Below are 144,179 nucleotides of genomic sequence, written 5' to 3'. Positions count from 1 at the left end.
GCAGCAAGTAAGACTGTGCCACACATAGGTAAAGTCGCAAAGGCTGTGGCCAAGGGACATACCCATGTACAAGTGCACTGTGAGTGGAATGCAAGACATATCCAAATTCCCAGAGGAAATGTGCCAACTTAGAAACCAATGAAACATGGATGTTGCATGGAACAAAATTAACATTGTCTCTCTCACACACAGGTCAACGTCGTGGATCACCCCCCAACACTGGGGGGGAAGACTCACAGGACCCGGCTCGGCGGGATGACGGAGCCACCGGCAGCGACGACTCTCACCACTCTGTGGACGAACCCGACCCCGACCAACCTGGCCCCTCTGGTGTCCAACCACCTGCAGCACCAGCGTCAGGTACAACTGGGCCAACCACCACCCCCACTCCTGCCACATCCCAGGAGACACCCAGGATCCCTGCCCCAACACCACAATGCAGCCAGGCTGGCCAGGAGGGACACGGTGTCCCGGGCGCCCAGGAGGAGGCAGGCGACAACGCCAATGCCACCCCTCAGGGGTCCCAGGGACCCGATGTGCCCACAAGGGCAGGCCAGGTGCAAGTGGGCAGGGGTGGAGGGAGTGGAGGATGGCGGAGGCGCGAGCCTGACCTGTTGGCTGGGGAACCGGTATATTCCCATGTCCGTAACATCCTGGACACATACCGGCAGGACACCACGGGCATGGCCCAGGTTGTGTCCACCCTCAACGAGATGAAGGGGACCCTCGATGAGATCAAGACCCAGCAGGCCCAGCAACATGCGGAGCAACATGCCTGTCTACTGCGACACCAACGGCGGATGGAGGACAGACAGGCTGAGCTCGTGACGGTGTTCACGGGAATTGACAGTACACTCCGTCGGATGGCCGACAACATGGGCAACCCTCCCTGTGCCATCAGGCGTAGAACATCACCACCCACAGGGAGGGATCAGGAGGAGGAGGAGGAGACATCCGACGGAGCATCCCAAACATCGTCACGGCCTGCTTCTGAGGGTCCCCGCAGGAGGGCGGGTCGTCCACGGAAAAGACCGTGAGGGTTGGCGCAACAGCACCATCTCCCAGGACACCTGGCCTGGCACCTGGCCCACTGGAGCAACAGCAGCACAGCAGCAAAAGACATTCTCTGCCACATGGACTTGCTGGTCACTGTCTGACCAATGTTGACAAAGACTGTGGCATGGACTCTGAGGATTTCAAATGGCAAGGACACCAACTCCCCTAGTGAACTTTGGATTCCACACACCCGGAAAGCCCCTCATGTCATACACCCCCCCCCCCCCCCCCGTACCCCAACCAAAATAAAAAGTCACACCATGAAGAGAAGATGCCTACTTATTGCATTATTACCTTACATGTGTCTTGTAAAGTCTAACCATGCCTGAGTTCCCGTTTGACTTCAACCATCAACACCCTGGGGCCTGAGTCTGGCACAGGACACACATGGGTCACATTGTATTAGGCAAGACAGACATGGAGCACCATACACACCCGTGATGGGCCCAACCAGCTGAGGGGGTGGCCGCACAACTGTGCCGACAGACATATTGAGTACAGCGACAGCCATGCGCAGAGGTCAGGGATCATGTGGAGTGTCCTGGGGGGCACCCAGGTATGTGTGGACAGGTGGCAGAACCATGTCCTGCAAGCTTGAGTCAGGTGGATGCAGAGAATGGTGGCCTGGCCAACGTTGGATGCATGGGGATGGCACATGTCACAATACCCACACAGTCATGGACATCATGCACAATACACAGTCTAATCCCACACAAACTGCTTGCATCTTGCTACTCTACACATAGACACATAGCCACTATCACGGAAAACCATGCCAGACATGCCGGATGCCCCGTGGCAACACACCAGCATTGACTGAGAAGAGGCACCTTGGAGGCATAGGGACACCTTTATTAGTCATGTTTTCGGGATTGCAGAGGCAACTCGGAGTACACATGAACAGGTCATGTGGAGTAACATGTGGGTCCAACACTGGCACCCCCCTTCTGCAGCACAAATGCGTGATAGCCATGGAACTGGCACACAAGTGTCGGCTAACAGCTAAACACCCCCTGCTGCTCACGGAGAGACTGCCATACACCATTGATCCGCTGATGTGGAAGTCCAACACCATGTCAAGCCAATGCAAACCGTATGTGTCCGAGGGCAGTGTAACACACATTGATGCCATCATCACATTCCACAATCCCATCACTGATGACTGTCAACAAGGCCGACCATCTATTTAGGTGTACCCAGCTGCATGTAATGTGTACCATGGTGATGCGACATGTCTGCAGAGGAACCAAACATCGACAGGGGCAGTGTGCACACATCAGAAACAACAGCCACACCCAATACACCCCTGATGCATCCCTTACCCTAAGGAGACTTCCAAACTTGTCCGTGCGTGTAACGCTGAGTCAGCACACGATGACGTGTCCATGAGGAATAGCAGTGCCACAACAATGCAACCAGCAGACGGCATGCGCAAGTACCTGGGGATGAGAGACACACAAGAAGTCAGCCACAATAAGCACAGCCTCTTGCATGTGCATGTACTCGACACATGTAAGGATGACAACATGCCAGGTCACAATTATGACTGGGGAAATACACTCATCACTGGCACCATCACTCCAGTGACACATCCACACACACCTCTGACTCACGTGGCATACATGCAGATGGACACACACATCGCAACACATGCCACACGTGGACCAATGCGTGCACACACAGACACTGGTACTCACCACTAAGCAAAGAAGTCGCGTATGAGCCGAGTCCGGATGTCCTCTTGCGGAACCACATCCTCCACATCACTAGCCCCATTGCCAAGACCTTCGTCCTCCACGGGTGGATGGTCCTCATCATCTTGATCCAGGATGAGTGGCACAGCTTTCTCAACTGCCATGTTGTGCAGCATGCAGCAGACCATGAAGACTTTGCAGACCTTCGCCAGGGCATATGGGAGGGCGCCGCCGGTCTTGTGGAGGCACCAGAATCGGCTCTTCAGGAGGCCAAATGTCCTCTCGATCACTCGCCTTGTCCGGCCATGGGCGGTGTTGTAGCGGAGCTGGGCCGGCGTGATGGGGTTGCGGAGAGGTGTGATCAGCCATGGCATGTTGGGATAGCCAGCGTCCCCTACATGGAAAACACATGGACATAAGTAGGACAGGAGAAGCGGTCGTGCTGGAAGTCTATGCAAAATACAGGACAGCCAGAGTGTACCCACCAACAACACATGCTCGTTCGTTGCGCAGCTGCGTCATCATTTCAGGCACCCTGCTACGCCTCATGATGTAGGCATCGTGTGCTGATCCTGGAAAACGAGCACAGACATGGGAAATCACCATGTTGGACAGACACACCACAAGGGCATTGATGGAGTGGTAGTGTTTACGATTCCTGTACGCTACCTCCTGTGCCTGTGGTGGTACCAAAGCCACATGTGTCCCATCTATGGACCCAATGACATGGGGCATCCCTCCCAGGGCATAGAATCCACGCTTGACCCCAGTCAACATTTCAGGGGTTGGGAAATGGATGAACTCATCCAGGTGAAGCAACATGGCCTCTAAGAAATCATGCAGCACACGGCAGAACATGCTCTGGGACATGCCACCAACATGAGCTATGGTATTTTGAAAGGTACCCATGGCAAGAAAATGTAGGGCTGCCATTACCTTCAGCTTGGGTGTCAGTGCCGTAGGATACCTGTGCAGCGGTTGCAGGTGTGGTGCCAGTCTCGCCGTCAACTCCAGAATCAACCGTTGGGGGAAGCGGTAGCACCGGATACAGTCATTCTCCCGCATGTCAGTCAAGTCCGGAATTGTTCGGGGAAGAGGCACCGCCCTGCAGGAATTTGTAAGTGACAAGGAAGAGTGAGTGCACTACAACAACAATTTATATGTACTGAGCACATGTTCATCTGTCAATACACATATGCGACATACGGAGTCAGGTATGTGCCACATGCCCTGAACACGTATGGCTGGCAGGTGACACTCCTACCAAGACCCAGCTACACACGGAGATTGTGAACCTCCACATGCCATGGCATGGGATTAGCTGTGTCCCAGTGTAAGTGAACAGCCAGACGCAACACAGGAGTGACATGCATCCACATATCAGCAGAAGTAGGATGTCGATTGCAGAGACTGGTAGCGGAACACTAGAGCCACAGGTCACATGACAGTACACTAGGACAGCCCACACACCTTGCCATGAAGGTGTACATGTCATGACTCTCCACACATTCATAGAGAGGATGCAGACATGTCCTTGTTCCGCTACTCCGTGTCCCATGCATACATATGCACCTCACATCCGATACCACATGTGGCCTGGTGTGCGGAACAGTGTGCCATGTCCATCGACACACAGACACATGTTGGTTGCTGCAACAGCTGATGCTTTTGAGGGAGCTCCAACATCAACCTAATGGGAACCCCCCACACATACATGACATAGTCACATTGTGCACCGTGGGTAGTGACATGTCTGGTGTGGTAACCCCTGTAGCGGGCCTCAGGGGACACTTGCGTGTGTTGTTGACCATGCCATGCCAGTGACGCTCATCCCAAGTGTGCATTACGACATGCACACATGTCAAAGGAGTCAAGGGCATGCCTGGCACACATTGCACCGTCACACATTACATATGTACACATCTCATCATACATCTGGTGCCTTCTCGACTCAGGAGTAATGTGCCACATCACAGCCTTTCACACCTGTGCCCCACACATGTAGTACTGCCCAGACAATGCCTTGATGTCCATCCATGGACAAGTATGTCAGCCCTATTCCTTCCTGTGTGCTGGCTGACACCACTGTGATGTGTGAAAGGCACCGTACTTTCGCTAAGAGGGCCTGTGTACGTTCCCGTATCACTATGGGAGTGGTGCCGTATGTGTACCCATAGTGATAGTGAGCGTACAGGCGTGTGTACGGTCCGTACCACCATGAGTAAGCATACGCGAGAACACCCATAGTGATAGTGGGCGTACGCACGCGTGTACGGCCTGTCTCACTATGGGTGTTCTCGCGTATGCGTACTCATAGTGATAGTGAGCGTACAGGCGTGTGTACGGTCCATACCACCATGAGTACGCATACGCGAGAACACCCATAGTGGTACGGACCGTACACACGCCTGTACGGCCCGTCTCACTATGGGTGTTCTCGCGTATGCGTACTCATAGTGATAGTGAGCGTACAGGCGTGTGTACGGTCCGTACCACCATGAGTACGCACACGCGAGAACACCCATAGTGGTACGGACCGTACACACGCCTGTACGGGCCGTTGCTATGCATTTGGGGTGCCCTAGGGCCCCGGAACGCACCGTACCGGTGTGTGAAGCTCCAAATTACATAGGGGACACATGAGGGACAAGTATAAAGGCCTACATGCATGCTGGTTGTCATGGAGACCAAGTTTAAAGTTTGAATTCTTTCCGGAAGGTGCACAGCAGAAGTCAGTTGGAATGAATCTACTTTGTTGCAATGTGGTTCTGGAGTTGACATCATGCTCAAGAAAAAAACACAATAAGAACCCACTGACTGTGCTAGGTTTGAAGGGATTGGAGGAAACATAGGATGCAAATGTGAGTGACCAATCACTCTGTACTCCTGTGCATGAAACAGGCCAGCAAGGCAGATATAAGGCAGCCAGGTCCCATGAGGGAGCACTTGCCTGCACATCTTTGTATTCCACGACCCAGCTGCTGCCACTGATTCCCTGGAACCATGTCAAGGTCTGTGGAGAGGTCACAGCCTTTCACCCTGGAGAAGAACCTGGCTTTGCTGGATGTGATCCTCCCACAGTACCCCATGCTGTATGGGCGACCAGGGTATCAGGTGAGTGCAGAGTCCACTGGCACAGACTGTGTCCCTTTTTTGTGACTGTAGCTTCTGGCATTGTGTCCAGGTGTGGCACACATGCTATGTACTGTAGGGGGGGTCCCGGGGGGGGGGAATGCCTGATGTCTCCCAGCCAGTGCATGCTGTGGTGCATGTCTGCCGTCCTCACTTGCATTGTGTTTACTGTGACAATCACTGCATGGTGCATGCCACATTCTGCCTGTCTTGTCCTCCTGGGAATGTAGCCTCTACAGTCCTCATGTGATTATGTGGTCAGCCCAGTGTGACAGGTGACTGTACCCACAGATGTGTGTTAGTTCTGTGTACCTGTGCTGAGAGTGTCCACATGATGTGTTCGTACCCTGGACATCGGTGTGTGTGTAAGTCCCCTGTCATGTGGGTGGGTGCATATGTGGGGTGTGGCACCCGGGCTGCATGAGGGATGGATATACCCTGCCCATCTGATGTGAGCAGGGAGCAGTGCTGTGTGTCTGACGTGCAGAGCCAGCCCCACACCTGTGAGCCCCCCCCCGGCTAGTGGCACATGTGCAGAGTTAATTTTGTCGCTACATTTGGCAATGGCAGGTGAATGTCCTGTGCCTGTGTGTGTCTGTGTACTCTGCTGCGGTAGCGTCAGTGGCCTGTGGCATGTGACTGCTTAGAGGTGCTGCACATTATCCTGGTGTACCTTGTGATGCACAGTGTGAGCCTGGATCATTGATTGTGTCGTTGCCCTCATTCCACCTGTGTACTTTCAATGGCACGTACTGCTTTTGCCCTTCCCCAGAGGATCATGTCCCTATGACAAAGGTGCAATGCGTTGGATGCATACTATGCCTTGTTGTAAACAGCACATTTGTTCTAATATGTCTCTCTGTGACATGTGCCTGGTGTATTGATGTAGTGTCACTTGTTCATCCTCACAGGTAGGCGCCTCTGCCAAGAAGCAGATATGGCTGACCGCCGTCAGTGCCGTGAGGAGTGCGGATGGTCGGAAGCGGCGCCTGTCCCAGGTGAGGAAACGCTGGCAGGATATCCGGTGCTGGACGCGGAGGATCGCACGGGTCCTGCTGGGGGACTCACCTGAGACCCATAAGAACCGGGGGCGCCGCCGTCTGACCCACATCCACAAGCGTGTGCTGGCGGTGGTATTTCCAGACTTGGAGAGGCGCTTACAGGAGAAGCAGCAGCAGGAAGGGGGTAGGTACATGTGTGTTTGTTGTGTGTCACCAGCATTTGTAAGTGCACAGTTGCATGGATTCACTGCCAGGGTTTAAAGGTGCTGTGCAGATCCAGTTACCCACAGTATAGCGGTGCTCTCCTGCCTCCCTTCCCCTCCTTGCAATGTGTTCCCTGGTCTGTGTGTAGTCACTCCTTCACAAGGTAATGTAGGCTGGCGCTTTCTCCACGTGAACTATGCCTGTAGCATCATGTGTGGGGGTGGTGTGTAACAGGTTTTGGGACCTTGCCTGTGCCCTGTGCAGTTCAGTACATGTGGGTTCCATGTCAGTTGGCACTGATGCTGAGTCCAGACATGGGAGTTAGTCTCTCAAGTGTCATGCCTTACAGCGCGCATGTCCTATGTTGTGGCCTGTGACATGATGTGCATGAGTGTGCGATACGCATAGTGCAGGGATGGTGGCGTGTGTTGCAGTCATTCCCATTCAGGACCATGGAGTTGTGTGGCCACTACTGTCCCCTGGGGCATATTTTCATAGGTGTCATGTGTGTCATCACAAAACGTGGACACTCTCAGTGTCTACAGCATAGGTTGTGCTCTGTGCCATTGTCCCCTGCCACCATGTATATTGACGTAAAATGTGGTACAAGTGTCCACTGTACAGCCTGACCTGATTTTCCTTGTTCATACTCATGGTGGCCAGTGCCTGTGTGTCTTGTTACAATCATCTGATGATGACCATTTGTACATGATTACTTGGACAGGCGCACCTTGGGTACTTTGTGTCCAATCTTGCATTTATGCAGCCCCTGTGTATTTCACCCAGACTAAGAGATGTAAGTGCTTCCTGTGTCTCAACAAATTGTCTCATGTAGGGGGTGGTTGGTGCGGGCAAAGCCTACATGTCAAAACCTGAAATCTCCTTGCTAGGTCTGGCCAGTGTGTGATGTTTGTCTGGACATACACTCAAGGTGCAGTGAGCCAGTCATGGTGGGCATGTTTTCAGTATTACCTATGCAGCATGTGCCTCAAGTTCATGGATATGGTCCCTGCTCATCCCTATTTTCTGCAACGCTGTGTGGTGCAGATGCAGTGCTGGATTGTCCCCAGGGCCTGGCTCCTATGTCAAACTCCATTTCATGTCATTTGCAATTGTGTCATGCTCACCATGGATTTTCAGTGGCATGGTGGGTCAACCAGCTGTGTGTTGCATGCCCTACATCTGTACCTTGTTTTATAGATGTTACTGATCTTTCTTTTCAGGCTATGCACTGTAACCTATGTAGATTGGACTCATGTGACATATGTATACAGGTGTGTGATTAATTGCTGTCTCTTCACCTTGCCCACAGCATCTTCGGGGGACACGGAGGGAGACATGAGCACAGACGGAGCGGAGGGACCGAGCACCAGTGCCAGCGTTGACATCGTGGCTGGCACATTGAGTGGTACTGAGGCGGAGGAGAGTGAGGCCGAGGACCTGTCCACTGGCACGACTGAATATGAAGCTGACGGGTCCGAAGATGATCTCTCCGAGTGGGCGGAGGCTGCACCACCAGCTGACAGCGGCACAACATCGCACCCCGCCCCCTCCATTGCCATCAGCCCCCTCCCACTTGCTCGTGTCCCTTCCCAGCGTGCCCGGTCACCACATGTCTCCTTTCTGCCAGGCACCGCACCCCCTGCCCCTGTCTCCACTGCTGCCGCCAATGCTGAGTCTGTGGACATCCAGCGGCAGTTGCAGATTGGTCAGGCTGCGATCCTTAATGTCCTCCATGGCCACAGCCAAGTGCTGCACAACATGGAGGCATACTTGGAGGGCATTCATTCATCGCAGGCTGACCAACGCCAGTTGCTGAAGTCCATAGACTCGACACTGACTGCAGCAGTGGGTCTCCTGCAGCGCTACGTCCCACCCACTACCCCTGCCCCATCCACACTTCCCACTCCCATGCCTGTCCCACGTACACCCAGACGTCAGCATGCACCCACCACAACAGACACAGGCACCACACCAGCAGGGAAAGTCATGCGCACACCTCCTGGCACGCACACACAGGGTGAAGTAGGCACATCCACTGGGTCGGGGGGCAAACGTAAGTCATGCAGCCAGAGTGGGAGTCCGCATTCCACCCAATCCACTCCCTCCAAATCCCCTCCCCTCAGCTCTCCTGGCCACATGTCCAGCAAGGACTCCTTCATGGCCGCTCTGTCCCTGAGCCCCACTGTGACACCACCCCGCAAGCGGTCAGGGGAGTCCCCGGTCAGGGTGGTTGAGTCCCCCCCCCTGTCCGCACCCTCCCCCAGTGGCGCTGCGACCCATCCCTCCACCCCCCCCCCCCTCCTTGGGGCCTGTGGTTCCTTCGGATGCAGGGGAGACGCTGGAGGACCTTGCTAAGGTGTGCAGCGACATCCTGGCCTCCACCTTTGGCCCTGCCCCACCCCCTGTGGTGGAGTCCTCCATCCCTGCACCCACGACGCCTACCCTTCGCCCTCCTGTCCCTGCGGTGCCTGGTCCTTCCCCCCCACATGATGCCCTCCCCGCTGTGGAAGACGAAGGAGTCTGACTGTGCAGGCAAGCTAGGAGACACGTGTCCCACTGTGTCCCCCATCCAGCTGTGACTCATGGACTGCCCTATGGGCTTTGTAAATATTGAACTTTATCCACACACACATTATTTGGAAATGCTGAATAAAGCCTTTTTTTTCCCTTACAACACTACTGCTTTTGGGGTGTTGCTGTTGGTGGGGCTGCTACATGATTTTGGGTGGTGATCATGTGTTGGGTGTGTGGGAAATGTAGTAGTGTGCTGGTCATAGGGGGGACCCTGGTATCTGTGTGCCATCACACGGTGTTAGCTAGGTTTCTCTGTTCATGTAAGCAGTTACTGCATGGTGAAATAGTCCCAAGGTGTATTCCTTCCTCTGTGTACCCTGCCATCTTCCCTGCAGGGTGTTGCCAATATTTAGCGCTGAGCTGTATGTACATTAGCTGGGTGTGTGACGGACTCCTTCAACTTTGCACATGCATGCTGAGCGATGTCTCCACCTGCATCATTCGTGGCATCCTTGGTAGTCACTGTACTTGTGTATGTAGACTATTGACATGACTTCATGTGGACATGTTTTCTTTTCGGCGCTATGCATGTGTATACTCCCAGCCTCGCACACATGTGGTACATGTACTGCAGGGTCTTTGTGCACCTGACTGACATTTGTGGGCATTGTATCTGTGGCTACTCCACCCTTTGCGTTCCATGGGCACTGCTGGGAGGACTCTGCACCCACCGCTCCTGTGTCTGGGCACTGCTGGGAGTGATAGGCACCCACCCCTCCTGTGTCTGAGCACTGCTGGGGGGACTCTACACCCACCCCTCCTGCGTCTGGGCACTGCTGGGAGGACTCTGCACACACCCCTCCTGCGTCTGGGCACTGCTGGGAGTGATAGGCACCCACCCCTCCTGTGTCTGGGCACTGCTGGGGGGACTCTACACCCACCCCTCCTGCGTCTGGGCACTGCTGGGAGGACTCTGCACACACCCCTCCTGCGTCTGGGCACTGCTGGGAGTGATAGGCACCCACCCCTCCTGTGTCTGGGCACTGCTGGGAGTGTTAGGCACCCACCCCTCCTGTGTCTGGGCACTGCTGGGGGCCTCTGCACCCACCCCTCCTGTGTCTGGGCACTGCTGGGAGGACTCTGCACCCACCCCTCCTGTGTCTGGGCACTGCTGGGAGTGATAGGCACCCACCCCTCCTGTGTCTGGGCACTGCTGGGGGACTCTACACCCACCCCTCCTGAGTCTGGGCACTGCTGGGAGGACTCTGCACACACCCCTCCTATGTCTGGGCACTGCTGGGAGTGATAGGCACACACCCCTCCTGTCTCTGGGCACTGCTGGGAGGACTCTGCACCCACCCCTCCTGTGTCTGGGCACTGCTGGGAGGACTCTGCACCCACCCCTCCTGTGTCTGGGCACTGCTGGGAGTGATAGGCACCCACCCCTCCAGTGTCTGGGCACTGCTGGGGGGACTCTACACCCACCCCTCCTGCGTCTGGGCACTGCTGGGAGGACTCTGCACACACCCCTCCTATGTCTGGGCACTGCTGGGAGTGATAGGCACACACCCCTCCTGTCTCTGGGCACTGCTGGGAGTACTCTGCACCCACCCCTCCTGTGTCTGGGCACTGCTGGGAGGACTCTGCACACACCCCTCCTATGTCTGGGCACTGCTGGGAGTGATAGGCACACACCCCTCCTGTCTCTGGGCACTGCTGGGAGGAATCTGCACCCACCTTTCCTGTGTCTGGGCACTGCTGGGAGGACTCTGCACACACCCCTCCTATGTCTGGGCACTGCTGGGAGGACTCTGCACACACCCCTCCTGTGTCTGGGCACTGCTGGGAGGACTCTGCACCCACCCCTCCTGTGTCTGGGCACTGCTGGGAGGACTCTGCACACACCCCTCCTATGTCTGGGCACTGCTGGGAGTGATAGGCACACACCCCTCCTGTCTCTGGGCACTGCTGGGAGGACTCTGCACCCACCCCTCCTGTGTCTGGGCACTGCTGGGAGGACTCTGAACACACCCCTCGTATGTCTGTGCACTGCTGGGAGGACTCTGCACACACCCCTCCTGTGTCTGGGCACTGCTGGGGGGACTCTACACACACCCCTCCTGCGTCTGGGCACTGCTGGGAGTGATAGGCACCCGCCCCTCCTGTGTCTGGGCACTGCTGGGAGTGTTAGGCACCCACCCCTCCTGTGTCTGGGCACTGCTGGGGGCCTCTGCACCCACCCCTCCTGTGTCTGGGCACTGCTGGAAGTGATAGGCACCCACCCCTCCTGTGTCTGGGCACTGCTGGGGGACTCTACACCCACCCCTCCTGAGTCTGGGCACTGCTGGGAGGACTCTGCACACACCCCTCCTATGTCTGGGCACTGCTGGGAGTGATAGGCACACACCCCTCCTGTCTCTGGGCACTGCTGGGAGGACTCTGCACCCACCCCTCCTGTGTCTGGGCACTGCTGGGAGGACTCTGCACCCACCCCTCCTGTGTCTGGGCACTGCTGGGAGTGATAGGCACCCACCCCTCCAGTGTCTGGGCACTGCTGGGGGGACTCTACACCCACCCCTCCTGCGTCTGGGCACTGCTGGGAGGACTCTGCACACACCCCTCCTATGTCTGGGCACTGCTGGGAGTGATAGGCACACACCCCTCCTGTCTCTGGGCACTGCTGGGAGTACTCTGCACCCACCCCTCCTGTGTCTGGGCACTGCTGGGAGGACTCTGCACACACCCCTCCTATGTCTGGGCACTGCTGGGAGTGATAGGCACACACCCCTCCTGTCTCTGGGCACTGCTGGGAGGAATCTGCACCCACCTTTCCTGTGTCTGGGCACTGCTGGGAGGACTCTGCACACACCCCTCCTATGTCTGGGCACTGCTGGGAGGACTCTGCACACACCCCTCCTGTGTCTGGGCACTGCTGGGAGGACTCTGCACCCACCCCTCCTGTGTCTGGGCACTGCTGGGAGGACTCTGCACACACCCCTCCTATGTCTGGGCACTGCTGGGAGTGATAGGCACACACCCCTCCTGTCTCTGGGCACTGCTGGGAGGACTCTGCACCCACCCCTCCTGTGTCTGGGCACTGCTGGGAGGACTCTGAACACACCCCTCGTATGTCTGTGCACTGCTGGGAGGACTCTGCACACACCCCTCCTGTGTCTGGGCACTGCTGGGGGGACTCTACACACACCCCTCCTGCGTCTGGGCACTGCTGGGAGTGATAGGCACCCGCCCCTCCTGTGTCTGGGCACTGCTGGGAGTGTTAGGCACCCACCCCTCCTGTGTCTGGGCACTGCTGGGAGTGATAGGCACCCACCCCTCCTGTGTCTGGGCACTGCTGGGGGGACTCTACACCCACCCCTCCTGCGTCTGGGCACTGCTGGGAGGACTCTGCACACACCCCTCCTGCGTCTGGGCACTGCTGGGAGTGATAGGCACCCACCCCTCCTGTGTCTGGGCACTGCTGGGGGGACTCTACACCCACCCCTCCTGCGTCTGGGCACTGCTGGGAGGACTCTGCACACACCCCTCCTGCGTCTGGGCACTGCTGGGAGTGATAGGCACCCACCCCTCCTGTGTCTGGGCACTGCTGGGAGTGTTAGGCACCCACCCCTCCTGTGTCTGGGCACTGCCGGGGGCCTCTGCACCCACCCCTCCTGTGTCTGGGCACTGCTGGGAGGACTCTGCACCCACCCCTCCTGTGTCTGGGCACTGCTGGGAGTGATAGGCACCCACCGCTCCTGTGTCTGGGCACTGCTGGGGGGACTCTACACCCACCCCTCCTGCATCTGGGCACTGCTGGGAGGACTCTGCACCCACCCCTCCTATGTCTGGGCACTGCTGGGAGTGATAGGCACACACCCCTCCTGTCTCTGGGCACTGCTGGGAGGACTCTGCACCCACCCCTCCTGTGTCTGGGCACTGCTGGGAGGACTCTGCACACACCCCTCCTATGTCTGGGCACTGCTGGGAGGACTCTGCACACACCCCTCCTGTGTCTGGGCACTGCTGGGAGGACTCTGCACACACCCCTCCTATGTCTGGGCACTGCTGGGAGGACTCTGCACACACCCCTCCTGTGTCTGGGCACTGCTGGGAGGACTCTGCACCCACCCCTCCTGTGTCTGGGCACTGCTGGGAGGACTCTGCACACACCCCTCCTATTTCAGGATATGTACGCTTAGAACATACATGTGTGTGGGTTCGCTCCATGCATACGAGGTGAGGGTACGTGTCGTACATACACGGTTGGGGTGGGGGTACGCTCCATGCATACGGGGTGGGGTTACGGTCCGTACGTACACTATTGGCATGGGGGGTACGCTCCATACGTACGCGGGTGAGGGTACGGGTCGTACTTACACTGTTGGGGTGGGGGGTACGCTCCATACGTACGCGGGTGGGGTACGGGTCGTACTTACACTGTTGGGGTGGGGGGTACGCTCCATGCATACGCGGGTGAGGGTAGGGGTCGTACTTACACTGTTGGGGTGGGGGGTATGCTCCATACGTACGCGGGTGAGGGTACGGGTCGTACTTACACTGTTGGGTTGGGGGTACGCTCCATACGTCCGCGGGTGAGGGTACGGGTCGTACTTACACTGTTGGGGTGGGGGTACGCTCCATACGTACGCGGGTGGGGTACAGGTCGTACTTACACTGTTGGGGTGGGGGGTACGCTCCATGCATACGCGGGTGAGGGTAGGGGTCGTACTTACACTGTTGGGGTGGGGGGTACGCTCCATACGTACGCGGGTGAGGGTACGGGTCGTACTTACACTGTTGGGTTGGGGGGTACGCTCCATACGTACGCGGGTGAGGGTACGGGTCGTACTTACACTGTTGGGGTGGGGGGTACGCTCCATACGTACGCGGGTGAGGGTACGGGTCGTACTTACACTGTTGGGTTGGGGGGTATGCTCCATACGTCCGCGGGTGAGGGTACGGGTCGTACTTACACTGTTGGGGTGGGGGGTACGCTCCATACGTACGCGGGTGGGGTACGGGTCGTACTTACACTGTTGGGGTGGGGGGTACGCTCCATGCATACGCGGGTGAGGGTACGGGTCGTACTTACACTGTTGGGGTGGGGGGTACGCTCCATACATACGCGGGTGGGGTACGGGTCGTACTTACACTGTTGGGGTGGGGGGTACGCTCCATGCATACGGGAGTGGGGGTACGGTCCGTACATATGCGTCCCCACGCTATGTGATGCTTGTGCGGGCCGTACCCAGGCCTTTGCCACGTGGGTACAGCCGTCCCGCCATTGTTGGGATGACGTAGGTGTGGGCGTGGTACGACTCGTACCCACGCTCCTACGGCGTGGGTACGGGACGTACCTGAATTGTGTTGCCGGTTCGCGTCGTCAAGCACTTCCGTTGTGGCGGTCGCTGGCTTTGCTGGACACGCCCCACCCCCTCGTAGTGACCAGGGCCTGAGGGTCAGGTATGTCCAGGGCATGTGTGCTGTGTGACTTTGGTGGGGGTTTTGTGGCCTGCCCCTGGTCCTGCCACCCCCCCCCCCTTTCCCCCCTCCCTTTGTTGTTCTGACCTTCTGCGGCGTCTGCGTCCGAACCTGTAGAGGAGGTCGACTGCTATGAGGGCCGGGATAACACGTAGGTTCGGGTCCATGTCTGTCCGTCGCGTACAGGTACTCCTTGTTCGCGTCGTCCTGATTTCCCGGCAGTTTTTGGCAGCCGGAAAATATTCACCGTGCGGGATGACGTCGGTGCGAATTGTGATTCCTGGTTCGTTAATGGCAGGCTGCGTGCGTCCCGACGTCACGTCGGCGCTTTCCCGGATCGCATTTGTACGTTTATTTTCGTCGGTCGGGGTTTTGTACGATTCGTACGGAAAAGGTGTTTCCGTGCGAATCGTAATTCCATGTTTGTATATTTTGACGACCGGGTACGCGTCGGACGGAGAATATGCTCCGTCCGACGGTTCGTACCCGGTTTTTACCGGATCGTGATCGGCACCCAAATGTCTGAGGGGAAGTGCACCTGCTCTTAGCTGAAAAAAGAGCTTTCTTTCACCTGGTCTAGTTATAATGTCCCAGTAGGGTTCCAGGCACGGGTACAGCTTAGCTTCTAAAAATCCTCCAGCCATAGATCCAACACTAGAACTACTCCAGTACCTAGAGGCTACCATCTCCCAGTATATTTCTTTCAGAGTACTTTTGGATGGGAAAGTTGCTCTCACAGGATCTTTCCAAAGCAAGCACATACCAAGCTCGGTCACAGAGTTGTCTTAAGTGAATTAAGCCACCCAATTTTATGGAACACATCTGTTTTGATAATGTCTAGGAACCCCTCAGCATAATGGAAGAGCACTGGTGTCGTCCATAGCCTTCGCCAATATAAAATCGGACGGAGCCTGGCCAAATCTGTGACTGCTCTTCTACCCAGATCGTATTTAAGGGGTAACAACGGGGTGCTTTTAGGGACACCAGTTATTGCCCGAAGAAATTTGATTTCCGAGTGTTGGAGTGCAGCCACCTTCTCGAAGCCCCACAGCTCGGCCCCATAAAGTGCAGATCCTAGGGCCTTCGCTTCGTAAACCTGAAGTGCAGGTTTTACTGGTTTGGTCAAAGATTTTCTGTGCTCAGAACTAATGGCACCGGACAATTGCCTATGTCTAAGTGTAGCAATATCTACATGCTGACGCCATCTATTATCGCTAGATATGTGTAGTCCTAGATAAGTAAAAGACTTCACTACCTCTAGCGGACGGCCGTTCATGGGGATTTTCGATTTGAAGCTACGATGGGGGTTAAAAGTCATAAGTTTAGTTTTAGCCGTATTAACCTCTAAGCCATACTCTCCACAAAAATGATCAAAGATAGACAAAGCAGACTGCAGGCCACTTGGGGTCTTAGATAAAATTAGCGTATCATCTGCAAACATTAAAATAGGCATTTTAGTGCCGGCTAAAGAGGGAGCATCCACCTTTGCAGAAAGCATGCGGGCAACAACATCATTAATATACAATGTAGAAAGGACGGGAGCCATTGAGCATCCTTGTCGAACACCCCGTTCAACTGGAAAGTCCGCGGTCACCGAACCCTGTCCCCACACTGAATCTTGGCAAAATTAGTTTCGTGAAGTCATCGAGAATCATGCATGTATTACATTCCATAAAGAGATACACTACTATAATAAACCTATCTAAACATAAATGCTAAACCACTTACCACAAAGAGAAAATTGATTGCGGTCCTAGTAGCGTGTACATTTTTTTGCTATCGAGGCTGTAGTTCCTATGAGACTTCAAGGGGCCATTTGAAGTAGAGAAAAACGTTTCATTATCCAAACCTGTATTTCTAGTGACCACTAACAATAGGCATTCTAGAGTATTGCTTTGTTTGATGATGTACCGTGGGGTTATGAAAACTATTGTGACATCATTCACTCACCACGTGGGCCATTTCAACCAGAACGTGGTGATTTTCAATGCTTCTCTGCTTTTCCCATGACCCCTGATCTTAAGATTACATAAGTACTTTGGGTTTGTCTTTCTTAGGAGAAGGCAAGCTGAACATAGATGGTCAGCGTCTCTCTATGTCCATGACCAACCACTTCCTCCTGGTAAGTCTTCCTCATCCTATTCCTTATGGGGTGAGATAGAATTCCGTGGAAAGAAATGGTTTATGCTAAAGCTATAATATTTATAAAGATTGCAAAGATGTCCCACTTCCCCCATTCCTGTCACCAATATAAATAGAGGAAGTCGTCATTCCAAACTTCCTGTCTTTTTGTTTTCGGAATGGGAATGGTATTCTGCCAAGCTAAGAAGTGTTATTTCTTTAAAATAAAAATTAGGCTATGTGAAGTGAGTGCGATTAAGCTTCACTCCTGATATGATTTCCATGAACACGGGCCTCACACGAATGGAGAGTGTGCGTCCTTAAGACTTGTTTAAGTGTCAGGGACGAATCACCGTGGTGCAAGGGTTTTAGCGGTTCTTTTTCTATTTCCTTAAAGGTCTTGGGATCTCACTCTGAAGATAAGGATTCAAGCCCTGGTGTTTCAATGTCATGTGTCTGATCTGAAGTCTGGTACATTCACAAGGAACACCACTCCTTTAAATCCTTTACCTAAGTTTTGGCATTAATTAAAAACAGCAAGTAATATAATGGTCTCCTTGCTATTCAATTCAAATTCATGTCATGGCATTTATAGAGTGCACAGCTACCTTCGAGGAGGTGTCCCGGCGCTAGCGGCATTGCTTTAAATGGGCCGGTACTGTACGTTACGCAGTACCGGCACTTTTTCATGTTGAGAGGGAGAGTACCGGCACTTCTCAAGAGTGACGTAATAATTTTAATTGTAGAGTACCGGCACTTCTCAGAAAACAAGCCGGTACTCTGGTACAGAGTACCTGCACTTCTATTTTTCCATTTCAACCGCTGGCTAGCGAAAAGATCAAAGGGTGAGAGGAACTAATGATTGGAAAGCCACACAAGAGGTATCTATATATACCAAAGAAATATGCACTGGTGAGTTACATTGGTCAAGACGGGTAAGAGATCAGATGGTAAAGCTGGCGGGTTTGTTAAAAAAACAGAGCTATAAAATTGAGGACCCCTTGCAGTTATCAACAAGCATTTGCAATGCAATAGGTCTCGCATTATTTAGAGTTAGAGCTATTGGCATTGTAATGAAAATGTTTTTTTTACTTATAATGCATAACCACGTCTTTAAAAGCACTTGATTTTTAAATACCTTTTAGAAGGCAATGGTGAAGCCCTCCTCCCAGCGGCAATAGTGTAGCTGAGATTTGTAGCAGTCTCCGGTCTCCACAACTGGGTAGGGAAGGGCTGTGGTGCTAGGGAACAAACAAATGCTAGGGATTTTGCTGCCTTATAAGCAGCACCAGGTGGGACACTACAGCGGGTGCCGAAGCTGAAGAAGCCCCACCATGAGTCTGAAGAAGCAGAGAACTCTGAAGGGTGTTGGAGCTAACCCTACCAACTTACGGACCAGCAAAGGCTTCTACAATATTTGCAAAGACATGAAAAGGGTGATTTGTGCCGCCTTGTGTGGCTTTGTAAAAAAATGTAATGCAATACAGTGGCTTGACCAGCGTTATGTTACATTTGAAGCTGGGAGGCATTGCATGGGCGTACTCAGGCATCCACCCAAGGATTATGGCACTTGCCCAGATTTACTAAAGCTAGAAAACCTGGAAATGTGTCAAAATGCTACACCTTCCCCAATGAAGTGTAATGAACAGAAGTATATGTCTTCCTGTTACTTCCTCTTGCTATGTGTGATACATTATACATCACACATTGAAAGAGGAAAATGCTTCAAAGGATTGCTTTTGGAGAGGAAGATGTCCCTTCCTGCAGTAAAACAATCCTGCCTCTATCCTATACACCCTTGTACTATGACGCAAGGGTGTCTGTGTGGGCGCTCAGCTGCACACACAGCGTTAATGCAGGGAGAGAGCAGGAAGGCTATGCACAGTCCTACACTAAAATTTTACCAAACAGTTCACATTTTCATGATCATAACTGACCAATCCACAACATACTGAAAGTATTTGGAGGGTATAGAAGTACATTGAAACATAATCACATGAATGTGCATTCCAAGCATTCTACAAAGAAAGATGTACTATCAGGAACCTTACTTTAGATGTTGCACCAGTTTTTTAATCTATCATATATATTTCCTTTCAAAGTTTGCTCTGTCCTGTATGCACTCATTGTGAAAACTTTGAATATTGGCATACTTGCCATACCACCTATGGATAACTAATTCAGCTCACGTATGCTGGAGAAAAATTGGGAAACATATTGCAATATGCTTGTGAATGCGCACAATGTTTTATTACATTAATGTACACCACATTTCCACTGCATTTGCCAACCACCAATCTGACAATTTAGTGGCAATGCCCAGTGGCCTAAGTTCAAAAGACCTGTGCATAGTTGACACATAAATTTTCCTATAAGCACATAGACCTTAACTGTGCGTGTTTTAAGTAACTTGGCAAATCGCTCACACAACACAGGGCTTCAAAAAGCTCTCTCAATAGACACTTTCATTTCTATGCTGCAAGATTGGTACAACTGTGGTATCATCACAATTGGTCATCACAATTACTACTTCAAACTCTTTTTCCATGAAATATCAAAGGCAATTGCTTGGAAGTCATGTGAGCAATGACTAACAATTCATCTATTCTGCCAGTGCACATGACCTTAAGGATCAGTCTAGATCATTTGCCTGCTAATAAAGGGAAGAACTGTTTCACCACTGTTCTTCTTTCCACAGTTAAACTTTATTTAAGCAACTAGTCTCTCTACAAATATTAAATTATAGAATAATTACTTTAAAAAACTAATGTATTTGAATACATGGACAATGCATTACTGGCAATTATTAACAGTTTATCATATTCAGCCATACACTTAGATATACTGCGGACAGCTGACATGTAACCTATCCGAAAAGAGCCCTTCACTTCAGCCTAAAGCCGCTATGATGCATTTAGCTATGGATTGATTAGAGCAGTGGTTGTTAACTCATGTTAACCCATGATCTGTGGGGTTCACTCATGGGGCCTGCAAGTGTTTTACAAAATCAAATAATATAAAATAAATACAAAATAAAAAAAAATATTAAAGTTTATACAAATAAAGAAGTAAAATAAAAAAATAAAAATCTCTGACTGTGAATTAAACAAAATATTTCTAAATTTGAGCATTTGTGTATATTTGTTTTGTGTATTATTTTGAGGTTCTAAATATAAAATTGCTTACGTGGGAGGCCCCGACATCCAATAATGACTTAGTATGGCGGGGGAAGGGGTGTAACTGGATTCCAGTAATGATTCAGTGGGGATCCAAAGAAGTTAAAAGGTGAAGAACTGTTGGATTTTTAAGGCACTGCCAAGGGTTTGAGAAATACAAAATTATGTCTAAGCATGTATTATTTATTGCAAAGGTAATTTTACATTGTTTTGGAAAACCAATGTCTAGTGCTCTTTGAGGAATTGCAGTATGCCAATGTCAATTCAGAGGTGAGGTTTGGAAAATGTAAATGTAATCTAGAAGAAACAAAATACATTCAAGAACAAAATGAATGATGGATGGCAAGATGAATGAAAATATACTTTTCTGTGGCACTCAAAATAAGCCACAGCAATCCAACCAAGGTAGTCACATAGAAACCATGGTAGTCACAAAGTTTGAACTTGCCAGGGTATGACAACCCAAACGCAATACACTTAAATGTGCCCCTCCTTAAAGAAGTATCTATAAAGTCAAGTGAAAATTCTGGGGCTCCATTTATGTGGTAAACTACGTGCAGAGCATCTAAACACTTTATACCGCTATACCTTTTCACTTTAGAAAGAACACCTACACCCTATTTTGGCGCCCACATGGATTCTGTACACAATTAACACTTCTGAGTACCTGCTGACTTCACAGGATGAAGAAGCACTTCATAAAATCTGAGTACAAGGTCAACAGCATGTTTCTGCTGTGTTCCACAGGTCTAGCCATTCCAGAGCAGCCCATCTGTCACTGCACACATATATACATACATACACACACACACACACACACGCGCACGCGCACACACACACACACACACACACACACACACGAAATAAGTGTTTCATATTTAACACTAAATCTCTGGTTATTTTGTGGCAGCCTGTTTTGTAGTGTGTGCAATACAATTTTAAAAATACTTGCATACGTACACTGCTTTCAGTCGCAGTCTGGGAATATAAATACACAAATCAGTACCAGTCACTGTGCCAAGCAAGATCCAATTCTGTTTCTCTCTGTTTACGTAAGCACAGACATCTGCACTGAGTATACTAACTGATTAGACTATCATGATGTTAATTCTCCACTCATTACTTTACTTTTTGCATTTATCTTTTTATTTAAGTGTTCTCCGTGGGACCAGAGTCAAAACTACACCAATCACCCGATCAAGTACATATCGTCTGACAACCTGCCATGTAAGGGCTCTAAAAAGAAGCTCTACTTGAAACTGTTGAAGTGCTGATAAGAGGCTGGGGCAAGCCACACCGAACCAACCCCACCCAGCACAGCCCATATGGGTAGTGAGTTTAGGTTATTGCTTGCTAATCTGTGTGGAACTGGTAAGGTAAAATAGTTTCTTTTTGTGTCATTTGGTTGTTGCATGATCCTGATATCAGCTCTGGATGCTCCATTTCTCGACATGTAATTACGTTTGATTGACCCTCCCCCACCGAGGGTGCCCCTTGTAGGTTCATTATCACCTTTAACTGTCAGAACTATGGGCTTCCAGATAGCTATCTAATTTCCACCTCTGCGTGACTCGATAATTGTGATGCATGATTTTTGGTGCGCTTAGCTGACCGCCACCACACACTCACACACTGCCCACAGTCCAGTGCGCCGCTGCTGAACAGAACTCACCTATGCCAGCCAGAGGTGACTGCCAGGGCAGGCTGAGGCAGAAAAGTATCCACATGGCCCAGAAAGGCCGGCCCAATTTGTTTATTTATTGACGGGCAAATGTTGCCAAATCTGTTTCTTTACACTTTGTAGCCCAGCAACATTCACCTCTTCAGGCCCAGCTTAAGGTGACATTGTGGCTGCGCATGCAGCTTGCAGCACAGAGCAATCCAAATTGCATTCTGTATAGGAATGCTGTACCTGTACCTTAGTGCACACACCTCCATTCCAGGAGGTTTAATATGCGTGACTAATGCATTTTTGTGTTGTGATGCAGCCACCAGCACTAAAATGTGTGAGTCTAACCCCTGAAGCGTGGTACTTGGCAGGGCTGTGTATGCATACATGCCAACATTTTAGAAGAGGAAAGTGGAAGCTTCTTAAAAAATAACCAGGAGAATGTATTTCCCCCTTTGACTTCTATGGAAGCAGAGGCAATTTCAGACAGGAGACAGGCAAAATAAAGCCATTTTTGGCTTCAAGAATCTGTGGTCTTCTGCCTAAATCGGTTCTATTCTGGCATGTATGGTGTATGCGCTATGTAAAATTACTAAAAATACAATTTCGAGGCCTGTCACACACTCTAATCTCCTGTACAAGAATTAATTACAAAGATTTAACGTTTTATGTCAGAGGTAATTCTCGGAAGGGGAGATGTAAGCATGCGTGACAGACATCGCCATTTCACTTTTGCCTTGTTCTCAGCAGATCATGATTCAGTAATCCGAATTGGGTTTCTTATGCAGGAATCGGGAGGCGGGAGACTAGCCTTGAAATCGGTAGTCTCCCGACTGAATCAGGAGGGTAGGCATGTATGCCTTTCAAAGTGCCTAAATGTGTGATTCTTCATGCATATTTTTACATACATACAGTTCTGCCAATTTCCACACATCACGCGTTAGCCTAACGCATTTCAAGGTCATTCCCCGCATCACCACGTTAAAAGCATTATAGCGCTTCTTCAGTGTCAAGCCGGAGAGCTGAGGTATAGTAATTTGCAGTGTCGGTGTCTGAGCAAAGCTGGCAGCACTGCTTCGCACTGCTCGCAGCTTGGAGGCTGAATCACCTGCGCTCCACTCTAGATACATTTTACCGGGTCCCAGCATTCTGATTCACGTGACCTAACATCACGAGAGTGATTGCAAGGATTTGCCCAATGGCTGCGCAGCTGTGACAGGACATGTAAAGGCAGGCCGCAGGCAGTGCAAGCTGGCGGCACACTGGCCTGAGGAGTTTGAGGTGCTCACTGTTATATGCTCAGCCGTCTTTCCCCCAGATCGGATGACTAAGCTGACCGAGAGCAATGACACAGTGGCAGCTGAGCCCGCACAAAAACTAACTGTGCAGTGGGGACTGTGGGCCGGGGCAGCCCCTTGAGGTAATCAATGTCAGGGACAGTTCTGTTTAAATTTCGTGTTTAACTTAATGTTGCATTCGGCTGCTGACAGCAGCTTTCACCGTTCTACACGTATCCTGGGCTCCAGTGTGGCATTTAAATCAATAATACCTTTACATAAGAGGAGTCTTCCCAGCCATTCCCCACAGCTCTCATACATTACACTTAATTATAGAAAAGAGTTATATGACAAACTCAAGCAAGTATCAGTCGAGGGGAGGAGAGGTGAGGCGAGGCGCAAGAGTGTAAAGATGGGAACGAGGATAGCGATCCTTAGTTCCTACAATGTGCCAGTAAGCGCAGATCCGGGAAGAGCATACCCTTTAGTCACTTTCTGGTGACTGGTTTCTGTGAACTGCTGCTACTCGTGCCTGGCGAGGGATCTCTACCTCTGCTCACCGATTGTGTCCTGAGCTGCTGTGCCTGAGCTGACGCTGTCTCTGTTTGTTGCTCCGTGGCGCCCCTCCCCTTGACTCGCTGGTGTGAGCGTGAGCTGCAATCCGCACGCTCTGCCTGTTGCTCCCAGCTGGAGTCAGAAGGGTTGAGGCTGGGCGAAAAACTACAGCGCGCCTAACCTGGGGGACTGCGAGGACCAGAATTCCAAGCTGGGATTAGCTGGTTCCTCTTCCCCCAGGCGACACGCCCACGGACACGCCCACTGATGAAACGTAGAAAAACCAATTAGCCTTCCGCGACGCGGGACGCGCGCGGGACCAAGCGCGGAACGAAGACCGGACAAAGAGCGGGCCGTCTGAGGCCGTCCGGGGACGACCGAGGACGGGACGGGCCACCCCACTAACGTTCAGCACACGAGGACACTACTTAACCAAATTCTGAAACCGACGTGAAAAAAAACCCCCATTTCTTACTGATCAACTGAGATTGTGAGATAAAGATAAAGTTATTACAAATACACAAAACCTGCTGCGACTACTATAAGCTATAAAGTAGATTTCCGGTCCCAAGTATGAGGGCTCTAAAAAAACTACGCTCACGGACAATCTACATGAGGCGTATGGGGACAGACGCAGCTGTAAGAAAATCTGTTGACAAATCACTAAAACCTGGTCAAATATCAAGTACTCCAGCTATAAGTCAATACTTCTCTACCCTCTCCAAGAAAAAGTATCTTTCTCCATATTTAACTGATGATCAAAATAAGCTGGATCCTTCAATAAATAAGGTTGAACATGATTCGTTACATTTCTCAGATCAGAAACCCAATAAACAAGGTCAAATAACAACTGAAAGTAATTTGGCAAATTTCTCTCTCTCGGAAGAATGTCAAAAATCATTCCCAGATACGTCTCAAATAACATCTATAACACCTATAAAAAACCGGGACAACGACTTACTCTTCGATGTATCTGTAAATCATAACACGAAGACCGAAGAAGAAAAAACAGAAATATTGCTAAGTCAAAAACATCCACTAACCAGTTCACCAGAAAAATCGCCTAACCTTTATTCTAATTTGGCCAACCTATCAGACCCTAATTTTATAAATCCAAATTCTGAAAATACTGCCTCCGCCCTGTCAAAAGCACTTTTTTCATTGCAAGAAATTTTGGAATCAGTACTAACTCATCTTGGTCAAATTTTAGCTAACTCGGACGATACTTTAGACGTACAAATAGGAATACTTAAATTCCTGGTTGAAGAAAAAAATAAAAAAGATCTAACTAAAGTCTCACCAAAACAACCCGGAGCAGTCGAATTACAACAAATAGTTGATTTTCATAAAAATGGAAGTGCGACCCCAAAACAACAGGAAGCAAGCACGCAAACGAACGACGTACTAATAATTAAGACTAAAACTAAGGGACTAAGAAATAAGGAAAAACCTCTTATTACATATTCACTTAAAAAACTGTTCAAAGAAGAATCGGAAACCATCACCGAAAACAAAACTAAACATTATCCTATCTTTTCGAATAAAGTATCCGATAATAATCGTGATCAGATTATCGGGGAAAATAAAGCAGAGTTATCGGGAGTTACTGCCGAACAGGATTTCAGCCAAGGAGGACAGTCTGAAAAAAGTAACATTAGGGAAAAAGTAAGGGGGAAGAAGAAGAGAAAACCCTTGAGGAGAATACAGAGGAAAAAAGGGAATAAGTTTAAATTCCAAAAATTCACTCCCGTAAACTTGGTGAACTCTCCAGAAACTCAAAAAATACCATCAGAAAAACCCTTAAACCCAAAAGCAGACGAATTTTGTCCTCCGATAGAAAACAGATCAACAACGCAAAATATCATGGATATAAAAGAACTACATGATAATAAATCTCAATCATGGGAAGTAATTCCATCTAAACACATAACTATCGAAGAGCTATTTCCCTCAGATAAGGAGCCGTTTAATCGTGGTAGAATAATTAATCTCTTACAAGAAATACCATCCCTGAACTCTCTGACAAGTAAAGAAATCGACCTAGTACTCTTTCCAATAAAAGAAAATAACAAACTAGTACAGGTATCCTTTTATTCCCCAGTTTTGCCTGGAATAATAATCAGAGAGAAGGAAATTCTTCACAAAAATGGCTATGATGTAATCTCGGTGGAAGATCTTAAAATCAACAACCTAAACAAAGGTACATTAGGACAAACTAATAGAAGAAAAGAAAACAATAGTTTTAATTGGGGAGATTCAGCATCAAATATTATGAGGAAAGATTCACTCAAAATACAAGTAATACAAGGTGAGAGGTCAGTATGGTCCCGGAATTCAAGCTCTAGTAACACTGAGAACTCAATAAAATCGTGGGCATGGTTATCAGAAACCTTAAACAGCAAAAAAACGGTAAATTCACCACAACACCAAGTTTAGCAAAGGTCTGACGTTATTGTCCTGGAACTTGGCAGGGAAAACTGATTTAAAAATGAAACATGCAATCAAAAACTCCCCTGATATCATTGCCCTCCAGGAAACATGGTTAATTAATACCTTTACTCAAAAAGGATACTATGAATATGAAACGTTGGCAAAAAGATCTAGAAGGGGACACGCCAAGGGTGGTCTGGCAATATTATTAAAAGAAGATCACTCTTGGTCACAGGAAATAATCGATACAAACATAGACAATCTACAATGTTTAAAAGTATCCCTTAGAACTCAAGCGTCAGCCAAACTTGAAAAAATATTACTTTTCAATATCTACGCACCTCCCAGTAATAATAATGATTTGCTGTTTGACCGCCTAATAGAGATTATCACCCATATCATTGAAGATCAATCTCACTTGCCATATCTTATAATGGGGGATTTGAACGCTAAAATTTCAAACTGTGAGATAAAGAAATGGGCTCGTCTTTTCAAAGAGGAATCTTTGGAAACATCACTCCCTGAATTCCCAAAAGGATCTAAATCAGATAAGAGAGGACGCGCACTATTATCTTTTCTCTCCAGCATTAATGGGACTATATTAAACGGTAACATCAACGGTGACATACCAGCAACATACACACGGCAAGGAAATGGATCTCCCTCTACCCTGGATTATTTTATATGCGGGATCGAAGAAAAAGAACAAATGATTCAACTTTCAATAATATTCAATGAAGAAAGTGATCATGCTCTTCTAAACCTTTCAACCCATTGGATTGCACAGTCCTCTTCTTATAACCAGCCAATATTTCTTACAACAAAAACGGAAGTAAACATAACAAGGCGTCGCATTTATTGGGGGACAGAAAATTTGGACTATCTGAGGCTATTAATTTCCGAAACCAATATATTGACTAACATATATTCAGATGACCCTATAAAGAATTTCGAACAATTAACGAATAATCTCAAACAAGCTCTGCAAAGTAAGTTAGAACACAACAGATCAGTAAAAAGTAAATGGAGAAATAAGAATAAAAACTGGAACCAACCAGTCGTAAAACAACTCAATAGGCTGATACGCGCCCAGTATCTGAACTTCTCGTCAGCAAACAAAAAGGTAATCAATAGATTAAAGAATCAAATACGACGAGAAAAAACTAAACAGAAAAAACTGAAACAGGACTTCAATTGGACTGAAATCCAACAAGCAGCTAAACAAAACAACCAGCGCAAATATTGGACACTGATTGCAATAATGACGGGATCCAAAAAAAAGCTGGAGGCAACTCCTGTTTCAGAAGAAAACTGGGATATTTACCTTCGTGAGCTATATAAACAGAATAAGTCTATTAAAAATGAAGAGGCGGGAGAACAAATTGTGGAAACTAAAGAAACTAAGGTCAATAAAACGTCGGCAGTGTCAGTCTCTACGAATATCAGGAAGGCAAGGAGCACGGGTGCATCTGGCCCCGATCAGATACCTATCAAGGTCTACCAAACTGAACATAAAGAGTGGGGACTGGTGCTCTCGCCGCTATTTAACTATATATTCGACAGTGGTCAAATGCCAAACTCCTGGAAAGGAAGTATTATAATCCCGATTTACAAAAAAGGAAAAAGAAACATACCGGGAAACTATAGGCAAATTGCCCTCATGGATGCTGCCGGGAAGATTTTTGCAGCAGAAATCTTGGATAGGCTGAAAAATTGGGCCTTCTCATTGGGTCTAATCCTTAAGTTTCAGTCCGGATTTCGCTCAAACCACTCAGTCACTGACAATGTAGCAATCTTCCAAACCATTTTAGAGAAGTACGCAACAGGGAAAAAACAAACTATTTACGCAGCGTTCATCGATTACTCGACAGCTTTCGATCGAGTGGACAGACCGACCCTGTGGTCAAAGTTAAGAAGAATGGGCATTCCGGAGCAGCTATTACATTTGATAGTGAACCTACACAGTGACACCTGGTGCCGTGTCCAAATGGGGAGTGACAAGGGCCTATCGAAGATAATACGAACATCAAATGGCCTGAAACAAGGGTGCCTCTTGGCTCCAATTTTATTCTCACTGTATTTAAGTGACCTACCTTCCCAACTGCAGCAAGGGATATGCACTCCTCCTAAGATAGCCACTGAATATATTCATTCCCTGCTGTACGCAGACGATATAGTCATGTTTGACCTAACACCTTTCGGACTACAAAATCTTTTAGATATTTTGTACAAGTATTCTATAAAAAATTTTTTATCCCCAAATACAAACAAAACCAAAGTGGTTGCTTTTTCATACCAGAAGAAAAGGGTAAGGTACGAATGGAAGTTGGGAGGTGAGAAGCTAGAACAAGTAAAGGAGTATACATATCTGGGCAGAATTTTCTCACAAAATATGAGTAACATCAACCAAATCAATCACCTGAAAAGGAAAAGTGACCTACATGCTGGGGCTTTGTCCCGCTTATACTCGGCCACTGGACAAAGGCATTTCTCTGCACTAATTCAAGTCTATCGAGCCAAAATCTCACCGGTCCTGTCTTACGCCTCGGAATATATTCCTTTTAAACAATGGACCTATATGGACTCAGTAGAAGGTAAAATATTGAAAAAACTACTGAAGATTTCTACATCTACCCCAGTACAGGCATTGAGACTGGAATGTACCATCACGAGTGCATATGCTACAGCCATAGCTAGTATTATAAGGTGGGCCTATAACCTTCTTCATTCAAAAGAAGGCACTCTAAGAAGTTTACTAAAAATAGAGACATTCGAGACCAGCTCTACCCATATTACCTTTTTAAAAAATATGCGAGAGGCCCTACAGCTTGCAAAAGTTAGTGTGGAAATTTTGTCTACGTGGTCACCAGCCCAACTCAAACTTTTTCTAAAAAACTTCACTCCCAAACTGAGCTACGAGATTGACCACTTACATTGTAATAGACTATCGTCATATAAGATCTATGCAGCCTCCCAGGAATACAAACAATGCCAGCCTTATTTAGAGTATACACTTCAACACGGTGCAAGGCGTGCAATTATGATGTTGCGCCTGGGAACACTTCCTGTACAAACCTTTACCTCCTCCTGGAGGCCTGACAGTTCTGCCTTTTGTACCCTCTGTCAAGGGGGCAACCAGAATTTGGAACACTTACTTTTTATATGTCCAAATGCAGAAATTGTAAACGCAAGGTTAACATGTCTTAAGTCCATCTATCGGTCCTGTAGGATCGTTAACTCAAAAGACTTTTTATCATTATGCAAAAGCCCTCCTAATGAATTCGTCTGTTACAGAATAGTTTTTGAAAATCTCATTGAAAATGTATTAAATGGAAAGTATAATGTATATTTTATTTTGTGGTCCTCGAAAGAGTACCGTAACAAAAATAAAAACTTTTTGACTTTTGACTTTTGTATAAGATTTAATTTGCCCCCAACAAACGCTTGACTGAAGGAACTATGAATGATGTCACTATTACACATAAGGTTGACATTTAAACGACGAGAGGGTTCCTTTTGAGGTTACCGAGGACTGTATTGTGCTAACTTTTCATCGGTGCAAAGACAACATGTCAAATCCATTTGCACTACTTGCACTTTTTGTGTAGTAACAAATCTAGCAAATAGCATGCGCACCAATGTCCTTCTGGCACTGTCATGTTATGTTATGTTATGTTATATTAATTTATTATGCGCACAGCTACTCCAGCCAAGGAGCGTCCCGGCGCAGAGACAAGGAAAAACATAACACAACAGGAAAAAAAGACCTAAAATGGACAACTAAAACAAGAATGTTTTAATAGCTCTCCGGAAAGACAGCAGATCATCTAACTGACGGACTTCAACTGGGAGGGTGTTCCAAATTAGTGCAGCTTTCACGCTGAAGGAACGACCCCCCCATCCGGCTGAGTCTAAATCTGGGGACCACAGCAAGGGCCTGGCCCTGAGATCGGAGACTGCGGGTGGGGGCATAGAAAGAGATACAGTTGGACAAGATTTCAGGGCATATACCTCTTAAAATTTTAAAGGCCAAACAAAGGACCTTAAAAAGAATACGCTTCCTTACAGGGAGCCAATGCAGGGAGCGGAGGACATTCGCCACCGGGCAAAATCTGGGTAGGCCAACAATGGCTCTAGCCGCAGCGTTTTGAACCCGCTGTAGGCGAGTTAACTCAGCCTGGTTGGCCCCAGCCAGGAGAGAGCTAGCGTAGTCCAGACGAGAGATGATAGTTGCCTGGACTACAAGCTGTCTGGTTGGGGCATCGAAACATTTAAGAACTGGTCTAAGTCCTCTTAACAGACCAAAACAACCGGCTGCAGTTTTTTTGGTATGCCCTACAAAGGTAAGGCCAGCGTCCAACCAGACCCCCAGATTTTTCACCTCCGACACCGAGGTCGGAGTGGGGCCCAGCTCAGAAGGCCACCACTGATCGCCCCATAGCTCTACTCCCTTCCCGACAACCATTACCTCCGTTTTTGTGGCATTAAGCTGGAGACAGTTTCCTGTCAACCAGCTAGCCACCGCCTTCAGTCCAGACTGAAACCTGGGGGCATCTTGTTGTACATCCCCGCTGAGAGTAACCGCCAGCTGAGTGTCATCGGCATATGAGACCAAAGTTAGGCCCCACTGCCTCGCGACATCAGCCAGCGGTCTCACGTAAAGGTTGAACAACGTGGGGCTCAGCGAGGACCCTTGCGGAACCCCCATGGCCAGAGGCTGGAAACTGGACGTGAAGGGAGGGATGGCCACACAGAAGGAGCGGTTGTCCAGGAAGGAGCGGAGCCATTGCAGCGCCAAACCACTGATACCAATCTCCTCGAGCCGATGCAGGAGGATGCTGTGAGATACCGTATCGAAGGCGGCACTGAGATCTAACAATATCAGCGCCGCCGTCTGACCAGCATCCAACCTTGCACGCAGATGATCCACCATCACAAGAAGAGCGGTCTCCGTGCTGTGACCAGCACGGAAGCCATTCTGTGTGGGGTCGAGGGCGTTGGTCCGGGCTAGATGTTCTGACAGGGCCAGATTAACATGGGCCTCTGTCAACTTTGCCAGCCAGGGTAGCAGCGAGATGGGACGAAAACTTTCAGGCTTAGACGGGTCCAAGGAGGGTTTTTTAATAATCGGGGACACCACCGCCTGCTTACATTTAGTTGGAACTACCCCCGACTCCAAGGAGAGGTTGACAAGGCAACGCACAACAGGGCGTCCCATAAAGGTCTGGTCTCGAAAGAGAGCAGGCCTCACTGGATCGGATGGAGATCCAGATTTAACTTGCAAAGCAAGTTTATCAAACCCATCCGAGGTGAGAGGGGGAAATGAGAGCAGGGTGATCTGACGAGGTGTCTCATTGGAACTTCCCGACGAGACCCCAATGCTAGGGAATGTCTGATAAATAGCTTGGACTTTTCCCAAGAAATAGGAAGCAAGGGATTCGCAGTGGGAGACAGAACTCTCGGCTGTAGAGGTAGTCCGCTTAGCCATAAGATCTTTAACCGCCTTGAAGATGGCCTTTGACGGGTTATACTGCACTATAAGCCAGTCAGACTCTTACACCCAAGAGAAAAACAAAGTATTAATCGATTGTGCACACAATCTTTAATATGTTACAAGTTCCGTTTGCATAACGTGCCTGCATGTAGCGGCAAAAAATGTCTTACTTAGTGAGAGTGCATGTAAATCAGAGTCACTTCTCCCAGCTTTAGTCATGCAGGCGCCATTTCCTACAATCGCCTTCTCTCTATAATAGAGCAGCATCCTGCGAGGTGCTAAGCTGAATGTATGAGTTGTGTGTTCGTTCTTGTGTATTTCACATGTATCACTTGTGTGGCGCAAAATACTTCTTTTGTTAAGTGGGTTGAATCTAATAATTGAGTTGACACTACTATAATGCAATATTTGTGATACTTTACAAAGCGATGGAAACTCAATCTAAGCAAAAAGCGGACTTCTGAACCAGCGTAGTAATTACAACTTTCATGAATTAGGTAAAAATTATTTAAAGGACACAAAACCTTCGAGTTTGAGTGTGAATGTAAGGGAACATAGGCACAGTGAATCAGAAGATGTGATTAATTGTAATGCATTTCGGCATAATATCTTCCACTCAACATTCCACACAAAAGTTGGCATAAAAATTGACCTTTTAGACAAGTGTGCATATTGTGTACGTATATGCTTATCATTCTGGTACTGTTTCTCATACTATAAAAATATATAATTCCTTCTTGTCATATATAAGCTCTTCTTTGTGACTGTTTCTTAACCTGTGCATTTTTGCCTGCACCACTATGCTGCTATCCCTGAAATTGTGATAGTCGGGTATTGTCACTGGGCGTCATAATTTAATGTCTGTCACGGGCCCTTAGAGTTTCTCGTTGCTCAAATGGGTGTAATTTCTGATATTTGTTTTCCTTGTCTTCATTGCTTAATATTGCTCGCGCGAAACTGTCACTCATAGTCGTTGAAATGTCACTCATAATTACACTACAATTATGAAAATGACACACAAAGCAATCTGAAAGCTTGGCAGCTATGTTCATAGTAAGATTTAGTAGCAGTTTAGAGAGAGAGAGATTTAAAGAAAAATCTAGAACTCTGAATTGATCCTTTGACTTGAAATGGAAGAAATTTTAACTGGTCCTAGATGTATATGCATGCAAGTTTGTGTACGTAAAAATCAAAACAATGCCTACGGCATGCAGTAAAAATACAACGAACGGTTTAGCCATCAGTTAAAGATCTATTCGTATTATGTAATTTACATGCACTAAAGTGGAAGGGTAAGCCTAGCAGAAAACGTAACCTGCAATTTTCTTCTTTATAAAAAAAAACATACCTCGAATCTCCGTCAGAGCCCGAACGAACGCACGCACCTGAGAGCACAGGTTCGATACTTTTTTTACATTTCGACCGGCGCTTTTATATATTGCGCTTTGATGAGAAATATGCCATGTTTCTATTGTAAACAGGTATCTTGCTGCCTCTTCCTTTCCTCAGTGGCGTACAATATGTGTACATAAGTGAAACAAGTTAGCGCTCTAGCTATTTTCTCTTCGGTGACGTATGCGAATATCGTGTTCCTTCTACCGCCCTCATTTCCTCAATATAAGAGGAGCACGCCAAACTAGCGAACCTTCTATCATTCACTGCTGTAGGGCAACTAGGAGCCGAAAGTGCCATCTCACGGCGTGCCATCCCCAGCCTCTCCTGCCAAGATGCCTGGTATACTACTCGGCGAAGTGTTCCCCAACTTCGAGGCGGACACCACCATCGGCAAGATCAAGTTTCATACGTTTCTTGGAGAGTCGTAAGTAGGGAAACATTTGGGAACAACTAAATAGCAGGTGTGGGTGGAACTCGCGCAGCCTATAAGAAGGCTCAGTTTTGTTGAGAGATTTACTTCCGTGTCCTTCAGTTAAATTGGTTGCTTTGACCGTGACTGGACGTACTGTTGTGGCATACGTTTGACTCGCAACTGTGAGTATCATTTGTGCTAAGGTCAGCGTCATTAGGTCACTAGTGACGCGCAAGAAACTCCCGCATTTAGAGGCGAGTTTGAAACTCGTTCTTGGTGAATCGTAGTACAGCCATAACTCCACACAAGACTTTACTGTGACTTCTGGTGTGTGCAGGGCAGAGGTTTCTGCACACTTTTTTTTACTCTGAGCCCCCATACGCAAAATGTTTTGAGGTCGGGCCCCCCTTCAAACCTTTATGGCAAGGATTGGGGGAGTGGGAGGGACATGGCTTGAGATGATTTCAGGAATACTTTTTCTATAGCTTATGACCCGCACTAAATATGAGACTTATAAAACAGCAAATGCATCAAACCTAAACAGACATTATCCCAAACTGCTCCCAATAATTGGGGTGTTGTGAGCCCCTCACACTCTTTGACCCCAATGCAACTATACCTGCTTCACTAATAACTGCAGTCCTGAGTAGCAGGCTATCTCCTCTGCATCTTTTACCTCTTCCCCACCATGATGGATCATCACCCCGGTCCTAATGCTTGAAAGGAAAATAAGCTCATATGCCCCCGTTTTAAAGTTAGTCATAACTGTCATGCAGTGGCCCCCTCAAATACCTGGGCCCCAGTCCTTCTGCTTCCTTAATGATAACCAGCAGTGGTCACTTACACACTTGGCAGCAGTACCAGCTTCACTAATGAATGTCCCATTAATATAAACTTTATTGCGTGATTTAAAAGTAAACCATTGCAAATACAAACATTTAAAATTCAAGGTTAATTTAAGACGATAATTTCATAAAAAGTTGATATGTATGGATAATAAGGTAAAACTTCAGTTTAAAAAGTCATATTCAAAGGAGCCAGAAGCAGCAAGTGAAGATTTAGCAGCATTATTCCAATGGGGGATCGCAGACTCTGGACAGCTCAGTATGTTTTTTTGCAGCGCACTCCATAAATCTTACTAGGGCACAATTTAGTTTAGTGTTCCTAGGATCGAAACACGCCAAAACTGCTGCTCTACAGCTTCTAATCATGTTTCTATTCCAGTGATGCTTGAGTAAAGCCCGTCTCTCTGTCAATAGTAGAGGACACAGGCATATGATGTGTATAATGTCTTCTTTGGGAGACCCACAAAGTCGGCACTGTACTTTTCCATGTTCTCTTTTTCATTTTGGCCGATGTGTCAACAGATTGATGACTCCCAGTCTCAGTTTTAAAAAAACTTAGTTTCGTCCGAGCACTAAACAATGTGGTAAGGTACGGCTGTGGGATTAGTAAGGCATAGGATTGAAGGGTCATCCACCCATGACTTCTTTTTGCGAGGCTGGCTTTGTCTTCCACTCTTGACAATTGTTTAGTGCTGATTTTCGCTAGCCTTTTGAATTCCTTCTGACTGGCATGCAGGATCCAGAGGTCATTTAGGCACAGTTTTTAAGCCTTTTGACCAATATTCGTGTCCTGCTCGCCATAAGTTGTTATCAATGCAGGCCCACAAATGGTAACCTAAACTTCCCTCCTTTGATAACCTTAACTTGTGACAGCACACGAGGAAGGACATGGCTCTAGCCAGTCGTTGTTTGCAGATGCCAAATTCCAACCTGATTTGTGCAGGTGATGTGTGGTTTGGTAATTTAAACACGGACCTGTAGATATTAGTGATTATTTTATCCAGATGGTCACTGTCCAATCCTTTTAAAGCTTCACTGCCATAAGTTAGAGTGGGAATGATTTTTACCTGAGCCACCTGAAGTGTGGGTGCAAGAGTAGGGCCTTGAAGTTTCTTTTGAATTATACCGATTGCAAAGGCAAGTGCCGTGCCCTTCCTTTTTTGCTCTTCTAGTTGGGATTTGTATTTTCCGTTGTTGTTAAAAATGACACCAAGGTACCTTTGGCAGTTAGATTCGACAATGCGTTCGTTATTCAGAGCCCAAGACAGCTTCTTTGCTTTCCTTGAATGCACCGCTAGAATTTTCGTCTTCCTGTTGTTAATGCGAAGCTCATTATTGTTGGAGTAGTCGGAAATAGCATCCAGAAGTCTTTGCATTCCGATCTTTGTTTTACTTAACAGTACCACGTCATCAGCATATAATAGGTTTGTCAGCGGCAAACCGGATAATTTAGGAGCGTGGGAATTGACCTTATTGAGAACTTCGGGAAGGTCGGCTAGGAATAGATTGAAAAGTATTGGGGCCAAGACACATCCCTGTTTGAGGCCTTTTTCTGTCGAAATCTGGCGAGACAGTCTTGAGCCGTCCCCGATCTTAATTCTAACCCATGTATCCTGGTGCAGGAGTTGTATGGCTCTTAGAAGGGCCTCTGGAATGTTGAAACTGGACAGCTTCTGCCATAATTTGCTTCTGTTGACATTGTCAAAGGCCGCTTGATAGTCGATAAACCCCATATAAAGTGAACAAGAGCAGAATTTAGCTTGGTCAATTAGGCATGAGAGGGACATGAGATTGACTGAAGTTCCAGTGTTTATAGTAAAGCCTGTTTGATTCGGGGGAATTATGGAGTTTTCCACAGCCCATGACCTAAGTGAGTTTAGCAGCACTCCCGCAAAATACTTTGCTTCGTTGTCAATGAGTGCGATGAGGCGGTAATTCCCAGGAGATTTTTTGTCCCCGCCTTTAAAGATTGGTGCAAGGATAGATCCACGCCAGGAGGGCGGTATGATGTTGTTTTGGAGACATGTGTTGAAAAGGGGGCTTAGTTTCGCAGCCCAAAAAGTTGGATCTTCCTTGAACAAAGCTTGAGGAATTCCCCCCAGGGCCAGGCGCGACATCCTGACGTCCTTTTTTTTATTATTTTTTCAATTTCGCCCTTCTGGACTGGCACTAAGTTAGCGCAGCTCTGGATCGAATGAATTACTTTTATTGGTGCCATTTTGTGGCCGAGCTTTTTTGAAGAGTTTGAAGAGTTCTGATGAGATTCTGAGGCAGTCTCTGATTGTAGTAGTGTGTCCCTGAAAGGGGGATATTGATCATTAATGCGCAATTCCTGGTCATTGAAGTGGGAAGAAAGATATTCAACCCACTCTATTTCGAGAATGCTCGAGGACGCGACTTTGGAAGAGCGTCCAGATGTACTATTGATTGTGCGCCAAAACCTGGCAGAGTTGTTTGATTTAATATCATACTGTAATTTGACCCAAAACAGGTTCCATTGGTTTTTGCGTAGTTCACGTTTAGCTTTCTTAAGATGATTACGTGCCTCTCTCAGTTTTTTTATTTTGCTGGGATCCGATGGGTCAGTTTTTAAAGCCCGCCATGAGCGATTCATTGCTCTTTTTGCAGATAGTATCTCACCGTTTGAGCGCGGCATGTTCTTTTGATCAATTTGGCTTGCATGTTTTGTTGGTTTCGCAAATCTATCCATAAGTTCGGTAGCAAATATTGACCAGTTGGCACATATATTGCCCGAGCACGTTTGGCGCTCAATTATTTGTTTGGCCTCGGCTGATATGGATTGAAGATTCTTAAGGGAACATTTGATGCGTTTGAGGTTGATTGTGAGGCTCTCAGATGGCAAGTCCCTTACCTTTTTATGTTGTGTGAGGCCAGTCCTCAAAGTAATTTCTTGCGGGCAATGATCACTTTCTATTCTGTTTCCAAGACAGTATCCAGCTACTTGATGGAGCAAAGAGATGCTGACAAAGGTATAGTCGATTAATGAAGTGCCTTTTTTCGATAGGTAGGAGAATCGAGGTGGCTTGTCAGCAGGATAACGTCCGTTTAAAGCTCTTAGACTCAGATTTTCGAGGTTACCTTGTAGAGAACTTCCGTTAGAATCCTCCTTATGCCAACCCGGCTTGGCTTGCGGTGGGATCACCCAGATGCTATCGTGTGATTTGGTGACCTCATTTTTATGAAGAACTGACATTAACCACATGTTAAAGTCACCAGTGAGTAAAATTTCTGAATTTGGAAAACCTGTTTGCGCTCTTACTACTGATGCCGATACTTCATCTGCAAAGGATTTCCTGGATGCTGTATTTGGGCGAACATAGACGTTCATGAGTGTTAACCTCCATTTTTGGCCATTGTTCACGATAAGAGAGATTCCCACACATTGGAGGCGATTTGATGAGGCCGGCAAGTCCCAGGAAGTGACTGCGTTTTTTGTTGATATATAAACTGCTAGACCGCCACTCCCCCTTCCCGGACGATTCAGTTTGTGCGCTGGAATGTGGTGGATTTTGAAGCCTTCTAGATGATGCGGTGCCATGAGCCATGTCTCTTGTAATAAGAGTATGTCAAAACCCCGAAGGTAGGGAATGGTAGTGTTGTCCTCGAGTTTGTTCGTGAGGCCATTTATGTTCCATGAACAGATTTTTAAAGGAATCTTATCGTAGCAGTCCACCCTGCTAGGATGTCAGCGTAAAAGACGGGTTGTATTCAGGGCGCCGGCCAGCCATGACCAAGAACCCACCTCGTCCAGATTCCTATTTGTTGTGCACCCATCTTCTTTTGCTTTCCTCATTGGGTGGGCAGAAGTGGGAGTTTTATTACATGCTCCCCTAAGGACGGAATAAACTGTACCCCTCCCTACGCTTCTATTTACAACACCGCAGCTTCCCTGTAAAACGTGTGGGTAACCCTCTTCCCTTCCCGGTTGTATCAGTATTCCCCATTGTTTGAAGGTGTCGATTGACCCTAAAATTTTGTTCATTGCTTCAGCAGTTTTCCAGGTGATTTTTGTAGAATCATTTGATTGGCCTTGACATGGTGCGATGAACTCTACCGAGATTATGTCTTGAGAGGTAATTTCATCAGACAGACCTAACGCTTGTATCAGCTTTAAAATGTTACCCCGATTTAGGATATCGTGGCTGCCTTTAGACTTGTATTCTGGATAGAAGAGGGTAGAGTAGTTGTCCCCACTCCGAACTGTGCTATTTGGCCTGGGCATTGCCTCTGTTTTATCCATGAATGGTAATTGCGCTATTTTTATCAAAGGACCCTTGAAGGGGATCTCATTGCGCGTAGTGTCAGGCTTTTCATTATTTACATGACCAAAGTTCCAGTTTTTATTTACTGGGAGTGGGCCCTGTTGATTGGCACAGGTTGCTGCATCTTCCAGCTTTAAGATGGGGGCCTCCAAGCGGCCTTGTCGCAAGACTCGGAGCCTGATTCACGTCTATTTCGTTCTGCTTGATGTGTATGTTAGGGGGAGCCAAGTTGGTGGTGGTTTTTTGTTCTTTTGCATCAATGGGCAAGTATTTTCCCGAAGGGACCGTTGGTGGTTCCTTTACTATTGGCGGGCTGGAAGTGAGACTCTTCCTTTTGTCACAAACTTGATTGATTGGTTGTGCTTCCGTTGTTGTTCCTGGGACAGAGGGAGTTACTTGCTCGACATCTCCGGAAACACCAGGTGGTCCAAGGCTGTTAAACATCGGGTAGAGGTTTAGGACTTGTTTGCCCCTTTTCATTTTATTGCGTCCTTTCCGCTTTCTGTCTCTTAACTTTCCCCGCAGGGTTTTCCTCTTCTTGTTCAATTGAAGAGGGGTGGAACTGGCTCTACTAGTAACTGCTTCCCTCTCGTGCCACCACTTTGCGCCGTGTTCTCTTCGGGTCGTAGGGAGTTGTCAATTTCTTCCACACTTGGTCTTAAATTAAAGACTGTTTTAGATTGACGAGCTTTGCTTGGATTTCCTGGGTCTGTATCGCTACCGTTCCCAGAGGTAGGTGTAGCTTTTGCTATTTCTTTTAAGTCCGCTACCAGCTTTTCCATTATGCCCGGAAGCGAACTGAGTTTCTCCACAATAGGTAAACAGTCGCATCCTTGCTGCGGGCGATCTACAGTTTCCTGGGCCCGTCTGATCAGACTGTTTAGATTTGAGATCCTTTCGTCGATTTTGGCAACGTATACGGCAAGTGTGTTTAAGAGGCTGATTTGTATATCCATTTTGTCAGCCTGATAGAGCATAGCGTCTGCTGACTTTTGAAGGATATCAAGGGCGGTGGCCCATGCATTTTCTTGCGAGGGTACCTCACCTTTGTCCTGCCTTGAATTTGCTGGTGGCTTGGGAGAGCCAGGATTTGAATTCCCATATGAGTTCAACATTTTTGCCCATTCCGTTGATTCGAGATAGGAAAGCTCCTTTATGACACCCTCAGCGTCTTCTGTGTTCGTTACAGTTTCATTATGCACATTAAAAAAAAAAAAAAGTATATTGTCCCCTTCTGTGCAGTATCTCTCTGAAGAAGCCATCTCTGGCCATTTGTAAACACAATAATCAATCTGCGTACAGTGCTACCTGTTCTGGTCCTTCTCTTTGACAATAACTCGGAGTCTTGGGCCATATTATCAAGGAATGGCGATAACCTTATCGCCGCTTTAGCGGCAGTTTCCTGCCGCTAGAGTGGCGATAATGGGCTTGATAATATGCCCTTGTGAATTCTCATAGAAGCCCAGGTTCACACCAGAACCTGGGCTTCTATGGGAATTCACAAGGGCATATTATCAAGCCCATTATCGCTGCTTTAGCGGCAGTTTCCTGCCGCTAAAGCGGTGATAATGTTATCTCCGTTCCTTGATACTATGGCCCCTTGTTCTTTCCTCTGTTTCCTACACCACTTATGTTAGGCCCCTAGGCACCAAGAGGATTAGGGCTCTGGATCTGAATGTAACCCTGCTGGCCTTATACCTGCCAGCCCATTGACTCTCCTTTCACACAAACTGCCCCTGAATGGATAATACTGACTTTGAGGTGCCCTTGCCTGAAATTGAAGGGTGTGGTGGTAGTGCAGAAAGATAAAAAAAGAAACCAGCCTTCTTACCAGCAATTTATTGAGTCACTTAAAGCGAAGGCCACTGGAAATAAGAGTTTCTGCAGCAGCAGCGTTTTCCTCATAATTTTCAGTTTACTGCATTTTTTTTGTGTATGTATATGTGTATATATATATATATATATATATATATATATATAATATAATTTTTTTTTTTTTTAGGGTTTTATATAGTGCGAACTAGACCTGAGAAATCTGGTATCAGTGTGCCCTACATGAGCACCAGTTTAGTTACAGAAGGACCCCCCCCCCCCCCCCTCTCTTTGTTTGTGTTTTTTTTTTTTTGGGGCACGGGAAGATTAAGTGATTTGCCCAGAATCACAGGATGTTGAACATTGTTGCCAAGACTCGAACCCGGTTCCCCAGGTGGGAGGTAGTCTGCTCTAGCCGTAAGGCTACATCATTCTCATAATCTGCAGGCTTCAAAAACTTGATTCTAGCTCAAACTGAACAAAAGTTAATTAAAGCACGACAAAGTATTACGGAGCAGTTGCAGACCCTTTGCAAGGATTTAATGGTAATCTTGTAGTTGCTTACTGCTGTATTTGGGTGTTAATCTGGTACTAATGAGTTGAAATAGTTCACTTGACAGCGTTTACCTTGAGTTAAAATGACAAAATAATGAAGTAATACTAACCACAAAATGTGGCACATTGTGCCCATAATTCACCCTTTTTTGCTGCATAATTTAGTCAAACCTGTCGCATAATGTTGTCTTCTGCTGAATAAGTCGCCTTTGCTTGCTGCAGAATTTAGTCAACCATGCTGCATAATTTGGCCTTCTCCTGGCACATAATTCCAATGGCCCTGTTTATAGTACTAGGAGGTCCCAGCCTGTGGCAGAAAGCACTGAATATGTAATTCATTATTTTAAAACAGTATTTACATACTCTAAGCTAGCATCTGCAAATTGATGTAGTGATTGAGATAAAACAAGTTCTTACAAAATATTCTTTTTAGTATACAAGTAATCAAACTGTATATAATGTAGAATTATGTCTCCACTATTCCAGATCTCAGCTGATAATACCCTTACATTACATCTAAAAAAACATAATAGATCTTTGCCACCATGAAGCTTTATGCAGAGGCACTGGAATTATATTGCATAATGATGCATATTTTGCGATCGCATTACTGCATTATTGTGCTATTTTTACACTTGTTAACACTGCCCTGACCTTTATTGCCCCCTCCCAAGTACCACATTAACACCCACATGTAGCAATAAGCAACAGAAAGGTGACCAGTCAACCTTTAGAAAGGGCCTTCCACAGTGAGGTAACATGTGTTGCTGCATTTTGTAACTTTAGAACAGTTTGAGCTAGAAACAAAGTTGTTTTTTTTTTTTTTTTTTAAATCTGCAAATTATGCAGCAGATGGATTATGTGGCTAATGTGGGAAATCCTTAACTATGCGCTGTGAGTGCAGGGTGAGTGTGAAAGTGAATGGTGAGAATGAGGAGTGAGTTGTCTGAATGCAGGGTGCATTACCAGACTCTTGAGGTAAATCAGTATGTTATTGACGGGGCGTAGGGTTTCAGATACAAGTTAAACTATTGCCATTATGGCATTAATCTGGGATTGAGGGTGAAGAAAATAATGTGCTGATCCTGTAACAAACTACCAGTTTTATGATTAGGATTGCCAGCTCATTATTTTGATGTCACAGACGGTACACAGTCACCTAATTTTCAGCACTTATCTGTGCGTACTTCGAACAGCAAATATAAATAGAAAGCACTTTTAATTGTGTTCTAGTGTGGCATAAATGATTCATGACTGATAATTGAAGGGAACAGACAGAAAAGTCACATAAATGAATCCATACTTTATTTATAACCATATTTGGTGTCAAGACCAGGTCTTTGCAGGCTCTTTAAACATACATGGCTGGCATTTTTTCTGTTGGCAACCCTACTTTATATTCCTTTTCATGAAATGCATTTTCACACTATAGCAGTTAATGTAAAATACAAATGTAAGGAATAGGCAGAGTGGGGGGCCCACGGGGTACTGGAAACAATCAAAAAAACTAAGCTTCAATAACCAGTTTACAAAGTTATGCAAATGGTCTTTAAAGACCTGTGAAACTCTGGGTTGCTGGAGATAAGACTCCATTCACGTCAAATCAGCTTTTTTCGGTGCATAAATATACAACCATAAAAGCATTCCAATCAAAAAAGGAATTTGACATTCCTACTAACCATTAAAAATTTTACAGGATCTGTAAATATTTTACTTTCAAACAGTCCATATGTAATTGATGATACAAAAACAATTAATCATTACCTCTTTAAAAAAATAACAGTCCAATTAAAAACATTTTTAAATCCATACTTGTTAAAAACATTTCAAGGTGCATCTTCATATAGTGCTTTAGGTTATTATGTATCATAAAGGTACATAAAGTGCAAGGTGTTGATGTATATCAGGGTAAGAGGTAAATATCACATCTAGGTTCAATCATTGGATTTTTCGTATGTTAGAGCCTCTAAATGTGAGTAATCCTTTCTTCTGATTGCCATTTGTATAAAAATTATCACAGCATTCACAATTGTATCATTATCCAGACTTCATATAAGGTTAAAACAGGTTTATAATAAAAAAGCTTATTAGCTAAAGAGTGGTTTTAATACGAGTTTCCGGATGTCCCTATTAAAAACTACAAAAAAGTATAAAATGCAACGTGGACTGGAGGGGATTTGTCGTCACACAGACAATTTGGGAGGTTATGGCCCCACTTTTCCATTCTAGGGAAGGCTATTGTATTGTGCTGAACCTGAGCCTGTTGGGTAACATCGGAGTGTTTCTTACCATGATAAGATATGTTTGAGTGCCCATCGATAAAGGGTGCTTAGAGTAAGTAATATCACTTTGTTTTGAACTAACTTCAACCTCTCTTGCATATTCCCTAGCGATGGTATACCTTTTCTTCAGGTCGCTTTTACTATGGTCTTGGATAAACGAAGGGCCCTTTCGATCGGGGTCTACCTTGCAACATTTTAAAAGGGTGTGAATATGCTCTAACCAGGGAATTTTTCTGGTTGAGGGCCAAGCAAACCATGACAAAGTCCTTAGGGTACTTGGTCTTGTCTTTCGCCCAGATCCCGTGCCAAAAAGGTGAGTCCTGCTGTACTTACTAGATTCCATATATACGGTACAGACTGCTCTTTATGTACTATATAATTGGCTGTGGAACTTGGGACTGCCAACACTCTTTTTTTTTTTTTTTTTTTTTTTGTTTTTTTTTTTTTAAAGAAACTTGTTTTCTTGAGTTTGTAAGGAGGAAGTGTTGGCCCTCCCCCATATGTCTGCCCCATAGCACACCTGTGACACTTACTCCTATACCGGGCCACAATTTCTCGTATAGGTTTATTTCCTAGTTTTGCGGAGAATCTGAAGATACACTCCGTTCTTAAAATTGTTAGATTGTATGATTCTATGTATGCTCCAGGTACAGCTCCTATTAAAGTAATCCCAGATATGAAAAAGTTGACTATTAATTACAGCCCCTCCCACATGATGTCTATTCTTCAGTCTGTTACTCCTGCATGTCATGATAAAGGTTTTATTAAGATTCAACTAAGGTCTTTTTCGGTCATGTACTGTGTACATTTTTCTGTTAGACATTGCAGACCATTTGCTGTCCTTGAGAACAGGACAGCGTCTCCATATAGTACTGGGGTGGGACTTGCCCCTACTTTTGGGGCGTCTACAGTTAAGTTTTGTAAAAAGGATCGACTTTATTAATATAAGGAAAATAAAAAGGGTGCTAACACACATCCTTTTTGGATTCCATGCGTTACCCTGAAGTCAGGGGTACCTTCACCCTTTGTATCAAAACTTACTTTAGAGGTTAAAAAGGTGTAAATCTGGGATAAATGTCAGTTGGAGCACCTAGCGCTTTCAATGTTTGTCATAATTTTGCATGGTTAACTAGGTCGAAAGCGCTAGTTAGATCGACAAAGCAAAGGTGTAAAACTCCTTCCTTGGCTAGGGTATATTTCTCCCATCAGTAGCTCCAAATGTGCGCATTGTTCCATGCACTGCCCAGCCGAGCCCCCAACAGCACTCGCTGAGCTCCGGCCCCATGTTAATTTAGAAAGCCTGGAAATTCAGCAAATATCTCCGCACTTCCTGGCCAAATTCATTAATCTGTATTTGCAGAGGCCTTTGTGCCCCCCGGGGGCGCACCCTACTGTTTGAAGACCTCTGTGCTAGGGTAAGAATCTGCTGTAAGTCCCACGGTTTCCCCTGTAAAAGAGGGACAGTTCAGAACAAGACAACCAGTGTCTCTCCTTTTGATAATAATGCGTTCTTGATTTCATTCAAACACCTAGATGTAGGCATTCTGGGATATTTCTTATATATTTTTTTTAATTATTTGTGAGACTTTGGTATTTTAATAAGCTTGCCCTTATTCTGTCAGATTTCGGTCGTGTATGTTCCTCTGTGATCCATGTCAAATGTTGTGATGCCACTTAATGTGATGTTAACGTTATGCAAGCTCATCACACTTCTAAGTCTTGAAAGCTGAAAGCTGTGATTATTTACAGAAAACATTACTATTATGTGTGATTACTAACCATAACTTAAAGAAATATACGTGTGTAACTGTATCGTAATTAAATCATTGAAGTTTCTTGCTGGCCAGCACTAATTAGTCTAAAAGTGAATGTATATTGTGAAACATAAAAAAACCTGGTCATAAATCGGAGGTGCCATTCAGACCATGTTATGTGTGAGATTGATACTGAAATTTCCAAGACTTGATGGTGCAACCAGTTTGCTGTTGAGAACAAATGAGGAAGGGGTGGGGGGGGGTTGGTAATTTACTTTTAATCGCTCTAAGACTGTGAATGACCATATAATTTATTCAAACAGTTCTGTGTTGACTGTAGCCCCGTCATAGTTTGCTGCTATTATCAAATAGATCAAGTCCTTGTAAGTAGAAATAATATAGATCAGTTCAATTGTGCACTCTACAACCAACATTTTAGTAGGCAATTAAACTGATGTTACAATTGCCAACTCTGCCTTACACTCACTTTGAATGGTCTCCACCATAGGTGCTTGCAGACTTTTTCCTAGGAGCCAAAAAGTGTGGTATGACCAAGGGTTGAACTGATGCCAGCCGGGTGAGGGGTGGTGGTTTGGGAAAAGACAGGTGGAGTAAGTGTAGAGAAAGTAAAGCATTTACATGGTGGTCACCGTGAGTCCTGAAGTTATTTTGAGGGTTTATTTCATACTGCCCTCTAAATTAAGCCCCTAGTGTCTAAAGCGTCATAGATTTGACAATACTGTTGGGCTGCATGTGACCCGCTATCCCTCTACCGCAACATGTGGTAAGCCTTCTCTGCTTGCAGTCGCTAGCTTTGACCAGGCAAATACACAAAGGAATTACAAGTGGAGTTCCCCAAGATGTGTTGTATTGTGTGGTAGGTTGAGGATGAGTCTGGCTGACAAGTTCTGGATGACTTGTAGTCTTCGAGTGAGTTGCTTGCTGATCCCAGTGTAGTGTTCCCGTAATCCAATTGAATGGCGACTAGGGCGTGAATTACCGTTTTTCTAGTGTTGCTTGGGAGCCCTTTGAAGATCTTAACTCACTAGCTTTATGATGTGGAAGCAGGGTGCAGTGATGGTGGTTTGACGTGTGCGGTCATGTCCAGTTTGCTGTCGATGATTATTTAAAGTTTCCTTGCATGGGTTCTGGGTGTGGATGTGGGTCCGAGCTCATCCTGCCATCAGTTGGAGTCCCATGGTGAGGTTTTCTTGCCAAAGAGCACTACTAGCATCTCTTGTCTGTGTTGAGCTTGAGCCAGTTGGCTTTCATCCAGTTAGCAACTTCAGTCATGTAGGTGTTGAACTTGTTTCTTGCGTTGGGGTCTTGTCTGAAAGGGAAAGTGACTTGTGCGGCGCAGGAGAGAATATTGATGTGTGCACAGATTATGTTGCCCAGAGGGGAAATGTACGCGTTAAAGAGTGGAGCTGAGCGATGAACCATGAGGCACTCCACAGATTAATTTGCAGGTTTATGGGGCGTTTGCTATAGGGGCTTGTGCTCCCTGTGCCGCTTCTGATGCAAATGTCTAGGAAATGGAGTGGTCCACTGGTGCCTTTCAGTTGCTACTAAAGGATTATTTTCTTTAGCAGCAGCTATCCACCGCGATGGCTTACTCATTTAAAATGTACTTTGCAGGCCTAATAAGAATTTGCACTGTTTTCATTCACTGCAAGTGCGATGCCCTGCGATTGGATAAAATACCTCTACATTCGATGTCAGATTGTGGGAAAGAGCACAGCTTTAAAACGTGCACCAATCACTGCTAATGGATTTACATGACACTCCGCAATGCTAATCCCGGGTTTAGAAAGGGTAAAGTTGAATGCGTCCGAGATCTGATTTTATTTTCTGACTATCCTAGACCCAAATAGCCGCTTGAGTGATGTTGGAGGCCAGTGACCTGATTCCTCATGTTCTTGAATGGCTTAATACAGTTCTTCTTAAACAGATTATTAGGGTCGGTTTCCGTTCAGAACGGGATTCAAACCCTAAGTCTTGCAGAAAGACTCCACTTCATTAATGTGTTTCAATGCTTCTTTGAAAGCAGGCTTGGTGTTGACTTTGTTGAAGTTTCATAATCCTAGCCTTCAGATGCTTTGCTATACAGATGCCACTGACTAATCGGAAAACTGGAAATTTCGTAATGAAGTGACGTGTACTATTTCTGTTGCACCCATTGTAATGTCCATTGATTTCAAGAGGGTGGGTGAATTTCCTTTTTTGCCCACACCTTTGTTGGCACACCTTTATCAGCTGCAGGCCAAATACTGCGTGTAAAATGGTCAATTTGTTTCCACAGCTGTTTTTATGTACACAGACCTTTTCAGAGATAAGCACCACCTCTCAGGATGGCAGCACGTCCTGCACAATTAATGCTCTGAGGTGATAAAATCCATGCACTATTGTTGGTCATGCTGTGCCTGCTGATTTATTTTGAGGACAATGAAGAACTTTGAGATTACATCTTTTATATTGTTTGCATTTCCTCTATGGTTGCGGCGTCACTCCATGTTGTCATGGCACTGTTGCTATTCCAGTGTAAAAACAAGGTGATGAATGGAATTCTTGAATTGATCTCCACCACTGACAGTGGCTCGAGCTGCATCTCAATTCATCGTATTTCACCCACCATGTTACCTCAGTTTACACTCTGCCATATGCAAATCTGGACCCTGCTCTAATGGGAGCAGTCCAGCAGAAGGGGCGAGGTCCTCCCTAAACAGAAATACAAGCAACCTAGGACTGGTTTTGCCCTGATTAGGGCTCTTCAGCCAGGTATAGCTTGATTCCAGTGGCATATTGTGCACAGGACCCACGTCGGTGCATACCTGCCACACTTTGGGCATCAACTGCAACAACAAGGTGATGGGTGGAATGCTTTAATTAATCTCAGCCACTGGCAATCACTTGGGCAGCATCTGAATCCTTCGTCTTTCCCCCACAATGCCACCTCAGTTTGGCTCCGCCATATGCAAATCAGTTTTCTCACTGCACCAGTAAGAACATTTCAGTCCGAACTGCCAAGCCGGGTAATCCCTGAACCAGAATAAAAGCAACCCAAGACTGGTTTCGCCAGATGTGGGTCCTGTGAGCACTGTTTTGATGCAATCTATCTGGGTATGAGCCTTTATTAGGGGACGCTGTTCCAGGTTGCTTGTAGTCTAGTTCAGGGAAGGCCTGGCTTGACAGTGTAGGCTGGACGGTTTACATTAGAGCAGGGTCAAGACTGATTTGCATATGGCTGTCTCCAAACTGAGGTGGTGTGGGTGACAAGGGATGGATCGTATGTAGGCCCGAGCGATTGTCAGTGGCTGAGATTAATCGAGCATGCCACCTATTGCCTTGTTGCTGTTAGTTTTAGTCAGTCAGCTAGTTTCCATTGAATAAACTAGATTATATATGTGAATATTAATTTTGAAGAGGCCATGACTTGGAAGTGTCTTGTTGACAAGGAGCAAGAATGCAGTCCTTTCTAACTACGAGTATTGCACACCCCTGTTCTGCATTACTTGGCAAATGATTTATCACATGGTACTGGCTACTGTGGTCCTGGGCACTTGTTTTCTACATATGGTTCTGTGCTTTCATAGCCCAATGGGTTCCAATGACTGCAACATAGCAACTTTCAGAATGTGTAAGGTTGTAGGAAAGTCCAGAATCGAAGCATTGTTCTTTATATGAAGTAAATCAATGATCTGTTACTAAAATTGTTTGGATTTCAGCAAAATCAGTATTTCTCGTATCCCCAGCTTCTTTCAGAGCGGTTATATGCTTTACCTTTGCACTTCAGATTCTGACATAGTCCGTTCATGCAAGACTAGAGCCTGTATGCATAATTAGAGCTTCAGCAGAACAATTCTGATTCTTTTTGTGCAGCTCCTGTGGCGGTTTATGTTGCTCTTCCTTATGAGGAAGAGGTTTTTAAGATAATTAGAAAGTTTGGGTATGTGGATTTCTACTCTCCTCACTTGGTGAGTTGTGCAACCGCAGAAGGTTTTTGATGTGCAGCGATGAGTCGGCAAAACGTCCTGCCAGAACTTTAGTATTACTTAACTGAGTCTTTGTGACGGTGACAGTTGCCACTTCACGGGCCAGACTCTGCCTTGTATTTGTACATTGGCGATGGAGATTCCGTAGCTGTGGTTCCACCTCCTTTTCGATGGTGTTTAATTTTGGTTCATGAATCACACGCAACTTTGTACTCTTTTTGACTAATCTGCACAACCCATCAGAAATGTGTCCACAGCCTTCTAATCCTATAAATTAAATGCATTTTTTTCTGGGGAGTGGTGATGCCAGTGAAATATACTGGCCAAAACCTAACTGGTATTTTCGAAGAGTAATAGAACTCCAACCTTGGACAGATCAATATCTGATGTGGCATAAAGACTGAGGCTATTGCTCTTCACAACTTTGTTTTCATGTGAATCATGCCTATTCCTCACTCCCATTACTTCTCTGTAGTGAGTAGGCTGCCAAAGCCTGGGCATCTGCTTCAATTGCATTGTAGCGAATGTTTGCACTTGTGACTCTTTGGCTGCAGGTGGTACAGCTGTCATGCTTCTATGTATTTCTTAGTGACAGAGCCAGTAACCTTCCTATCCCTGCCCCCTCCCCCCCCATCCCCCTTCTTTGTAGCTGGCAGGGCCAGAGCTTGGCAGCCCCCCTGTCTGGCAGTTGTGCATGCTGACATTCCAGCTCTGCTGCCTACAGTGTAGAAGTTCCTAGCTAGTGGCAGCTTGTGTTCGCTTTATTTAAAGGGGGTGCCTGGAGAAGGCTGGCCGAAGTGCCTTAAATGTAAATAGATTCCATAGGAGCACATCATGTCGCGATGCACATTGGGGGAAGTACTTTGATTATTAATGCAGTCATGTTGAAATTGGAGGCAGTTCTGTCCCTGCAGGTTCCACACCAGATTTTTAGGTCTCGCTGGCGTTGCAGCGCGAAGCGCTGCCGCCAACGAGACTTTTGTTGTCGTGTTTACTCCCAAGGGAGACAGACCTGGGCACGAGCCGATTCTGGTCTGTGAACGCGCTTCACAGTGGAACAGCTTGTGTGCGTTAATTCCAGTTGAGTGCTAGTCTCCGGAAGACGTGCTGCGCATTAATTATAGTTGAGTGCTCCAGCAGCCTGGGGTGCCTGTCGACATGCTGTGCTAATGATTACTGTGGGGTCTCATGCTGTGATAATTCTCACTTTCTGTGTTGTGATCGGGAGCAGGTGTATTACTGGCGCCACCGCCACGCATTCATTAGTCATAAAAGCTGCATGGCAAGCGATAATTGGGGCGGCATGTTTTAGGACATTTTTAGCAATTACTTTGTTTACTTAGTGCTATTTGTGATATCTTTCGTGCATCCAATGCTCTATTTAAACGTGCAGCACTGAACATTTTCAAAGAAGGCGAATCAGCGACATTCATCGGAGACACGACCTATTTTGAAGAGGCTTGTTTTACTGGGGTAAGTTCTGTGAACTGTTTAGTATGTTTACTTTATTATAGTATAACTGGCAGGGTTGGCTAAATTATGCGAGGAAAAGGAAAAATATGCAGGAGATTATGGTATGAGGCAAGTGTGGCAAATGTATAATTTATGCGTACACCATAAAAAAACAAGTTGCAAAATGTCCAGTGTTGGGCGGATGGGTTCACTGTGCTGTTGCGTCGCCTGTAGGTGTGGTTATGAGTGCATGTGACTAGCTGGCGACATGTCCTTGTACTGTTACTTGCCTTTGCACTGTGTGTGTATGTATGTATGTATGTATGTGTGTGTATATATATATATATATATATATATATATATATAATATTCTGGACCCGAAGTTTATTGGAGCGCTTTACACGAGCACCGTATTTACATTACACATTCAGGCACGGGAGATAAGTGATTTTCCCAGAATCACAGGATGTTGATGGGACCTCGGGGCTCAAACTCTGGTTTCCAGCACCAAAGTCGACAGTTTAGCCGACGGACCACATCCTCGCCCTTGCCCTGCTGATTTTCAGGGACGGCTGCTCTCTCTTCACAAGGGTCAGGCAAACTATGACTCCGCTGCCTGACCTGGAACAGATCTGTTAGGTGTTTGTATTTATTTTTAAGTTTTTTTTTTTTTTTTTATCGCAAACTCAATCCGTAGGTATTGGAGCACTTTACATGTATACCACATCCATTTATAGAAGGACACATTCATGTTTGGTAGGTATGTGGATATTAAGTTATTCATAACCGGCGGAGCCAAGGCTGGTCTCTCTACCTCTGACTCCGGTTGCTGCTCGTGCCTCGTGTATAGCTGGTTTTCCTAGTTATCTGGCGAATACAAAAGCAGGCTTTGCTGTGTTTCTGTTTAAAGGCTACACATAAGTGGCTCAACTGTTCGAATTGTAACCAGCTGTCCACACAATACCGGCAGAAGGGCTCAGTGAGACGTACACTTGTAAGGGGCAGAGGTTACACTCCCGGCAAGTCTGCCTCAGCCTTCATTCTTCCGAGGTGGATCAATTGAATACCATTGATTGGGTAGTAGTTGTATCTGTTAACCGAGCGTAGAAATGGAGCAAATTTAATACGGAGGGCTATTTGAAAAGTGTAATTTTTTTCCAATGTGCCAGATGAATTTGTCTTTATGTTCTTGGGACTTATAAGAATCTTGTAGTGTAAATCAGGCGGGTCATGTGTCTTTGGAAAACTAGCACCTTTTTGTGATATTGTAGTTGCATGATAGTTTCACATTATAATAGTGGGGGCTCGGATGTCAAACCTCCTTTCCAGGTGTTGGTCCTTGCCAGCAGTAATCACCTACTGCCAAAGACCTGCTTTTTAAAATGTATATCACCTGTCCACCTCCTTCCCCCTTCCGGTACCCCCCTCACTAGTGCCCTCTCCCTTTCATTTTCACCCATCCAGCCTCTCTTCCCCCGTTCTCTCTCGGTCCACCATTTCTCTCCATGCCTTTCTCTCTTTCTCTCTTTCTCTCTTTCTCTCTTTCTCTCTTTCTCTCTTTCTCTCTTTCTCTCTCTTCTCTCTTTCTCTCTTTCTCTCTTTCTTTCTCTCTTTCTCTCTTTCTCTCTTTCTCTCTTTCTCTCTTTCTCTCTTTCTCTCTTTCTCTCTTTCTCCTCCCCTCCCTCCCCCGACCCCCCCCCCCCCCCCCCCCCAATGTGACCCATAGCTTTGGCTGCAGGTGAGTTGGCACAACTCCTGTGAGAAGTCTCTAGATTAGGTGGCACGTGCCCCTGCTGGGACCATGGTCAGGCATTTGTCTGCTGCACAGAAAACCACGTCTCCGTTAAACTGCAGTTTGAGAGTATTTTTGGTTGTTTATTTAATGTAACAAATTAATCAGGGTGGAACCGGGAATCTTATGCCAGAGCATCCCAGGAATCCAAAAAGTAAAACTGAAAAAACACATTTTGGAGAAAAATCATGTGATGTTGCAGAAATCGCTTCATCTTTGTGGTTAATGTAGGTTCATTTACAAACCCCAGCCATCATATAAGGGCTCTGGAATGCCTTAGACCTGGCAGAGTCTCTTGATGCCCATGAGCAACAGTAAAGAGCATATTCACCGCTGAAGAGTGACCACTTCACCATTCATCCCTTTGTGCCTGCAAACAGAGCTGAATACTTCACCAGCTGAACAACATTTGCACAAGCGTCGCTGACACCCCGTACTACCGAGTTTTTTTTTTATTTTTTATTTTTTTTTTTTTTATTGCATATGATGCCCCAATCACTTCAAGTACATTTGTTGTGATCGGTAGTCTGTCCCCTGCTATACATTCCATCGTAAATTTTTAGATCCTGTTTTTTGTATTTTTATTCATCCATTTACACTCCTTTACGTTAAAATAGCCATAGCTTTACTGTACAGTTGCTAGAATAGCTTATGATATGGTAGTGTGTAATTTTTAAATCACTCCACTACAAACCTTGATAAAAACACTGCCATTTACAATGCCAGTAGCTCCAACTGCAACAAATGCGAGACCTATTGCATTGCAAATGCTTGTTTTGTTTGAGGGATACTCTGAGCAGTTTACATCTTCATTGACCCTTCAATCATGCAAAATTGGTACATTTCACTTGCTTTTCCTCTCTATTGAACCTCCCTTGCATGCTTCTTCCCGGGTACTTCATTAATGTTGCTTCAGTTACCCTCCCAATTCCCACATCGATTCTAGTCTCCTCATCTGCCTAATGACTGTCACGCCACCCCCCGCCCCAAAGTGGTACATTGCTGCGCTGCTTGTGCTTCCTCCCTGTCCAGTTGTCTGTTCTAGCTTGTTTAATTAACTGTGCTTTAGAGGGTAAACTTCTCAACTATATTGCTGCTTACATTCTTTCAGTCTGCAAACACAATTACATTGGTAAGAATAAAAAATAAGTGGGTGAAGGAGGCTGCGAGGCCTTTACTGTAGTAAAAAGCAGCAACCACTTTTGTCAAGGCATTCTACCACTTCTGTATGGCTTCTTCAGACCTGGTGCAGCCTTTAGCCTGACTGATATCCATCTGCTATGATATCTGTCCCAGCACATCCTACTTGCTCTTTATGACAACTTGACAGTTTGTCCAACTGTGCATGTTTGGACTCTGTTCCTTTGAGGCATTGCACTTGAGGCATTGCACTTGAGCAGGTGATGCAAATAAGAGCAGCACATTGTACACACTTACCACGTTCGCTCCATCTGTGATCTCGGCTGGTGCTGCTGCCCATCGGAGGGACTTCTTGGACTTTCATCCCAGCTCATTTGAAATCAACACCGCGCCTCGCGGCCCCCGCTTCGCGGGAGCCGCTCGAGGGACCGGGACTCTGCTGCAGTCACTTGGGGAATTGTTGCTGGTGTGCTGACACTGACCCTGCAAGAACCGGCGTATTCAGGACTGGGAGGACCAGGGTGCTGTGCACTAAGCAGATCAGCCGCACCTGGTCCTCTTCCTGACTCCTCCCCCCCCCCAATACCTTAAACAGGCGGTGCAGCCCCCTGATCGTGGGCTCCATCTGTGATCTCGGCTGGTGCTGCTGCCCATCGGAGGGACTTCTTGGACTTTCATCCCAGCTCTTTTGAAATCAACACCGCGCCTCGCTGCAGTCACTTGGGGAATTGTTGCTGGTGTGCTGACACTGACCCTGCAAGAACCGGCGTATTCAGGACTGCGAGGACCAGGGTGCTGTGCACTAAGCAGATCAGCCGCACCTGGTCCTCTTCCTGACTCCTCCCCCCCCCCCCCAACACCTTAAACAGGCGGTGCAGCCCCCTGATCGTGGGCTCCATCTGTGATCTCGGCTGGTGCTGCTGCCCATCGGAGGGACTTCTTGGACTTTCATCCCAGCTCTTTTGAAATCAACGCCGCGCCTCGCGGCCCCCGCTTCGCGGGAGCCGCTCGAGGGACCGGGACTCTGCGGCAGTCACTTGGGGAATTGTTGCTGGTGTGCTGACCGTGACCCTGCAAGAACCGGCGTATTCAGGACTGCGAGGACCAGGGTGCTGTGCATGAAGCAGATCAGCCGCACCTGGTCCTCTTCCTGACTCCTCCCCCAATAATGTTGCCCTCCATTATATGAACGTCTCCCTGCCTACTCGCGCTAGCGGGACGCGCGCGGGACGAAGACCGGGCAAAGAGCGGGCCGTTTGAGGCCGTTCGAGGTCAGGTCGGGGCTACCCTCTTTTGTATATCATTTTAACAGTTCTGTTGCTCCTTATTTGTTGATTAGTTACTATTTCTTACCCACAGTCTAGCCAGGGGGTTGCCGTTGTTGTTTACCAAGCTATGTCTACAAGGCAAACACGGAGCAAGGCCGCAAATGGCAGCCCCTCAATAATTGGTCCTATGGACGATTTTATTACTCGTACTAACACAGCCATAGACTATGAGATTTCTAAACTCCAGACTCGAGTTTCCCTGGAACTGGCATCCGCTAGGAGATTGTCCCAGGTAATTGATCAGTCAAAAAAATCTTCCCTAGGCCATATAGCTACTGTGGTTACCGCGGTGCGCCCACCTATCCCCCACTGTGTAGTTGCACAGGTTGATGTTCATCACACCCCGGTTCTCCCCACATTACCCCCCACTTTAGAGCCACTGACCCAGGATAGTGCAATGAATTCTCTTAATACGCCCTTTAAGCAGGATGTTAGTTCTAATAATTCTATCCCTGCTATGTTTCCACGCAGGCGCTCTATTAACAAAAAATATCAACCCAAAAAAAGATGCACCTCCCGGTCTGCTTACGGTCGCAAGAAGGCTAAAATTGTGGTTGCACAATACCCGAATTTGACTAGTGCTCCGGCATTAAATTCCATAGAAGGGCGTGCGCCCAGGGATCAACCACATCATGTGGGAGCTAAAGAGGGTCCAGTCTCTGCTCCCTTGACTGCTTCTACGGTCACGGAGTCAGAGGTTGAGGTTGAGGGCCTACATGTAGAGAATGGGGAAAGTAATGAAGGAGAATTCATAGGTTTAGTTTGGGAAACCCTCAAAACTTCTTACTCCTCTCGATCTTAGACTCTCACGTATTGAGAATAATCTGCTCGAGATGGAAAAGAGCGTCATTGCTCTGGCCACTCTCGGCCTGAGAAGTCTAGAAAACCAGGGTTTTCCTGCTGTTGAGCCACCCCCCCATGGTTTAACCCCTCAAGTCCCGCAAACCTCCCTTCCTGTCCCCGCCACTGCACGTTTGATTCCTACATCAGGGACTGTGGGTGTGGATCCTACTAACACCGCCTCCATACCTAAGGCTCTATAGCGTCCTACCCCCCAACTATTCGCTAAATCCAAAGTTGGTGCACCGCGTAGGCCCCCTCCTAGCGAAGTGGCGTTGCATTCATCTAAGAGCCCTCCTGCTAAGAACAACTTTAGAGGGGGTTACATTGATCTCCCTCCAGAGGCCAATGATCATGTGGTTGTGCTGACTGTGTCCCTGAGTTAGGAAGTGGCCATCATGAGAACTATGAGTCTCTGAAGAACAAGACAGTTCATTGGCTTAACGTGAATAGACCAATCCCTATTGGACAGAGAAGTAGAATCTTGATGGTACGCAGAACCCCCTGGGTGGGCCCCTCAAAGAAATCTAGTCCCGGGGACTGTATAGTGGTGACCTTTGAGGACCCTCACACGGCACATTACATCTGCTCCTGGCCTACTGGTGAAGGTTCTCTTGTTACACCAAGGCCATTGCCCTTTTTTTACCCTCCGTGTCCTAGTTACACACGGGAAGAGAATTGGTCGGTTGTACACCACCATAACTGGAGGAGCCATCCCCAAAAAGTTCAAGATTCATGTATAAATTGGTATGGTTTCTCCACCTCGAATCGGTTTGCTGGGCTTGAGGAGGTAGATTGACTCGTATGCCAACCGGTTCCCCAGGTCCCCTTATTACAGGCCTTGGGGCACAACGACTCTTCTCTTGTAGTGTCTGTTCCTTCGGTTGTTAGCTCCCTTAGTCTAGAGGGAACGTTTTCTGTTTTACCTATAGAGGAGAGTTTGTATACGCCATGTATTTCCGACTCCCAAGTAGTAGGGGATCAACTGAATCCATCTTGTACTATCCCCTTGCCTCCAATTCAGGATGTTTTGCCAATTCAAAATGTTTCATCAATCAGGAGGTTGTCTGATGTAGCAATAGCACCCTATTACCACCAGTTTGAGCCACTACCTAGGCTAAACAGATCTACTGCGGAGGGGGTAGGACCTGCGTCCATTCTGGCCACACTAGATAATCCTCCAAGGGAGATTACCCCTGACGTCCCTTTGCTAAAGATTATAAGTTGGAATGTAGCAGGGCTCGCCCGTAACTTTGAAATCCCTGAATGGAATGCCTTTTTGGACCCTTATAACATCGGTCTTTTGCAGGAAACGTGGTGCCTTGAACCTAAGCACAGAGTGGGCTTTACGACCTACTTTGTTCCAGCCTCCCTTCAATATGGACGTAAAGGCCGCCCGTCGGGTGGCCTTCTTATATGGGTTGATATTGCTTTAGGTTTAAGTGTAACCCAAAAGCCGACGCATTCTCCTGATCTCCAGAGGATATCCATCCTTTGCCCAGGGGGCAGGAAGTTGGAGGTCTTTAACCTCTACTTAAGGGGGGCTAGGGGCGGGTCTTCTACTCTATCCTCCACAGGATTAAGTAACGATCTTTCCGCCTGCTGTATTGATTCTTATATTCTTCTCGCAGGCGACTTTAATTGCTGTTTCGAGCCATTGGCCAGGGAGGATATTTTGGATACCTGGGATGAGGATATAAGGAGAGGCATTCCCACCCTGACCCTAGACCCGATCCCTAAATGGTCCCAGAGCGCGGTAGACATCAATGCTCTCTGTATGGAATTTGACCTAAGATCAACTAATGGTTGATCCAAATCAGATCTTTTGGGTGCGCACACCTATAACAGGATGGGATACACTTCTAGAATAGATTATGTTCTGTTGAATTATAACTTGTGGCCACTCCATTACGATATGGAGGTTATTGCGTCTTGCGATAGCGACCACAATCCTCTCTCCTTAACATTGATTTCCCCCTGGCAGGCTGGGAACATAGCTGAGTTCCCCTACAAGTGGAAAACCTCCCATGAGCTTGCTCCTTCGCGCTGTGGCAGGCGCCTAAAGTGGGCTAAAGTAGCAGCGGATGAGGAAAGGATGGCACAGGCAGGGACCACTATGGCAGCATCGGGCACGCGCCTTGAAGCCCTGGGTACCACCAGCCAATCTGTTTCATCATTATTCACAGAAACCATTGCGCTGTTAAGTGATTTGTTTATTATACCCCAACCCAGCGCGAATGTTTCTGCGAAAAGTGCTCCTAGGGCAAGAAACAAGTGGTATTCCTCTAAATGTCGGGCCGCAAAGGGGGAACTTATTTCTGCAGTGAAAAGTAAGGATGCAGGCAGCATTAGATGGGCGAGGAAACGCTATAAAAAAGTTATGGCTGAGGCAAAGGAGGCCCATGATTATAGTTTTTGTCGGGATTTAGTGGAGGCAAGCTCCAGGAAAGACACCAAGGGGTTCTGGGAGCTGCTGAGAGCTAGGGACAAACCTTTTGATTCCCTGCTTACCTGCAATATTCCTGGCGATCTTTGGTTTGCCCACTTCTCTAAACTCTACTCTGCCCAAAGTGGGGTACTCCATCCTAACATGGGCCTTCTCGCCAGCTTATCAGCTGAGACCTCCATTAATCCCTGCCCCTTCAGCACTGAGGAAGTTGCAAGGGCAATTAGTTGTATTGTTTCTAACAAGGCTGCCGGACCGGATGGAATCCCGGGTGACTTGCTGAAGAAATACCCATTACCCTGGAGTAGGTTAATTGCATCACTATTGAATGAGGTTGTGTCGGGAGGTTTTCTCCCTGACTCATGGAGGGGTGCTGAGGTCGTCCCTATTTTCAAAAAAGGTTGTCGGGACGACCCAGCTAATTATCGTCCTATTAGCTTGCTTGATTCTACACAAGGTTGCGGGCAAAGTGGTGCTAGGTAGGATTCTGCAGTGGATATAAGAAAATCAGGTTCTGTCAGACTTCCAGGCTGGTTTTAGAGCAGGGATGGGTACCATCGAGCAGACGTTTCGCCTTCTAATGATATATTGGAAAGTGGTTGTGCTGGGTGGGGGCAGCTTGTATTTAGTGTTTATAGACTTGCGAACTGCCTTCGACCTGGTCCCACGAGTCCAACTGTGGAATGTCTTAGGTAGGTTGGGGTTTACCTCCCTATTTGTTGGCCTTGCTTATGAAGTTTCACGAAAGCAACTTTGCCCAGATTAGGTGGGGTACCCAGGGGGAGAAAACATCTCGTATCTCCGTAGATAGGGGCGTCCGCCAGGGATGTGTGCTTGCCCCCACTCTGTTTTCTCTTTATGTTAACGGAGTGGTGGAACATCTGCTCCAACAGCCGTCAGACGCACCATCCTTGGCTGGCAGAAAAGTACCTACGCTCCTTTTTGCGGATGATACCCTCCTAATTTCAAAGTCACCAGCAGGTATCCAAAAGTTGCTTTCTAGCTTTAAGGCCTTTTGTGATACCAAGGGCCTGTCCATAAATATAAGCAAGACCAAATTCCTTGTTCTCAACCCTCCCAGGAAAGCGGCTGTTCCTCCTTCCCTGGACTCTGTTCCCCTTGATAGTCAACGAATTTGACTATCTAGGTATCCGTCTATGTGCCAATATGAGCTGGAAGGCGCATCACCAAAAGGTGTTCTTGACCCACAAGAGGGTCACAGGGGCCCTGCTCAAGGAACAACGTGCCTCAGCTTTAAAACCTATTGGGGCACTTCTTGATATATACAGGGCAAGGGTGGTGAGTGCAGCTCTGTATGGTGCGGAATTGTGGGGTATACAAAGAGTTGACATTTTGACACACCTTGAAAACAACTTTCATAAAGACCTTATGAAATTACCCCACAGTACCCCCACAATTCCCCTCCTGTTTGACGCAGGCACACGCTCAATCAGCGAGCAAGCCAGGCTACGTCCCCTTTTATTATGGGCCAGGATATGGAATGTCCCTGAATTGAGTAGTTACGCAGATGCCCTGAGCGAAATCTTATCCTCATCCGGTTGGCATAGGGTAATCTGGCTCAGGGAGGTTAAGCGACTTCTCTATGACCTGGGTTTAGGAGATGCTTGGGTCAATAGAACAGCACCCTCAAAACAATTGCTCAAAAAGATCTATTGGCTCTGGGTGGATAATGAGAGGTTGTGTAACCCCAATCATTGTAAATCTGTCGCCCAGTTTTTGTTAGTCAAGGAGATCCCTTTCAGAGAACCTTATTTGGATGCAATCTCCAACCCAGGTGATAGAGCATTATACTTTAAATTCAGGGTGGGTGTTCTTCCTCTAGGTCTTTTTAGGTCTACCTGGAAGCCTCCATACCAAACTGTCCCTTACTGTCCCTTTTGTAATTTAAGGGTCGAGTCCATAGCTCATCTGTTGTTCGAGTGTCATGCTTATTCTGTGCCTAGGTCGAGATGGCTGAAGCCTTTATGTAGGAGCCTAGGTACAAGATCATACTTGGAAGCTTTACGCATATTGCACTCAGACGCTCGTCCCTTCTTTGCCTGCTGTTTAGCTAAATTTTTGGGTTGGGCTTGGAGGATAAGATCTGCAAGGAAACAGCTGTTACAGTAATATCCTTTTTTTAAACTTTTAGATATCCGACAGTATATGGAATTTAATAATCATTTTATCTTGTAACTGTATTGTATTATGTCTTATTTATTGTGCGATATGTGTTGTATTGTTGTGCTTTTATGACTAACTGTCGAAATAAAGCTTTTGAACTGAACCACGTTAGCCCCCACTAACTCAGGGCATGCTTCTGTGTCTTGATGGGGACATGTGGAAATCTGTAAGGGGCTGTGCTTGAGGGCTCGTTGGGTGACTGACTAAAAGGGGTTCTTTACAGTGAGGCTCCAGTTTTAATCCTAAAGAGCGTTGGCAGATAAGAGTCTACGTAAAGGATGTCTAGCGTTGATCCTTCACGTCCATGTGTGATTTTTCATAATGTCCAAATGGGACACATTCCTATGTAAATCGGTATCTTATATGGTCAGTGGTCAGCCTGAACAGCCGCTGTCATGAATCAAATATTGGATGACTTTGGCCTACTGATTATCAAATTTGGGCTATCACAAACTGCCAACCTTGACTTCACTTGCTTGGTTTTAACTTTCTAAGCCCATACTAAAGCAGCTGGCTGAGCTTTACTTCAAAAGTATTACTGCCTTTACACTGGAAACAATCTTCTACCGATCTCCCAATGCCTGTCCTCACAAGCTTTACTTCCATTTTAGTTAATTGGAATAAACACATGAACCTCTAGTCTGTGCCCGCCCCCCCCCCCCCCCCCCTTCTCCCCTCATGTCTAGTATGAGCTTAGATTCGGGGACCAGAGGAGCAAGTGTCTTCTGTCTCGGCACGCAAAGTTGTTGGTTTCTTGGAGTACTCAGCTTGTTGCCGAACTACAGAAATGCACTCCTAAAGAGCTGGTCCAACAAAGCAAACCTTTACATTTTGTACCTCAACACCAAAAGTACTCCACTAGGGTCAGTCTCCACCCTTGGTTACAATTTAGTACTTGTTCACGATTATGGGAATTATTTAATTTTGCTATACCACACTGGTCACACAAGACTGGGTCCTTTCCACCATCAATTCCCCTCTACTTCTCACGCTTTCTCCAGTCTCTGCTTCCATCCTGCATAGAGCAGGAAATTAATTGCCAAACTTCCCGAACTGCTGTGAAAAGAATAAGACCTATAAAGAACCCCAAAATAAAATGGCTCCTGTATTTCAGTGGTTTAAGAGAGAGTGCAGACACTATTCTATCACGGGTTTATGGGGCAGCGTTCGAGGTGCATAAAGTTCAGTAACTGTGGGCGTGGTCAGCGAGCGTGGGTATAGGGGTCTGACATCTACCAAAAAATTCAGTAACTTTTTTTTTTTAACCTAGTGGGGAAAACATGGTATGTATTGCGTTGAGTGGTCCCAACCGTTTGAAAAAAAGCTCTACAGCATTAGTTTGAAAAATGTATAATGTATAATGTACAATTTAAGATGAGTAGCATACTGTGTAAATGGGCTGTTGCAAGTATGCAAACACTTTGTTTAAATGTTTAGTGATTTCAGTAGTTTTTTTGTAACCTGCTGCTGGCCTGCCTCTGCCTTGTCTCAGTAAATGACAAATCCAACCCCCCCCCCCATCCCCTTGTAGCAACTCAACAGTTCAGGAACATTGTGTTTCAAATACCAAGTGTTGGGAACTGTTTTGATCACTCATAGAGCCTGTGAATCTTTCCCCGGACTGTCCATTTCCCCTGCACAGGGGAAGCTATCTGCATTCTCGTAAATCTGATCTCAATTCTAATTGACCTGTGGTCAAGACTTGCTGCTTTCATTACTAAATATCTGTTAGTCCTTTTCTCTTTTTCTCCAATCTGTTTTGAACCTATTTTTAAACCTGCTTTATTTATTTGTAGGTCTCGCCTGGCTTTCGCAGTGCGCATGTTCTGCTCTTGCCATGCAAGGGCCTTTTGTAATCGATACAGATTCTGAAGTGACTTAAAGCCACACCCTTGTTTTCAATTGGTGCGCGTCATCGTTTATGTGAAATGCTGGCGCGTGATTGAAAAACTGCCTTTGGGGTCACTGCCTTGTCCACTTTTAAGACGGTGCTTTGTGATGGCACCTGCTCCTCGCAGGCTTTTTTTTAAGGTTCACCCTGAGCGAACTGCCTTCTGTGAATCAAAACAGACTTCTGCTGAGTTTTACATTATGTGAAAACTTGTGAGCAGATATTCTGCCAGATGAAAGGAGTGTCTGTCCTGATTCCTGACCAAGTGCCAGATGCGCCTATGTATCTAGACACAGTCTGGTCATAGTTGGGAGGATGTGGAGCATTCACCGAACATTTGTGGACATTGGGTGTCTGCCCAACTCAAAACCACCCCCTCAGCCAAAGCTAAGGTCTGGAACACGTAAGTAGGTAAATCAATGAAGCAAATGGAAGGAATAGGTCAAATAAGCAAGAAGTGCATCGACACACACCATTCTATATGCATAATGTAGGCATTTTCTCTCTGAGAGACACTCCAGTTATCTTGAGACTGGTTTGAAATCAATCTAATTTGACCAGTCACATTAGGGACATCTTTCCCGTACCTGGGACCGACGGCGTGAGATGTCTGCAGCTCTTCTCTGCTGACTCCTGCTCGGGGACTTTATCTCTTGGGGGGGAGGGGGGGGGGCCTGCAGCCATCCCCGGCACCCTGTCATCGCTATATTATGCCCAGCTTCCCTGGCCCATCGCGGACGCCTATGGCATCGCCGTCGCTGCAGCACCCCCTGCAGACCACCCTGACCGCACCAGTCCCACGCTTCTCTCCGGACTCCTGCGCACTGAGGGTGGGAGGGTCCCCCAGTGCACACCGGAGCAGAAGGGGCAGTGAGGAGGGCGCAGAGACCCCCCCCGGATCACTCCCTACTGTCTTGTATCCGACAGCAGAGTGGTCCGGCTTGCCTCTTCTCTCTCCTCTCCTTCTCTTCCCCTCCCGCTCCCCCTGCACAGAGCCCATGTAAAGGCTCAGCCCAGCATGTGGTACCCAGCACAAAGCGCCCCCCCCCCCCCCCCCCCCCGTGGACCCAGCATCCATCTCCGCATTTTGGGTTTCCCAGAGCTGTGAATGGGCTGACGAGCTCTTAAGAGTTACGGGCGGGTTGGACGTGGGAACCACACTAGGTGAGGAAAAAGGAGTGGAGGAAGTCATTCACATGCAAATACCAATTTCACATGGTGCCTATTTTCACAAATAATTTAGACCAAGTGGCCTTAAACCGCCCCTTGCGCCTCAATACTCCCAAAGTGTGCTCACCGACGATTACACACACGCGTGAGGAAACAAACGTGTGTGTGGTTGTTCGACCTCTTTGAGAGATCACCCACTTCAGCTCACAAAACATGCCAGCGGCATTAGGGTTTTACTAATCACTGCCCGGGATAATAAGAGGTTATTATGCTGAACCCGCAGAACCAGGAGTTGAACACTGCAAGAGCTGCAGGGCGGGGCTGCAGAGGAGGGGGTGAGCACCGACAACTTTCCTAATATACTAAGTTTTGAACGGCAGTGACCTCGGGATGGATGAAAAAGTTCTTACCAGATAGTAACAATGTACGCATCACTCTGCTAGGCACTGCATCCAATAACACAAACCACCTTACGCATCACACTGGCAGACAGTGGGTCTCATAGCATGCTAACCACCTTGCGCATCACACCGCCAGGCAGTGCACCCCATAACATGCTAACCACCTTGCGCATCACACCGCCAGGCACTGCATCCCAATACACAAAAACCAGCTTGCACATCACAGTGGGTCCCATAACATGCTAACCACATTACACACCACACCGCCAGCCACTGCGTCCCATAATACGATCACCATCTTACACTCCACACAGGAAGGCAATGCGTCCCATAACACAACCACCTTGTGCACCACACCGGCAGTAACTGCGTCTGATAACATGATAATCACACCTCAGTGTTCATCACGTAAGACATAAGCGCACTTCCCGAGTAGGGTCAAAGCAAAACACCCTTCCAACCACACATTGTCCATGGTGTATTTTGTTATCTGTGCAGATAAGCGCTTCAGGGTCCCACACGGGGTAGCAGGAGCTACACAAATGTTGTGTTACAATAGCACATTCGACAATAGATTGATTATTCTCTGGACTTCAGTGCATCCCTAGACTTCAGTGCATCCCTACACGACCAGAAGATTTTCCTGCAGTTACCTGTGTTATAAAGTGACAGTATAAAACACCTCCTATTTTACATCTGTTACTTGCTGGGCAATCTTTCTGTACATATTTGCGCTGCGTTCACTTCTACTCTGCTTACTACGCCTGCCTGCATGTGTGTTGGTTTAACCTCTTAGCTTCTGACACGTTTCCAGCCCACTACTGAGCCCTTTTTTATTTTATTGTTTGGGCACTTTGTGCCTAAGCTTTCATAACTTTTTTTTTTTTTTTTTCTTTTCCCCCCACAAGATCTCGGGGCAAAACTTTTGTCCTTTTTTAGGTCAAGTGTTCGAGGCCTCTTGTATATACTTTAGTCTATACTTGTATGTGTGTACTTTGTGGGCTCTGGAGATCAGCCCTCGGACTTGTCTGCGTCTGCTTGGGGACTTTTTTTTTTCTGTTCAATTGTCTGTATTTAACTGTCTTGATGGAAAACAACCAGCAGAGGTCCATACAATACCAGAATCACTTTAGCAATCTCTAGGTCCCAGTCCATAGAAATTGTCTTCCACGAGCACCCGTAGACAATATAAAAAAAAATTTAAATCTTGTGTTTTCAGTGATAACCACCGAAGGTCCTGATTTTATATTAAAAACAGTGCTTTGCATTATACAGTTTCCCACTGAAAGGCAATATTTCTCTCCATGTGTTTCCATACCTGGCGTGTCACGCAGTATGGTGCTTACTTTCCCTTCATGTTAAATAACAGTAGATGTTTCAGCACCAAGGCTAATGTGCTGCATTGCTAAATACATATAAGGTCCCAAAGGCGAGACCGAGTGCATTGCAAATACTTGTTCATCCCTTCCCTCTGCTGTTTCCTGTTCAGCAAACTGCATTATATTTTATGTCCCTCCCACTTTGTTTCCCACCCCAAGGCAGCTGGTTACCATAGTTTCCTACATGAGGGAACTCCATTTCTCCTCACACGTCAACTTGTGTACTGACGAAATAAGTTAAATTGCTGCTTTGCAGCACTTGTACTTCCCTTCTCGTGGTAGTCGTTTCCCATTTCTCAATGTCATTTGTAGATTGTCTGCTCTTCATATAATATACCACGGATGTTCTTCTGTGGGGCAACTCACTGAGGTTCTTCTGACAGTTGTACAGCTGCCAACTGATCCGGCTTCTTCGCGGCGTGGTTTATCATTCGGCAGCTTCTTTATCTAGGGCTTTGAAGACTGTAATATTATATGGATTGCATGTGTGGGTCATATTCAGCTTGAATGCTTATTCAGTTTGTGGAGAGGTAAAGGTGATGGCGGAGCAAAAATTGCAAAGCTGTTCTGGTAAAACCAAATCTTTTGCATTTGGGCCTGTTCTATGATGGTATTTTCTGTCTTCCGACCCAAAGGTCAGGTTCTCTAAAACATTGAAGTTGGGTACATGTTTAAACATTAAGCGATTTAATACTATTTTGCAATAACTTTTAAACTGATTTGCTGCAAATGCTATAGATTTTATAATCTCAATTTTACCGAATTGACGAATTTGCCCTGTAGATAAGTTTGCACAGCTCAACAAAATTCAGTCCTCTCTCTGCAAAAGGTGTCAACAGCTGTGAGAATGGCACCTAAAATAGCTCAAAAAGCTTTAGTTTAAGACCAGTCCGAAGAAACGTGATGCACAAACAAGGTGGCAAAACCTCTTCATGTATTGGCTATACGTGGAAGTGCACGGGTGGAGGAGTTACTGAAGAGCAATACATGGTAGGGGGCTGCTAAAGATGAATCTTTAAACAAACCATACTTGGTGTAACCATTAGTTTAAATGCTGCTGAATAAGTAGTGCATTGAGAGCAGGCATGACTCCAACTTGCAAGAAAAATGGCCCCCTTTACTGCAACTGAGTACAGTAGGCCCATTACCTGCTGCATCAATAGTAGCTGGGGCCCCTCAGAGGGCTATTCCTGAAACTAACTGCTCTGCTCAGTCTATTCCATGTGTGCTCTGGCATTTGTCTTCTGGAAGTACACAGGCAGGCTCCAGCTACTTTTAGTATAAAATGATAAAACCCCCAAAAGTCCCTGAAATTTAAAATGGACGAATTGGCACCAACTACTTAAATCTGGCTTTTTTTATTAAAAAAAATGTAGAAACTGAACTTTTACGCCTATAAATGCAGTTTACTTGTGTCCACCAACTGCATCAGTCTGTAGATCCTCTAGGTAAGGGGTCTTCAACTTTTCCTGCAATAAGAGCTACTTATGATCAATGAAAATCGTCCTGAGCTGCTAATAGTCCTCAAATCAGCTTCAAATATATTTATTCAACCATATTCTTCAAACAGATTATCAAAATACACACATTTTCATCTTGTGCACACACTTTCAATTTTGGTATAAATGTATTAATTTGCACACACTTATGATTTATTAGGCTGTGCTGCACACAGAGCTACTTACAGATAGTTTGAGAGCTACCAGTAGCTTGTGAGCTACTCTTTGGAAAAGCCTGCTAGGATAACTAGAACTAAATCAACTGAGTGAAGAGCTGAGCAGCAGGTGGCATATGTCAGATATCTTGGTTATTTCTGTTTCCTAAACAGTGTTCCAAAAGAATGTCTTTATGCAATGCACTTACACTGCCCTTCATTAAGTTTAATGTCAGTTGCCCATAGACTATGTAATCGTAACCTTGTTAATCTTGAAGTGATTCTACGCTAACCGATTCATTGTCCATTTCTCTGAAATGTTGGTGAGTGGCAGATGTCTCTACTTGGAAGAACTAGTTGACATCAGTCATGTCTGTTCGTCTCTCCCGCTTCTATCAGACATTGTACGAGCTAGGTGCCACCATCCACTTTACCATGAGGTGATGAACACTCCGTATTCATTTCGTTGTGTTAGATTAATTTATTTTATAAAGTGCTGTTGCTGTCTGACTATCAGATATCTTGGTGCTGAGAAAATGGAGTGGAGGGCCGTACTGCAAAAATGGGTTATAGGTTGGTAAATGGACAGTTGGAAGTTTTTTTTGTTTTGTTTCTCTGCCAGGGGTTTCCGACTATATATCGGAAGGTACTGGGCCAGCGCTAGGCATGGGCATTGTGGGCAGCTACCCAGGGCCCCCACACCCATCCCACCAACATGGCCATACAAGAACCAGTATGCCACAGCATACTGACCATGTGCCCCATGCTCCTGTGAGCAATGTGTCCTATTGAAATTGTGCCCACAGGAGGGACACCCCCCCCCCCCCCCCCTTTCCAATGGGTCGCTCTGATATGGTGTAGTGAGGCGAGACCTAAGGTAGAGGGGCCCTCCTACAACTGGGACAATAGGAGGGGAGATGAGTTGGCCTAACTGCTAAGGCGGTCGACCTTGAAACTGGAGAACTGGGTTAGACTCTCGGCAAGGAAGCTCAACATCCTGTGATTCTAGGCAAATTACTTAATGTAACAAAAATGCATGTCATGTAACGCAGCTGGTGCTGGTGTAAAGCGCTCTGATACCAGATACACTCGAGTCAAGTTCGTGCTATATAAAACGGTGTAAAAGTCATTCTTCGGAAACCCTTGCTGCCCACACTGATGCCCCGTGGGACCCCCCCCCCCCCCCCCTTGTCCCGCAGTTTAGTACACAGCAGTTTTAACCCTGTCAGCCTAAAGCAAACCTCACACATTCAGCCTTATAACTGTAAAAGAGGTGCTTGTGTGGTGGCTGAGAGGGATGGTCTGCATTCCAGGAGGGGTCTGCATAATGTAACTTAAGGAGCAGGGTCTTCCATAGAGATACAAACAGCCCTGAATGTCCCACATTGTGTGCAAATGAGAGGGACCTACCACATTACCTTTCTGCCCAGGTGTCCCAAAAATCCTAGAACCGTTCCTGGGAAGATATTGCAATATTTAGCTGCCGGGAAGAAACGACCTGGCTTGTTAGTGAGCTCTACGGTAAGAGGATACCGCAATCCAGTAGGTTACAGAAGATCGGAACAGACTAGGTCTAAAGTCTGAGATTCTTTAGATAAGTGGCATACGACCCTTCTTGTGGAGTGATTTTTTTAAAAAGCAAAATGGAGGGATTTGAAGATCATGAGTTTATCAGAATCCAGTGCAATTCCCTAGCATGGTAAAATGGCGCATCTCTGCACTGCAGACTTGGAATGAGGCTGGGTGACGCTTTCTGCACAAGTGGCTGCCTCTGGGTCATGTAGTTTGAAAGGGCAACATATGACAACTTGCTGTAATCCATCCTCTATGTTGATGCATGGACTGTTTTCTGTGTGTGCAAAGGTAGAAAATTAATGTTTTTCTTTAGGAGAGGTGTTAATGTACCGAAGCACTGGCTACCACAGAATAGATCTCAGACTTAATGGGTAGGTTGTTGTCAGATCTAATTTCAATACTTCTTGCTGATGCCATAGGAGTGGGCACATTGCCAGTCCAATCAGTCTCGTGCAGCTAACTGCCATAGCTTAGAACCCAGGACCATATTTACTCTTGCCTTGTTGATAAATTTCTATATATATATCGAAGAACAGCCAGTCACCATTGCAATAGAGATCTGACTCTTAACAGCTAGCAAAGGTGACTTTTTAGTTCGTGTCTCATGTGCAATCCATAAAATAGCAGAGCATACATCAAATATGGACTTTGAATTTGGATTCCTTCTGAGCAGCTGCTCCTCCTGCTGTGGGTGGCTTTTTCTTCGAGGTCTAGATGTCCAGGATATCTTAAGTGGCATGGCAGAGCAAATCAATCCTGGCATTTGTAGAGTGCACTACATACCGGTGAGGGACTCAAGGCGCGGGGGGGGCTGCTACTGTTCGATGAGCCAGGTCTTGAAGTCTTCTGAAGGTCAGAAGGTCTTCGGGCTGCCGCAGGCGGATGTGGAGGGTGTTCCATGTCTTGGTGGCGAGGTGGGAGAATGATCCGGCGGTCACTCCGGATGCGGGAGACGGTGGCGCGGGGGACGGTGGCGAGGGCGTGGTCTGTGAAGCGGAGCTGGCGGGTGGGGGTGTAGAGGCTGGATCGGCTGAGGTATGTTGGTCCGGTGTTGTGGAGTGCCTTGTGGGTGAGGAGTTTGAAGGTTATCCTCTTGACAGGGAGCCAATGTAGGTCTCAGGTGGGGTGTGATGTGGCTGCGGTGAGGGATGTCGAGGATCAGGCGTGCGGAGGCGTTCTGGATGCGTTGGAGCCCTTTCAGGAGTTTGGCTGGGGCTCCTGGTAGAGTGCATTTCCGTAGTCCAGTCTACTGCTGACTAGGGCCTGGGTGACCATCCTGGTTTCGGTGGGGAGCCACTTGAAGATCCTACGAAGCATGCGGAGGGTTTTCAAGCAGGAGGAGAAGGCGTTGACCTGCTGCCTCATGGAGAGGGTAGAGTCTAGGATGACCCCTAGCATGCGTGGTCGGTGGGTGTTGGGTGTTCCTAGTGCAGTCGGCCACCAAGAGTCTTCCCAGGCCGAAGGGGTGGATCGAAGGATGAGGACCTCCAGTCTTGTCCGAGTTCAACTTCAGTCGGCTGTTCCTCATCCAGTCGGCAACTGCCTTCATTCCTTTGTGGAGGTTGGTTTTGGCTGTGTGGGGGTCCTTGGTGAGGGAGAGGATCAGTAGGGTGTCGTCTGCGTAGGAGATGATGATGATGATGATGTTGTGCCGTCGTGCAATGTGGACGAGTGGTGCCATGTAGACTTTGAACAACGCAGGGATGAGACTTTGGGTACGCCGCAGATTATCTCGGTGGCTTGGAAGGGGGGGGGGCGGGGCGGAAGCTTTGTGTTCTGCTGGAGAGGAAGGAGGAGGTCCAGTCCAGGGCTTTCCCTCGGATTCCGGCGTCGTAGAGGCGCGTTCGTAGTGTGCGGTGGCAGACCGTGTCGAAGGCAGCTGACAGGTCCAGGAGGATGAGGGCCGAGGTTTCTCTGTCTAGCAGAGACCTGATGTCATCGGTGGCGGCAATGAGGGCAGTTTCGGTGCTGTGATTGCTGCGGAACCCGGACTGGGGCGGGTCCATGATGCTGTTCTCATCTTGGAAGCTGGTCAGTTGTTTGTCAGTCTTTTCGATCTTCGCCGGGAATGGGAGCAGGGAGATGGGTCGGAGGTTCTTGAGGTCCTTGGGTTCCTTGAGTAAGGCATTGATCTCTGCGTGCTTCCAGCTCTCCGGGAAGGTCGCTGTCTCAGAGATGTTGATGGTTTTCCGTAGATGGGGTGCGATGTTGCTGCTGGCTTTGAAGATGTGGTGTGGGCAGGGGTCTTCCGGGGATCCGGAGTGGACGGTGTTCATGATCTTGATGGTGTCGTTGTTGGTCCAGGAGATCAGGCGGTTGGTGCGCGTGGTGATCGGGGAGTCGGGGTCTCTGTGGTTGCTGGGGTGGTGCTGGCGTTTAAGCGGTCGTAGATGTCTGCGATGTAAGAAGGTGGCCAGCGAGTCGCAAAGGTCTTGTGAAGGTGGGATGTCGGTGTTGCAGCTGGGGTTGGAGAGTTCCTTCATGTTGAAGAGCTCTTTGCTGTTATGTGCATTGTTGTCTAGGCGGTCTTTGAAGGTGGTCCTTTTGGCAGATCTGATGGTGGTGGTGTCTGCGGGTGGCGTTCTTGTGGGCAGTGTAGCTTTCCGGTGTTAGTACACGGATCCAGGTTTTTTCGAGTTTTCAGCAGGTTCTCTGAGGCCTGGAGGTCTTCGGTGAACCAGCTGACTTTCTTGCTAGTGTGGGTGTTGGAGGGCTTCTTGAGCGGGGGGGGCGAGGGTGTTGGCGCAGTCGTTGATCCACTGCTTGTGGTTGTGGGCGGCGGTGTCAGGGTTGGTCGTATCTGCGGGTGGGTTCCGTGCAAGGTAGGTGGAAAGCTGGACTTCAGTGACTTTGCTCCAGCAGTGGCGTGGCATCTGTTGGGTGCAGTGGTGCGTGGTGGTTTTCTAGAAGGTGAAGTGGATGCAGCTGTGATCTGTCCAGTGGAGCTCGATGGTGTGGTTAAAGGAGACATGGGAGCTTGTGGAGAATATGGGGTGGGGGGGGGGTGGAGTCCAAGCGTGTGGCTGGCGGAGTGGGTGGGTGTAGTCTGAGTCCGAGGTTGTCGATCAGGGTGGAGGAGTTGGTGTCATTATTATTCTCGAGGTGGAAGTTCAGATCCCCGATGAGGATGTAGTCCATGGAGGCAAAAGACACACAATTGATGGACGGAATGCAGAACAAATCAAAACCTTCATCCCCAGTCAAGAGATCTGGGTTAAATCCATTCTTTTGCTCACATGCCACCCCAGTTTAGACCTGGCCATATGCAAATCAGTCTTGACCCTGTGCCTCATGGGAACAGTCCAGTCAAGCCAGGTCCTCCCTGGACCGGAAACAAGCATCCTAGGACCAGTTTCGGAGTTTCACCCCTCGTCAGCCAGGATAGCTTGATTCCAGTGGCACAGTGAGCCCAGGACTCACGTCTGAGCCTACCTGGCGCACTTGGGGCGAGAAAGCAAAAGACACACCATGGAGGCGAGGGCATGTGTGCTGACTAGGTCGGTGATGGAATCTCTGAACAGTGCTAGTGGTCCGGTGGGTCTGTAGATGAGGGTTCCTCTGAGGGTGGTGTTGGGATCGGTGTGGATCTGGAAGTGCAGGTGTTCGGTGCTGCGGGTGTTGTCGGTGTTGGTTGAGACTTTAAGTTCCTGTGGACGATGGCGATTCCTCCTCCTACTACTCCATTGGTGCGGTCCCTGCAGGTAATTTTATAGCCTTCCGGGATGGCTATGGCGATGTCTGGTGCCGAGGAGGGTTTCAGCCAGGTCTTCGTCAGGAAGGCAACGTCTGGGGTGTTGGAGTCCAGTAGGTCCCAGAGTTCCAAGGCGTGTTTGCGTGCGGAGTGGGTGTTGAGAAGGATGCATCTGAGGTGGTTGGTTTCTTTGGTAGGTGGGTTGGTGGGACGAATGCTGGTGAAGCTGCAGTTCCGGCAGGAGAAGGGTCCTTGGGTGCGCTTCGGGACGGCCAAGCAGCAGGTGAATGATCGTCGGCGTGGAGGGTGCTGCAGTCGTAGCGGAGATGGGCGTTGTGGCGTTCGCAGGGGTCAATTTGGAGGGGCACGGATGCTAAGGTTGCTCATAAAGCGGAGAAAATCCCGGGTTTTTTTTAGCATGATTTTAAAATATATTTGGGGGGGAAAAGCTATTTGTTTTACAGGCCGTTGTCTAGGAGCATGGATTAAAAAAATCGAATACTTTGACAGTGTGGCTAGAAAGATCGACCCAATAAACAAACGTTTTCTAGTGCTCTGCCCAAAGAAATTGGTCAAATATTGGCAAAAATACTGTTTCAGCAGTGTTCCTGTACATTATTTAAAAAGCCATCGATTATTCAGTCTGCTCAAATCGGTGTGTGCAGAGAACGTCGTATAATTTATCAAGCAGTACAGAGACTGTCTTAACATCTACCTTCCACTTTTATAATGCTTTCCGTCATGCCCAGTTTGTGCATCCTTGGCTGTATATTGTGTAACACTATTTGCAAGTTTCAGAGGAAAAATGAACCATGGGGAAGAGGACACTTTGGCTGCATATTCTGTATGTGCGATGACGCATGCAGTGACGCGATCTCGCATTCCTTTGCGTAGGTTGCTTTGCTGCTAATGCTTTATATTGCGTTTGTAGTGCTTCCTGCCGACTAAGGTCTGTTCTCTACTTGACCTGTGCAAACTGAGGTATGCGCAACTCTCTGCTTATCACACCCATACTACGGTGCGCCAGAAACCTTTGAATACGGACCCATATTCCCTCTGTGGCTGCTTTAATCTCATTTGTGGTTTTGACAGCACTTGCCTTGATCATATCTGGAACAGTGCGAGTTGGGTTTGTCTGATTGCAGACTCAGCAACCACCCACATGTCCGCTCGGGCAGCTTACTAAGCAGTATGCACTCATGCAGACAGCTTCATTTCAGGAAAGTTTGTATCGAGTCCAAGGTTTGTTGGCTAGGTTTGGATAGGATCTCGCTGCCTGACCAAGGATTGAATATTCTGGCTAATCCTGTGCAAACGGGTGTTACACAGGGATCGTTATTTAGCAAGGCATTCCTCATCGATGCAATTGGCTCTAGTTCTAAAGAGTTAGGGCTGGAAGTCCCTGATCTGTGCTTTTTTTTTCAGACCAGTCTGCTCACTTGCAACAAAGATCCGATGGATGGGCCTGTGGCTTACTTTTTCTGTGAATATATGGGTTTATGGAGCTGCAGTTCTTTGGTAAAACACGACTAGACTGAGGGAGTGAGCATGGAGGGAGATGGAAATCTCCTACCACCCTGCACAGGGGTGCTTTCCAGCCACCAATTACCCCCATTATATGGATGGGCGAGTGAATCCTTTCACTAGAAAAAACGGTCCATATGGATCTAGCACAAAATTGCCCCAACACTTGAGACCAATCCCTGCTTTATGAGCAATCGGTCGTCTGGGAACACGAGCAGTGGGGTGGCAATTGTAACCCTGGTAACTGAACTGCATGTTAATGTTTGCTGTTGTGTCTTTGTAGTTTTAATTCTGTCCTCAGATTGTTGGATATTTTCCCTTTAGGATTATGGGTACTTTTTTAAATTTGTCTGGAAAGGCAAAGGGGTTAAACAGGCTCCAAGCACCACTATCAGAGGAGAACTGTCCTATCAATCCTTTAAGTAATTCGACCAGAATGAAAGTGAATGTGATGAGCCAGGTACTTATGGTTGGCGTGGTTGAACAGGCAGCATGCTGGCTTGCCAGGCCATAACCTCTTGATGGCAATGATGTTGGATAGGCATAAGCAAGTGATTCAACCTCTTCCACCTGAATAAACACTTTCTTTACCACAACCTGCTTTGGAACTCGGGCTGCACGTTTTTTCCCCCTTCTAGGCTGCCAGATAAGGCAGCTTATATGGCAAGCTAATGTGCTGCGTGTCCTGCGAAAATATTATGGGGGCTGTGGGTCTCGTGCTTCAAGGAATCAGTTGCTGCTCTTAACGTCTGTGTACATATGCTTTTTCCAGATGGGGCATCCTGTTCTCACATCCCAGGGACTATACTCCCGTATGCACCACCGAACTAGGACGAGCTGTGCAGATGGCACCTGAATTTGAAAAACGCGGTGTAAAAATGATCGCACTCTCAATCGACACTGTTGAAGATCACTTTGGCTGGAGCAAGGTAAACTGAGCTGATTGCTTCTAGAAATAAACTAGTGGTTCAAATAAAAACCACTAGTGGTTCAAAGGTATCTCAACTCCTCCTTCTCAAGGCAGCTCTAAATACTACTGCAAGATGTTTGGTGCAAAGTTAATTAATCAAATAATGCTAGTAGGCATCGCCCTAATACAGCTTCCTGTTGAAGCAAATGGTGTAGACGATGCACCAAATAATGCATGCAAGTTTTGCCATGTCAACAGTTCGTCTCCGGAGGAGGTTCTCCTTCCCACCTGAGCTCTGATAGTTTCAGATCTGACACTAGATGTATGCTACTTTAAAACTCTCAATTATGTTTGGTGTGTGTGGTAAGTAGACGTTTGTAATGATTTTTGGAAAAGTAGTTTTGGTAACTAAAGTTTGTTATTGTCCATGTTAAACATACTCATTTATCGAAGGATGAAGGGCTTAATTAGCCCGGCTGAGATTCAGACGTGCAGCCTGCATGTCACATTCATGTGCCTGTAGCAGATCTCTAACTTTGGAGGCCCCTTGCCCTCTTTGTAAAAATGAGAACGATCCATGGTTGAAGGAACTTGTGGACGCTTAGTTTTATTAAACATTTCCCTTGCAAATGTCTTTGTGCAGTGTGGGTTTCCAGCTTCAGTTTTGAGACTGAGCACTTACTGGTGTTCATGGATGGTTTTGCAAACTCCCCAGACACTAGGAGCAGCCTCAGTTATTTTTTGTGGCTTATTTTTGCGTGTTGTGGATTGGTTCGGGGAGGGGCGAGGTCAGTTCTTTCCACAAAGCCTCATGCCTCATAAAAGTATTGGGCTTTGAACCCTACACACCAGATCCCAATCCCTTTAAGACCGCAACTCCACTTGCAGTGACGTTTTTCTGAAAGTTGGCAGACCTGGTAGTGCTCATTGGGTGCAAATGCTTGTTGCACCCCAGGGTACTGTGCATAATACCACCCCTTATATGATCAGGAGGAAAAGGCATGCAGCTGGAGTCATGTCTTGGTATCATGAGCTGGGATCTTTAAATGAATGGAAATTGGCCCCTCCCTAAGCCTCGTAGCGGCGATTTTTCACAACTGTTGACTGTGTTAACAAATTACCAACTGTCACTCCCACCCTTATCTTGCTCCCTCAGCTTTGCTTCTCAGTTTCCTTACCAGCAGCAAACCCAGAGTTTCTTGTAACTCTTACTTTGCATAATTGATACGGTTTCGTTGTGGGATAGCTATAATTCCATCAGTTCAATAGTCACTGTATCTACATTTTCCTGTGCAAAAGTCCGTTTCCGACAAGATATTCTGAATGGGATCTATTTCACTTGGTCAGTCATGATTCTCTAACTTCATACTTGACTGGGTGTCCTATTTGTAGCCTGCATGCAATTTTTGGAACCCTCAGTGCTGCTCCTTGCTGGTATGATGTGCCTACCCAACCACAAAACAGAAAACAGTAGCTTCAAGGAAAAGTTTTTGTCATTAAAGTAGGTCTCTGTTATCTTGAGTATTACATTTAATTGTAATCAGCCTAGGTCTTCCTAGCTGCTCAGCCAGAGTGACAGATAGTGACGGAATGTTGGTGTGACTGTGATGCGTGGAATGCCTGGGTGCCTGTGTGGATGAGTGGTGACAGTTGGAGATGGGCTGAACAGCTAGGCAGGCTGCTCCTGGTGGGGCTGGTGTAGGAGCTGGTACATGGCTGAACTAAGACTGATACTGTTTGGAACTGGAACCAATAAAGAAGACTTAAACTTACAACATGGCTGCCAGTGTCTTCATGTACAGAGCACAACAGTCTCCTTTGATGCATAATTCTGTTTGAAGGGCCTTTGAAACTGCCTTGCGTCCATATTAAGTGCTTGCCAATGTTACTGTTGCTGATTCTCATTCGATTCATTGAGTTGGTGTTCTTGACCATTTTGGTGGTGAACGGGGGCCTTCTGCACATTAAAAACCCTATAGCAATTGACTTCAGATATGTTTCCCCGTGCAGTCTTTTTGCAACCAGCTCCAAACTGGTATGGAGGAGGACCATTGGAATAGAGGAGTGCGAGGGAGTATTTGCCTTACCGTTGGTGAAGCCTTTTACAAAAAGCTTTGATTTAAATGTCTAGTGTAATACGGTGTGGTATGCAATGAGTGCTGTTTGTATCTTTTTGTTTGTGGCCTGTTTCTCATTATGGTGTAAGCTGTTCCACCTCTTGTAGTGCTCTGCATTCTGGCTTACTTGGTTCCGAAGATCTCTGGCGTGGCTGTTTCATTTTCAGTTTACTCTTAACACACCTGATCAATCGCCCTCTGGTTCTAAGGTCCATGTATCTGTAGACTCCCAAAGCTAAGGGTTCTTGTGCCCTGCCTCAATCTTAGAACATCAAAGATTCGCACTCTCGAGTACAGTTTTTTTTTTTTTTTGTCACGTAGGTCGGATATTAAAGGTAAACTTTTTTAAAATTACTGGTCTCCATTGTTTATGGTTAAATGAGCACTGTTCGTGCCAACCAAGCTTCTGAGTAACTCCTTGTCCAAGTGGTTAAAGGAGACTAATTTTCCTACCATGCTCTGCGCCACTTGCTAGTCCTACTTTTAAGAGCAGTGGGCTCCAATCTTTTCTGCAAAGTTAGTTATGTTGAATGACATCCTGAGCTACCCACATTAGTGTTGTAATCATTAGCTTACCAGGCAAGATTACATGACCACCCCATGCAAGATAGCAGCAATCACCTCTGCATCAGTAATGTTACCAGCAGTAATGTAAATCCGGATCCCCTGCAACGAATCTGTTCCAAGGCAGGGAAAATACCGTTGTACAGAAACAATCCCTTGGCGACTCCAATTATATGCAACAATGGCAATGATAGTTACAGAAAAACTGAAAAGGCTAAGTGTGCAACTACACATGACTCATACAGATTGAAATCATTCTTAAATGTACAGTGTGTAGTTTATAAGACAGTTAAAACCAATATTTTTTTATATGTAAATGGTCTCTCGTAGTGATGGCAACTTAGTACACAAAATGCATAATGTCAACAATTCACTTGATAATATTTGATACTTAGAATATAATAATTGCAATTATGTATACAATAGTGAAATTACAACTGCATCAAAATGAATAGCCTCATGATTCATAGTTATTTCGTTTATTTAGTCAACTGAAAAAAATATGATTTCTCCTAATCTAGCCAAATGGAGAGGCACACAAAGAAAGAGGTGGCTTAGATTGTGGATAGATCTTCATGGAATCGAGTCTATGCGTGTTTTGGCAAACCAAGCACCTGCCTCAAAGCCACAATTGAGAATAAACTAAAAAAATAAAATAAGTGAAGTATGCACTCTGCCTTTAGCATCATCAATCACCAATTAAATGAGATCTGAAATAAAAAATCCATAAATTAGAATCTGGCGAATAAGCCCAAAGAAAGTCCAACACAGATAATTGCAGAACTATCATCGTGAAAAGGTTAGGACTTCTTAAGAGAACCAAATAGTTTTATTGAAAAATAAGAATGAAAATGAAATTAAAGATGTGCTCTCATGGACAAACACTGGGTGTAATTTTTATGTAGTTAAAATTGATAACGCTCAACAGCTCTAGTACCTAGAGGTGGAGATGTTAACTGAAAGCACTGTCTGGCTTGATAACTGAACCGGCAAAATAATTCAAACTGGAAACAAGAGCGTTGGATAAGTAAGGTAAAAGGTCCCAAATGTACAGACGTACTCTTTTAACCCCTTCAGTGCCACGCCCTTCCCCCTCCTGTGCCGGGCGTTACATTAGTGGGTGGGGTTCATGACGAGAGTCTCGTCATGGAGCACGGTTGCGCTGTGCCCATGACGAGACTATCTCGTCACGGGCACAGAAGAGGTTAATCCGGTCTCACAGAATATACTATAGTACCTTAATCACTTTACACAGGATGTAAACTGTTTTCGGGACGGATTTGAGACATGACGGACTGCAAACAGATGAATCTAGATGAAATCTTTAACAGCTAAGATAAATTAAGTGTTCATGACAATGGTGATACTTGAGGACAAGGCTGAAATTAAATACCTGTATAGCAGACAAGATGAGTATCCAAGGGGTAATGGGATAAGTTCCTCTGTCCCTATCGGCGATTCAGTAAGAAAAATGGGTATAGATTCAAAGAGGTGTATAGTTTCATCAGTATTAGCAGAATTGATAAACATCTGTCAATGCGTAGGGGAAAAAAAACTAATACTAAAAGTGAGTGCAGTGGTATAAGACCTGTAGATTATGGACATTGTTATTAGTGACCTAGATGTCTATGAAAAATAGGCTTTCATCCAACATTAAAACTTGGTGGAAATCTTTATCAATTACCTACATCTAGAATGCCATAAAATGGCATTACCATATACAACCAAGCCTAACTAATTCATAAATCCAAAACTAAGTCCACAAAATGGCTTCAACATTTCTAATGCGTTACTGAATAGGGAAATGTATCCAACTAGATCATAAAAAGATGTAAAAAGTAAATTAACAGAACAAATGAAGACTTTAGATATCATGAAGGCAACAGCCTAATGAAATGCTGTGCTTGTCAATATTATAACTTGAACTCCAAAATGAGACTCTCGTATATAGAAACTGACTGCAGAGCCTAGCATACCAACTGTCAAAATAAATTTAAGTGGAAGAATCGAAACCTTTATATGGCCTCTATGTAGGAGAGTACTGTGGTAACTACAGTTAACATTGTGTGCATAATCGCCGAGTGGCAGAACGCTATCCGACTGTGCGGTTTGGCAAACGTATTACTCGTGCCTGATCTTCCATGTGACAAATGGCGGCACCTGAATGGGGGCTTATTTGTATCACAGGTGCCGGAAGTTGCCTTAAGGTGCTCTATGTATATCTGGTAACTGAATAGCAAAAGCATTTGGGAGCAACAAGAAGCTAGACTATCCGAAAGCCCAACAGGTAAGCAACTAGAAATCATTTATTAATTAGGGCATCAGTATCCTAAATTCATTCCAAATCAGCAATAAAGGAAATTAAAATGAAGAGATCTGATCTTTTCATTCTAACATAAGATGTGACCGCAAAAAGCCCAAATGCTAAACTATGATTGAAGACTAAACCATGAATATTAAACTGAATAGTGAAATTAAATATTTAGTTAAAAAAACTCATTAAATAAACCAACACAACGTTATAAAAAATTCCAGAACGTAAAGAATTACATCAGTTGGGATGCGATATAAATGCATGAATTATAACTTGGAAAAATATGGACTACTATCTTTGTTCCCTTCATATCTATTAAAATGAGATGGAACCAAGTTCTATCTCAATTTAGTTATAGATCGCAAAAGCGTGGTAAGATGACAATGGCCCTTATTGCTTCACGTTATACCTATGGCTTTCTCCCACGTGATCTTGAGTTCCCATTCAAATTAGATGTTCGAATGGCTGAACGATGTTCCGTAAGGCGAGTGGCATCGGACGTGCTGTTTCACCTGCATAACCTAGGTTACATGGTCATAGAGATGTACCAGATTTTTAGTTTTGCAATTGGTAAGTTGTTTTTGCTTTTATGGTATATCCATTGTGGTTAAAGGTGTCTGCCTCTAACTGTCTCACACTTTACATCCTGTGTTTTTGAATGTCCCATTTATAGGTTTACTTCCATCAATTGTTTTTTGTTTAAAGTTGGTCGCTGTTTTGAAACAGGAATGTACAACCATGTCCTTCAAATTCTTGTGCTGTCGATGCGCAAGAAGGGGTTTCGGCAGTGTGGATTCCTGCATGACATAATTAATTCTAATTGGCATATTTTGAATAACAATCTGTCGCACTTTCTCATTTATGGTAGAATGCTTAGTAACACAGACTAGTTGTGCGACTGATTGACAGATCATCTTTCATGAAAATACACACCAAAGAATCTGGCTCATGAGTTCTGAAAGGGCACTCCAAATTTCAAATTTTAGTATACATATATTTCAGCCAAGTAAAGGTTTCTAATTTAGTAGGCTGAGCTGAACATAGGAGAGCTTCTTACTGAATGCAGGACAACTACCAGTAGCTTACTTGCTACTTATTGGAGATACCAGAGTTAAAGGCTGCCAAGTATTTCTTCTCCTTTTTATACCTTCTGCTGCCTTTTGAGTTTCCAACTTCATCAGAACACTCACTTGAAACTGTCACTTTAGGTTTTTCTCTAAACTTTTAACTATTCAACTTTACCAGTTACAAAATTTCGTCACCAATTTATCTCCAACCCCTCCTTCCAGATGCTCGCTGTGAACTTGGGCCTGGACGGTCACTTGAACTGTAACCTTGTTCAGCAGTTTGTGCACCTTGATCTACTTCGTCCACTGTTTCAACTGCTATATGTGACCAGCGTGTACCCATGGAGTTACTCCCGCACACTTGACTGCACTATTGATCATCAGGATAAATTTAGGATGGCCACTCTACCGCTAGTCTAAGCCTCCCGTGCGGACAGGTTTACAAATGAGTCCAATCCCCTGCAATCAAACTGTAGCAAATGATGTCTGTAGTCTTGTGACTGCATCCACCTGGCAAGATATGGATTTTACCACATCAGCTAGACCTTTGCAATAATCCATAACCATATCATCCATTATTGAAACTAATGCAGCTAAAGGTACATGTACGGTTCTCCTACTCCAACCCTTTAATTCATAAGGTGATAAGCCTCTTACTGTGAGTATTTCTCATATTAAATCAACACAAGGGGAAGTGCATTAAGCCATTTCAAACCTGTCTGTGTAGAATTGTCAGATTGTTCTTGAGTACCATCTGTCCTTTCCACCACACCAGAGGATTTTGGTCGAACTGCAGTGAAATCTTTGCTTGATCACAAAAGCTGTACAAATTATGTGGAGCGCTTCATTCTTGAAGTGAGTGCCATGGCTGGTCTCCACAGAAGTCAGGAGGCCAAGTCATGTTTTCAGCTCCATCCGTGGCAATTTTGGCTACTGTACATCTCTGCTCTCCTAGTGGGAAATGCCTTCTCCTATTTGGAGAACAGACTACTGCCAAGATATACTTAAAGCTATTTCATAGTAGCATCCCAAAGTCTTTGCGGTTTCGTAAGTGAGCTTTTGATTTGCCAATGTGATTCAGAACAGTAACTTTTTTTTTTACCTTAATGTTTAGGTGGCATACTAAACACTGGTCACATCTTTCGCAAGATGTTTAAATCCTGTATTTTCCCAACACTTTTTTAAATGGTCTGGTTAGACTATCTCTCCGTGCATAAGCCTTATTATGCTAATATTTACTCATAGCCTGTAACAATAAATTAGGTAGCATATACTTATGGACTCTATTTGCATACAAATCTTTAACTGTTTTTTGATCCAATTTATCTATTGATTTTTAATCATTGGGAGCATCTTCTTGCAGATCCATCAATTTAAAGAAGGTTGGCATTAACCCATAAAATAACAGTTTACATTATTTGAACTCTAACATTTGCAAACGTTTGATCTTCATTTTACTGAATGATGGTACTCTTAATGCACTATACTGAGCCCTTTTGTCAGCATACTTGTTACGTAATGTGACAAAATCAATGCCATCCTTATGGGCAAGAAATGTTACAACTACCACTGCTTTTGGTTTCTGAATTGCATCCAACAAATCCAATATGTACAAACTATTCTTCACTGGCGCACCTGAAGATGTCATGAACACTTTATGTAGCAGATACAGTGAGAGGGGCCTCACGCCCGAAAGGGACAAAGAGCCACATGTGACTCCAGGTCAAATATATAATTCCCTTTTGGTATACCTATGTAGAAACATTCCACATATTGAAACACTTATAAATACCAATTTAATAAAGAAGAATCTGATTCACACATATATCAAATTGTTAAATGTGTATTCTATTTTTTATTTTAGGTCTCCTAGCAACACAGGCGCTGCTGCGCGCGCCTGGTGATCTATTGCCTTCGCTTTTTTTGCAAAGCGAGGGTGGTAGCTCCACTGATGCTTCTTACTGGCGTGCCCGCCAAATCCGTGGTTTCTATTTGGAGGGAAGCATGTTTGGTTCTCTCCCTGTCTTCCTTCGACACAGCATGTGAATACGCCTGGACATGACATGCACGCGCTGCTTTACTTTTCCTGGTTATTTCCTGTAATGACAGTGCGCGCTTTCACTTTCATTACTCTTCGCGTCCCCACAGTTTCCCATGTCTGCACTCTGCTACCGCAATAATGCTGGAAAAGCACGTTGAGTCCTGGTGCCAGTTCACCCTCCTGTGGTTCTGTGCCAGTCACTTAATCTTCTCCAAGTGCAGTGCCAGCAGTAGGCAATACCGCAGGCCTGGAGATTCCAACACAGATTCCTCCCCTCCAGGTGGTGTCAGATGGAGGCTGCGGGGAGGGTTGGGGGCGCTAGCAACGTACACTAGTCTCCCTAGGGTTAACGGGTCTGTTTCAGACCGCTGTGTTAGTTACTCCATGATGCAGAACACTGGAAGCCATCGATTTTCAATTGGAACAAAGTGTGCGGCGCATCGATTACTGTACTCGTGCAAGTGGAACCAGAAGCCAGCCCCTGCAGTGGAAGCTGGGAGGGACGGGCGGCTTCTGCCCCCCAGAGATAAGGGGCCTACGGAGGCAGGCAGCACACGGCCGCCAGAGAAGGCAGCACAAGGCGCCGCAGAGCACACATGGCATCTGTTTCACATCCTAGTGCGCAGTGTCTACAGACCTGCTGTGTGCACACAGCTCGCTAGTGCAGCCAGACACCAGCACCTAGAGCTCACATACTACTTGGCACAACGAACTGCATGCTTGTGTGCACCAGATGAAGGTTACAAGTGGCTGTTATGTGGCTGTTATGATCCAAACATTAAATGAACACTTTTTTTATTTTTTTAAACACCTGTCAGGCTTTCACTCTTGGGGAGGGGAGCGCCCCGCCAGGTCTTTAGTTAGTTTTCACTGATTTGTGTCCCTGTGCCATAGCACCGTCTGTTTGCCTGCTGCCCCTGCCCCCCGCGGCAGGGAGCTCGCAACCTGGTGAGGGAGGGTTCCAGTCTCGTGAACCACACTCCTCCAAGCCCCTTCCAAATCAGCGATGTTTGAGGGCAGAGTTTAAGGTGACTAAGGTTTCATTAAGGGGTTCCATGGCACACCGCCAGGGGCTTTAAGTGCAATGAAAAAATGGGTGGGGTGAGGTCTCCGTATAGGAGTGTTCAAACAAATGCACCTAGAAATTTCTTAAAGGGGCGTGGCTTGTGCAATTAACAGAATAGCTAAAAGATACAAAATAAAGCACTGTGCTTCATTCAGACAGTATTTGGTGGGCCTCTCGGATTTCTCCAATATTGCGTGCAGATACACTGCACAATAACTAAAATGTGCCTAAAACAAGCTAAACATTGAGTTTGCAAATGCTTGTTAACTGTATCATAAATGAGTGACTGATTTTGTTGTGAATATTTAGAGCTGAAAGTGTCAGTTCTGAAAATATCTTCTCCGACGTTTCACCATCTGTGTGTGCCTCGCACACACTTTCATATAAAATGGTGATTACAATCCGCACAGAAGTGATCATAGCACTGTGCGGTCTGCTAGGAGGCCAAGGATCGGATGAGCGAGTAGTCTGAGCACCTTTATGACCCACTGCCTGGCATCGTCCAACTCCCACAGTCTTCACTCCAGAGCGCCCAGAGGTGACTGTTCACAGAAGGCACTGTACAAAAGTCCTTCGCCACATGAACATAAAACAAGCATTTGCAATGCAATAGGTCTCGCGAGTTTAAGCTATTGGCACTGTAAATGACCATGCCTTTTATTTGTTTTTTTAAACCAAAATAAAAGGCATTTTTATTTGCAATGTCAATAGCTCAAACTCTTGTGAAAGTGAGACCTATTGCATTGCAAATGCTTTTTTTTTTTTTTTTTTAAATGGAAAGGACATTCCAAGACCATCACGTGTCATTAAATTCATTAATTCGTAATCTTATATCAACTAAGCATCCTGTAGATCAATTATTTGATTCTCAATCTTTCTTATTTCGAGTTGCCTGTTTTGACATGGTCCTTTTCTGTAACCATAGCTGGAGATGTAACACTTTCCATTTTGTCAAATATCCATGCCTTGTCCTAGCCCAGTCTGGAGCCTATCCAGCCCCTGACAAACTTCTTAATGGATCTATCTTTCTGTCTTGCCATGCAATTCCATTTGAGTGCATAGAACTGTGTAGTTTTATTTTTATTTTTTATTTTTTTTTTTAAACCGTTTATTGCAATCTCAAATATATACAGGTATGGGCCTACAACCTTCCGGCCGGCCGCTAAAGTGACAGAAGCAAATGACATACATACAATGAGGCACTCTGCTTTGCAGAGACGATAAAGCAGGAGGTATCAACAACGTGGGCCACATGACTCTGAGCCCACAATACGGTTTCGTTTTATACAACACAACAACATAAAACCACACCCGCAAGGCAACCCGCAATCGAAAATGACACGTGCTCCTCAAGTGGGGGACCCCAACCATCCAAAGAAATCCAGAGAGGGGAAGGGAAACAGATCCGGGACTGGGAGAACAATGTGCCCGGGGCTGAGGGAGGGGGTCAACTAGGGGGAGGGAGCTGGTGAAGCGGGAGGCAACAACGGCGGCTCGCAAATACCCCCGCGGTAGGCGTTCCAGGGGCCCCATATCTTCACCCATGCCCCAGGCTTACCCCGCGCCACATACACCACCTTTTCTCGGAACATGCACCAATCCGTGTGTTCTTTCCAGGCCGACACCGCCGGGGGCCCTCTGGGATCCCCACAGTTGAGCAATGTCACGTTTAGCTATCATATATCCCAGAGTCACCCATCGCGTCTGCGGAACCGAGTAATCGGTCGGTTCCCACACATTCAGCAAGCATCTCCTCGCTTCAGGCAACAGCGCGACATGTGTAACCGCTCGCAGGACCTCATGCACACCACGCCAGAATCGCTCCACCCTCGGACATTCCCACAGAATGTGCAAAAAAGTCGCCAAAGCACCACACCCACGCTTACACAATCCATCCTCGGCATAGCCCATACGCAGAAGCCTTGGCCCCGTCATATACACCCGGTGGAGTATCTTAAGCTGGACGAAACGAAGGCGAGCCGGGATGGCTACCTCCTTCGGAGAGGCCACCTCGGAAATCCAGTCCTCGTCGTCCAACTCCAGCCCATCGGCAACCCAAGCCTCGCGGAGGCCAGTCAGTAAGCCCGAGCGGTCATTTATCAATTTCTTGTAAATGAGGGAGATCGTGCTGTCCGGAACGTGGCCATCTAGCACTCTATCCTCCAGGGGGGAGGACTCCGGGATGGAGGTCACGTCTGGGAAGACGGAACCCAGTGCGTGACGGACCTGCAGGTAGCGAAAGTATTCACTGCCCTGCAGCTGAAACTCCGCCTGCGTCTCGAATGTTTTGAATCCTCCCCTCGTCCAGAGATCTCCCACTGTACTGATGCCTATCATGTCCCACCTCTCGAAGCCCTTCGAGGTCCACAAAGAGCCCAGCCTCTCCGACGCATACAACGGTGACGCCCGGGTCAAACGGTCCTTCCATCCCATAGCTGCATTGGCCGCGTGCCATACTCGCACCATGACACGCGTGGGTCCCGTCAAGCGGGAATCGGGCACGCTAGTGTAGAGCGCTCGATTGTAGTCGCCACCGGGCAGGAGCATTTTGTCCATTTCAAATGCCGGGTTTAGGGCGGGCCCATAGAAGCCGTGATTAATTGCAGCTAACTGGGAGGCCCAGTAATACCGCTTAATATCCGGGAGGGCAATCCCTCCGTCGTACCACGGGAGCGTCAATTTTGCCAGGGCTATACGCGGCCTCCCGTCCCAAAACAGACGGCGCTGTAAGCTTTCCACCTCACGGAAGTAGCGCGCCGGGACCAAGTCCATAGTGTTCTGGAGAGCGTACAGAAAGCGCGGCAATGACATCATCTTGAACAATGCCGAGCGGCGAAAGCGGCAAGCGCCGCCAGCGCGCGACGTCCTCCTTCAAGCGCTGGAGGGGGGGAAGCAGATTTCGCTCGTAGCGGGCCACCGGGTCCAGCGTAATATAGACCCCCAGGTATCGAAATCCCTGCGAGGCAATCTGGATCGGACAGCCCCGAGGGAGGACAGGAGCCTCCCCGGAAAGCACATAGACACAGGATTTAGCCCAGTTGATGACAAGGCCTGAATTACGGCCAAAGGAGCGCAGAACATCGACCAGGACAAGCAGTGATTTGCGCGGGGAGGCTAAGTACAAAAGGATATCGTCAGCGTAGAGGGACACGCGGTCCTCATACTCGGGGGTCCAACGGAGACCTCGGATAGAAGGGTGCCACCGCAGCCTCTCCGCCAAGGGTTCCAAGGCCAGTGCAAAAAGGAGCAGCGACAGGGGACAACCCTGTCGCGTGCCCCGTCCCAGCACGAATGGGGCCGAGACTCGACCATTCACCACCACCTGTGCCAATGGGTCCGAGTACAACAATTTGACCCAACTGATGAATCCCGGGCCAAATCCAAATTTCGCCAGCATCGCCCAGATGTAGGGCCATTCGAGCGTGTCGAACGCCATGGTGGCGTCCAAGATGGCCGGCTCCCGCACGAACGGAACACGCGCGAGCACCCCGTGCAAGCGCCGCAGATTAAGGGCCGTATTGCGATGGGGAATAAAGCCGGACTGGTCTTGGTGGACCAAATCGCCCACCACGCCGACCAGCCGGTTGGCGAGCACCTTGGCGAGGATTTTAGGCTCCGCGTTCAAGAGCGAGATAGGCCGGTAGGATGTAACCCGGTCTCGCGGTCTCCCCTCCTTGTGGATAACCACGATGGTAGCCAGACGCTGGTCCGGCGGGAGGGAGCCACGCGAGTGGGCCGCAAGGAACATTGCGCGGAGGTGGGGTGCCAGTACATCCGGTCGCAGTTTATACAACTCGATAGGAATGCCGTTCGGGCCCATGGCCTTGCCAGAAGCGACCGAGCGGATGGCGAGGGCAATTTCGTCCGCGGTGGGGGCGGCATCCATCAACTCCCTGTCCTCCATTGAGAGGGAGGGCAGCGCGATGTCACGCAGCAGGGCATGGGAATCCTCCTCCGGGCAGGGAGAAACCGGGGAATATACCTCGCGGAAATAATCCGCGAAGCAAGAGACAATGCCTTCCGGCTCAGTAACACGTACACCATCCATTCTCTCAATCAGCGGGACCACACGACTAGCTCTCCTTCTTATCCAACCACGCAATCAACTTGCCAGCCTTATCACCCACATCATACAATCGCCCCTGTTGCTCTCTGCTGAGGCCCCTGGCCGCCTCCGTGACGAGGGACCTATAGGCCGCCTGCTTAAGGTGCAGAACGTGCAGCGCAGCGTCAGTCACCCCACTCCCCAGATCACCCTCCAGTTCAGTAATTTCGGCCTCCACCCGGGTCACCTCCTCCTGTGCGCGCCTCCGGGCATGGGAAATAAAGGAGAGGGCCTCCCCTCTAAGCACTGTCTTGAAAGCCTCCCACAGGGAGATGGCAGACGGGACAGACCCCACATTCTCCTCAAAATACCGTTTCAAGGATTTAATCAAGTCAGCACGAATAGTGGGGTCGCGCAGGTACCAGGCATTGATTGGAGCTACCCTGCCCTCCCCCCTCGGGAAGACATCAAAGTGCAACAGGAGTGGGGAATGATCTGAAATACCCCGCGCCAGATGGCGCACCTCCCCCACTCTCCCGGCATAGGCCGCAGGGACAAGGACATGATCAAGCCGCGAAAGGCTACCATGGGCCCCCGAATGGAAGGTGTATTGCAGCTGAGTGGGATGCTTTAGACGCCAACAGTCCACCAATCCCAGTGTGTCCAAAAGGCCAGGCAGCCACGCTTGTGCCCGGGGGAGGTCCCTAGGGGGATAGCGATCCATAGTCCCAGAGGCCACCGCATTGAAGTCCCCCCCCCCCCCCCCCAACCACCAGAAGCCCCCCCTGGAAGGTCAAGCAGGAGGCGTCCCAGGTCCGCAAAGGTGGTGGACTGTAACCCCGGTGGGACGTACACTGAAACAAAGACGACTACTTTGCCCTCCATTCTCCCCACCAAGACAGTGTAGCGTCCCCTCTCATCATGGCGCACCTCGTCTATTTCTAGCGGGAGCGAGGTCTTGACCATAATGCCCACCCCTCGTGAGACCGATGTGAAGCCCGAGTGGGCCACCAAACGATAGCCACGTCGATTCATGGCACAAAAGGAGTTACCAATGAGGTGTGTCTCCTGCAAAAAGACCACATCAGGCGAAATCCGTTTCAGATATTGCAGGACCACACCCCGCTTAATCCTATCACCCAGTCCGTTAACGTTCCAGGACAACCAAGTCAGGTCCCTACCCCCCATCACATACAGAAGCCATCATTTGTCCCCCCGAGAGCATCTCAAAAACACCAATACAATGAAGGGTTTGCCTTGCGGTAGAAACGAACCACACCCCACCCCAACCCACCCATCCCAACAGAACTCCCCCCACCCTGCACCCCTGCATGAGCCCAAACAGCCCCCCCAAAGTGCAGTGTGCCTGTCGCCCCATAGAAGAAAACTAACTAGTCCCCCAGAGGAGGAGGGAGATCCCCCAAGAGACCCCACACGACCTCCACAGGAGGGGAACTTACCCTAACAGTCAATGGTGACAATAACACAGTCCAGAGCAAGGCCTACCATTAGTCCCTCAGTCCTGATCCGGCGGGCCCTCCCCACCAACCGCACCCCCCCGGCCCCGATCTCCGGGCAAAGTGTCCAGCCAGTCCCCGGCCGCCTCGGGACGATCAAAAAAGTGCGTGCGGCCATCCACCTCCACCCTCAACTGTGTAGTTTTAGGTGTTGGACTCTTATCGCACATGGTCTCTCAAAGTATAATTTCTCAAAATTAAAGGTATCCTCCATAGGAAAGTATCACTTCTAATCATGTGCTGTATATTTGATGTATTTGAGAATCCAAACACATATTACAGCCTCTTCCATCTTTTCAACTGCCGGCGTTCCTTACTTTATCTTCTGACCCTCTTTAGGCTTATCCTCTTAGTTTGGAGTTTTGTAAATACGCCACCCATGTTTACTTATACAAACTCAACACGACCTTAAGTCACACTGAAAGAACTTTAGCGAGCAACAGCCAATCGCATCGCAGCTGTGTCAAAGGTCCACCTATCACAGCACAGCTATACTGACAACCAATCGTAGCACATCTAGTTGTGATACATCAATCCCAGCCCAGCTCTCTGGCTGATCACTCAATCGCATTGCGTTTTCTTAGTGAACTGAAACTACAGAACTTCAATATATTATTTGACATTAATAAACTGCTTGTCTGTTTACCCTCGAAAGGAAAATCTATTTCACAAGTTGGAATGCTGTCAACAGTAAACTAGATTTTGAGTAAATGAAGAAAACTGTACAAGAAAACAAGATTGAATCTCAAACAACTTAAAGTTGTAGCTAGGCAAGCGTCTGACCAGCAGAATTCTACCTCACAAGTTAATGTACTATACCTGTGCACTCTGGGCAAGGACCATAACCCAAATTGGTATCTCAAATCTGAAAAACGAAATGCATTAAAATACAGGTCCCTATTAGTGTTTTAGTGGTGCCTCGTCTGCACATCATAGAACAGACAATGTAACTATATTGATCTTGGGATTTTCAACAAAATCTGATAACCCGCTTAATTTTCTCCTATAACAAAACATCAGATGGGTTCCCAATTACGAATAATGCCACCTAAAAATAGTAAACAGCACCCCAATAGAAGCCACAATCGTCATCCCAAACAACCATTTACCACAATACAGAAATCTATGATCAAAAAACACAAACTCGTGCATAGAAGTTCTCCATATTCATACTTTCACTTCAAGTTAATTCAGGACTGCACAGCAACACAGCTTGTCCCCCTGCAGGAGTATCCAGCACTGAAGTTGGCAAACCGAATTTCTCCTTTGGTCTTGGCACCTAGGGCCAAAAATTCTAGAACTCTTTTGCGCCGCCCCCCCCCCCCCTAAAGAAGAGGTGCCTTAATTCAAACTAACCTCTTCTACCAACTTTGTGGAAGCTGACCCTCAATCACTTGAACACCCCCATATTTTACCAGAAATATGTCTCCAGTTGATCTAGAGAATAAACTCTTCAAAAAGACTCAATTTAGCAGTTAAACAGCATAATATTGAAAGCATTAAGAACTGAGTTCTAGATCAAAATAAAGGCAAACTTGTGTTTATTACAGAATAATCAAGGTGGTACAGAAAAAAAGCATGAAAGCCCAATTAGAGGTAGCAAAAATCATACAACTATGACCGAATCTAAGCAGAAATTTGAATTGCCGAACTTGGAGTACTGACCACATCATTCTAAGGAAAATAATGTAGGACATTTTGAAGAAACCCAAAGGTTTTATAGATCAATCACACTATCAATTAAAATATTCTGCAAATTCATCATGGTATGCTCATGGTTTGGGTTGCTTTAGCAAATCAGAAGCAACCTAATTTTCGTGGTCTTTGGTACTAATCCATTAGTTAAGACTTCTCCCACCTGCTTCCTTAGCAACAGCACTCGAAAATGTATAATACAAATTAAACCTTTCTTAAACAATGGCTCATAGAATTAGCACTACTACCCCAAGTCTTCAGCAGAAGTCCTTGAAAATGCTACTTTTGAGTACATGATGGAAGTTTCATTCACAGTACATATTTTCTAACGATGGTTTATTTTGCTAGTACATTTGTCATTTACTTGCTGCTCCATGAAAACCAGAGGAGAGATGGCTTTTCAACGTTGCACTAATTCTGAGGCAGGAATGATCAAGACCAGGTTAATAAACACTAGAAACTGCATCCATTTTGTCCATATCGTATTGCACAACAATGTGGTGTAACTATTCATTGCATTATTTACAGTTTTTAGTGACCTAGCTAATTAATTTCAAGTGCATCATTAAAATCATTTGCAATATTCCAAGACATGCGATCGTATATTCCCATTAAAACCCGAATTGTCTAACCTACAGTAACAATTGTACACAATTTCTAATATTTAAGACCAACAATTAAAAAACAATCCTGTTTATCCCCATTAACCCACTTGTGAAACCGGCAGTTAATAGTTATACACAGGTCCTAGTCTTCAGTAAATAAACTAATGGCAACTGTTCATTATGCGTATCGTGTGCCTGTTTTCCCCGTTTGCGTATTCTAGTTTGTAAATTAAAAGTGGAAGAAGGTAACCATTAAAGTGCTAATGTGTTGTAATACTTCAGTGTGTTAAAGTGCATGTTATAGCCTCCTGAGGACATCCTCAACTCCCAAACTGCTCAAACATTGCTTTTGGTTGCTTGCCCTTTAATCGTGAAGATCAGTCAACACCTCATGCCCATGTTTGGACAACCCGGCACACCCCGCTACCATATATTTCCTAAATATGGCCAACTCAGACGGTGAGGTACTAGAAAACTGTGCTAATACTGCTTCTGTGCATGTCCTTGCCGCTTTTGACAAAAGTGTGGGCGTTAACAATTTGCAACGTGATGTTAATAGGTGTGGACAACAATCGACCAGGAACTCCTCCATGCTTAAAGTCTCCACTTGGCTATGTGTGCCAAATATTACCACCCGCAGTTTAACTTTGGTTGGCAAGGGCACCAGCCTGGCCCATTGAATCTTTTAGGCCTTTCCTCCCCAGTGCTTCGTTCAAATATGGCTGTATTCGGTTTGTCTCATATGATGGGATTAAGCCTGGCTGTCCTCCCTTGGCTAGATAGTTGGATTTGTCTGCTTCCCAATAAGATTGGTAGGTTTGTTTAGTTATAGCATTCTTAATGGTGCATTGCTCATCCCTTCCATAAACCAATTTTCTGTTGCCAGGCCAAGCGCTGCTACTGCTTTTTGCACTTGGCTATTCCACGGATTAGCCGTTCCTTCATATACTGGTTTGAGCACATCCTTTAGGCGTCCTGCTGGTGCTTTGAGGACTTGGTAATATTTTGCCTGTGTTCCCAAACATTCTGAACACCTAACTCCAGCTGGATCAGACTGATATGAGTATATTTCGGTAACTTGAAGATACGTTTGTACGCCCGACACTGGGATTTTTCCAGCAACCCTCCATTTGACCAGGGAATGCTTGTTGTACATAGCCTGCTATCACCAGTATTTTGCATTTTATGACCCTCCTGATTGGCACAGTTGTAGGGCTACACAGTTTCCCATGAAGTTTGCATGAGGCCTAGATTGTTTGAACTTTGGGCTCCATTCTTCGTTGGTGTGAGGTTGCCTTCCCAGTGTCACTGAGCCATGCCCCAAGGTAGTTGTAAATTCTTGTGGTAATTGTCTGGTTGCACAGAAGGTAATTGTCTGGTTGCACAGACTCCCTCTAAAGCTTTTTTTATGTAGTGTCCGAAGACCATCACTTTGGTCTTATTTGGATTGGCAACCAATTCATTGTTTTTATTATAGATGTTAAGAGCATCCATCCCCCTTTTTATAGTCCAGTTTTGGTATGGTCCAATATTACCAAGTAGTCTGCATACTGTAATAAGAGAATTTTGCGCCAATTTTCGGGACTGTAGAATTTGAGTTTTGGAGAGTCTTGCTCAAATATGCCGTATATAAGGTAAAGTGTTGGGGCAAGGACACAGGCCTGTTTTAGGCCTCTGTCAGTATAGCATTTCCTAGAGATCATTGCCTTCCAATTCAATTCTTACCCACATTTTGCTGTATGGAAGAATCACTAAATCGGTTACGACTCAATGCATCATTAAACACGGATTATAAAAAACAACTTTCACACTATTTGTACATTTAGCAATTTTCAGAAACGCCCCAACAGTACTTTTCTTTCTGCCACAGTGACTTTTATATTGTAGTGAAAGAAGAGTAAGATGGCACTGTCCTAGAGGGCAAGCTCAACATGACCACTCAAGTCAACGCAGTATGCATCTCTTGCTTCCACACTTCAGGCATGCTGTGAAGTCTTCAAATGGTTGCCAAAGAAAACTAGATGGACCATCCCAGAAGCACTCAACAGTAGGCTGGACTATGGTAACACTCTATGCAGGAATATACCAACAACAACTCCTAGACAAACTCGGGGGCGTGGCCAAGCCGGCTACTATGGCGGTCGCAGTCTGCTAGGGCTCTCCAGTCGGGCCGGCCAAATGACCGACTCCAGGCGTTGCTCCCCCTAGAAAATGCAACCCTGGGTGTCGGAACGGCTCTGGCGTCTACTGCCCTGAGGAGGCACGACGTAGAGAAGAAGTGCACCGGCGGCGTGGTGAGCCGCCGCACCGAGACCCAGCGACACAAGATGGCGGCGAGCGGTCCCGGAGCTTCGGGACGGTGACCCTGGGGGAGGACTGTACCGGAGCAGGCGCGTTTCCCTGAGGGTCCCAGTCGGGGTGATCCCGGTGAGGTGCCTGCGGCAAATCGAGGACTCGATCACCCCCCTACCAGCAGCGGTGCGAGAAGGCAGGGCGGCCATGACTCCAGCGGCGCGCGCTCTACGCGTTGGCCGGCCCCGCAGGTGAGCGGACGCGCCGGTGCAGACTAGAGCCGCTACATCCCCCTGGGGGCACCCGGGGGCAACGATACCTACGGTGGGAGCAGAGCAGCGGGGGAAGCCCTGGCATATGTCAACGCTGGGCCGGGACGCCTGACCTCAAAATGGCGCCCGGCGAGACATCGCTGTAGAGGAGCCTGAGACCAGCACCAGTGGCACTCGGAGTGCGAAGTGTACACCGAACCCGTGACTGCCAGCAGCGAGGGGAGAAGCGCGTGGGGACAGAGCCTGTCACTTGCTCTGACTACTGACCCCCGAGATTGACGGCCGGTGGCTCCTTGGTGGCGAAGGCAGGATAGCGAAGTGTCTCCTAGACCTATAGCAGCACTCGGAGGCTACGACCAAAGACGCGGATCGTTGGTGCGGGGTCGCTCCTGGGGAAGCCCCCCTGCCTCCCCGGGGAGAGAGGAAGCCCGCGTCTTCAGCTGACGGACGCGGCGCACGGAGGTGCTCCAGCCGCGACGATGGGGAAGCCCAGGGGGACACAACAGACGACGGTCCCCGAGACGGCCCCGGAGAGGATGCCCAGAGCCCGGACCTGGGTGGGCGCAGTGGAGACGCAGCCTGACTCCTCGGTCTCCGTCAAGCTCGACCAGGTCTTGGCTGCCATTGAGCATTCCAGAGTCGCAATGGAGGAGCGACTCGGAACGCTGGCGACGGACGTCAGCCTTATCCGTGATGACCATCGGAAACTGGTGGATAGAGTGAAGGACGGGGAGAAGAAAATGGAGGACGTACAGCCAACGCTCGACAAACACCAGCAAACTCTCCAGGAGGTGCTGCATCGCCTCACCATTATGGAGGAACGGGCGGACGATTTAGAAGGGCGCTCCCGGCGCTGCAACATTCGCGTTATAGGGCTGCCCGAAGGAATCGAAGGCACGAACCCCCTGCAATATCTGGAGACATGGGTGAAGTCCTTCACTCCGGAAAAGGATCGCTCTGCATTCTTCTCTGTGGAAAGAGCCCACAGGGTCCCGGCTCGCAGACCGCCTCCAGGGGCGCCCCCAAGGCCGCTGATAGCAAAGTTCCTCCACTTCCGGGATAGAGATGCGATACTACGCGCGGCGCGTGTGGCGGGCACCCTGCGGGTCGACAACCAACGAATAATGGTGTTCCCGGACTATGCTAGAGCAGTTCAACAACAAAGGGCCTCCTTTCTGAATGTAAAACGCAGGCTGCGTGAGAACAATATTCAATACTCTTTGCTTTTCCCAGCTCGCCTCAGGGTGGTCCACGCCGATTCTACTGTGTTTTTCGCCAACGCCGCGGAAGCCCAAGACTGGGCGGACCTGCATTGCACACGACAGTCTAGAGCGGAGATCGCAAGAGACCCATACCCTAAACCTTCACGATCCGGAAAGCGATCACAACGGCGCCCACGGGGTGGAATGAGTGGCAGAGATCGCGCACACACGCAGGACTCTCCTGACCTAGAGCAAATTGTGAAGGAACGAAGAGAGGCTCTACAAGCGGTGATCGACTTACAGGCATCCCCCCTGCCGGACGACATTGACCGGCCACCGCATATCTTTACGTCAGAGGGGGAGAATGACAGTGACGACACACTATCGGGGGAGACCTCCGTGACGCCCCCCATGGTCACTCCGCAGACAGCGGACCTCATTCTAGATGAACAATCCGACTCCCGAGCGAAATGAGAGGGGACTGCAGACACTAACATTGAGCTAAGTACACTTCCTTTCCCACAGGCCGAACTTCGACCCCAGTTTCGTTACTTGCTATAACAGGAGCAACGTCCATTTCCCCTGATCACGGCCCGATTCGCAGCCAGCCCGGCACGCATGCTCCGCCGCCCCCTTCTTATATTGTTGTACCTCCCTTAATTGGGTAAACCAGTTTGGACGCATCGTTCCTGACGATGGGCCCTAGGCATTGGGAATGTTCCCCGACCCTGTTTGTTCAGTTACATGTCCCAGTTCAACACTTTCCCACCCCTCACATGGAAGGATACAGACCCCGACATTCCCCGCTTATGCTTACACGGCGTCGGAGGACACAGACACCCGCAACCAGCTGGGGCGACCGCGCTTTGTACACTGCAATGGGCATAACTCCCGCGCATGGCGTACAGACGTGGAAACACAACACCTCATACGACACACACTGATGTTACCATCCTTACCCTGAATGTTAGGGGGCTTCATACTCCACGCAAACGGTATACGGTGTACTCCTATGCAAAACGGCACAGCGCCCCGATAGTCTTTCTACAAGAGACGCATCTCATTGCAAAAGAGGTGGGGAAACTGCAGTCGAAATGGAGGGGGCTCATCTGCGCCACAACATACTCTGCGTTTGCGCGGGGGGCGTTGATCTGGGTGCGACCGGGAACCCCCTTCCAGGAGCTTCGGAGGGTGGTCGACAAAGAAGGTAGATATGCGCTGCTGGAGGGGCTGTTGGACGGACAGGTAGTGCTTCTCGGCAGTATTTACGCCCCCAATGTGGACCAAGACAAGTTTTGGGACCATCTCACGGGGGTTCTTGCCCCATTCGCTTCCGTACCGTGGGTTCTGGGAGGAGACTATAATTGCACGCTTGACTGGAACCTTGACCGCTCCCACCTGCCCCCACTGCACTCCCCGGCATATAAGCAAACTGACCGATTCCGGGCTTGGATCGCCCACTGGGCACTCACCGATGCTTGGCGAATGCGCCACCCCCTGGTGCGATTGTACTCCTTCCACTCCATCCCCCACAATCTACGCGTCCGTCTTGACCGCTTCTTATGCTCGGCGACTATCTTGCCCACGATTACCCACACGGATTACTTGGGCAGGATCATATCCGACCACGATGCCCACATTCTCCAGTTACACTGGCGACCCCCACACCCGCCGGTCCCCACGTGGCGCTTACCACGGGACTGTCTGTCGGACCAGGTCTTCCGACACGATCGGGAGAATAGCATCCAAGACTATTTCGCACGCAACTCTGGTACGGCATCCTCCAAGTTAGTGGAATGGGATGCATTTAAGGTGGTGGCCCGGGGTGAGTGCTTGAAGCAAATAACGGGAGTTAAGCGCGTACTAGAACAGGCCCTAACCGTTGCGGAGCGCCGTCTGGCGACCCTCACGAAACAGGATGCCACATCCGCAGAGGAGGTGCGAAGTGTCACCGAGGCAAAAACTGCCTACCAAACTGCCTCCACGGACTTACGGAAGTACAACTTCCGATCTTACGCTACACGGATGCATAGGGAGAGGGATAAGACGGGCACTCTATTGGCGTGGTTAGCCAGACAGGACACGGATGTCAAACCCATCACTGAGATACTGAACCCTGGAGGGATGGTCATACGTTCTCAGGCGGGGATTCTGGGCGCCTTCCGCGATTACTATGCGGAAACTTACAGTGACCCAACTTCTACCCCGCAACCTGTAGTGGATCGATTCCTCGATCCCCTACCCCTTCCAACGATCACGAGGACAGAGAGGGAGGCTCTGGACACGGTGATAGCCTCGGCGGATGTGACACGGGCCCTGCGTGCCCTAGCCCGAAATAAGGCTCCGGGATTAGATGGGTTCCCCCTAGAATATTACACGACATTCTCCATCCACCTGGTCCCTCGATTAGTGGAGGTGTTTGCGGCAGCGCTGAAGAAGGGAGAGCTGCCGAGATCCATGCGAGAATCCGTAATTGTGACGTTCCTGAAACCGCACAGGGACCCACAACAAATGGCCTCCTATCGTCCCATATCGCTGTTGTCCGCCGATTGCAAACTCCTCGGGAAGACCCTTGCGGATAGATACGTACAAATCATACGCTCCCTGATCCACCCGGATCAATGCGGTTTTATACCAGGCAGATGCACCTCACAGAACATACGTCGGGTTTTCCACATCCAGGATCAAGTACAGGGGATATACCCTCGAGCGGCCTGTCTCATCCTAGACCTTGAAAAGGCCTTTGACTCCCTCACATGGCGGTTCTTGTTTTCGGTGCTGCAGCGAGCAGGCATTGGGCCCACCCTCCTGGCTTATACGCGCCTACTGTACACCGGGCTGACCTCGCGGGTGCGCCTGGGCCGGTACATCTCGACGAGTTCGCGGTTCAGAGGGGCACGCGACAGGGCTGCCCATTATCCCCTCTGCTTTTTGCTCTGGCGGTGGAGCCTCTCGCCATCCGACTCCGACGGGAGGGGGAGAGCTGGGGTATCCCGATAGCGGGTACAGTGCATAGTGTATCTTTGTACGCTGATGACCTGCTGATCTATGTACGAGACATTACAGACGATCTGACCCCCCTCTGGGAAACCTTGACGGAATTTGCCGCGGCCTCGGGGCTACGGGTGAACTGGGATAAATCCACGATATATCCGCTGCATCCGGACCTACCCCCACAGGAAGTTCGCCTTGGAGCTCAGCAGGTGCCTTGGAGCGCGGAGGCCCCCCGATATCTCGGAATCCGTCTTTACCATTCCTCCACGGATATGTTCGAGGGCAACCACGGTAGGGCGTTGGCGAGTCTTAGGGCCTCGGTCGGATTTTGGAAGAGCCTCCCACTGGCGCCTATTGGGAGAGTGGCATTGGCCAAGATGATCATGGTTCCAAGACTGCTGTATTTCTTTACCAATCTGCCAGTAATCCCGCCCAAGGCCTTCTTCCGGGACCTCGACTCCCTCCTCAGTGCGCTCATTTGGGGGTCTGCCAGGCACAGAATAGCCCTGACAAAACTGCAGCTGCCCACTACACAGGGTGGCTTGGGAGCCCCCTCATTTGAAGCCTACTTCCTGGCAGCACAGCTGCAATGGCTGTCCCATTGGACGGCAGACAGGTACACGGTGGAAACTTGTACTGCTGCAGGACGGATATCGATTCCGGAGATCCGTCGCCTGCTTCTCCCTGGCACTCAGCCAAAACGCACATACCCTCTACAGGTGTCAGTGGCACGTAAGTGCATGCTACGGATACACCGCATGTCCCCGGGGACCCCGTTGTATTCCCCCCTACTCACCCTGGTGGGGTGGCCCAAACAGGAACGCTACTACACAAATAATGCGCTCCGCATGTGGACGTCGTGCGGCTTAACGGAGGTGGAGTCCTTTTTCGAGGATGGGCGACTAAGACCATTCCATAGCCTGATGGAGGAGTACGATCTCCCCCCGGGACAATTTCTGCTGCACCGCCAACTCCTAGATAGCTACCGACCAGATCAAGACCTAAGTAAAGGGGAACCACGCACGCACCCCGTTATCCACACGATCCTACACATGGGAGCTGGGCGCCATCTCACTACATGGCTTTATAAGGCCATACGGGAACTGGTTAGCAAGCCACTAGATTCCCTACGAGCCACCTGGGAGACTGAAATTGGGCGGGCACTCCATGACGGGGAATGGGGGAAAGCTCTGAAATACCCTAAGAAGGTCTCTAGGAACGCACGCTTTAAAAACATTCAATATCACATCCTACACAGGGCCTATCTAACCCCCGCACGCCTCCAGCGATTCTATCCTGACACTCAGTTCCTGTGCCCCAGATGTCAAGCGCGGAATGCAGACTTCCGACACATGTTCTGGAGCTGCCCCATCATAAAAATTTTCTGGCACCACATTCACACTGCTCTGGGTACTCTCACGGGGCTAACTTGTATGAACACTTGGGAGGCTAGCGCCATAGGCATCTTTCGCACAGGTAAACAGCACAGGGTGCAGACTCGTTTCCTCTCCCTAGCGGTACTCTTAGCTAAGCGCAGCATCGCTATGCATTGGCGTTCTCCCACTGGTCCACCGTTGGCGGCGTGGGTGGGAGCTACCCACAAGTGGGCGGCGGCTGAGGAGGAGACATTACGGGAGGAGGAGGTAAAGGGGACCCGCAAGCACCCTATATCGATGGAATGGGCCATGCTATTGTATCAATTTCGACAGCTTTCCCCGGGCGCTGACCCGAGTGGCAGCCCCCCTACGTCGTCAGCCCCACGCACACAGTCACAGGCCCTACCCAACTGATCTCTCGGAACCCCACCCACACAAGCCCATCGCAAGCCCTGGCGCCTGGAATGCGGTCGCAGCCCTCGGCCGCACCCACTAGGATAAGTACACACGAGTCGCAGAGGTGTCCTGCCCAAACAACGCTGTATACCATCGCTAATGTAACTGGATATATTCTTCCATACCCCTTCCTTAGTTTATGCCCGTGTTCCGCCCCAGTTTCTATGCCATATCTGGAACCCGGACAACAGGATATAAACATCATGCTCTCTCTATACCCTGTTTATGCTCCTTGTTTATGTACAAGCGATATACACAGCCATTCTGTCCCACTACTGGATGTATACTCTGCTATGTCTATCTGAGGGTTGTGTATGATGGTCAATGTCTGAAATATGTAAATGGCAATAAAAATAAGTTTAAAAAAAAAAAAACAACTCCTAGACAAACTCCAGACTAACCAGAACAGTGCTGCAGGACTTTTACTAGATCACGTCGCACCTCTGAAAGCTTACTGCCTCCCCAGTCACCAGCACAGCCCATTCAAACTTCACACATACAAAGCCTTACACAACACAGGACCAGGTTACCTGAACAGCCTGTACACTTTCACCAACCCACCAGACACCTACACTCTACCTCACTTACTTGCACACATTTGCAAGAGTAAAACTGGAGGTTGTTCATTATTCTCCATCGCCCCCACCCCTTCAAGACCTGGATTGACCTCCCTCCATACACCAGAGCCTACTCCTCACTTGAGTTCCGCAAGAAGCTGAAGACGTAGCTGTTCGTATAAGCTCCCTGGGGACCGCACAGCTCCCCAAGTGCCTGGATTCCCTGTTTGGTGACTGGTATGCTATGCAAATCAATATCACAACCTCTATGTCCATTTAGGTTTCAGTTGCATGCTTCTCACCCACCAAGAAGGGGGGGGGGGGGGGGGGGTTTGCTCTTGAAGGTTCCAATGCTGCTTTCCAGTGTCGGAACAGAGGGAGGTTCTGAAAGTAAAAACATTACGTTTTGGCTGTAGCTGATAGTTGTGTGTACACTATTGCAGTTCTGAAATGTCTCCATGGAGAGGGGTGTGTAGTGTATGTGTGTGTGTGTGTATATATATATATATATATATATATATATATATATATATATTCACTGAAAAAACCATAGGTTTCACACATGTTATAGTTAGCGGAAATTTTACTGATAAAAAACCAATGAAATTCCCCCGTTATAGTTAGTGCAGGCAACTATAACTCACGCGACCGCAATCCTCTGCTGATGCTAATACTGTATTTAGACACTTATTTGCCCATGTCTTCTTCCATACATTTTTAGCTATACATATATTACAAATATTTTTTTTTTCATAAAGACACATATGTCATCAGCAGAAGATTGCGGTCGCGTGAGTTATAGTTGCCTGCACTAACTATAACGGGGGAATTTCATTGGTTTTTTATCAGTAAAATTTCCGCTAACTATAACATGTGTGAAACCTATGGTTTTTTCAGTGAATTTGCAAGGTTTTTTAAATGCTAATTCCTAACTATAACGTGTGTGAAACCTATGGTTTTTTCAGTGAATTTGTACGTTTTTTTAAATGCTAAGTTACTTTACGCCATTCGTGGCGTGCGCGCCCACTTAACGCAGTTCGTTCCGTGCGCGCACGGTGCGCTTCGCGCACCGTGCGCGCACAGTGAGCACGCGGTGCGCTTCGCGCACCGCGCGCCCACTTTACGCAGTTAGTGCCGTGCACGCACGGTGGGCACGCGGTGCGATGACAAAGCAAGAAAGCACGTCAACAAATCTGTTTCTGCTTTCCTCCGTGACTATGGTATGGGTGCCATTTACCACAACAACTTGCGTTATGACATGCAAGACATTTATAGAGGAGATGGTGTGCACTTCAATGATGAAGGGAACAGAGTCTTCCTCTTGAACCTTAGACTCTGCATCGGTACTTACTTGTAGGTACCACTAAAAAATCATTTCATAAACACAACGGCTCTTTTTAGAGCCCCCTAATATCTAAACACTTAAATCTGATTTTCATTTTTTTTTTTTTTCCACCGTACGCTTACCGTACGCGTACCCCGTGATTTTTTTTAAAATCAATAAATGTTTTTTTTGTACTTTTCTGTCCTTCTTTGACCCCCTTAAAATGTTAGGGGGTCTGTAACTCTCCTCATTGCCCCCTTTCCTTGTTTTCACTCTTTTTTTTCAGAGTGAAATACACAAAATGGCGGCCGCCGCTTCCTGGTTTCGGCCGATTCGAATGTTTACTAAGATCTAAGAGCCAATCAGAATCGCGCTCGCGCATGCCACCGTACGCTTACCGTAAGCGTACGGTAAGCGTACCGTAAGCGGGCTCAGATATATATATTGATTTAAAGGCTATTTTCTCAGAATCTACTGAACAGATTTACACCAAACCTACAAAAGGCACTTCCTTGACCTAGGGACTACCTCTCTGCCAAATTTTGAGTAATTCTGTTCAGCCGTTCGGGCTGTAGCTCGTTCTAAAGGTCCTATGGAAAAATGCATGGGAAAAACGCGTTTTGGGACCCCCCTTTTATCTCAGCCCCCGCTTGACGGATCCCCCCGAGACTTTCAGGGTAGGAGCGGAGCGTAGCGCCCCACCTATTTTGAGAAATTCGCGAGGATTCGTCGACCGGCGCCAAAGTTATTCAAAATAGAATGTTGAGGTTTTCCTATGGAAACGTGGTCCTAACTATAACTACCTACTGGCGACCGCCAGTAGGTAATATATATATATATATATATATATATATATATATATTCACTGAAAAAACCATAGGTTTCACACGTTATAGTTAGCTGTACATTTCACTCGTAAAAAACCAATGAAATTCCCGCGTTATAGTTAGTGCAGGCAACTATAACTCACGCGACCGCAATCCTCTGCTGATGCTAATACTGTATTTCGACACTTATTTGCCCATGTCTTCTTCCATTAAATTTTAGCTATACATATATTACAAATATTTTTTTTTCATAAAGACACATATGTCATCAGCAGAAGATTGCGGTGGCGTGAGTTATAGTTGCCTGCACTAACTATAACGCGGGAATTTCATTGGTTTTTTACGAGTGAAATGTACAGCTAACTATAACATGTGTGAAACCTATGGTTTTTTCAGTGAATTTGTACGGTTTTTTAAATGCTAAGTTACTTTACGCCATTCGTGGCGTGCGCGCCCAGTTAACGCAGTTCATTCCGTGCGCGCACGGTGCGCTTCGCGCACCGTGCGCGCACAGTGAGCACGCGGTGCGCTTCGCGCACCGCGCGCCCACTTTACGCAGTTAGTGCCGTGCACGCACCGTCACGCGGTGCGCTGCGCGCACTGCGTGCCCACGTTAAGCGGGATGGGCCATGTACGCACGATGCGCTTCGCGCACCGTGCGCACATGGGGGACATATTATGCGCATCTTTGTGAAATGTATTCTTTGTTAAATTCATTGCAATAATATGCCATGCACAAATGGTGCCCTTCGGGCACCTTTTGCACACGGGGTGGGGAGAATGTGGATAATTTTTTTTTTATACATTTTTACCGTACGCTTACGGTAAGCATAATCGGCGATTTTCCGAAGGAAAAAAAAAAATTTTTTTTTGGGGGTGGTTTGGGGACCCCTGTATCAATGCTGGGTGGTTAGGATCTCATGAAACTGCCTCTTTACACATTTTTGGGGTTCGTTTTTGCTGCCCAACTCAGCGAGAGAGAAAATGGCGGCCGCCGCTTCCTGGTTTCGACCGATTCGAATGTTTACTAAGAGCCAATCAAAATCGCGCTCGCGCACGCCACCGTACGGTAAGCGCACCGTAAGCTGGCTCAGATATATATATATTGATTTAAAGGCTATTTTCTCAGAATCTACTGAACAGATTTACACCAAACCTACAAAAGGCACTTCCTTGACCTGAGGACTACCTCTCTGCCAAATTTCAAGTAATTCTGTTCAGCCGTTCAGGCTGTAGCTGTGTCTAAAGGTCCTATGGAAAAATGCATGGGAAAAACACGTTTTGGGACCCCCCTTTTATCTCAGCCCCCGCTTCACGAATCCCCCCGAGACTTTCAGGGTAGGAGCGGAGCGTAGCGCCCCACCTATTTTGAAAAATTCGCAAGGATTCGTCGACCGGCGCCAAAGTTATTCAAAATAGAATGTTGCGGATTTCCTATGGAAACGTGGTCCTAACTATATAACTACCTACTGGCGACCGCCAGTAGGTAAAATATATATATATATATATATATATATATATCACATAGTCTTCAGTTGAGTAGAGCTGTGAACAATTTGTGAATCTGCATGTTGGTAGCGGGGAAGGAGGGTATAGGTTTGGATTGGGGTAATGCGGGGAAGGAGGGTATAGGTTTGGATTGGGGTAATGTTAGTAGCCAGTGTTTTTTTTTTTAATCCCCCCCCCCCCCCTCCCTACTAAACATGATGATGCTGTTCCAGCACAAGCCTCTTACTCGGTGTTTCAGTTGACAAAGATATTGGACATATAGCCTAGCATCATGGAAAAGTACCCACCCCCTCCAAAAATGACAAGATGCGGTCATTGATTTGAAGTGTGGTGAAATGCTGAAAAGTTAGCTATAGAAAAAAATCATGTATTGTATTTGTTGGTCTGCTGTGTGATAATTATGCAAATTAACTTTCATAATTCCCCTTTTATTAGGATATTAATGCTTATAATGGAGAGCTGGAGCCCAAAGAAACTCTGCCCTTTCCAATTATTGCTGACCCCAAGAGAGATCTAGCAGTTCAACTAGGCATGCTGGACCCTGATGAGAAGGACAATGCAGGGATGCCAGTCACTGCTCGCTGCGTGAGTAATCTCTATTGCTAACCTCTGCATATCTGCATGATCTTTATGCACAATTTGGCGGTCGTTCATGACCCTGCTTAAAGGTTTGAAGACAGCTGCACAAGAATCCTTTCTTTGTATTTTTCTGATACCAGTGAGCCAACTAGTTCAGGCAATCAACTAACCAGACTAGAGTGAAGGGTCAGCCTCTTAGATCCTCTAAAGACTATAAATTGCTTACTGTATCATGATCACTTTGTAGGATGGGTAGTGTTGCCAACTACCCTCCCTATGCTTTGAAGGCCAAGTGTTAGTTTATGGATAATGTTGGATTTTCCTGATTGTGCTAGGCTTTATTTCAACATCACAACCTTTGGTATACTTCCATTTCTGAGGGTGATTTGGTATACTTCCATTTCTGGGGGTGATTTGGAGATCATTGTTTTTGAAGCTTTGATTTTGGTACTGAAGAAACTGTGGACATGTTTACCTAATCCGTCCTCTTGTGAAGCGTATTGCCTTAGTGTTTCAAGGGGGAAAAAGTTTAATATTGGAATCTAGTGCATAATTGTTTGAACCAAGGCCATCTTCACTGTGGCTAATTTGAAGGCAGACCACTTGTGTATGATCACATCTGGAAATTCTGCTCTCCCAGTTTAAGATTAATGGTGCAGCACACCAATCAAATCAAGTTTAACTTATTTTGTTTCAGTCTCCATTGTTACATCTTTGGGCACTCGTGAAATGGCTAATTATGTTGTGACCTGTGCAGGTTGGGGGTGGGTAAGGAATTCCCTTGCCCATCTTCCTAAATCTTATGGAGTGGAATGGGGGGGGGGAGAGGGGGGTGGTGTAACCCATATTATAGAAATGATTAACTTGAGTAAGTTGAGGACTGGCTGATGTAGTTGGTGGGCCCATCTTGGCCATCCTCCTCGTCATTGCAATGATGCCCAGTTCATCCTCTCAGCAGGTGCAGTGGCATGACATGGCATCTTGGGTATTAACATCTAGGGAGTGGTTTAAAAAAAAAAAAAAAATTATGCCCCCCCCGCACTCCAGCATTAGTTCAGCTAAGGAGTTACATACTGGGCGTTCCACCAGTTGGTCTTTGTAGAGTCAATTGTCTTTAAGGCGTGGAAAACACTGGATTGCGCATCGAATACTTTTGAGCTCCTCAAATGACTTAATATAGCTTATCAGACATTACCTAGCTTAGAAATTCCTAAATGGTGTCCCTCTTTAAAACACTGCAGTGGTGTAGTGCAGGGAGGGTAGTCTCTACTGCACAGTGGTTTCCTAGATGGCAGTCTTGTACCAACCTATGTAGTTTAGGGTTTTGTGCCACATTTTTTTGTGTGACTTTTGTGACCTCAGGAGGGAATCTGCCACTCCATGCGTCTTCTGAGCACGGGGCGGGGGGGGGGGGGGGTGGTAAGAAAGCTAAGGGCAGAATAAATCTAAGATTGAGATCCTTTCACAGTTGGATTTGTTGCATTCCAGCTAATGTTTAATGGGCTGAATGCTTGGAAGGAGAGTAGGTTCCCCTCATCAGAAACTTCCATATTCAGGTCTTTCTTAAACTCAGGGTCCTGCATGGCAATTTCTATTTTGCTCTTGAAGGTAAAACTACCAGGCACAAGAGATCAATCCAGCACATTTATTTGAAACCAATGCAGTCCACCTTTTCCCCAAGCTGTTCCTTTTAATCGTTTTCAGAGCCTGTGCAGTAGATTGTCCCCTCAATCCTGTCCAGCTGCCAGCATATTTGAAGCAACGGGCTACTCTTGGCTCAACTTTTTTATCTTTTTGTAAGGGGGGGGGGGTTTGTTTAGTCTCTTTGCCATGAGGTCGGCCACCATATTTTTTTTTGGGGCCGTTCTATACAGAGGAAGACCATAGCAAACCAGTGCACATCAGTGAGGGTGTGGATCAAGCATACCATCCCAGAGGTCTTGAACTGGTCATCCAATCGATAGATCAGGGATGCTCCTCATACGGCCCAGGTGCTGCTTGCTGACTCCTGATCTTTACCTGCGAGCCCCTGCTGAACAGCAGGACTGGGCTGCTGTCTGACCGATCTCGCACACACTGACCAATATCGTTCTGCTCCACTTACCTTTAGGAATTCCTTCATGTTTAAAGACCTTGTGCAACCAACCTGTCCAAATAAAACATGGACAAATAAGAGTCTCTTCAAAAGTGCATTTCTTTATCGTGCAGAAAAGTTTCACTTGGTCATATCCAATTATATCACTGCATTGAGAGGGTCTTATTTAAGTGTTTAAACATTAATTTAAAACCTTCATGCTTCCACACGCCTAACCTCATGACCATGCTATTTATGAACCAAGAGGCCAGTCAGTTCATGTGCACTGTTTGGTCTAGGTTTGTCTACATGGACCAGCATCAAGCTCCATTAAATCAAACATGCAGTTTTTGTACTGCACATTCCTTGATCTTGTGTACTTGAAGGTGTTCTCATATGTGAAGACCATGTAAGCAAAGTGAAATCAAATTTCCTAGGATCACACATTGGTCAAGCTGAGAAGCCAGGATTGATGGTGGGGCAGCAACTCTATTACATGCATTTTAGTTAAGGGGACTAAGATGTAAAAAGGATATGATTTGACCATTGTCAAACCGGTTGGTGAAGCAGGAACACTACAGCAGAACTTTATTTCAAGATCCATAAATTGCTCACTATATATCAGGGGTGGTCTGTTGACTTGAGTGTTGGGGCTCTGCCCCCTTTACTACCCCGCCCCAAAGCTTAGGCTTTGAGTTAAGCAGTGTTTGTGCTGCCTTTAAAACAATTGCATTGGAATTATCTCTTTAGCTGCAGCACTCTGCTCGTGGTGCTGTCCTGCGCAGACTGGCACTTGACATCTGCCTTCAAAAGCATTTACCGAGCTGACTATCTCACAGCCCTGAAGACTGAGTTGATCAGCTCTGCAAAATCCTTGCCTCCTAGGCTAAACTCCACTCTGAGGACATGGATATGTTGTTGGCCCCGGGCGCTTCAGGATCAAACCCTGCAGCGCCAGGGGCTCTGTCAATCCGGAACTAAAGATTATTTTCATCCCACCCTTTCTCAACTCCTCACAGGGTTGGGCGGGGTCAGTGATGTCACATGTTGATAATGGGGAGTGAGACTGTTGGTGGCAAGCAGAAATCGAGTCTGCGCTGTAGCTCTTCACATATTTTGAATAAACACGGCGCAGAATCCGTGTCTTTGCGCGCTACTTTTAGTTCGAGACTGCACATCTGATTTGCAGGCAGCGGGGGACTTAAAAGCAGAGGGTGACAAAGCGCCAGACTACATATTACCGCTCAGACCATATGGAAGCCAGGCTGGACTGTCTTTTCAGCCTGGATTGAAATGTCGGATAAAAGTTATAAAGAGGGCCGCCCGTGGAAGGCCGATGCTGTTGAGCCTAATTAAAGTGCAATAAATACATAAACAACATTGATAGCTCACAGCATTCCTTTAGCGTCCAGTTGTGTTGAATGGGATTTGACGTCACTACCAGAGCGGCCGCTCTTGAAACTGGAGAACTAAGTTAAAGTCCCTGCGTGGTTTCAAGGTCTTGTGTTTTTGAGCAAATCCCTTAATGTTCGTGAGCCGAACGAAAAATGATTTGACCATGCATGATGACGTCGCGCGCGTAAAGCGCTGCAATGCCCACGGGCCAAGTTGTCACTAATTAACTGGAAGAAATGGGACATGTGTTTACTATGATTAAATAAGAGGCCATGTTTCATATATTTTGTTTAAAAAAAAAAAAAAAAAAAAAAAAAAATCAAGACCAAATGAATGTATCACACTTTTTAATACGACATACCTGGGAGCTAGGAAGTAGGAATGAGACACATTATCGTGTCTGACAGGTCAGCGGCTAGGAAGACCAGGGGAACTTCTGTTGCGTCTTCCCCTAATTTGTGTTTTTAAAAAAAAAAAAAAAAAACTGGACTGTTAATATCAAATTAAGTGCCTCTGGCTGATAGGGACGGGGAGGGGTTTCCTGTATTATCAAACTATGGTAGATTCAATCTGAGTATGCCAGGTACCAGAAAGAAATGTAAATGTGTGACATTGGTTAATTAGCAAATCTAAAGGCTGCACGGATCATGATACGGCTTTAATTCATTGGGACATTTGAGGTTTAATGGTGACAAAGATATTTCTTCACAAAATGTGTTCTCACCAGCTGAGTTCTGGAGTGTTATTTGCGTGAAACACAAGTCTGGGGTTGAGCAACTGATTGTGTGAAATTTTGAAATGGCTTGTTTTATATAACAATTATAATTTGGCTGGATCTTCAGTCAGTATTTCATTCAGGTTTGCTTGCTTGATAAACTCCCCACCAACTGTTACGCCGCACCATTTGAAGTAACCAGCTGCCACTGCTATACATCATAATCTAGTCTATTTGCTATGAGACTGGGTGTCGTCTCCCTGTAGGTAAAATTCTTTTTTTTTTTTTCTGTAGAATTTGTAGAGCTTATGGCTCCCCAACGGGCCTCCCAGCCCTAGGAACAGGTTTGCCACAAGAATCTGTGCACATCCAGGAGATTGACTAAAGTTTTCAGTAGCTTCCTAAAACTAATTTGACTGCTTCATTCTGAGCTCCACTGGGAGGGCATTCTAGAGTCTGGAGGCTAAGTAGCCAAGGGGGTTCCAACTCTGCCCCTATATCCCCCCCCCCCCCCCCCCCCCCATTCCTTGCCTTTATCTTGGGTTCAGCAACAGCCTTCGATTGCAGAACACGGACCTCCTGGGAATATAGGGATCTCAAAGGCGACGGACCCTTAATATGCACAGCGCAATGGGCTAAGCAGTGTCTTTAATTGGATTATCATATGCACAGGTAACCAATGCAAAGCTGCTTGGGCCAGTGTAGCTGACTGGTACTTTAGGATTTTTAAGAGAATGCGGGCAGCAGCGTTCAGGACCCGAGGCTTTTGACTTCAGGATTGGGAGGCGGATGTGCACCTAGATTTTCAGGCCTGCACAGTTCAAGCCAGCTACTAGGTTTATTACCAGCAACTAACGCTGAGTTTTTAGGTTGAGCCTGGGCAGCGCATGTACTGCTGCGCGAGGCATGCTGTATTGAGGATTGGAATAAAAGCTCCGCCCATCTTTTGAATTTGCTCCTGTTACAGTCCATTTCAAAATCATTGCTATTAATTTCTGAATAGGCTTACTAGTCGCTCCATGGTACTGCCTTGTCTGCATTTGTAACCTCCCATAACGACTGGACTCTTTACTTGTGGTCTTACACCGTCTGCTTTATCCAGTTAGTGAGCACTATTTGATTTTTAATTGTCTTGGAACCCCTAGCCCCCCCCCCCCCCCCCCCCCCCATTTCGCTGCCCGCTTTTACATTGTTGCTATTTTTTTTATTTTTTTTTATTGCATTTCGGTCCGCTTTCAACTTACACCAGGCTTCTTGGTTTAATTAATTTGTAGCACAGTCCGCTTTCACTTTTGCAGGCGCTATAGAAATGGGCTTTTTTTGGGGGGGGGGGCAAACTCCCTATTCCGCGAGACCTGTTGCATTGAAAATGCTTGTGTTCAAGTATCGCATAGTGGAGGCAGCATCAGTAAAACTGGAATACTGTTTTAGTTGCCGAATAACATGTGCACCTCAAAGAAGTTTAAGCCTCATGTGCTCATACTGTTTCCAGCCGTACCCTTCCAGGAAAGACTCTGAATATTTCCGAATGGATGTGCTTTGTCCTTGCGCAATGGAATCAATGGAGACCTTGGCACGCCTCAGAAAAATACAGAAGGTGTGAATTTTGGCCTCGCTTCACATAATCATGTGACCTTGAAATTCTAAGTGAAAAACAAACTTTGTGGGCCCCTTCTCTAACATGTTGTGCTTTCCGCACTATACCTTTGTCATATAAAGATCTCAGTTTTTGTTGTAATATCGAAAAATACAGACTTTTTTTGTTTTCTTTTCAGTTTGACTCCCTGCCCCACTCAAAAAATCAAAACAAAAAAACCCTTTGCCTTTGAGAAGTAACAGCCTGCATGGTAAACATGCGGTCTCTTTTGATTTGCATCTGCATCAGACCTAATTCTTTCTTTTGTGGAGTTTTATACAGCGCAAACGATACCCGAAGGTATCGGATCACTTTACACAGCACCAGTTTCGTTACAGACACATTTGTTAGGCACGGTGAGATTAAGTGATTTGCCCAGAATTGCAGAATGTTGAGCGTCCCTGCCGAGACTCCAACCCGGTTCCCCAGCTCCGAGGTCGACCGCCCTAGCTGTTAGGCCACATTCTCTTTCTGAAGCGTCTGGTGCAGGGAGCCATGGCCCATACAGTTGCACCTTTCCCTCTGTGCTAAATCTCACATGGTCGTCATTTGTGTATTCTGTAAGCCCTCACAGGGTGTAGTTCTACTTTAGTGGAGGGAGAAGAGCTGTCGCGCAGCAGATGTGCAAGCTGTCGGATTCCCCCAGAATATGAACCGCCAGCCCTGGAGTGCTGCACGTTTCCCACGCTTCCCTTAGACAAAGTGGAGCACTCCCCAAAGGGCCAGTGATAAACGGAGTTCATTTTTCTTCTGCCTTTCATTTTGGCTGTGGTCGCTCATGGTTTTGCTTACCACATTACTTTCTGAGAAAGTATACACTTCAAAGCATGTTTATATTGTGAAACCTATTAAAGCAAGGTTGCATAGTTGAAATGCTCCTTCCTGCATCAGCAGCTTAGAATCTGCACATGCAGCTGCTCTGTAGTACATTGGTTTGGCATAATTTGCAGGGTTTGCCTTTGCACGTGCAATACTGTCTGATACCCTTGACACTCTTAGAAATGTGACTGCAGAATTTAGACACATGGAGAATTAAGTAGTCCTATTGGCTCTGCACCGTGTTGTACTAAATGTTGCCTTTTTGTACAACAGATTCCATAGTATGTAGCTAATTGGTTTCAGAAGGTTCGTAATGCCCATAAGCCACTGTGAGCCATTGTCTTGTAAAAGAGGGGGGGGGGGGGGGGTGAGTAAGTCCTTCGAAAATCGTTGTTAAGCCTTGTAGACCACCCAATGATTACACGTTTCGAGAGGACAACCACTAACTTCTCTGCATCGGTTTACTGCTAAATCAAGCTACCATGTTTTAAGGCAGGATTTCCCTTCTGAATTACAGGCAGACTCTGTGTAAGGCTAAAATCACTTCAGACCTGCATCAGCAAGCCTGTTTCTATGTATACCGTCCGAGCCTTTGGACATCAGCAGCCAGTAATAACCCTACCTTCTCACTTTGTTCAAGTGGTATAAATAATATAAACCGCAATTAAAATAGTTGTGACTGAGAGCAGGCATGTGTCAGACACAAGATCCAGATGTTGGGCCTCCAACTCAAATAGCCTGCAACTGTCCAGCAAATACAGTTCAGCTGTAAAGCAGAAATAACTGCTTTAATCTCTGGGGAAGGATTGGCAAAGCCAGTAGTTCTCAACATTGGGACCTATTGGCTTTGTCAGTGCCTTTTGACGGTGCAGTACAGCATCGGCAGGATGTTGTGCAGCTTGACCAAAAGAAGAAACTTGCATTTGCAATGCAATAGGTCTCATTTTTTAATCTTAGACGTCCTGGCATTGTAAATGCCAGTGCCTTTTATTTATGTGCACATTGTACTTGTAGTCGTTGCTTGCAGGTTTTCAAAACATGAATAAAAGGGTTGGTCATTTACAATGACATAGCTAAAAATCTCGCAAATGTGAGACCGATTGCATTGCAAATGCTTGTTTTTTCTCTGTTTAGATTTAGGCTGCTGACGGACATCCAGTCTTACTTGTTTTAGACTAGCATTTAGTTGGCTAGAGGCTTTTCCTTTATCTGGAGTAAGGTATATGATCTGTGTGTCAAATGATTGTTGGTTTAAGGTCCTGTTTTCTTATCGTATATTAACTACCAGTGTTTAGTTTGAACCTCTGCTTTGTTAAAAATCTTTTCTTCCTTTTTAAATTTTTTTTTTTAACCCATCGGAAGAACTTAAATCGAAGTGATTGCCCAAGAGCACGTTTTCACGTGGAGAGATCCGGATTAATAAAAAACATGCTTTCTGTTCTGGTTCTTTGTTTCCATCTTGCTCATTGCACAGCTGGTGTGTGTGGTTCCATTAGTGAGACTCTGGGCTACTCGTATATCAAACTGGATACCTGGGCACCTCTGGACGTTACTTAAATTGCTTTCTCCACATCAAATCAGGCCCCCCTTACCCCCATATGTGTTGGGGCAGCTGGATCCTCCCATACTATTGATGGTAATGGAGCTTCTAAATGCCTCTTTGAAATAAGGTCTAGTTCCCAAAGATGGAAACATCCCATGGTCCTCCCTCTCTTAAAGCAAATCCCGATCACTCCCGTCAGTCCAACTTCTGTCCTATCTCGCTGCTCCCCATTTTCTAAAATTCTGGAGAAACACTTAATGGACAGCTGGCCGCCTTTGTTGAAACCCCAACCTTTCTTTGTACTGCTCAATCTGGTTACAGAGCTGGTTTCTCTACTGAATCCACTCTTTTGGGGGTGACCGAAATGCTAAGACATTTTAGATGAAGGCGCAACTGTGATACTCATCCTATTTGATCTCTGCTGCTTTCGAAACTGTGTCCAATGAGATCTTGCTGAAAGCCCTACAGTCACTGGGCCTGGATCGAATGGCCTTGGAATGGTTTTACTCCTTTCTCAAGAACCAGTCCTGCCAGGTCTCTTCCGCAATGTCCAGCTCTAACTGAACTCACGCCTTCCCCTATGGAGTCCCACAGGGCTGTGTTGAGCCTGGTGTTTAATATGTCTGCCCTCTAGCTGAGGTGGTCTAAAGTGTGGGATTGTCTAATCTCCTACGCGCATGACCGATTGTGTTTTCTGTCTCCGTCGCAAGGACACAAGCCCTCAGACCTTGAGACTGAGCAAAGATGCCCTCTGGATGAAGAACATTCTGCTCAAATTAAATGGAGATAAGACCGAAGTCATGATCTTAGGCAGAAGACATGAGCTTTGGGGGCCCTCTGCATTGCCCCCCCCCCCCACCGGAATCGGTTGGTGCAAAACGCAGCAGCAAGGCTTCTTAATCGCCTACCTGCCTCTGCCTCAGGGTATTCTACAAGACTTATACTGGCTGACTGTCGAACTTGGTTAAATTCAAAGCTTTGTGTTGGTTTTAAAATCAAAACAGGATCAAATACTTAAAGGATCTGGTTCAGCTTTACCATCCATCCCGCCCCTTGCGTTCTGCTCAACAGATCTGGTTTGTGGTTCCTAAAGTCAGATTGGCCCCTATGAGAGTCCGGTCTTTTTCCGATCTTGGGGTGACTTTATGGAATTCCCTGCCAGCCTTCCTGAGAGAAGGTACCTCTCTTCTTGCTTTCCATAAGGGTTTATAGACCGGGCTGTTTTAATAGAGCTCTTTTGTTTTTATTTTCCCCTCTTTCTCTCCCTACCCTTTCCTGGCGCAGGGAAACTCTTTGGGTAGCTGTGCTCCCTACAAATTCTGAAATGTCTAGCAGTGGATGATGGGTTTCTGTCCACTGCAGTGAAATGCACAAGTTGTTGAGGGCCTTTGTCAAGGTGTTTTTATAGCACTTGCTACCTTAATTGAGCTTGTTTCGAAGCACTCTTAGTCTTTAAAGATGAGAGATTAAAGGCATTATGAGATTGTTGGGATTAAATTTCATTCCAGTTCAAAAATCCAGTTACTGGAATCCAAAAATGGGTCCATAGCAAGCAGAGCAGTCCTACTCCAGGGTGCAGTCCAGGATACACACTCCGATACTAGCCTGCGTCTAGAGATTAGGGGGCTTAATTTAGAGGGAATTGTTGATAGAGGGAACCCTCGCACTCCCAGTCGACACCATGTACATTCTTCACTATACCCTAGCTAATGCAGTTTATAATCTAAAGGTTTGAGTGTCAGCAAACCACATTGATCTTGAGGGTAATTTTGTAACCCGCAAGGTATATCTAAGTGGTACCCCCTTCTGCTGTTAAAACTGTATTGACATTTACTACCATGATCATGTTGGGAATGTCTATTTTTTGACTAGTTGTGAATTATAACTAGCAGATTTCATTTTTATGCACAGTTTGAAAAACAGTTAAACTGAGTAACTGTTTTGACTCCGAGTGAATAGCTATATATCTGATAGACAACGCACCACAGATTACTTTAGCATATCCCTGACGTCCGCTGAATCCAGAAGACTTTTACTCGAGCAATACCCTTGTGTTGGTAGGTGGCATTTGAATGTGTTGTCAGTGTTTCCTATATAGGCACCACCTCTGCACGCTCATGTCTGGTCTTTACTTTTCACGCTAGCTAGCACAGATTCATGAAGAGAGCTTGTCACTTTTTACAGCTTTTTTCAACATTTTGTCAAATTTTTGGTCTGTAGGTTTTTACTTGCTGTCGCATACTCATGGATTCAAACCATGCAGTGCCTGCCATTGAGCCATACTGGTTACTGATCACCATAGTTTCTCTATGGTGCCTTGAGAGTGACCTCGTCATGTTACAACTGCCGGGACATGGCCTCATATTTGGGGCGACCTGACTGTCCCAGCATGCCTTCGGACCCCAGAGGCCCAGGAGGGGCTCCACCAGGTTCCATGCTGGCGGCTCCACTTTCTGTGCCAACTGTACATACCACCTCACCCATGCACCAGCCCCCGTGCCGAGATGCCCAGCGTTGCAGATGTCGGGGGGGGGGGGGGGGGGGGGCCATTCTCATCCCAGACTACCCCAAGCCTGATTTGTGCCTATCCTTGCAGATTCCAGCACGTACTGCACCCTTGGGTCCTAGGTCAATTCTCCAGCCCTCTTTTGAGGGGCTAGGAATGGAGGATGATGGGGAGGAGTCGCTGGGCCCTTTACAAGCCCTCCTGAGCATGAAATTGACTGCGATGAGGAATTGAGGCCTGGATACCTCCCCAGATTCTGGCCTGGTTTCTCCCCCCTACCATGGTTACAGAGGAGAGCTTCATATGCTGTGATGGTGAAGGGTAGTGGCGGCTTCTCCGCTAAGGCGGAGGAGCGTCACACCACTGAACAAATGGAACAATAAAATAACTATTTCTTTTTCCTATATACTTCAGTGGCGCTCGGGCAGGGCTAGCAGATTAGGGAGAGGAATGGTTTTCACTGCTGACGTGCACACGGCTGCTTGGCCAGCCCTCTTGGGCTGGCCAAGCAGTCCTTCACACTTTGCATCATCTCCACCAGGCTGCATTACACAGCCTGTTGAGGAACATGCAAACCCTCATAGTCCCTGTCTGAGCGCTGATCCGCGCCGCAGACCAATAAACTCTGCATTGCAGCGTTGATTAGCTATGGGGAGGCTTGGAGGGTGGGTGCTGCCTGCTGCTGGCTGGGAGTGTAGGAAGATATTTGAGGGACAGAGGATGAAGGAGAGGTGGTGGCTGGTTCAGGTAAGTTTTTGGGCCCTGGGAATAGGACCGTTGCCCGCCGCTGTCGTCCTGCTCCAGGTAACCCAGCAGGGCTCTGCGCTGTGAAGTTTTGGAGTACCTTTTGACTTTGCCTTCTTGAGGCTGCCAGACCAACCCTCCTATTTAAATCCCCTATTGTGAACCGATTTTCTTAATCTGCTTGTACACATCTTCCTACCTGCCCCATGCATCATGCCTCAGTGGGACTTTAATTTGGTTCTCTCCTTGATCTGCGCTCTGTTCAAACCTCTGTACAACTGTCCCCTCGTGCTGCTTTCCATCAAAACAGCTTTTTAGTGGTGATACTTCTACCAGGAGGGTGAGTGAATTGCAGGTTCTGTCATCGGGAAAGGTGATCAGGTAAAGAGGCTTGGATAAGTTGGTACTTCGCACTAGGGCTTCTTTCTTACCAAAAGTTGTAACCCCATTCCATGTGGGGCAATCTCTTGCCCACTTTGTATGCTCTTCTGCACCCCTCTAAAGAGGAGCAACTCCACTGTCTGGAGCCAAAGAACATTGTCATTCTACCCTGACCCCTCTAAAGAGTTCAGGTGGACAACCAACTCTTCGTGAGGTATGTTGTATTGAAATCTGCTATGCTTTGGCCAAGAAACTGCCTCTTGAAGACTCTAGCGCTCATTTCACCAGTATTGCAACATGGGGTTTCAGTACTTGACATTTGTCACAGCAACGTGGGTGTCTGCCACGTTCACTAAGTGCAGTCCACAGAGATGGCCTTTTTGGCCGCTCTGTCCTGCAGGAGTTTGTCTAAACTTGTCTGCAGTCCCTCCCCTGGGGATGGTATTGCTTGGGTATCTATTCTAAGGTAAGGTATCTGCAGCTAGATGTCTTTATTAGATGGACTAGTTACTTACCTTGGGTAATGCATTAACTTGTAAAGACCTAATCTAGCTGCAGATCCCTTAGTCCCACCCTTCCTCCCCACACTATGGACAGGTTTTTAGGGTCCGGGCTGATCCCTTTCAGGGCCCTAGTTCTAAACACCACGGTCAGCTCACTTCACTCTGCGCTTCTGGTGTGGTAAGTCATGAAAAGTAACTGCAGTTGGCATGCAGAGGTGGTGCCTATATTGTTGATGCAGATGTCACTTCCGGCATGGATGACTCCACGCGCAGCCAATTGAAGTGTAAGGGTATTGCTCAAGCAAGTCTTCCCAATCCAGCCTAATGCTTGGGATGTTCTAAGGTAAGGAATCTGGTTAGAATGTCTCTACCAGATAAGGCATTAACGAAGGTAAGTAACTTGTCCGTTACTTACAGAAAAGCAATATTCCGTTTCTTAGAGGGTATGGGCCTCTCTAACAACTCTTGTTAATAGAGAAGCCCTAGGCAGAGTCCCCGTAGCAGGCAGACATGCAGTGTTACAATTCAAAAAGCAATCTGTCTTCGCATTTAAATCGACAAGTGACTTCAATATAATTGAACTCTTTTCATTGTGATAAAGGGTTAAGTTGATAGGTAGGACTCTAAATAAAAGTGAATTAGTATAATGTCATTGCCTACATGCTTCTTATGGGGAAGGGCTGTTGTCAGCTGTTCAGGACTACACTTTTAAAATTCTGCTCTTCGTACCAAATCGTGTCAATCGCATGCAGTAGTGGTTATGTTGCCTGGAAACTAGTAGGTATGAGGCAGCGAATTGCAGTGAGTGCCAGGACCGTTTAAATGGTCTTTGTGCCTTCTACTGCTACTCATTGCTGTTAACCATAGAATCTTGAAGTGAAACACCATTTGGAAAGAAGGTAAGCTAATCCCACTAACATGTTTCAATGTCTTGTAAACTTGATATTTCTAGTAATAGATGTGAACCTTTTCATGTTCAGGCTTTTATTTACACAACAGCTATTCTTTTTAAAACCCTATAATGTGGAATAATCGACTTCATTCTTTATGATCATTTTGTGACCGTAGGTTTACATCATCGGCCCTGACAAGAAGATGAAGCTGTCGGTCTTGTACCCAGCTACCACTGGAAGGAATTTTGACGAGATACTTCGAGTGATTGATTCCCTCCAGCTGACATCCAATCACAGTGTGGCCACACCAGTTGACTGGCAGGTAAGAGTATATCAAGCACCATAATCTTGCTAAGGTCTCTTCAAATTCATTCAATCTAGTTTATCTGAGTGTAGTTATCTAGTTTTTTTAAACTCCAGTTAAAGTGAGACCGAGCTAGAGTCCAACCTTGCATTGTGAACCCTAATAATTTGGTGGTAATCAAGCAGAAGGTGTACAAAATATAGGACTTTTTAGCGACTTTGTTTTCAAGGAAGGAATGGAAAGTAATCTTGTGATGCCAGGTGTGGTAGTAGAGGCATTGCATTTTTATAAAATCACTCCAGTCTCTGAAGTTGACCAAGTATTTGTTCAACCTCAATTTAACATTGTATTTTGCCCATTGAGACTGACCTGAGGTCTTGTGGCGATGCATACCCGAAGCCTAGATTTTCAAGTTTGTTGCCCACTTGCGCGTATTAGCCATAGCCCTAAAATTATGTGGTAGGACCACTCTAGGGAGATCTAGAAGCTTATAACTGTTTAAACAAAATAGTTGATTTGGCTAAAGGCCAAACGACTAAGAATACAAAAAGTGATGGATGGAATGCTTAAATGAATCCCCACCATTGGTGCAAAATGGCTGCAGCCCAGCGTCATTTTGCACTCCATGCCACCTCTGCCTGCAGACTGCCATGTGCAAATTAGTCTTGCCCCTGCTCCAATAGGAACAGTTCGAGCCTGTTCCTCCCGGAACACAAGCAACCCAGGACCAGTTTCACCATTGTTATGGGCTCATCAGCCGGGTATAGCTTGATTCCTGTGACAGTGTGCACGGGACCCATGTTTGGGCATATATGTCCAACGCAGAGCAACATACAAAAGCTGTTAGATGGAATGCGTGAATTAATTTCAGACCCTGGTAATTACTGTGGTACGCATCCCAGTCAGTGTTTTGCACACCATGCCACCTCAGTTTGGACTCTGCTATAGTCCAATCCGTTTTGACTCTGGTCCAATGTGAGCAGTTCAGACTAAACTGCCAGGCGAGGTCCTCCCTGAACCAGAGCACAAGCAACTCTGGGTCCAGGCTGATTTGCATATATCTTGGTCCAAATTGAGGTGGCATGGTAGGCAAAAACGATTGATTAGCGGCCCAAGCGATTTTCAGTGGCTTAGATTCAAGCTTTGTTACTTTATTTTGGTCAATTGACTGTGAAATTACAATAAAATGCATCCCAATAATTAACCTGATATGAATGATGTAAAGTGCTATGCAGAATAAATGTGCAGAATAAATGTGCAAGCAAGATTATAATGCAAACAATTATAGTGCAAATGTAGTTAACAAATGGACAATATTAAATCTTATCCACAAATTGGACAATAGTGGCTTCATCTGAATTGTTTGAGCCTACTCGTGAGTTGGACCGATTAACCAGGTACGGTAATGGTCCACTTTTAGGAGCTCCGTAACTTTTTAGTTGGCCATTTCCATTTTGTGGAAAAAAAAAATCCAAACCTCAAATTCATTCACGTGTAGGAGCAATGCATAATGTCCACGTAAAAATTGGGTGAATAAAGTAGCACTGTCAGTGAAACAGCAATATAAAATAGAACATCATAATAGCAACTTTTTTTTTATGTAGGATGGCCCAGTAGGGGAAAAGTTAAATTGCTTAAATGCACATCTGCAAAGATTATAGATCTGTTTCCAATAATCCATGCAAAAAACAGGTAAGTACTTAGGGTTTTAAAAATCGGATACTTAAAGGAGTGTTTGCCCTGAGGGCAGTTGGATAGTGTTAAACCAAGGGTAAGACATAAAAGCTGAATTCATTTACGTCTAGGTTTAGTATAACATGGAACAGACCAACGTTCAATGTTTCAGCAGTATTTCGCAAAATAGAGAAACTCTGGTCACAGTACCTTATTTAAATGTAATGTACCAAATTGAAATTTTATCGATTTTTGCCAAGAGTGGAAAGATTTCATGTAAACATTCACATTTTGGGAGTGGCTTGTGTGATAGTCTGTGACCCAATGCTAGAAGAACATTGACATTGGTTCACAACATAATTCCAATATGTGTTCATTAAAATGCCCCTTGTATTTTCTCTAATTGACGACTGGGGTAGTGTATACTGCCTGAAGGCCCAATTTGATAAACCATACTTTTGAGTGTGGAAAAACACTTACATTTAGTATTAATATTTAGACTTCTCACCTAGTAGTTCTGTTATGTACGAGTCTAGTTCTTGGTGGGACCATAGTCTAACCCAGTACAGAAGAGGCTTAAAAGGGCAACTAGATGATCAGCACCTTTTATTTAAGACCACTGCCAAGAATTATGGGAAGGTTCGGTGAGAGAAGAAACGTTGAGTAATGATTTAACAAAGCTAAAGTACTTGCATTAGAAATGCCCCATACAGAGCAGCCGACCGAGATTTAGCCCTATATACCTGCAGAGCTGGGGAAATTACCTTCACCTGTGAGGATCTGTGCATTTTTAAAATGGCAGCAGCTCTGCAGATATTAAACAGCCTAATTACTCCGTCCATGTACGCGAGTTAGTGACCCTTAAACCTAAGTAATCAAAGGTCTTTCCTGATTTACGGGGAGTGTTTCCCAGGGATGGTTTGCTAGTCTGTTTTTATGCAAGCTATATACCATATATTTAGTCTTTTGAAAATTAACTTCCAACCCTCATTCATTTCACTTTTTAAACTTATTCAAAATATATTGGAGCCCAGAGTGTTTCCTTGACAAGAGCAAAGTATCGTCTGCAAAAAAAGTGCTGGTACCATTTTGCCACCCAATACTACCACAGTTGAGATCATCAATAATCCTGTTATACTGAAAATAAAGTAGGGGCCAAGACTCCATCTTCGCGTACTCCCCTGCGGATCGATATTAGTCAGTTATGATCTGCCCCATTTTACATGGGCATATGTAGATTGATGGGGGGGCCTAATAAAGTCTAGGGTATTGCAGGGGACTCCCATTGTTATAAATATCCCATAGAATAATTGTCGGAACCAATTCGAAGGGTGCTCTCAAATCTATGAAGGCAACGTACAAATTACCTTTTTGCAGGGTGATGTATTTCCAAGTAATTAGATCAAATCTTCGGATGATCGGTACAGTTGATCAAATCTAACAAAAGCCTGCTTGAAATGGAGAGAATTTTAGTCTGACATCCATTCCTACAATTAAGTAGCTGGGAGTAAGATCTTTTTAGAAAATGTCAAGACTAATAGGAAGAATACTAAATTATAGACTTATCGCCTTTCTTGTAGATTGGAATGATACAGGCCACAGCCCAGGTAGCAGGTAATTCATCTCCGTTTAATATCTTGATAGATAAACGGCTAATGTAGGTGGCCCAGATGTCAATTTCAGATGTGTAAAGTTCTTCTGGGATCGCATCGAGTCCTTGGGCTTTCACTTAGTGGAGACTCCAGTGCCTTCCTTGTCAGCCAAGGAGAAAGCTAGATTAACTTTGGAAATTACTTTCACCAAAGCGTATGTTATCAGCTGGATATGTGAGATCTAAGGCCCCGAGTAAGAGTATGCCAGTCTTGAGACTGCCGTACTGTCTGTAGCAGTCTGACCACTGCCTCTGCATTGGGACTGCCACAAGACTGCCGCAACTGCCAGTGACTTGCATCCTGCGGCGGTGGGGAAAGTGGTGGGCTAATGATTTGGTGCTAGGACCACCCCGGTTATTACACCTGCCTTTCTGCTGACCTTTTTATGGCGGGGACCCTGCCATGAAAAGGTTGGCAGAAAAGGGGCCCCCAAATGGAGCCCCAGGGCGACTTTGCCCAATGGAGAGTGGACATGTTGTCCTCCCCTTGCACTGGTGTGCGTGCACTGTGTGCCAGCCAAGACATGGTGCATGGTACACAGTGCACCTGATGTGCAAGTGGATCTCCACTGCGGCAGCATGTGCTTCAGTCTTTATGAACCAAAGCATGCTGCTGCTGTTCAACTGCCACACCACCAGCCTGTCAGTATTGTCATAATACAGCGCTTAGAATGCTGCCGGCTTGGCTGTGTTCTCTAGACCGCCTCCGCAGCAGCGGTCAGACCACTGATCTCATAATCCGTCTCCAAGTCTTTATCAGAGTATAACTCTGAAAATTGCTTCACCCAAATAGACGGTAGCACTAAATGATCAGTTTGGGTATGCGCACCTAGAGAGCCATGGGCTATTTGCCAGAATGCTATATCATTTCTGTTCTGGGCAGTCACTAAATTATGTCAATTGGTTCTGTCCCAGCTCCTTTTCGTATATTTAAAATCTGCTTACAAGTTGGCCAAGCTTTTCCTATAGCGACTGAATTATGAGATTTAGGGCCTCATGTAGGTAGCCAAATACCGGTCGGTAACGGCCGATTTTCGGTAATTATACCGTTACCGACCGGTATTTTGGCTATTGGTATGTAGGGGGTCAATTTCTGGAATCGGAATTTACCGATTCGGTAAAACTACCGAATCGGTAAAATTACCGAATCGGTAACGTTACCGATGTGGTAATTTTTCCGATTCCAGAAATGATATGTAGGGGGAGTGTGTGGGTGTGTTTAGGAGTCGGTATTTACCACCAACTTATAGTTGGTGGTAAATAGTTAATGTATGTGTGTATGCATTTTGAAGCGCGTAGCAGTGTGCAATGTGGCATACATACATGCCCTTAGGGCATGTATGTGTGCCACATGTGCACACCTGGCCGAATCAGGGGTGCAACAGGGTGTCAATGTGACACCCTGCCACCCTTGCATTTTCTCCACCATTACCGAATCGGTATTTACCGATTCGGTAATGAGGCATACCTTCCCATCAATGGGAAGGTATGCCTCATTACCGAATCGGTAAATACCGATTCGGTAATTACCGAATTGTAACGAATCGGTAAAAAATACCGACTCATTACCTACATACGAGTTACCACTTCTAAAATACCGATTCGGTAACGTTCGGTATTTTAGAAGTGGTAACTGGTATGCTACCTACATGAGGCCCTAAGTTCCTGTTAGATGGATCTATTAACAGGGTAAAGGTTGTCTGGAATACAGTCTTGATTTTTATCAAGACCAGATTGCTTGCTATACTTGGCCATTATATACCACCTCTATTGTTTGTAAGAATGGGTAGTTTGGGGACCCCCTCCTTAGAATAGATTGAGCTTCAAAAATGTCAGCAGAGTGATGGTTCCGGGGAATTATGGTTGCTATCCCATCTAGATATTGCCTTGAAGTATCAAAGATACAGTAATCGATTTGGCTTTTCTTATTGCAGGTTTCAAATGTAAAAGCCCTATCCGATGTAGACCTCCCATTACAGGCTCCAAGCCCATATGTCAGTTAAAGAGCTAATAGGATTTCCTGAGGTCTCCTCTTCCTATTTAGTTACACTGGTTATACAGTCAAGCGGTTCATTAGTGTTAAAATCTCCTGCTAGAATCCAGGGGGAGCTCTTACCAGAAAGAACAGTTCAGGTCTACTGAGCGACTGTAAATGGTACTCTAAAGCCCTTTCGGAAATGTTAGACCTGGCATCATTGGTGTTGGTTTCCCCTGTATTTTTTGCCTTTTTTGCCTTTGCCTCCTGTATCTTTACCATGTGATGGATTTCGTTTTGCTGGTCCTGATGCTTTGGCAAATTGTAAGTGCTCCCTTTGTTAACTGTTATGGATTGGTGATTTCATGATTAGCATATTTGATTTACTAATCTGTCCCTAGTACAGGGTACTGTGTGCCCAGGGCCTGTAAAGCAAATGCTGCGAGTAGGCTTGCAGTGCTGATTGTGCCAACTACACAAGCAGCCTTGCAACAAGGTCTCAGGCCTGCCATTGCAGTACCTGTGTGCAGTCTAGCACTGCCATGTCTACCTGACACTTGCCATGCCCTAACCTTCCTTTCCTACATGTGAGTCACCCGTAAGGTAGGCCCAAGGTACCCCTGTGGGCAGGGTGCAGTGTATGTGAAAGGTAGGTCCTGCCCTGATGAGTGTGGCATGTCCTGATAGCAAAATACTGCCAATTTCGTTTTTCACTATTGTAAGGCTCTATCCCATAAGATAAAATGGGGAGCTTGCTCCTAACATCTTATGAGCATTACTGCCCATGGGAACAAGATATGAAAATAAAGTTTGAGATGCCTGAACTCAGAATGTTAAGATTCATCTTTTAGTGAGGGTGATTTTTACATTCTGGGTTTGAAAATACCACTTTTAGAAAGTAGTTATTTTCTTGCCTAAGCATCCAGTGTGCCTCTGCTAGCTTGAGTATTGACGGGGTGAGGGTTTAGGTGTGTCCTGACCTACCAGGGCTGGGCTGAATAGACCTGGGCTACATTCAGAGTGGGGTGAGGAGATTTCTTTCAAACCTGAATGGGCCTGGTTTGCCAAGGACTTTTGCCACCTCCTGCCAGGAAGCTGCACCAGAGGACAGAACTGGTTTTGACTGGGCAAAGAGCTTCTCTCCCACAGAACAAAGGATTTTGTGTTGTAAAAAGAGGGACCCAGAACACAGACTTTTAGATCACTTCTGGATATCCAGTGGGACCTTTGCCAAGGAGAAGAGCTGGAGAAACTGAGGAGTACTGCCCCTTTGCTGTTTGCTGTCTGGGGTTGGCCTGCAGTGGCTGTTTCTGCCAAGGAAAGGACAAGGTCTTTGCTTTGTCCCCTGCTTGAGGAAGATCTCAAAGGGCTTGAAATAGAACTTACCTCCTGGTCTGAAGTCTCAGGGACCCAAAGACTTCATCACCAGTTCCCCTGAACTTTCTTGCTGGGAGTTCTGACCTGCTAAGAGATGCCTGCTGCTGCTTTGGACCTCTGGAGGCTGTTTTGCCGCTGGGAGCTGGAAAAGTAATGCAACTTTGAGAAGCGCGACGCATTCGTTTGGCGCATCGCCAAAGAAATTGATGCAACGCCTGCCTGCTTGAGAAATCGCTTCAAGTGCACCGATCTACAAATTCTGAGATCACTGCACCAATTCTGACAGGCCCTGCTGTGCGGCTGCAAGAACCAACGTACTGTGGGACTGCGGCTGAAGAGAACGCAGTGTCCCCATATCACGAACCAATGTATCCCCGATCCTCTCGCATCGCATCTGGGCACCTCTCCAGCAAGAACACTGGTGTTGCAGTAAGAAACCGACCCATCTCCCCTTCAGTAAGGAACTGACACATCACTGCCCCTGCCTGGCAATAAGGAACCATCTCATCCCCTTCTGTGGGCCTAAGGAACAGACTCATCCCCTTCACTGCGACAGTTTGTGCGCGGACGCATCAAAGGTACTATGTGTGAAGTGTCACATCTGCTTTGACTAGAACTATTTTTACCTTTCATAAGTCCTATTTTGGTTACTGTATAGAATATTTGTTGTTTTTGGTCTTGTTTGGTTTAGATAAAGATTACTTATTTCTAAACTGGTGTGGTCCACTTTGTAGTGTTATCACTGTATGACTGTTCACAAATACTTTATACACTGCCTCTGAGATCAACCTGCCTGCTCGTGCCAAGCCACCAAGGCGGTGAGCAGGGGATATTTTAGAAGTGTATCCCCCTTACCCTTACTAGAAAGAAGGGTCCCTACTTGGACAAAGGGGCAAACCATTGCCAGCCAGACACCCCATTGCTAACAGGGGACCTAATATTTATCCCCAAAATATCAGGGGATGACATATATAATAATTTTTTAGCAATGCAGTGAAGAGATATTTACCTAAATAAACAATCAGTGCTGGCTATTAGTGTCCGTGCAATAAATGTACCCTACTCTATGAACTGAAGACGTGGCCAAAGATTCCTGAATCAAAGCAATATGGAATGTGCCCATGAAATTATTCCATGCTAGGTCAGTGACTTTACGACATACGCCAGCAGTATTCAATGAAAGGGTACAGATATTAGGAACACATGTAGTCGTCATAAACAGTCTGTATTGGGCAGTGGAATAACAAAAGAAGTATTTGTGGAGTTGGCTCGCTAAATCAGGGTTTGTGATGCTGGCAATCCCAGATAAATGCAGACTTCATATCTTTTAGTGGGTTGCTAGACTGAGACTTGGGACCTGGTAAGCTTGTTCACACAACTAAATGTCCTTCGTCAAAGTATGTTGTAGAAGATTGTGGGCAGTCAGGTGGAAAGTTAGATGGAGGGTGTGGGGAAACACATTTTTCACATCTGGATGTCCCACAACAGCAAGTGTACTAGAGGGCTGGCAAAGGTCGCATGTGATGTATTGATGAATGTCATGAACTCAATGGTAGAACATGAGATGGGTCTAGCATAAAGGTTCGCCAAGAATTGGTGGATAAGTTCTGGTTTGATGTAATCTAAAGAGTTGGAGTTTTGCGTGATACGTTGTGCAAAAAATGTCAGAATGGATAAGAGACAACCCCTCAAACCTAATCCGGTGGATGACCTTATTGGTCAGGGAATTTGTGTTCTCTCAAGCCTTTTTCCTAGGGTTAGGAACATTCACCATATATAGTGAAACCCTTCCTTCTATACAAAATGGGATTATTGAAGAAAGCCGAACGCTGGCAAATCTTCTCAGATCTACATAAATGTCCCTGAGGGTTTGCCTGACTTTGGCCAACATAAAGACGGACCTGCTCAAGGACTTAAAACATACTGTCACGCACATGGACGCTTCATCATCCCCCTCCAGGAGCCCCACCCTTATGCTCACCAAAGTTCAGCCTCAAAAATAACGCCTCCTGGTCCTCTAATATATACAGCGAAGAAGCTGTATTCAAAATGCTCATGGCTGTGAATCCTTCCAACCACTTCAGACCCTCTTCCCACAAACTTCATAAGACTTCATTCTAGTGTTACTGCCTCTATGGACCCAAATTATAAATGCCTCTCCTGGGAATCGTCCATGAAATCCTTAAATCTGGGCAGGTATCCCCGATCTTAAAGAAGCCAACGGTTGACCCCTCGGACTTAATTACCGCCCAATATCCAACATCCCTACTCTGGTCAAACTCTTAGAAAAATGTGTTCACATACAGCTTGGCAACCATATAGAGCATTTGAACCTTCTCAACCAATACCAATCCAGCTTCCGCGCAGGGCGTGGTACTTAATCAGCCATGACTCACATAATAGATGACACAGTAAAAATCCTTGACCAAAACAAGGCCTGTTTGCTAATCTTGCTTTCTTGTCTTTGACATTTGACACTGTCAAACACGACAACTTGCTAGACCTCCTGAAACACAGAATGGGATTATCTGGATCCGTTCTAAATTGGTTCACCTGTCCTTCAAACTAGATCGCAAAGATTCAAGGCTGATTTATCTTTGTCCAAGCCTGTCCCAGTCCCTTTAAGAGTCCCGCAGGGATCATCCCTCTCCTACACTTCAATATATTCATGGAACAGCTCACCGAAATTCTCATCTCCACTAACTTACATTATAATACGTACGCAGATGATACACACCTATATTTAAAGATCCACTCACTAGAGGACATCAAATCTCAACTTAACGTTACAAAAAACTCAGACCTGGCTGGCCGAAAACCATCAAACGAAATACCCTCAAAACCGAATTCCTCCTAATTGCTCCTCCCACCCCTAAGCAACCATTATTCAAGATTGGCTGAAACACCTAACGGCACTAAACTGCCAACCTCTTATTGACTCGGCGGAATCGCTGGCAATTGCGCTTGACAGATCTAAATATGCAGAAACACATTAGCGCCACAACAAGAGGAGTAAACTTTCAGATGAACACCTTGAACTAAAACCCTTCCTGCCCGCAAATGACTCTAAATTGGCAGTTAAAACGCTAGTAATCCCAAGAGTGGAATATTAGTCTCCCTTTGCTGGCTCACCAGATAGACAACGTCCCCTCTAAGAGCTCCAATCAATGCAGCAACTAGACTCCTCACAGGCTCCAAAAGAAACTGTCGCATCTCCCCTGACCTCGGATCCCTTAACTGGCTACCTTTCGAGACCAGAATTCATCTAAAAATCGCACGTATGACACACAAGGCCACACATCACAACACTTATCTGGCACATAAATTGGTGCCTTCTTGTGGCAACAGATCCTCCAAGAGCTCCAGTAACCTTCTACTGAAACCACAACGATTCGCCAAGAAAACCTACAAGCAGACTTTCTCTGGGATGGCTCCCAGGATTTGGAATGCACTGCCCCTAGAAACTATACTGAATCCCTCTACTGCATCTTTCGAAAAGAAGTGAAATCCCTTCTCGTATCTAAATTCACATGATCCATGTATATAACTTGTTATACGATGCTTGATTTGTATTGGACATAATTTTTTATTTTTCAATGCTTGTTTTGTTTCATACATTTACCCTGTAAAGTGCTCTGATAACTGCAAGGGTCATGTTCGCGCTATTTAAAACCTTCAAAATAAAGGGTGCCTATTCACTGGCCATTTGTGATGTTTAATGCTATTGCCATTGGGAGCGATAGGAAATATATTAGTTACTTCCTTTCGTATCACAATTGAATTGGTTAGTAGGTGGCAGAAACTCAATGGATTGTGCAGCAGGGCTTGAATATTTGCTGGTTAGAGGCACTGAGCCATTGGTCATGGTAAACTGCTCCTCTTGGGTTTTCGAAGCACAATAGCACGCCCAAAAAGGAAGGTCCCTTAATAAAAGGTCCTGCACCTTCAGGGTCAATTGTGCAACTACAGATTTGAGCTGCTGTATCGTCTTTAAGTATTTGGGTGGCATAAGGATTTTTTTTATAAAGGGCATCTATTTGTAGACTAATTCTTGGGTAGGGAGAGTGTAGTTTGTGAGTTCGCTTTCTGTTTGTCCACATGATCCTCTAGCACTTACCACCTATTGCTACAAGGAAAAAGTGGTTTAAGTGTTTTGTTTTCTATGTGGGCATTAGTCTTGGGAGGGAGAGATTAATCTAGGTTCTATAAAATGGTTAGGGCTTGGAAGGCTGAGTAAGTTGAGTGGGCATAGAAGGTGGAGTGTATTTTTTGATTTTAGTAAAAAAGTGGGTTATTTTGCATGCAGCTGTGATGCCCTTCTAGGTCTTACCATTGAGTAATTCAACCTCTTTGTATAGATTGTCTCGATGGTACAGTTCAGCTCCATGTCTCGTTTTATTTTTTTTTAAGTTTGAGATCCAGGAAGGACTGCCTTTCTCTTCCCCCATAAGTACTGTAAACAAGAGCTTAAGGGTAAATATACACTAAACACAAGTACTTCAAAATTATATTAAACAAACTGTGAAAGCAAGAAATTTTAAACCAAAATTTGTCCAACCATAATTCGGCCGATATGCTGTCCTTGGATTTCTAGGGAAATGTTCCTAGCAAAAAACACCACCTAATTGATGCCCAAGTTAAGAGAAAGGGGAGCCTCAAAACAGAGGGGTGGTCGAACCTCCCGGTGAAGACTGGCCCAGGTGTGCCCTGCACAACTGTGATCATGGTGGCACAACGTTGCGCTCTGGGGGTCTGCCCCCCCCCCCCCCCCCCCCCCCCCCCCCCCCCCCCCATGTTAGCGACTCAGTCACACTGAATTGTGGGACATGGAGTTCGTTCGTTCAGTCAAAGGTGTCATGTGCAGTGAGGATCGTGGTGGCGGCTAATTAGCACTGAGAATCTGGCTGCTTTCCCCCATTAGCACCACAATGGTGCAGTGATGTGGGGCCTTGAAAAATGCCCTCGCCCCCCCACCCCCCCTGCAGTTAAACGGGTCAAACATTTACCTAGATTTACTTGGTTTAGTTGGCGTGATTTTTCCAAATGTTGAGCATGTGGTCCACCTTTTTCAAAGTTTGACACTCACTTCAGTCTTTGGGTCCCCTGTACATCTTAACTTCTGTTAAGACTTGCCGGAAAAGCAGGCTGCACATCTGTGGCACCTCGAGGCATCTCATGTGGCAAACTTACTGCAGAAGATTTGTTAAAGACTACTCTAGCGGCGCTTACCTCGCCACGCTGGCCAGAGGATCCTTTCTGTTTGTAGTCTTTACAACCACCCTTGTGGCCTTTTCAAAGCCAGCCTCCTACTTCTGTTTCCCACCAAACCAGCATTTAATTTACACTTTTTCAGGGCTCTCCACACAGGCCGGTATGAGGGGCTCCCCTGGAGCAGCTTCCACAGGCTTTTTTTAAAAAAAATTTTTTTTAATTTTTTTATGAACGATCTGTCTCCTTCCCTGCTCTGTGAGCGCCCTCCCTTCTCTTTCTCCCCCCCCCCCTCTCCTTTCTCTCTGTGGCTGTTTGTGAGAACACAAGTATTCATCCATTAAAGGCTCTTCCAGGGATTCAACTGCCTCCCTCCAAGCATTATATCCATTAGTTTGTTGATTCAGTTGCCACCCTAAGTGCAATGGGTATGCCCAGACAGGGTCCCGTGCTCACTGTGCAACTAGAATCCAGCCAGAACCTGGCTGTGCACTTAATTGGTTTGAAACTGATTGTGGGTTGCTTGTTCTGGCTCAGGGAGGACCTGGCCTGGCAGTTTGGGCTGGACTGTTCCGATTGGAGTTGGGTCAAGGCTGATTAGCAGATGTTGGAGTCCAAATTTATGTGGCGGGGGGTGAAAATGATTGTTTGGGGTATGGCCCCCAAGAGATTTCCAGTGGCTGGGATATTCAAACATTTTATCCATCACCTTGTTGCATTTATCCAAGTCGAGGTAAAAAAATTGCTGTAATTGAGAGACCGTATGCTATTGTACGGAGTCTAGATTGTAGGATGCTGCTTGGTTATGTGGATATGGCTGCAGCTTTCAGCACTGTGGATCACTTGGGTTGAATAAGAGATGCACAGCCAGGCCAAAAAAAAATCAAATGATTGTAGACTTCTTATGAACAAAGGAACAATTTTGTCTTCAGGCCCTTACTTGATCAGGAACTTAAACTCTCATTTAGAGCTGCACAGAGCTACACTCTGCCAGTTCTCTTTGATATCTTCTGATCCAACTGTTTAACATCTTTAAGAATAGTTAAGTGAGGGGGGGTAGAGCCTTACACATTTGTAGAAAATTCCTTCAGGGTGTCACCAGTGCAGAGGTTTTCATCTTGGTACCAAAGTGAGAGCTAATTTTCGATCATGCCCTGTTAGACCTGCCACCATTGATGGTCTTCCCCAAGCATTTTGTTTTTCACGTCCCCATTGTGCTTTCTTTTTGTTGGCCTTGGTGACCAGAGCCCTTTACCACTGCTAATCAGTGCTAAAGTGCATGTGCTTCTTCCCTAAATGTGTGTAATTGGTGTACACCTGATTGACAAATGTAATTTACCTGTAAGTCCCTTGTTCTGTGTTATACCATATACCTAGGGCCTGTAGATGAAATGCTATGTGTGGGCTGCAGCACTGATTGTGCCACCCACAGAAGTAGCCTTTCAAACCTGTCGGGCCTGCCACTGCAGTGCCTTTGTAGTTTACTGCCACTTTGACGTGGCATTTAAATGTAAACTACTTGCCAAGCCTGAAGGTTCCCTTTTTATTACATATATCACCCCTAAGGTAGGCCCTAGGTAGCCCTAAGGGCAGGGTGCTATGTAAGTAAAAGGTAGGACATGTACTTTTGTGGCTTGCCTGTCCTGGTATTTAGTTTTTCACTGCTGTGGGACCTACCTCACTCATAAGTTAGCATTGACCATTCCCTTAAGCGGTAATTCCTGATGTAGCCTTTTCATATTTTATATATTTGCATTGGTAATGATGGATCCATCCTGTTGGTGCAATTGGATTTAACCTTACTGTTTTAGAAATGCCACTTTCAGAAAATGGATGTTTCTCTGCTCTTATTGCGGTGTGTGCCTGACAGCGTGTCTCCAATAAATTTCTGGCTTAGGCTGGGTAACAGCTACATTTGTGTATTGCCTCTATACAGCCACAAAACGGGACACTACTGCATATGCATTCTGACTAACCTTCCTGGGCTGGGAGTAGCTCCCATTCCACTTGAATAGTAGTGTCCTGCCCACACACAGTGCTGATAACCTCCCACAGATAGCCTTGCAGACAGGACTGGGTTGAAAGGGACCCTTGAGTGCTTCAGAGGGTCCTTTGAAGTCACCCCCCTACATTGAAGGCACTTTTGGGTACAAGTACTGGGTCTCAGACCCTTGTGGGACTTGTAACCAAACACTGCTAGCTCTACATCTGCACTTTGCCGTAAGGACTGCAGCGCTGCCAGGAGGGACTGCCACGTTGCTAACCACTTTGGTGTGTTGGGCTGCTATGTGCTGTGCTGCAGGAGGGACTGACACTGATCTGCCTTGTATACTGGCCTGCCTGCTACCTCTTTGCTGTTCTAAATACTCTTGTTGTCCAAGGGCTTGCAGGCTTGCCCCCCCCCCCCCTCTTTACGTAGCCTCAGGGCCATAAAAGACTTTAAATTCCCCCGACAGGCTCTACAACAGTTGAGCACTCCGCTCTGACCTGCATCTACTGACTACAAGGAATCCGTGCAGTTTTTTTTCTTCAGTATGCCCAGACGTTGGCTCCCATGCTTTCGATGCAGTGGAATAAAGCTCTCCTGGCTGAAGAGGGGTGAAATCCCAAAACCAGTCCTAGGATGCTTGTTTCTAGTCCAGGGAGGACCTGGCTTGGCAGTTTGGGCTGGACTGTTCTCATAAGGCACAGGGTTAAGACTGATTTGCATATGGCTGGGTTCAAACTGGAATGGCATGGTGAGCACAAAACGATGGATTTAGGACCAGATCTCTGTACTGGGGTGAATGCATGACGATTGTTCTGCATTCTGTCCATCTGTTTTTGCAGTTTTGCCAGCCAGCAGCGGAACTCTTGCCATTCGAATTCTCCACCCCGCTCACTGCAGCTGTAGCGCTTTTCACCATGGCTCCACCTCGTTGCCCTGGTGACTAGAGTTGTGTCCTACAGTGCAAGGCTAAACTGTCTCTGCACACCAGAGCCTCTCGGTGCTCCCTGCTTCAACCACCACTGCTACAGTTATCCAAATCAGCTGACTATGCATGCCTCACTTATGTGGCCTGCCGACTACCCCCGCACCAGACTCCTGGATTGACCCAGCCGTTTTGGGCTCCTGTATCTTGACACCACTTAAAGGTACTGTTTTGGCAACTAGCGCTTCCTCAATGCTCCTCTGCATTAGAGCATGGCCTGAGTGGCCCACTAACACCCCCTCTCCTCCAGTGCATTCGGGCTTTGGGAGGGGGGGGGGGGCATTATGATACTGGGCAGTAGGCTCCGTGGAGGGCCCCCAATTAAGAATGCTATTGAAAACTTCATCCATCGTGACCACATACGAACAGTGAAATATGGGGAGATCCCTGAGCATTGTATTTTGCTCTTATGACAGATATCCTGAAAAGTGTACCTTTCATTTTTATTGTCTATTGCACAAATACTTTACCCATTGCCTCTTTTAGGTTAGCCTGACTGCTCTCTGCCAAGATATCAGAGGGTGAGCACAGACTATCTTTTAGCATGTACTAGCATCTCATGACTACAGGGAGTAGTTCTGCCTGGCTTAAGTGTATACCTCAGCCTACCACAAATTCAATTTCTAACATGCCAAATCCCTGAGATCTTCAAAAAGGTTGCAGGCTCTTCTACAGTGGAAAACGGAGGCTTTATCTTTTATGCTGGTACAGGGATGTGGAATTCCTACAGCCCGACGCCCGGGACATATTGTTTGGGGTCAAGGGCAACAAGTTTTCATGTGTATTTTGTCCTTGGGACAAGTAGGCCCAACCCCCTACATCACAAACCCTTTGGCTGCCAGTTTACAGTACCACATTATGGATCAGGGAAAGACATTGCCTGCAGTTAAGGTAATATTTGTGTCCATGTGTTAATGCTGTTGAAGCCTGTATTTATGGTTCATTAATGGAAAACCTTCATTATTAGGGTGAGCGCTCCAAATAAAAGTTGTAAGCTCAGACTGCACTACTGACCGTGGTTCCAGTATAAAAATGTGTACACACGTTTTCAATGTTTAGCAATACGAGGCTATGTATAATGCTCCCAGAATGATCTCTGATTAGATGCAAATATTTCCAGACGCTTGAAAACAAGATTGATGATTCTTTGCTTTCAAAATAAAATGTTCACAAAAAATGCACAAATATTTCGTTAAACTACTGTAAACCTTTAGGTAACATTTCTTTTCAGCATCATTTAGTAAAATGTGTTGATGTATGCTAGTATTTCCCAAACATATTCATAATGGAAAATCAGTGTAACCAGTTTTAATAAGATTATGGGAAACATAAAAATAAACAAGCATTGGTAAAGCCAGTAGGTCTGAAATTGTTGGTCAGCCTTTTGGTTATGTCAATGTGTGACTTGTTTGGCATGTTTTTGTAAAATGTATTGGTGTGGGAGTTGCTGGGCCCTCATCACTGTAACAAACATTGGCAAAAGCAAAAATTGTTTTGGTTTCAAGAAGCACACATTGCCACAGTAGGTCCTGGCACTGAGCAAAACAACTGTTTCGATATGTTCCTTCTGAAAGAACAGAATGCTATCACTTGCAGTGAAGCTAGCAGATAGAGACCTAATTAGGGGCTCAATTATTCAATAAAGTCTCAAAAGTGCACTCATGTATTTGCATTAAGTGCAGATATACGGCTTTCATGAGTTCACAAGACTTTACAGAAGCAGGCCAAGGAATAGTACTCGGAGAAAATATTTGTGAACTGCATTTTAGCATGAGCAAATATGCAGGTGTAGATTTGCTCATGAGAAAATTTGAGTGTTTGCAAGTTCACTTTCCCACCCTTGAAGTTTTATGTTTGCCATTGTCAGGAGTACATTTCCAAACTTTCTCAGTATTGTGCTCTAAGTTTAGAGAAGAGTTGCTGAAAACCCTTAAAACATGCAAGTTAGTAGGTTTGCACTGACTCAAAAAGGGAATTCCAACCCTGGAAATGTTACTTACTATTATCTTCAGCCCCAGTATGTAGAGCAACATAAGGGAATTGCTAGTATTCAAACCCTACTTTTGTATAAGACCTGGCATATTCATATTCAGAGACACTATTTCAGAGCTTTTATATAATGAGATTGCTGCCATAATTTGTCGCCGCATTGCATGGCCCAAAAGGGACAAGTGGATTTTGTTACCGTACAAGTAGATTTATGAAGCAACCTGCCCCATGGACAAGTAGATATTTTACTAAATTCCACAACCCTGTGCTATTGTCCTTTGATTTATAGAAAACTTGCTATCCCTAACAAGACATTAAAGCACTTTGAGGAGAGTCACACACTGCTCTGTAACGCAAAGTGAGGGTGGGGGGGGTGCGCAACTCATTGGTTATTAGTTACTGTTGTATATTTTTGGTTATTGGGTTAGTCTTGCACCCTGAGGAAACATTTTTTCCAGTGGTGTATTAAGGTAATAGGAGTTTGTGACTGAGTGAGTTCAAGTGGAAAAATTAGATGTAAATCAGGTAAGTTATTTTGACAGCGGAAGTAGAGGTTACACAGGAACATTAGTGATTTATGGGAGTGAGATGATTAGATAGCCTGGAAAAGGCTAGTGACTGTAGGAATGGTTCTTTAGGGGAGTTAATGATTTGTAGGAAGAGGCATGTTTCGTTTACTGAAGTATAGTAGAGACTAAGGTATCTGGCTTGTGACTGAGTCGGATACAGTTGGAAGCACTAAGGCGGAGTATGAGATGATCATTCAAAAAAGGTACAAGAGCAAATCATACCTAGCTATAAATAAAGGTCCATTTTCAACCCGGGAATTTTTGGCATATGGTAAGGGTAAAATAATGGGATGGGCTGCAATCTAGGGAAGAATAACGAGTAGAAAGCAGTGTTGAAACTTGATTACTTGTGGACAGGTGGTGATTATGTTGTCTTTAGTTTGACTGAGGGTTTTGATAGTCTGTATTTATAGATCTGGTATATTGAGATATTTGACTCTACATCATATTAAACAAGCATTGGCATAGCCAATAGGTCTCGCCTTTTGGAGGTGTAGGTAGTTTTGCTAAATATGAGGACTCCATAAGTAATTGCTAATTGTCCTGTAAATGAAAAATAAGTACCCATTTGTAGCAGTTTACTGTTTTGGTGTAGTTGAAGGCCTATTAAAGGGAGTGATGCAGTTTCTGAAAATACTGACACAAACCACCATGCATGCTGCAGGGGTGTAGAGTTTAATAAAATATCTACTTGTCCATGCCCCCCCCCCCCCCCGAGGGGGGGGGGGGCATTCACTTGTCTTTTGCATTTTTGTGGAAATACAATAGATTGCAAACTCTTAAGAACACATTCTCCTTAAATACCTATCCATGGAAGTTTGTCTGTTAGTAGAGATACCTCGCCTTTCTAAAGTAAATGGTTTTCATTCAACCTATGTATGTATGGAAGGATAATCAGTTGAGTCACTGGTGTATTGATAGTCTTGCACTCTCCCTTTCTTAAGACTGATCCGCCTTCTCCTATTGCAGTGTCTAGCAGGCACATTTTATATAGGTGAAAAGACCTAGCCCCTACTGCCAAGGTGTTAATAGTTAATCCTCAGTCAGCAGCACTGTCACCAACTGATTCATTGCTCCCCACCCCCCTTCCCCTCCACCCCCCCCCCCCCCAGCAAAGGACTGAGTGAGATGTGAAGTACCCACAGGAGGGTCCCAATGGTGTAGATTGCAACGAATCAGGCTTAAATTAAAGTGTAAGAATCACAGCTGTGGGATTTAAGTTAGTCTTAACCCTAGATTCCGCTGACTGATTCTTGGAATTGTGACATTGGTAAAAGTAATGTAGTGAATCTAGTATTTTGTGGCTCTTAAAAGTCTTTAAAGGTGCAGTACTTGTTAGGAAGTGTATTGGTGTTAGTCTGCCTCTGCAGAGTTTAAATGACTTCTGTCCTGGAAGTAGTTGGTTCTCACCCACTATACCACCATTTTAACACAGAAGTGGAGGAACCTAGTACTTTAGTACCTCATAGGGCTCCTTGGTGCCAACCCTGGTCTTCAATGTCTGTGCTAACTCCTCACTACATCTAGGTTTTAAGATGCAAGGCTGGGGCAGTGCCTGTTCCAGTCTCAACACCTTAGCAATCTGTGCACTAACGCACATCAGTCTACTAGAACTTAATTAGCAACTTTTTATTGTACAATCCTGTTAATAGTCTCTCCAGTTGTCATTTTGCAATGAAGTTGAATGTGGCCTTACTTTGTCTTTCAGTCTGGTGATCGCGTGATGGTACCTCCAACCATGTCCGAGGAAGATGCTAGCAAGAAATTCCCCTGTGGAGTCTTTACCAAAGAACTTCCTTCTTGCAAGAAATACCTGCGTTACACTGCTCATCCAAAGTAATAGACCAGAATTGGAAGAACCTGTAGGCACCAGTTGCAAGGCATGGATTCACGAACCATGGATTGAGTGTTCTATCTGAAACACATTAACATTCTGCAGCCCACCATCATATTTTTTTTTTCTCTTGGGAAGGGGGGTGGTTTATGTAATTTTTGTTAATGTGACGTGGACTGTCACAAAGAGGAACATTGAATTGGGCTGATTAGTGTAAGTCACCAGGGAGCATATGTCTTTGAAGGAGAGTGATTTTGTGGGTGTGAGGAGTGTTTGGGGACAGGGTGCCATCTTGCAAGTTCTACAGCTGCTTTCGATTGGTGGTAAAGCACTTAACACTATGAAAAATAAACTCCAACAGGAAGTGGCTAGATTTTTTGACCAACTTTTTACAGAATTTCTACCCCCATTCTTTCTAAACATTTGCATACAAGATGTGCCACTTTTAGCTCTCCCTGCTCCTCTCCAGTGACAATCCTAAATAGCAGCTGAGTATTTCCTTCATGGACACCTCAAGCATAGCCCACTGGGTATCCTTGAAGCCTTTAGAAATGTGCAAGTTGTTCTATAACCAGGAAAAACTTTGCTCTGACAATTTTAAAACGTGGCATTAGTTGCCTAGCTTGCCACAAGAACTGCAACTTTGAGCAATATGATAGGCTGTGGCATTACAATTGTTTCCAGTTCAGATGTGCATTATGTTTGAGTTTTTTTGTCCAGAGGGAGTGCTGGTGGGTTAGCCACAATGTAAATGTGTCCTAAAATCGATGAATAAAATATACCTCAATAAAAAATGTATCCTACATGGAAGTTTTATTTTTTTCTTCTTCTCACTTCCACTTCCCCTTCATGAGCTAGTTGGTTACATTTGGTATCGCCTTACCTAGTAGACTCTAGCTAGCCGCAGATTCCTTACCTTCGAATATTCCCCAAGCTTCATATAGGAACTGGAAACTCTTGGGGAGCAGTACCCCTGCAGGGTGGTAGGTGACAAAGTTTGGCTCGGAGTGGCGTCGTCTGCATCAGAAGTGATGTGTTCTGTGCCTATATAGGCACCACCCCAACGTGCTGACGTCAGTTTCTTCGACTTTGCACACTAAGTGCAGAGCCACGAGAAACACTGACCACTGGTGTACGAAGCTAGGGCCCTTGGAGTTAAGCCTTGAAACTATACATTTGGTCACTGAGCAGGCAGGATGGGAAGTGCTGTAAAGCTGCACTGAATAGATGCTCCATCAGATTAGGCATTCCCAAAGACATCTAGCTGCAGATTCTTTACCTTCGACTAGATAGACCAGCAATACAGCCCTTGAGTTGGGCCTGCAATACGGATTAGACTTAAGGACTGAACAGGCAAAATGATAGTCACGAAGGACCTGACTAGTCAGTGTTTTGTAAATGTTTGCAAGGAAGCCCACGTTGCTGCCCAACAGATATCCAGGAAAGGAACCCATGCACAAATACAGTGGTCTCTGCTTTCTCTTGTAGAGTGAGTGTGCAAACAGTCATAGGGTTTCTTTTTCTCCACTGCATGGCAGATCTGGATGCAGAGAACTATCCATCACAAGATGGTCTGCTTCTGCACTTCCTTTCCTGGCTGCTACACACCCCACAAAGAGTTAATTGTCCACCTGGATCTTAGAGTATGATCAAAGTGGAACACTCTTTGGATCCAACCGGTGGAGTCTCCTTTAGAGGGGTGAGGCGGAGCGTTCAGAATGATGGGCTGGCCTACATGGAAAGGAGTGACCCCCTTAAGTAAGATGGATGCTCTAGTTTGAAGAACCAGTTTAGAGGGAAGTTAAAATGTGAAGGATGTGCAGCTAGTCCCTGCAGCTCACTGACTCCCTAAGTGGATGTTATCGCCACTAAGAAGGCCATTTTGATGGTCAAAAGCCTGAGGTGCGCTCTTTGGGCCGCACCAAAGAAGTCCAATCTGAAGGGGTGTACAAGGTTGAGGTCCAACTAGGCCATAATAAAAGGTGCCGCTGGGAGTATGTGCTGAAGATCTTGTAGGAATCTATGTAAAATGGGCAATTTGAAGAGATGGCTGATCTGGCAGCTGCAGAAAGATAACCTTTCAACATGCCCAAAGCAGTGCCCTTCTGAGCTAAGGTAAGAATAAATATGAAAAGCTGGCAAAGGGGTGCAGATAGAGGGCCAACAGGTTTATCTGTACACCATGCAATGCACTTGCTCCAACGGCAGGCGAGGGGTATACAGTCTTGGTAAAGGGATGCCTGACTGCCAAGGTAACATTGCAGACTTTTGGCAGGAAGTCAAAAGTGGTCGCTGCTCAATCGGCACTCAGGAAGGCGAAGCATGTTTGGCTGCAGCAACTACTACAAGATCCTCCTGAAGAGGCAGCCTGATCGGAGGGCTCATGCTCAACAGCGCTGGGTACCAGACTCTCAAAGAGCGACTAACTTTGGGCCCAGTCATTCTTGAGCTTTATCCCTGGGCAGGAGGGATATTGGAGGCAAATTGTACTGTGCAAGAGGTCGAAGCGCCACTCTAGACTAAGTGTCTGAGTGAGAGCTGACTTGGAAACGTCAGCTTGCAAAACTGATGACATTGCATGTGCTTGGCAGAGGCGGACATATCTAACCAAGGATCTCCCTGCTCTTGAAGAGACCTTGCGCCACCTCAGGATGGGAGACGTTTGTGATCTGCTAGGCATTGGCTAAGTTTGTCCGCTCTGGGGTTCAGAGAGCCCACCATGTGTAGATTCACTGGGGATATACCCTGGTGTTTCCCAGCCATGTCAAGAGCTGCAGAGCGCCTTGCTGGAGGGTCCACGACCCCACTCGCTCCTTGTTGCTATACCACATAGTCATGGTGTTATGTGAACACCTGTACCAGCCGTCCCCCAAATTAAAGGAAGAAAGCCTATTCATTCCAGCCGGGTTGCCGAAAGCTCCAGCAGATTGGTCTCCCATCAGAATCCAAGCTTCTAATCCGTAGTCTGAGCTCCACCTCTCTGGCCGCCCCATCCCAAGAGTGAGGCTTCTGGCACTATAGTCAGCTCTAGTTGACCAGGGGAAAAGGGTCTGCTACTGATCAATCTCGATTAGCCACCACGGCAGATCTTTTGAAATTCCCTCCGAGATCTGGACCATGTCGGAGATTCTCCTGATGCTGCACCCACTGGAACTTCAGTTCCCACTGTAAAGCCCATGTATGCTAGTGAGCATGTGTCACAAGCTGGATGCAGGAGAGCACGAGGCCCAGCAACCTTAAGATAATTCTCACAAAAATCCAGGATAGAAGTTTAAACATGGTATCCTAACCTGAATATCCTGGTCTTGCCACTTGGGAGGAAAGGAAGCCAGCATTTGCAATGCAATAGATCTCGCGTTTGAGAGAGTTTGAGATATTGGCAATGTAAATGACCATACTTTTTAGGTCTCGCCTAGCATTGCTGCGCACATGAGTAGCTTGCTGGGCGAGGTTTATTGTTAATGAGTAGTTTTAGAAAAGGGATATAAGCCCGCCCCTTATTTCCATTGGCTGGCTTCACCGTTTATGGTAAATTAGGGTTTTTGGTGGATGCCCTTTGGCCTCCGAGATGGACTCCATGGCCTGCTTTGCGTCTGTCACAAAGCAGTTTATCTATATGGGGCCATGTGTTAGAAACCATGGCCCCATAAAGACCAGAGATACCCATGCTGTGGCTGCAGCGCAGTCCTACTCACTTTTGGGACCGTGCTCTTTTTGTTTGTTTGAAATGCACCGTAGGATTAGAGAAAGGGGGCGGTCTGGTGAGGCGAGAGGCTGCGACACACGCGCCTCTTCACTGCTCGTGGCACTCTACTCGTGTGGAATTCACTCAGGTATTTGCCATTAAAAAAGGGATGTAAGGCAGGGAGCGGCAGGTCACAAAAGCCACAGAGCGGCTGGCCGGACGGTCAGACTGCGTACGCTTTCAGAGACACAGGTTTCAGTGGGGGTATTGGCACTGGTCACCAGCACCTGGCTGGTGACTTATGCCATGTTTATTATGCTACACCATGTTTTATCACGACCTGTCCAGGCATTGAATGAAAGGTGGGGGTGGGGGGGGGGGGGGGGGGGGAGACTCTTGACCCCCACACTGCTGATTAGCAAATGGGAAGTGAAATCTGTCTCCAGCCTGTGACAGAATCCTCAACCAAGGCACTGAACCCCACATCGCCTCGAGGCCTTACTGTGCAGCGCTATGCAAAGGTTTGTTAACTGGCATAACGTGTACAGAGCACCAATACAAAGAGAAATATACAGCCTCCTCTTCTGACAAGTCCAGGAACACATTGCGTGAAGGAGGAAGTTGTATTCTGGCGGGCTGCGTCCGGGTGATGTGCTCTGCCAGGCCAAGAAAAGCCCCGACTTATGGGGGGCGGAGGGACAGAGCAGCACAACATAAAATGTGGATAGAAACTAATCAAAATGTTTTTTTATATATATTTAAAAGGTGGTCTGTGATCTGTTTTAACATTACAATTAGAAATTTTACTTTTTTTATTTAGTTTGTTTCGGTGTTATACCATTTTATACTGTTGTGTTTTTTTTCTGGGTGGGGAGGGGGTGAGCTTTTTCAAAATCTTGTTTCCGCCCAGCATCTGCATAGTAATTACTCACCATGCTCTGGGGTGCCTTGAAGTGTCCCTCACTATGCAGTGCATGAGCACGTGTTTTTTTTTAGTTTTTTTTTTATATAAACATTGCCTTTCTTACTTGGTGTTTTCCCCGCAGCTTTACAGAACTTCTCCGTGAATTTACGATCTAGGGAGGCAAAAATTAAATGTTCTTTTCCGCATCCATAGTGTCCTCTCTTGACCGACCTGTTTTTTTTCTTTTCTTTCAGTTTTTTTTGTGGAGGAGTGGAAACAATTGGGGTGCTGGGAAATTTTCAACATTTCCAGAAAGTAAGTCCTAAGACACTTTGCCTTGGGTTTTTTGTCACCACTGCAGCAGGCTAGAGCAGGGGACCCCCGCTCTTGCCCATTGTTGCCGTAGACATAAGCCTCTGCTGTGGGACATCAGGCTCTGGTGGTGTAACCTGTGTTCACTTCCCTGGAGTAGCATTCCAGGTGTGGAATTTCAGTTCTGCTTAGTGAACACTGTTCCAATTATCAGCGGGTCTTGGAGTTCAGGAAGGTGTTTGAAGCAGTCACCACATATGAGCTGGTAATGTGCCTCAGTGGGTTTAGGCGCTTGCTTCTGCTGTATGCATCCTGAAGATCAGTGCCCGTGACGACGTTCTCATTTCATCCTCAAGTCGATGAAAGGAGGAACACCTCTTTAGTTAAGAGTAGCATGAGGCTGGCCTCTATCAGTGTGACCATTACATCCAGTCCAGAGGTCTTCTGCCAGGACTGATACTTGCGGCGCTAGTACTAAAGACATACTACATAGCGGGGTGGCGCTGGGACAGCTCAGGAGTGCTGTTAAGAGCTATTATTGGTCTCACATTCTTTCTTTTTATAGAAAGTCCACCCTTGTCTCACTGAACCGGGAGTGGGAACCATTCACTTCTTAGATCTTCGAATATTGTAAGTGCTTGACTTGTAGGGATTTTCAGAAAGGCCCGGTCTCCTATTAAACCCTCGCATTAAAACGCTGTAACATGATGTTTGATGCCTTTATTAAAGAGTATTGCCTAATTTTAATATAGCGCTTTCTGTGGCTTCAAAGCAGTGGCCATAATAGGTAATGCAAATCACCACCCAGGCAGTAGCAGTTTCATTTCCTCTTCAAAGTGCTGCGGTGTTTTTGTGTTTATTTTTATTGCCCCCCACTACTTGAATCTGACTCTACTGGGCTCCTATAGCAGTGCGTTCACCCCCTGAGCTATCAACAGAGTTTGCAGAAGGTGTGCTTTGTGTCTCCTGTGCCCTCAGGACATTCACTGGGCTGGTGAATACTCTATTCTCCAGTATTAGGGTGTCTTTCATAGATTCACATGCCTGAATCATTCCCTGTCATCGGAGTCCCACGGTACATAAAAAACCAATAATTATGCACATAACCAAAAAAACCTTGATAGCATAAAACCAGGAAGTAAAGTAGCCCTAAGCTACAAGAGAAATTCCACACTTATGACTATCATAGTCATTATATATAGTCCAAACTGCAGCCAATCAGGCGACCGCACCCACCAGAATGTGCTCCCCAGAGGCTCAGGCTCTCAGATTTTCTACCGCTCGTCGTGTGAAGGGAGTCTCCCTGAGCTCTGCTCAGTACTTCAATATTTTTTTTTTCTGGATTTTTTTCTTCTCTACAGAATGTCCTCTTCTAAGATCTCTGTTTAGACCTTGTGAATCTTGTGGGAAGCTCCGGCTGTTTTCAGAAGACCCCCACAAGAAGTGCATTTACTGCCTTTATCCAGATCATGAGGTGAGAGATTGTAGAATTTTCAGGACGTTCCCTTAGAAGACCCTCAGAGAAGGGTGCCTACTTCTGTGGCTACAGAAGATTAAAGACCAGGATAATCCCTTATCTGAGG

At 46.5% G+C, this 144,179-nt stretch overlaps 1 protein-coding gene across 1 annotated transcript; it reads left to right on the top strand.

Annotated features, from left to right (window-relative positions):
- The first annotated feature begins 33,404 nt into the window (after positions 1–33,404).
- Positions 33,405–138,500, top strand: PRDX6 (peroxiredoxin 6). Its single transcript, XM_085601636.1, has 5 exons — positions 33,405–33,626; positions 74,377–74,533; positions 104,790–104,939; positions 118,318–118,464; positions 137,570–138,500. Exons 1-5 carry the CDS (start codon positions 33,535–33,537, stop codon positions 137,699–137,701), a joined length of 678 nt encoding a protein of 225 aa, XP_085457762.1. The 5' UTR covers positions 33,405–33,534; the 3' UTR covers positions 137,702–138,500.
- The last annotated feature ends 5,679 nt before the right edge of the window (positions 138,501–144,179 follow it).

Source organism: Triturus cristatus, chromosome 4_2 (genome assembly GCF_964204655.1).
Source record: "Triturus cristatus chromosome 4_2, aTriCri1.1, whole genome shotgun sequence".
NCBI classification, from domain to species: domain Eukaryota; kingdom Metazoa; phylum Chordata; class Amphibia; order Caudata; family Salamandridae; genus Triturus; species Triturus cristatus.
The sequence above is the reverse complement of the archived record's forward strand: the minus strand, read 5'-3'. Positions and strand labels throughout refer to the sequence as shown.

Bases quoted from the DNA above. Each gene is read 5' to 3' on its own strand.
- PRDX6 (XM_085601636.1), top strand. From the start codon at position 33,535: ATGCCTGGTATACTACTCGGCGAAGTGTTCCCCAACTTCGAGGCGGAC. The intron at 104,940-118,317 runs GTGAGTAATCTC...TTGTGACCGTAG, and splicing joins TGCCAGTCACTGCTCGCTGC to GTTTACATCATCGGCCCTGA. The intron at 118,465-137,569 runs GTAAGAGTATAT...TTTGTCTTTCAG, and splicing joins CCACACCAGTTGACTGGCAG to TCTGGTGATCGCGTGATGGT.